The 144,179-nt window shown below is 39.8% G+C and overlaps 1 long non-coding RNA gene across 2 annotated transcripts; it reads right to left on the bottom strand.

Moving 5' to 3' along the window:
* Positions 1-24,084: 24,084 nt before the first annotated feature.
* LOC123333431 lies at positions 24,085-139,122 on the bottom strand. Of its 2 annotated transcripts, none has more exons than XR_006550805.1 (3): positions 138,939-139,122; positions 89,465-89,632; positions 24,085-24,321 (listed from the first exon to the last, which is right to left on the bottom strand). It is a non-coding gene; the product is annotated as an uncharacterized LOC123333431 (long non-coding RNA). The 2 variants fall into 2 exon arrangements; XR_006550806.1 differs by lacking the exon at positions 24,085-24,321 and adding an exon at positions 60,266-60,665.
* Positions 139,123-144,179: the final 5,057 nt, after the last annotated feature.

Here is a 144,179-nt window from a genome sequence, read left to right as displayed (position 1 = left end):
AATCAGGCTAGAAGGAACATCAAAAATTATTTTTGGAAGGATGGAAAGGGCTGTTCAGTTCAGTTGCTCAGTCATGTCCGACTCTTTGCAACCCCATGAGTTGCAGCACGCCAGGCCTCCCTGTCCATCACCAACTCCCAGAGTTCACTCAAACTCACGTCCATTGAGTCGGTGATGCCATCCAGCCATCTCATCCTCTGTCGTCCCCTTTTCCTCCTGCCCCCAATCCCTCCCAGCATCCGAGTCTTTTCCAAGGAAAGGGCTGTAGAGTATGATAAATGAGCCTATAAACATCTTAATCCATTCCAGTCACTTGATCTCTAACACATGACTTTCTATTATTCTACACTCAGCAAGTGTGTAAGGCAAAATTAATGCAAGAGAATTCATATATGGGGGACAATCAGGCAAGAGCATGGTAGAAAAGACAGAGATTCTGGAGCCCGATTCTTTAGGTGTAAATTCTGTCTCTATGTGCTAACTTGAGCAAATCACTTACCCTTACTCATCTCAGAGCTTCCCCTCACTTTTTTCATTTATCTGTAAAATACGGGTAAAAATATTGCCTTCCTCACAGGAGGATTAAATGACCTACCCCATGCCAAGCACATGGCATGTACACAGCACTTAGCTACAGTGACTCTCCAACTTCATCTCCTCTATCTTCCTAGGAAAGAACTAGTCTCCTAGTTTGATAGATGAAGTAAAGGAAGTTCAGAGAAGGTTTTGCAGCACTGGCAGCAGCAACAACTTCAGAGTAGACTGGGGGTGGTGTAGGGAGGGGGCATATCACAACCACCCCTCCCCAGCGCACCACGATGGCACTCTCCCTCCCACTCTCTCTCTCCTTCCCTCTCCCTCCCTCTTCCTCCTTCTTCCCTTTCATATACCCACATACCTCACATGCAGAAGCCTCTGATTACAGCAAGAAAACTCTCTCCAAGACAAGCTGCTCATTGTCTGTATTTTAATTTTTTGTTTCTGTTTTAATAACAACAAAGATCTTTAACACTTCCACTGTTTCTGAACAAATAAAACTTTTCTTTCATAATTTATGTCACTTATGGCATGTATTACAATGTTTCACATCTTATCAAATTTTAGATAATAATACTTTCCTACAACTACATGATTAATTACAAATGGACACATATTTAACTTTACCATGAAGAAACCTGGTTTACATCCCCTTAACCAAGTAAGCCAAGTTAACATACCAACTTTGGGACAAACACCATTTGCCTCCTAACATACACTGAGGACACATTTTCCCTTAAATTATATCCCTACCAAGCAAAGCATACATAACAGGCAAACTGAAACTGGCTTATGCTCTTCAGAAATATCAAGGTCATAAAGACAAAGAATGCAAGAGGAACTATTCCATTAAAAAAAAAAAACAAAAAAACTAATGAGACATGGCAACAAAATATAATGTGTAAGCCTGGATTGGATCCTGGATTGGGGTGGACAATAGCTATAAAGGACTTTATTGGAACCATTGATGAAAGTTAATGTAGACTTGGATTATATATTGACATTATATCAGAAAATAATACATTTTCTTATGTTGATCTTTTTACCATGGTTGGGTAAAATAATGTCCTTATTCTTAGAAGCAAGAAATATTAGAGGTAAACGCTCCTATAATGCAGGTAAATGAGATTTCCGGAGAAAAAATAAAATCCGTGATTTGTAGTGTTCACTTATTTCTGTGGTATAAATGCCCCCACCATGGCCAATTTCAGGCTACCAAAGGGAACTCACTGAATGCAGAATTTGGAAGACATATACTATATATGTGTATGTATACACACACACACACACACACACACACACACACGTGTATAGGCTTCCCTGGTGGTTTAGATGGTAAAGAATCTGCTTGCAATGCAAGAGACCCCGGTTCAGACCCAAGCTTCAATCCTTGAGTCAGGAAGATCCCCTGGAGAAGGGAATGGCTACCGCCTCCAGCATTCTTGCTGGAAAAAACCAGGGACAGAGGAGCCTGGAGGGCTACAGTCCACGGGGGTCACAAAGAGTCAGACACAACTGATTGACTTAGCATACACATACATATACATGTAATCTATATATGTATCAAATAAGAGAGAGAGAAAGCAAATAAGGAAAAATATTAATGAGAACCTACATAAAGGGATAAATGAGAAATCTTTGTATTGTACTTGAAATTTTTCTGTAAATTTAAAATTACACCACAATATTAAAGTTTAAAACCATCTAGATGGTTACAAAATATATATATATACTTCTCCATCCAGTCCAAGGAATGTTTTGCAGTGTTCGGGGAGGATTATAACCTGATTATGACCTGTAGGAAGAGCATTTTCATGCTAAGCTTCAGAGACATTGAGTTAACCACTTAAAATCACTGACATTTCATCTTATCCAGGGGATTAAATGTTAGTCTCAAAACCAACATGTTGAGTCTTAAATAGATTCAAAAACACCCTTAGGGGTTCTAAATTCATCCATTAAGACAATATAGTACTGGCCTTCAATGAGTCCAACCAGCCAGTTTTTCCTCCAGCCCTAAAGCTCTTTGGACTTGTCTGCATGCTCAGTCCTATCTGACTCTTTGTGACCCCATGGACTATAGCCTGCCAGGCTCCTCTGTCCATGGAATTTTCCAGGCAAGAATATTGGAGCGAGTTGCCATTTCCTTCTCCAGGATCTTCCTAATCCAGGGATCGAACCCACGTCTCTGTATCGCCTGCATTGGCAGGCAGGTTCTTTACCAGCTGAGCCACCAGGGAAGCCCCAGAGCTGTTTGCTGTTTTTAATAGAACTTCAGATGGAGAAGTTTAGGGACTACATTTTAATTGGAAAAAAAAAAAAAGGAAATTCTTCCTGAACATTTAAACACTGAGACCATAAGAGCACTGAGCAATGGATGCTCACAGTGTGAGAGATGACTGGGCACACATCCAACTAAAAGGATAACAGATTGATTGCTACAGGAGAAATGGTGAATGGAAGAGGGTCACTCTTTAAATCCCTCTCCCTTCTCTCTTGCCCTCTCACTTTCCCCCTTCTCTACAATTACACATTTCAGAGTCAGCATTATTATTTTTTATATGCATTCACTTTAGTTTTTTCAGCCTGAGCATTTTTATTTACTTTGAATTACTTTGTATTGGAGTTCAGTTGCTTAACACTGCTGTGTTAGTTTCTACTGTACAGCAAAGTGAATCAGCCATACATATACATACATCCCCTTCTTTTTGGACTTACTTCCCATCCAGGTCACACAGTTTATACAGAGCCAAGTAAGTCAGAAAGAGAAAACCAAACATCATTATTAATGCATGTATGTGGAATCTAGGAAAATGGTACAGATGATCTTATTTGCAAAGTGGAAACAGAGACACAGACGTAGAGAACAAATGTGTGGGTACTAAGGATGAAAGAAGGGGATGGGAGGAATTGGAAGACTGGGATTGAAACATATACACTACTGATACTATGCATAATTCTGACTATATGAGTCAGAATTATTTGAACTCTAACTGGAGGCCTTTTCTCTTCTATTACTTCACATCTGTCTCCAGTAGATGCCAGAGTTGAGGACCACCTTAGGGAGACTCTACATCTGAGGGCTGGACAAGGAGACAGAGCAATGATGGGAAAAGACTTCAGGAGACAGATTTGTCCAACTGGTGGGAGCTAGAAAGGCAGAAAATTTGAGAAAATGGTAATGAACAGTACCAAATAGGAAAATATAGACTGGAAAAGAGCATAGGGTTGAACAACTAGGTACTCATTTGGTCTATCAAGAAAGACATTTAAATAAAACAATAGGAACAAAAGCCAGATTTAAGTGATGAATTGATGCTGAGGAAAAAGAGTATCAACTTTTATTTAAGGACAGTATAGAATAAAAAAAATAGAGAATGGCTAAAGACAGAAGGAATAGCCGAGTGATCATTTTCAGGTGGTGGTTTTTTTTTTTTTTTTTTTTTGGTTCTCTAAGTTCAACATTCACATCACCAAAAAGAAAAACAGGAGTATTTATATTCACCTGGGCAGTAATGCTGCTAAAATATTATTTAAGTTCAACTGTGGTATGAAGCTGTGCTTCCATGACTTGTGACTTTAGGGAGGAATGTAACTTAGAAGAAATCCAGTGGCCTGTGCAAATACTTGTATATTTACAGAATTAAAGACTTAAATGTATTCCTTGCAGGTTGCCTATTGTAGTCTCTAACTGGATAAGGATACAGCTGTCAGGACCAAGTTGGCCCATCAGATCATATCAAAGTAAAACACTTCCCCCTCCACTCAGCAGAGTTTACTCTCATTGCCACATGGCACTTCTGTTTATGTTCATGGGGCTGGCTTTTCTACATTCAGCACTGAGAGTTGTTCATAAAGTATGAGGTTATTGTCTGCACACGGTAGATAGCCTTCAACCTTCTGTAGGCACTTCAAAAAATTACCTGATTAACAGCTTGAGAAAAACCACCCCTACCCTCAACACCATATTTATATAATAACAATTTCATTACTAAATTACTTGTTAGTACACTTAAGATTCAGAAGTACAGTCAAGAGAAGGCATTTATTGCTCTGGCTTTTAAAGCTTTCAAACAAGCAAACAATAAAAAAAATAGCAATACCTTTAGAAGGTAAAAATTACAATAATATTACAGAATATATACATTTCCATTTTGGTAACTAAAACACAAAGCTAATGGTTTTAAGCACTAAATGGTTGCTTTTAGGAAAATCCTGTTAAGTGAAGTGAAGTTGCTCAGTCATGTCCAACTCTTTGCAACCCCATGGACTGTAGCCTACCAGGCTTCTCCGTCCATGGGATTTTTCAGCCAAGAATACTGGAGTGGGTTGCCATTTCCTTCTCCAGGGAATCTCCCCGACCCAGGGATCGAACCCAAGTCTCTTGCATTGTAGGCAGATGCTTTACCCTCTGAGCCACCAGGGAAGTCCCTCTAAAACTGCCTCTAAAACTACATTGATGGCCCATATCCCCTCACTCTGACAATCACCATGCTTGTGATTTTTCTCCTCCACTCTGTGTCTCACCACTTTGTTTCCTCCTTCAACAGAAAATTTCCTTCCTATTGTGGAAAGTATGACCAGATTTTTGGTTCAGAAAAATAACATCAAAATATTTGCATGCAAGCAAGCTGGTTATCAAACATCAGAACATTGTAAACTGTCAATCAATTTTGCTCAAGTTTTTGCAAGCCTACATCTTACTGAAGTTTTCAATATTCTTCTTAAAACATTATCCAATATAATACTTATTTAAATGCTGAGGCCATTTTTCCAAAGTAGCTTTGCCTTTCTCTCTCTCCTAAGCATCATTCTAGAAACGCTATTAAGTATAACATTTGAAAAACTGATCATGTAGATTATGAAATCCATGCAATACATGGATTCTTGGTAGTCATGCTAATTTTTCTTCCCCTTTTCTTTCTGGTAATGTATTTGGGTTTTGTTTCAGTTTCCTAAAACTGCCATAATAAACACCACCAATGAGACAGCTTTAAACAAGAGAAACATTTTCTCACAGTTCTGAAGGCTAGACGTCTACAATCAAGATGTACCCTGGGCCACTCTCTCACACAGGCTCTAGTGGGGAATCTATTCTTTGCCTTTCTGATGTCACCTGTAATTTTTGGTGTTCTTGGCTTACAGCTACAGAACTCCAATCTCTGCCTCTGTCATCATATAGAGTTTTCCCTCTGTGTATTTCTCTGGGTCAAGATTTCTCTCTTCTTATAAGGACACCAGTCACATCACTCTAATGACCTCCTTTTAACTTGACTACATCTGCCAAGTCCTGATATCCAAATAAGGAAACATTCACATGTAAATTAGAACTTCTATATATCTTTTTCAGAGACACAATTCAATCTGTAACAGATTCATTCATCATAATTTATTAGTTTATTATCATAGTTTATTATCCTCAGTAGTATGCTCACATCAATATTGCCCAGTTGAAAGTTCAAACTCCTAGAGAACTCAGGCTTATCTTTTTTTTTAATTTTTGGAGAATAATTGCTCTACAATGTTATGTTAGTTTCTGCTGTACAAGAGCGAATCAGCTACATGCATACATATATTCCCTCCTTCTAGAATCTCCCTCCCACTCCCCATGTCCTCTTTTTACACTACATGATGTCTTTGGATGGTGGATATCATGTTGTATTCAGCCACTATCTGGCTATCTCAGCTATACAGAGTTAAGCCTCCAGACATCTGGAATTACCTAGAGTCATATGCATTAATTCCATTTTTGGTCATTATGCAGACCTAACCTGTTTTACTTCATAATACTTGTACGACTCAAAGTCACATGAGTTCATAGAAGACTGATAATGCGTGAAACAAAGCTATGACTGGGTCCTTTTATGTAGCTTCTGCTGCTCATCTGTTCGTTATACTTATTACTTCAAAAGTAATACATATTCATTGCAATAGATCAAACAATATAGAAGTGTATAAAAAGTTATATTACTACTCTCATTCTCCCATCTTTAATCCCAAGTCCATGAGGTAAGCAACATAATCCTTCCACATCTTTTCAATGCTCATAAATAAACATAGACAAGGATGTACAGCTATACCAGGATTTTTCTCATTTTTACCAATAAAAAGACTGTGCTCTACATATTAAATTTCAGCTTGCTTTTTTCACCTAACATTAATAAATAAATATTAAATTATTAATAATTTATTGGATTCTTTTTAATATCAAGATAATAATTCTAATTCCTAGTAAGCTGGACATTCTTCTCAGATATTTCCTACAGCAAACATTCTTGTCCTTACCTACTAATACTGTTGTAAAATAAATTTTTAAAAATTGAATTCCTGGGTCAAAAGCTATATGCATTTTAAATATTTAAAAGATTATAACAATTCTCACTCTTACCAATATGGCCTTCTCCCCACATCCTCACCAGTACTGGAGTGACCAATATCCTTTCCTAAACAAATGTTCTTGTATTTTATTTTTTCCTTAGAGCCTTTGATGCTTGGTTCCAAAAGAGACAATGTATGCCACACAGTGAAAATACAAACTTTCCCCATCAGAGGTCCCTGTGGTCTCTAGAGAGAGACAAGTATTCTCTCTTATCTTACCCCTGCTGCTGCTGCTGCTAAGTCACTTCAGTCGTGTTCAACTCTCTGCGACCCCATAGATGGCAGCCCACCAGGCTTCCCCATCCCTGGGATTCTCCAGGCAAGAACACTGGAGTGGGTTGCCATTTCCTTCTCCAATGCATGAAAGTGAAAAGTGAAAGTGAAGTCGCTCAGTGTATCCGACTCCTAGCGACTCCATGGACTGCAGCCTACCAGGCCTCTCCGTCCATGGGATTTTCCAGGCAAGAGTACTGGAGTGGGTTGCCATTGCCTTCTGCTATCTTACCCCTACACATCTCCTAAACATTCTATTGCCCTAAACAGTCAACACCGGCTCCAAGCTAATGTTGCCCACTTGGCTAAAGAAATCCTCAGTTCAAACAACCATCCCTCAGAATGCAGACCCAGAAAACGACCAGGAACCCTGGTTTCAGGCGTTTTGGGGGATCTCATTTTATACCCTTAGTAATTGCTCAAAATACTTATCCCCAAAACCAAAACAATTTATTTTCTCTATTTTATTATATATATACTGATTATTACCCTGCCTTGATTCAAAAGGTTTAATAAAATTTTTAAAAACACTGTTGATAAGAATCCTGATAAAATGTTTGAAAATGTTTCTGTTGGTCTTCATAAAAAATAAAATTATCCTTAAAAATTGATACTTTTTACGGCTTTCTATTTGTCTTATTCAGCAATATAAATATGCTCTGGTATATTTCTTGAAAATGATCTTAATGATACAGTTTAAAATTTTTAACTAAAACTTATAAATTTCCTAAACGGTTTTTGATCTGAAAAATGTTACTTAAACATTTGCTTTTGGTGTTTAAGTCAAATACAAAATAGATGTATAAGTAGACATATTTGATATAAATAATGCCAGTTGAAAATTTTTTTAATTTTCAAAAAGCATACTAAAAAGTGTGGATTTATGAGGTTGCTTAGAAATTAAATGGGGCTTCCCTTGTGGCTCAGCTGGTAAAGAATCTGCCTGCAGTGCGGGAGACCTAGGTTCGATCCCTGGGTTAGGAAGATCCTCTGGAGAAAAGAAAGGCTACCCACTCCAGTATTCTGGCCTGGAGAATTCTATGTACTCTGTAGTCCATGGGGTCACAAAGAGGGACATGACTGAGTGACTTTCACTTTCACTTTCGAAATTAAATGAGATATTTAAAAATATAAGTGAGCTTATTAGTGTCTTTTATGTATATGACTACAATTTCAAAGTGACTTTGTAAAGCAAGAAAGAAAGATATAATTGTTTTCCAAATAAAAAGTTTAAAAAAATCTAATGAAAACATAATTGAAATGTAAAGTTTGCACCTAAATCTGGATTTCATATTTCAAAGCTTATAAATATGTTGTAGAAAAGAAAAGTGTTGTTTGTTTCAATTTGTAACTGCCTATAAATTTATAAAATCTATGAAAGAACTGAATAGGGATGTTTCAAAATTGGTTTGACTGTTAACAAGTTGCTAATTTCCAGGTCATTTCTAGTATAATAGGATATACTAGAATTATTAAAGGGACTGGGCTTCCCTGGTGGCTCAGACAGTAAAGAATCTGCCTGCAATGCAAGAGATTAAATCCCTGAATTCAACCCAGATTCAACCCCTGGGTTGGGAAGATCCCCTAGAGAAGGGAATGGCAGTATTCTGGCCTAGAGAATTCCAGTATTCTTGACCAGAAAATTCCAGTATTGTTGCCTAAAGAATTCCAGTATTCTTGCCTAGAGAATTCCAGGGACAGGAGTCGGATGGGCTACAGTCCACGGGGTCACAAAGAGTTGGACACAACTGAGCAACTTTTACTTTCAGACTTTATAAAGGTATAAGGTGTAATCAGACAGGAGTGAAAGATTTTATTATTTAGTGTTTCTATAAGAATATAGAGCCCAAGAATTATAAATAACCAAAGACACCATTCCTTTTATTGTGAAGTCCATCTGGTCCATAGGTAGCTTGATTTTACAATGAGGATCTTTCCAAATAGTTTGATTTGTCATGTAATATATAGAGATAATACTTAAGGGGAAATCTATTTTCTCCTTTCAACTACTGATTTGTGTTTTAAGGCAAAGACTTGAGTATTCAGCTTCCTCACAAGTCATATAAAAAGGGTAAATTTGATGCTCTAGTGAATAATTTGTGAGGATTAATTAGAGAATATGGCCATGCCTTTTAGAATCAAGTCTTACATAAAGTAGAGTCAAATGTATTAAGCTTTTAAAACTGCATTGCTTCCTTAAAAATGAACAGTGAGTTTATTCAAAAGCTAGTTCGGGATAGTGAAAGTAATAGCACCCAAAATAACAATGAGCAAGTTTAGTTCCATTGCAGACCACGTTACTAGGGTAGGCTGGTAAGCTTTAAAAAAGAAACGTTATGCCCTGCTCTCAGCTCGCAGGCCTTCTCTGCATCAGCTTTATCCACATGGTTGGCTCCCATCCAGGGAGCAGTTTGAAGCCTGATGTGATCAGACTACAGCCAACACAGAAAGAGCAAGCATCTCTCACAGACGGATGAGATAAGGAAGCTCCTTTCTGGAATTCCCAGCAAATATTTTCTTGCAACCTGATTTGGGTCTCTTCACCTCATTGTGGCTAGGAGATAGGACATATCCAGTAGCTTGCTCTGGCCAGGCCCCACCCCTGGAATTGGTCTTAAAGGCAATTCTATCCAAACTGCAAGGTTAAGATCAGGGTAGCACTGACCAATTTGTGACCAAACTATGATTTCTGAGCTCAATACTAAATTAAATAGATATTGTCTCTGGCCAGTTTTAAAATATATATATATAGTGAAAGTCATTCAGTCATGTCCAACTCCCAGCAACCCCAAGGACTATGCAGTCCATGGAATTCTCTAGGCCAGAATACTGGAGTGGGTAGCCTTTCCCTTCTCCAGGGGATCTTCCCAACCCAGGGATCAAACCCAGATCTCCCACATTGCAGGCAGATTCCTTACCAGCTGAGCCACAAGGGAAGCCCAAGAATTCTGGAGTGGGTAGCCTATCCCTTCTCCAGTGGATCTTCCCGACCCAGGTATCAAACCAGGGTCTCCTGCATTGCAGGTGGATTCTTTACCAACTGATCTATCAGGGAAGCAAAAAATAAGCTTTCTTATATATGTATATTTACTTCTATTCTTCACTTTGTTCTTTGATTATCTTTTTTCTCTAAAATCAACACCCTATTTGGTTAATTCTCGTATTTCCTATTTCTGAACTTTATTTTACCTTGGATGAGTTTTCATGGAGGGCAGAAGTCTAAGATTAAAATATGGTGCTATACTCCATACTCAGTAGCTAAGTCTTGTCCAAATCTTTGTGATCCTATGGCCTATAGTCTGCCAGGCTCTTACATCCATGGGATTTCCCAGGCAAGAATACTAGAGTGGGTAGCCATTTAATTCTCCAGGGACTCTTCACCACCCAGGGATTGAAATCATGTCTCCTGCTTGGCAAGCAGATCCTTTACCACTGAGCCAGCAAGGAAGCATGCTATATAGTCTCCCTCAAATCCGTATGTTGGTTTTAAGGCGATGATATTAAGAGCTGAAATCCAGGGGAGGTGATTAGGTCATGAGGGTGAAGCTCTCTTGAATGGAAATATTGCTCTTATAAAACATGCTCCAGAGAGATCCCCAGCCCCTTCTAACCATGTGAGCACACAGGGTGAAGGCATGGCTCTGAACCAGGAAGACATTCCTGCCCCAAAAATGATCATGCCAGTGCCTTGATATTTAACATCCCAGACTCCAGAAAGGCATGGTACAACGGACTGGTTCAAAATTGGGAAGGAGTATGTCAAGGCTGTATATTGTCTCCCTGCTTATTTAACCTATATATAGAGTACATCACGCGAAATGCTGGGCTGGATGAAGCACGAGCTGGAATCAAGATTGCCAGGAGAAATATCAATAACCTCAGATATGCAGATGATACCACCATTATGGCAGAAGGGGAAGAGGAGCTACAGAGCTTCTTGATGAAGGTGAAAAAGGAGAGTGAAAAATCTGGCTTAAAACTCAACATCCAAAAAACAAAGATCTTGACATCTGGTCCCATCACTTTATGGCAAATAGACGGGGAAACAATGGAAACAGTGAGAGACTTTATTTTCTTGGGTTCCAAAATCACTGCAGATGGTGACTGCAGATGAAATTAAAAAATCCTTGTTCCTTGGAAGAAAAGTTATGATAAACCTAGACAGAAGATTTTAAAGCAGAGATATCACTTTGCCTACAAAGTGCCATATTGTCAAAGCTATGGTTTTTGCAGTAGTCATGTATGGATGTGAGAGCTGGACCATAAAGAAGGCTGAGCACAGAGAAACTAATGCTTTTGAACTGTGGTGTTGGAGAGGACTCTTGAGAGTCCCGTGGATTACAAGGAGATCAAACCAGTCAATCCTAAGGGAAATCAGTTCTGAATATTCATTGGAAGGACTGATGCTGAAGCTGCAATACTTTGACCACCTGATGCGAAGAGCCAACTCATTGGAGAAAACCCTGATGCTGGGAAAGATTGAAGGCAGGAGGAGAAGGGGATGACAGAGGATGAGATGGTTGGATGGCATCACTGACCCAATGGACATGAGTTTGAGTAAACTCTGGGAGATAATGAAGGACAGGGAAGCCTGGTATGCTGCAGTCCATGGGGTTGTAAAGAGTCGGACACAAGTGAATGACTGAACAACAGACTCCAGAACTGTAAGAAATCAATTTCTGTTGCTTATAAGCTCCTCAGTCTGTGGTATTTTGTTATAGCAGCCCAAGAGGACTTAAGGTAATATTAAAAGAACTTTCCAAGTCAAGAAACTCACCAAGGAGTCTCAGGGTTTGGGCACAAAAGAAAATAGTCTTATTGAAAACAAAAATTAAATTTTGTTTTGTAAGATTTAACATCGTATCACTGATTATATGCCTGTGTGCCCCTGCCAAGTGACATAAATTTGGCCCCTACAACTGAAAAGAAATGTGTTCATCTACTTTTTCTAGTTTCTTTTAATTTTGTTTCTGTGAGAGTTTGTGCTAGGAGGAGTAGTCAATTTAAAGCATCTCAACAGTTGTCGAAAACTCATTTTTTATTTTTCCAAACCTAGTCCTGCTTTCTTTCTGAAGAGCTTTTGACCACTGTGCACTAGACCCCAACAGCTGCCTCTTGCAATGTTATACAGCAGCAAAGACAGAGGTTTGTGCAGCACACAGTTGGCTGCAATAGTGAAAAACGGCAGTCCCTATACAGTCCATTAAAAAATCTCAAACATTCACATCCACGTAAGACTTAATGTCTCTCATGTTCATCCCACCTCTTCTCTGCCATAGCCCTGCAGTGATTTATTGCCACACAGGAAGCCTGATCCTTTATTTACAACTTTGCATCTGCAGCTTTATTCGCAGCAACCTTGCTCATTGGGATGTCACTGCTGTGCTGGAGGTGCATGCTGAAGATAAGGATGGGGATACCTTTGTGACTCTTCACTTGCTTAGAGCTAGTTGGGGAAGGTTGGGTTATGGGCTGGTCCCAAGACCCAGGATCATCTTCCACAAGGATCATAAATCCCACTCTTATTTCTCAGGTGTTCATTCTTATCAACAACAAAAATAATGCTGGTCATAAATAGCATAAATAGGTCATAAACAAGCAGCAATGCAAGACCCAGGGTGGATCCATCTAGTAACTTATTTGTTCTCATTTAATCATCTACCCACTTAACATATGCAGGAAAATTTAATCATTTCCAGCCTGTGGCTGTTAGCAGCAATGCAGACAGCAGGAGAGTATTGAAAGCTGTGAAGCCAGTATAAATTTAATGGGTCAAGACAAATTTCTCAGCACCTGTTGGTCTTTAAAGGCTCTTAGCAATCCATCCCTTTTCTTCCTGGGGGACTTGAAGACAGCCGTTCCTGGATTATTTGGATTTTTCATGGTCTTTTAGCCACCATTCAACAAGTGTAATAAAACAGCACATCCATTTATTCTAATAGTAATAAAAATCACGGATCAGTGCCTTGTGAGACTAGAATTCCAAACAGAAATGTTTTGTAGAAATTCAATATTCATAAAGCTGATTTCTACATATTGATTTTATATGAACTTCAAAGGGCATAAAAAATTACAACGTAGAATTTTAAAGGAGATACCCGCAAGGTGGTATGAACCAAATCCAAAAGATTTTAAAGTAGCTTGCTGTTCTTGTTTTGCTTATTTTGTTTTGTTTTCCTGCTGTGGGAAGAAGGGAAGTTTCTACAATGCAGGAACTACTTTTGCCCCATTCCAGGACCACCCATGAGATATGTGAGTAGAACTGGACTTTAAGGACCAGGGAAAGGAAAAATGTCTTACTAGTCGCAGGAATAGGTTTCTTTCCTTTTGGCCCAGAGTTTTCTTCTTATCCTGTTAATAACAGTAGCAATACTAATGATGTTAATAGTAGCTAAAGCATATTGGGCACTGAGGTTCATGCTGGGCACCTTGCCAGCATATATATCACGTTTATGTCTACCTTTGTCTTCCATCTCATCACAACACTATGATGCAGTTATTTCCACGATCCTCACTTTACAGAGGAGGTGATTTCGGCAAGGAGAGGTTAAATAACTTCAGGTTCATGGCACTGGTAAATGTCAGGGCTAGGATTTGGATCCAAGTCCTTCCCACCACCTTTACCCCAGAGCTCATTTTCGTCCACTGGCAATTACCACCTTATACTAATATTTCTGCGTCTTTCCCTGAGGATGAAGTCAGCACCAGGGTTATCTCTTGATAAGGAAAGACTTTATTTGGGAAGCAACTGTTATTACTGAAAGGTCTCATTATTTTTTATTTTCCCAATGGGCCTTTTTTAAAAAAAACTCACCCAGAATATTTTTTTAAAGCCTATATTTAAGGACTTTCTGTCATATTGTGTATATTATAATGGCAAGAGTGTTTGAAAATATTCCTTTGGCATTCTTCTTGTTTTCATCTTAAGACCACCTAAAATCATTTCTAAATAAGAATAATGAGGAAATGATTGATACTGAGCTTTCCTTTCTACTCATAACTAGATGGCAGGTTTAGTGGCTTAATTCTGTGTCTGATTCTTGATAGTAAAATGTTGTTCTAGAGAAATGAAGACAGGACACACTGCTCACTTAATGCTCCCAGTACCTTTTCCTGCTCCTGGAGATGGATTCCAAAGCTTTGAATATGGTAGAGAGAGAACAGTGGTCACAGACAGTGTCTGCTGAAAAGTAAGCGATAATATGTTCTTAGGTTAAGCCCTTTCCTTTACTTTAGGATGGACAATTTTGAATGAGAAATTTTAGGCATGTGGACATGTTTTGCCCAGAAATAGAATGTGCAGGTACCCTTGGTAGAACTGGATTTTTTTTCTGAGTCTTTTTTTTTTTTTCAACATAAATTTAGACTAATGTCCCAAACACTACAGTCTTTAAGACTGAATGATTCAGGTTCTTGAGAATGTGCTGCAAAACACGGGACACCCTACCCTAAAGGCAGTGATGAGTATGCTTCCAGATAATGTACAAGTTTCTGTTCTAGTGCATTCCAAGAAACAGGAGCCCAGACTCCAAGCAGCAGTGGCACATGATCAAAGGGTCTCCTATATGAGAAAGAGAAGTCAGACCTTTCTGATAAGCCAGAGTTTAGGATAAAGATGGCTAATAGAGTATCTATAAAGGGTCATGGCAAATACACCTTTGGAAGAAGTGAATTTCATATTTTCTTATTTCAATTGCTTTATGTGATTCTCAAATCTTGTAATTAAGAAATGCTAATTTTGCTTCAGATTATTTAAAAAAAAAAAACTGTTTATAAGCTTAGGAAAAGTAGAGAGAATCCTAGAAAAGCTGGAAGTCAGAACAGCGTAGGGCAGTTTTCAGGGATCAGAGATGGCAAGCAACAGCAAGTTGAAGGAGAGTAGATCATTCCCAGAAACTGTCTAGGGAAACTGTTCCTATGTCACAGGGCTTTCATATTCCAAGCTGAATATTTGTGAAGATTCTTGAGAAAACTGGGCAGGGTTGGAAGCTGTGTCTTCCAAATGGCTTGCCTCACTCTGGGAAAGGACATATATTGTCATTTGCTCTAAATTATCTTGCTTGTGACAACAAAATCTAAAGCTGTCTGGAGGAGAGGTCATGAAAGGGAAAGTGAAAGCATGGTATGGTCCTTTCCAGATCTTTGAGGCTCTCCTTCTACTGATCTTAAAGGGAAGAATAAGAATTCATCAACAAGTATTTATAATACCTCATATTTATGTAAATTATTAAACTATAAATTGCTTAAAACTAGCATTTGTTTGGACTTAGTACTTTTAGTTACTGTATTAAGTGCTTTACACAAATAATTTAAACTCCACAGCAACTTCATGAGGTAGATACCATCATTATCCCCACCTTCAGTTCAGTTCAGTTCAGGTCGCTCAGTCGTGTCCGACTCTTTGCGACCCCATGAATTGCAGCATGCCAGGCCTCCCTATCTATCACCAACTCCCGGATTTCACTCAGACTCACGTCCATCGAGACATTGATGCCATCCAGCCATCTCATCCTCTGTCGTCCCCTTCTCCTCTTGCCCCCAATCCCTCCCAGCATCAGAGTCTTTTCCAATGAGTCAACTCTTCGCATGAGGTGCCCAAAGTCCTGGAGTTTCAGCTTTAGCATCATTCCTTCCAAAGAACACCCAGGGCTGATCTCCTTCAGAATGGACTAGTTGGATCTCCTTGCAGTCCAAGGGACTCTCAAGAGTCTTCTCCAACACCACAGTTCAAAAGCCTTACAAATGGGGAAACTGAGGCTCAGAGATGTTAACTAATCTGACCACGGTCACACAGCCAAGAAGCAATGGAATCAGTCTGACTCCGGAGTATGATCTCATTCTCACTATACTACACTGCCTCTTGCTTCACAAAGCACTTGCCAACCTAGAAAATGTGCTTAATTCTCAATCCAGGCCTATAAGGTGAATAAGAAAGGTCTTGTCATTCTCCACTTTTCACGAAAGAACACTGATGTTCAGAAAAGTTCTATAACTCATCCCAACTTGCTTATTGAGTTGTTGACAGAGAAGAGACCAGAACACTATTCTCTTGACCCCTGTTTCTATATTTTTGCCACTCATTCACAACTAAAGGCAGCAATATTAATTAGGTACTTATGTAACTGTAATCATTCTGCTGGTTTATATATGAAGTAGAAGTGTTAGTCACTCAGTCATGTCTGATTCTTTGCAACCCCATGGATTTTAGCCCACCAGGCTCCTCTGTCCATGGAATTCTCTAAGTAAGAGTGGAGTGAGTAGCTATTACCTTCTCCAGGTTCTTGGAGAACCTTTCCAACCCAGGAATTGAACCCGGGTCTCCTGCATTGCAGGCAGATTCTTTACCATCTGAGCCACCAAAAACATGGTCTTGACCCATATGAAACTTAAAAATCTCACCAAGATATTAAATAATCTCTAACTTTTCTCACAAATGTTTATGAATAGTCTAATCACACCAGACACTATTCTAGGTGCTGTGAATAACTGATGATAAGAGGCAGCTGCTTCCCTTTCAGAACTCACAGTGCAAAGAAGGAGATGAGCATAAGAATAATTTCAATACCATGGAATGGGATTGTAGGGAGACATAAGTTCTTTCCTCTGCCTTGCAAGTGTAGGGTGTATCTGGGAAATCATCAGAGAAGATGGAACACAAGACATATATTCAGATAGGTAACTAGGAATTTTCCAATTGAGAAAGACAAGGAGGACATCCCATAATTGGAAAGGCATCTGTGAAGGCCCAGAAGAAGGTGAGAACCAGCACAGCCTATTTGGAGAATGAATCAATACTAGTGAAATATGACCTGCTTAGGATCACATGGAAAGAGGTGAGGCTGGAAAAGGTGGACAGAGATCAGGCTGTGAAAAGCCTTCATTAATCTGTTACAAAGGTCAATGAAGAGTAGCTGGCTGCCAAGAGAAAATGATGTGAGTTCCAGAAAGGATGAAGTGTGTGGAGTCTGTAAGAAAGACACCTTTTTTAATATCCAGAGTCATCTTCCATTCCCAAATTACAAAGTTTCTATTTTATAAAAACTTATAAAAATCACAAGGCTCTGTGGGAGAGGGAGAGGGTGGGATGATTTGGGAGAATGGCATTGAAACATCTATAATATCATATATGAAACGAGTCGCCAGTCCAGGTTCAATGCATGATACTGGATGCTTGGGGCTGGTGCACTGGGACGACCCAGAGGGATGGTACGGGGAGGGAGGAGGGTTCAGGATGGGGAACACGTGTATACCTGTGGCGGATTCATGTTGATATATGGCAAAACCAATACAATATTGTAAAGTTAAAAATAAAATTAAAAAAAAAAAAATCACAAGGCAAATCATTGCACTCTGACCAGAAGCAACTGAGTAATGGGTCTGGGTCATTAGGATTGCCATAATCCACGTGTGTGAATGTTTTCCAGGGTTATACTGTGATGGCTACATTTGAACCAACTTGCTACTTTAACATCTATTTAAAAATGACCCACCCAGGTGACTGGCTGCCAGTCAGACGCCTCACATTATTTTAAAGAAAAAAAAAAGCTCTTAAGAGTGTATATGTCTGTGTGTTTGTATATGGAAGTGAAAAGAATTATTCAAAAATAACAAAGTGAATTACTTTTATTAATATGTGTGGAATGACACAGCAGTACAGTGGCAGTGGAGGGAATGAGCAGGGGAAGGAGATATGCAAGAATGATTGCATTAAGAAGGAACAGGTAACATAGCATTCTCTATCCTGGTTGATACAAATGCCTTCTCTTGCCTCATTTTCTACATCTGAAGAGCACTTAGGAACTTAGCTATTAGTTTACATTGTATTTTATTTGTGTCTTTTGTATGATATGAAGAAATCAAGACATAGAAGTCAGGTCAGCCATCATCAAAAAGTCCACAAATGCTAGAGAGGGTGTGGGGAAAAGGAAACACTCCTATGCTGTTGGTAGGAATGTAAGTTGGTGCGGCCACTGTGGAAAACAGTATGGAAGCTCCTCAGAAAACTAAAAATAGAATTACCATATGATCCAGCAATCCCACTCCTAGCCCTCTCTCTCTCTCTCTCTCTCTCTCTCTCTCTCGTCACTCGGTTGTGTTCGACTCTTTGCGACCTCATGGACTATAGCCCACCTGGCTCCTCTGTCCATGGCGTTCTCCTGGCAAGACTACTGGAGTAGGTTGTCATTCCCTTCTCCAGAGGATCTTCCCAACCCACGGATCAAACTCAGTTCTCCTGCACTGCAGGCAGATTCTTTACCGTCTGAGTCACCAGGGAAGCCCTACTCTTAGGCATATATCTGGACAAATCTATAATTCAAAAAGTACATGCACCCCTATGTTCATAGCAGCACTATTCACAATAGCCAAGACATGCAAACAACTCAGATGTCCATCGACAGATGAACAAATAAAGAAGATGTGGTACATATATACGGTGGAATATTACTCAGCCATAAAAAGAACAAGGTAATGCCATTGCAGCAACATGGATGCAACTAGAGATTATCACACTAAATGAAGTAAGTCAGAAAGAGAAAGAAAAACACCAGATGATATCACTTACTGCAGAATCTAAAATATGATACAGATGAACCTATCTATGAAATAAAAACAGAAATACAGACACAGAGAACAGATGGGAGGTTTCCAAGGAGGAATGAGTTAGGTAAGGGATAAAGTAAGAGTTTACAATTAGCATATGTAAGCTTTTATATACAGAATAGATAAACAATAAGTTCATACTGTTTAGCACAGGGAACTATATTCAATATTCTGTGATAAACCATAATGAAAAGAATATTTTTAAAGGGATATATATATATATATATATATTAACTGAAGCAATTTGCTGTATCCTAGTAATTAACACAGCACTGTAAATCAACTATACAAATAAATAAATGCCTCATTATAATTAAAATGAAAAGTGCTGGCCTGAAAATTCTGTTGATCAACAGATTTTTGTAGAATTTTTCTGCCAACCACACAAGCTAAAGACTGTTGACTATAACAAAATGCTCTGTTCCACAGAAAAGGAAAGGGGATAGCAACTTAACACTTATTTATTCCAGTAATTCTCCCTTATCTGAGATCTTGATTTCCATTGTTTAAATATCTTGAGGTCAACAGTGGTCTGAATATACTAAATGAATTCCAAAAATAAGCACTTCCTAAATTTAATATGTTGTGCCATTCTGAATAGCGTAATCTCATGCACTCCATCCCATCCCTTAGTCGAGCAGATCCCACCCATTAGTCACTTAGAAACCATCTAGGTTATCAACTGTAATGGCATCACAGTGCTTGTTCAAGTAACACTTATTTTACTTAATAATGGCCCCAAAGCTCAAGAATAGTGATTCTGGCGATTTGGATATGCCAAAGAAAAGCAGTAAAGTGCTTCCTTTAAGTAAAAGGTTAACAGCTCCCCACTTAATAGGGAAGAAAAAAAAAATCAGATGCTGCGGTTTCTAAGAGATAAGGTAATGGTGAAGAAGGAAAAAGAAACTTGTGCTCCTTTTGCTGTACCACTTCAAACTGCAAAAGTTATGGCCACAGTCCATGATGTCTTTAATTCAAATGGAAATCCATCAAATTTGTATGATAAAATATTTTGGAAAAGACCACATTCATAACTTTTATTACAGTAAAATATAATATAATAATTATTTTATTATATTACATTTTCGAAGTGAAAAGTGAAGGTCACTCAGTCATGTCCAACTCTTTGTGACCCCATGGACTATAGAGTCCATGGAATTCTCCAGGCTAGGATACTGGAGTGGGTAGCCTTTCCCTTCTCCAGGGGATCTTCCCAACCCATGGATCAAACCTAGGTCTCCCGAATTACAGGTGAATTCTTTACCAGCTGAGCCACAAGGGAAGCCCAAGAATACTGGAGTGGGTAGCCTATCCCTTCTCTAGGGACTGGGGTCTCTGGCATTGCAGGCAGATTCTTAGTATTCACTATTGTTATTAATCTTTCACTATGCCTAATTAATAAATTAATTTTTATCATAAGTGAGTATGCATAGGGAAAAACATAGTGTGTGTGTGTGTGTGTGTGTGTATATATATATATATATACACATATATATATATATGGTCAGTATTACCCACAGTTTCAGGCAACCACCAGGGAAATGTTATCCATGGAGAAGGGAGACTGCTGTATACATAATGATTGGTGAGGAGGGGGAAAAAGAAGGTCATTGAAGAAATCTTAATTGGCAAAGTGAAGTAGAGGAATGAGACTTGATTATTTCTGGAATGCGAACCTGGGAGAAGAGATCCTATTTCCTGATTTAGGGTTTTTCGTGGTCAGCCTCCCACTGAGACCTCATGGACTATAAATGACTTTTGTTTTCTTCAGGAAAAAGTAAGTAGGTGATTGATTTAGAGGCTGCTAGACTGGCTCAATTTTCAGAACAAGTGATTTATTGTCAATCTTTCAGAATTGCTCTTTTAATAAGTAGTGTTTTGTTTTTAAGGAAAAGCAACGATAACTGGGATTCCCGACCCTTTGACCAAGTGGATAAAGGTTATCAAAGGACAAGCAATGCCAGCTTTCTTTGTCTCATTTTTTCCCAGAAGAAAAAGTTTCAGATCATGTTGAAATCTAACAAGGACACAGAGCTGCATTGTTATTTGTTCCTGTTGAAGGTCAGTCTGCAACAAGCTTGGCACCCAGGAAGCAATTCAATTCTGTTTAGGGATTGTATCTAGTAATTATACTCTCCTTAAATCTATGCCTGAGTTGTAAATCGAGAAGAAAACCTTCCAGCAGCCGCCCCATGAACCTTTTTAAAAGGCAATTTCAAAAAGTTCAAGAACCTTCAAGGTGCCAGCAATTCTTTGATATTTAGGAGGATCGTGATTAAAAGTCATTAGATTTAATTATGTGGAAATAAAGATGCATCCTTTGGAAAAAAAAAACTGAAACTAAGTAAAATAATTCATCATGCACACCTTATCGTGAATATATTTCTGAATATGTATAAAACAGGGTGGCTGTACCAAATGATTTCCCCCCTACAGACTGCTTTTTACTATCTTTATGAAATAAAATGAAACCAAGTGATTTTTAGGGATAAGTGGAGAATCCCAGGGATGGGGGAGCCTGGTGGGCTTCTGTCTATGGGGTCACACAGAGTTGGACACGACTGAAGCGACTTAGCAGCAGCAAATGTACTTTAAAAATGTTTACCCAGGGGTTTGGAAATTAAATGAGTAAATTTTATTTCAACCTCCCCAAATTCTTAGCAATTGTTGAAAATACTAAGGAGAGATATATTTAAATAGTACAGAAAATAACAAAATCCAACTGTACAGTCTCAATGAATGTTGCTCTTTCAGAATGTTTTCTCCCTGGTACTAGAACTGCTAACATGGTACCATGTACCAAGTATAATAAATACCTTCATCATAAAACCTCTCCCCACTACCTCACTCATGCAAATATAGTTAATCAGGCACAATATTCATTTATGGTCAGTCTGGACATTACTTCTATTGTAGTAAAAAGGAAAAAATAAAGAGGAAAGAGTTTTAGGTTTTTTTCCCCTTTCCTGAGAACACAGAAGATAAAGAGCACAGTGAGCAGGCCTGAACATTTCTAGTTTTTTGTTTTTGTTTTTTTACTTTAACTGCTCCTAATTCTGAATGTCTGTAAGTTTGTTTTTCTGCCCCCTAACTCTGCCGGAGCTATCCTTCACACCTATTTTACTTTGTGTGTGTGCTAAGTCGCTTCAGTTGTGTCCAACTCTTTGCAACCCTATGGACTTGTAGCCTGCCAGGCTCATCTGTCCATGGGATTCTCCCATATTGGAATGGGTTGCCATTCCCTTCTCCAGGAGATCTTCCTGATCCAAGGATCAAACCCACTCTCTTAGGTCTCCTGCATTGGCAGGCAGGTTCTTTACCACTAGTGCCACCTGGGAAGCCTATGCTAAATACATCTTATATCTGGTGTTTACCCTTACAACACTCTTCCCCTTATGGTTATTGTTACAAATCAGAAAGAAGCCCGCAGAGTCACCAAACTGCCAGACTCAATTACTGAGTTACCAAGTAATTGAATAGACTGCCAGTTGCCAGTCTGTGACAGTCTTTGAAACAATGCAAGAGAAAGTAATCAAAATCCCAACGCCTCTGTTCCTTATCACAGACTCCTGACTGCGAGCCTTCACCATATGAAAGCACCCAGACTCCTCATTAGGGTAGGGCACAGTTCTTGAGGCATGAGCCTACTGTGTTCCCCTCTCCACCAGCTAAGAATTAAAGCCACCTTTCTATTTCCTCCAAACTCTGTCTCCGTAATTTATATTTGGCTTCGGTGGGCAGAAAAAGCCAAGATTTTGGCCAGCAACAATTTCACACTCTCAACACAGTATGTCAAACTAACACTACCAAGTCATCGAGGCTAGAACTTGTGATAAAGTAAATTTGCCTCTCTGTACCAGGCCCTGCATGAACTTGAAAATCATTTCCTCTACTGCAAGTGAATGTATATAAGTTGTAGAAACTAAAGGAAGACCTGAGAGTATTCATTTTGATGGTAAAATAGACCTTGAGGTTGAGCAGCAGAATGGCTATTTTTCTGTAGGTAGTAAGCATGTCTCTCTTCTTCAATTCTGTTTCATCTAGTACAAGCCCCTTACTTCTTTAGCCACTTCCATATCCTCCCTCTGGCCTCTCTTTATTCCACGTGCTTCCTCATTAGTTGTTTTTCAGAAGGATTGAAATTCCAAGTTCTGCCATTCCTTGGAAATATGAGTGGCCCCAGAACAAAACTGAGCAAATTAGGAAAATCGGAAAAATACCACAATTCTGTGGCCCATATTTTGTCATCATTAACAAGATGAAATTTAAAATGAAAAAATATCTCACATTTGCATAGCATAAAAGCTTAACTATAACTATTTTGTATATTTGTTGAAGTTGATAATGTCATAACATGATTTAGGGACTTCTACTTGTGTACAAAGGCAGGGGCACGTATCCCATAACATTATTTTCAATATATTTTCCAATAGACATCTTTTAACACTTTGAAGATGGCAACACCTCTTCCAGTCAAACAGCAGGTATCTGAAAAATCGAGTTTCATACATACGGCATCTTTAGCTATGTAAGGGCTTCCTTGGTAGCTCAATGGTAAAGACTCCACCTGCCAATGCAGGACACGTGGGTTTGATCCTTGTGTTGGGAAGATCCCCTGGAGAAGGAAATGGCAACCCACTCTAGTATTCTTGCCTGGAGAATCCCACAGAGGAGCCTGGAGGGCTACAGTTCACAGGGTTGCAAAAGAGTTGGACATGACTTAGCGACTAAACAACAGGCTATGGAAAGGAAAGAAGCCTTCACAGGTGCATTTATGTATTATACTGATTATCTGGTAAATTCAGCACAAAGCCTCTAACTTGAAAATCTTAAGAAGTTTTGCTTCTTCAAGTTTATATAAGAAGAAACGGTTAGTCTCTCCACAAGAAGTTAAAGAATCCTGTGTGTGCTCTCTTGATTGCATTGCATGAGACAATGAGAAAAGAGAAATAGAATTTTGGCCAAAAAAACATTTAGTCTCTAAAAGAATGTCTAGGATATAACCAATATGGAAGAAGTTGAGCTTGTTTCATTGTTTTCCCATTATTTATGTTGAAGCACAAGGGCTTTTGTTAGAGAGCTTCATTTTTCTTCATCTGAAGACTCTTGTTTGCCTGGTCTTTAAAAGTACTGTTATCATTTGTATCCATAATAATTCAAAAGTTTATACATATCCCTAGAAATATTACATGAAATATTCTTTAAGCCATTTTCTTTTTTTTTCTTTTTTTTCTTAATTTTATTTTATTTTTAAACTTTACATAATTGTATTAGTTTTGCCAAATATAAAATTGTGCTTAAATTATTTAAAAGTAAACCAACTATTTTGGCACTTACAACACACACACAAAAAGCACTCCTTCAAGGCCAAATGGCAACATGGAGCAATTATTCTTGACCAGAGACGAGAACACTACTGATGCAAACAGTACTTTGCCTTCAGGCTGTAGGCCAGGAATGGTGAATGATAATAAGCTATTAGTGATCCCCAAAAGAAGAAAAAATGCTGAAGTGGTCACTGAAAATTTTTCCCTGAAAGAGAATTTGAGACAAAGTTAAGTCCTTATGTTGTAACTGGGTACAGATTTGAAAGATCCAGTAAGATAACAATGTTTGCTAATAGGTGAACTGCTGATATGATTAAGTAGTTGGCTTTTAATTTTATTTGTCTCCTTGGTTCCAGTAACCAAGAAATGTTTAGTGAGTTAGGGGAAAAGTGCTAAGATAAAAGGGACATTTTTCTTGCTCTCAAACAGTTTGCAGACTTGTAAATACCATTTGTAACTATATCAAGGTAAATCTCAGAATGTTCATTTACAGATAATTTTGGAATCATAGAAAATGACAAAGAAACAGATAAAATTTATTTGTCAGGCATAGATGTTTATGCATTTCAGAAATTGTTCTATAATGGGAAATATATTTTAAATAAATTTAATATGCACTGTTTTTGTTTTAACCATTGAATACAGTTAAGAGACTTATTTAATTTTACTACAACAAATACTGGTTTTCACTAAGGCTGAAAAATCAAAACCATTTCATTTCTTTCCCATATACAGTAGTCCAAATTATTTTTGCTTGGGACTATGTTAATAATTTGGCACAAATAAATGGAAAGATATCATGTGTTCATGGACTGGAAGACTTAACATATTTATAATGTCAATAGTACACAAAGCAATCTACAGATTTAATGAAATCTCTATTAAAATCCCAGCAGCGGTTTTGGCAGAAATAGAAAATTTCATCTAAATTTTCAATGGGAGCTCAAGGGATCCCAAATAACCAAAAGAAGCTCAAAAAGAGGGAAAAGATTTAGAAACATCACACTTTCTGATTCCAAAACTTATTTTAAAACTACAATAATCAAAACAATGTGATACTACCACAAAGAGAGAGAGAGAAACCAATGGAATAAAATAGAGATCCTCAAAATAAACCCTATCAGATATGCGCAAGTGATCTTCAAAAAGGGTGCCAAGATCATTCAGTGGGGGAAAGAAGAGTCACTTCAACAAACAATGCTGGTAAAATTAAATACACACATGTGAAAGAGTGAAGTTGACCTCATACCTTACACCATATTCAAAAATTAACTGTAAATTGAACAAAGACCTAGATGTAAGAGATCAAACTATAAAATGCTTAGAAGAAAACAGGGGAAAGGCTTTATGGCACTGAATTTGGCAATAATTTATTGGATATGACACCAAAAGCAGTGGCAACAAAAATAAAAACAGATAAATTATAGCAAAATTAAAAACTTCTGCCCATCAAAGAATCAAGAGCAAAAAAAAAAAAAAGAATGGGAGAAAAAATATTTGTGAATCATATACTTGATAAGGGGTTAATATCCAGACTATATAAAGAATCTCTGCCATTCAACAACAACACAAAACAATAGGCAAAGAACTTGAACAGATTTTTCTCCAAAGAAGAAATACAAATGACTAACAAAACAAACGTAATAATGCTCAACATCACTGTTAGGAAAATGCAAATTAAAACCATAATGTGATACCACTTCACACCCACCATGGTGGCTACTATCAAGGGGTGGGGAAGAAAAAAGGGAAGGAAAAAGAGAGAGATGAAGGAGTAGGGATGGAGGGAGGGAGGAAGGAAGAAAGTGAAAACATGGAAAAATTGAAACCTTTGGTGGGAATGTAAAATGGTTCAGCAGCTATGAAAAACAATATGGCAATCCTTCAAAAAACTAAAAATATAGCTACCATACAGTCCAACAATCCTACTTCTGGGCATATATCCAAGAGAACTGAAAGCAGAATATCAAAGAGATATTTATACATCCATTTACAATAGTCAAAAGGTGAAAGCATGTTCACTGACACATGAATCAGTTCAGTTCGGTTCAGTTGCTCAGTCGTGTCCGACACTTTGCAAACCCATGGACTGCACCATGCCAGGCTTCCCTGTCCATCACCAACTCCCAAGCCTACTCAAATACATGTCCATCAAGTCAGTGATGCTGTCCAACCATTTCATCCTCTGTCATCCCCTTTTCCTCCCACCTTCAAACTTCCCCAGCATCAGGGTCTATTCCAATGAGTTATTTCCTTACATCAGGTGGCCAAAGTATTGGAGTTTCAGCCCAGCATCAGTCCTTCCAATGAATATTCAGGACTGATTTCCTTTAGAATGAACTGGTTGGATCTCCTTGCTGTCCAAAGGACTCTCAAGAGTCTTCAACATTAATTCTTCGACGCTCAGCTTTCTTTATAGTCCAACTCTCACATCCATACATGACTACTGGAAAAACCATAGCTTTGACTTGACGAACCTTTCTTGGCAAAGTAATGTCTCTGCTTTTCAATATGCTGTCTAGGTTGGTCATAACTTTTTTTCCAAGGAGCAAGCATCTTTTAATTTCAGATGAATAGATAAACAAAATGTGGTATATACATATTTGTATGGAATATGTATGGAATATTATTCAGCCTTAAAAAGGAAAGAAATTCTGATTGTGCTACATCATGGAAAAACCTTGACGACATTATGCACAAACCTTGAAGACATTATGCAAAGGGAAATGAGCCAGTTATGGGATAAATACTGTATGATTCTACTTATATAAGTTATATAATCAAATTCATAGAGATAAAAAGTAGAAGGCTTTGGGAGAGTGGAGAATGGGGAATGCTTGTTTAATGAATACAGAGTTTCAGTTTTGCAAGATGAAAAGAGTTCTGGAAATTGGCTGCCCAAAATGTAGATATATATAAATGTACACTTAAAATGATAGTAAATTTTACGTTAGATGTATTTTATAACTTAAAAAAAGTATTAATTTGAGGGCTTCCCTGGTGGCTAAGTGGTAAAGAGTCCACCTCCCAATGCAGGAAACTCAGGTTCGATCCCTGGTCCAGGAGGATCCCACATGCCTTGGAGAAACTAAACCCATGCTCCACAACTATTGAGCCTGTGCTCCAGAGTACCGGAGCTGCAGCCATCGCGCCCATGCACAGCAGTTACTGAAGCCCATGTGCCCAGAGCCCAAGCTCAGCAAGAGAAGCCACCATAGTTACAAGCCTATGCACCACCAGAGAGCAGCCCCTGCCGCTGCAATTAGAGAACAGCCCTCACAGCAACAAAGACCCTACAGAGCCAAGAAGTAAATACATAAATAGTAAAACTAATAATTTGATAATTTGCTTCACAGTTAAGAACTGGATAGGAGGGTTACAGGCAAAGGATTTTTTTTTCCTATCTTTTAATATGTGTTCCATCTAAGACCATATTTCCTGAGTGAGTGAAGTGAAAGTCGCTCAGTTGTGTCTGACTCTTTGCGACCCCGTGGACTGCATAGTCCATGGAATTCTCCAGACCAGAATACTGGGGTGGGGGTAGCCTTTCCCTTCTCCAGGGGATCTTCCCAGTCCAGGGATCAAACCCAGGTCTCCCACATTGCAGGCAGATTCTTTACCAGCTGAGCCACAAGGGAAGCCCCATGGACTGCATAGTCCATAGAATTCACCAGACCAGAATACTGGAGTGGGTAGCCTATCCCTTCTCCAGAGGATCTTCCCGACCCAGGAATCGAACTGGGGTCTCCTGTATCACAGGCGGATTCTTTACCAACTGAGCTATGAGGGAAGCCCTAAGGTAACCTGCAAAAAGCAGGGTATTCATCCTGTTTTCTAGCCTCTGTTAAAGTCAAGAATGTATTCCATAATATAAACCAAAATTAATTCCTCTTTTAATTGAGAATTTAGGCTATAAATCTTCCTTCGTCTTTCCTATAGAGGTGATTGGAATGAGACAATGAAGGAGAAAAGAAAAACGTAATTAATGTTAAAATGAAAATAAATTTAGAAAAGTGAAGATCTCACTTCAGCACAAAATTATATACTTACATAACAGAAGTGATGATCACATGAAGATGGGCCAGATATTAAGCACTGATTGTACAGAATAATTTATTTCATACAGGGAGGAAAAATAAATCAGCAGTGACATCTGAGAACATCTTTGCCATTGCTAGCTTTTTCCTGTAATTGCGTATTCTGTGCTAATATTTTACATACAGTGTCAGTGTGTAATACCTGACATTGTCATACGCACTTCAACCCTCTACCCACCAGTCATTGAACCTACTCGTGAAGCTGAACTAAGAAATGCTAGGTGCGCTGCAGGTGGAAAAGTAAACTGGTACAGCCACTATGGAAAGCCATATAAAAATATAAATATTTATCCCTTAAAAATAAAAATAGAGCTATCATATGATCCAACAATCCTACCTACCCCTAGGTATATATCTGGAAAAGATGAAAATTCTAATTTGAAAAGATACATGCCAACATAGAAACAACCCAAGTGCCCATCAACAGGCAACTGGCTTAGAAAATGTAGTATATGCATACAATGGCATATTACTCAGCCATTAAAAAAGAATGAAATATTGCCATTTGCAGCAACATGAATGGACCTCAGGAATTTTATGCTTAAAATAAGTCAGACAGAGCAACACAAATATTATATGACATCACATGTGGAATCTAAAAAATAATACAAATGAATCTATATATAAAACAGAAAGAGTCTCATAGACATAGGAGAGAAACTTATGATTAACAAAGGGGAAAGGAATGATAAATTAGAAATACGAGATGAACCATTATAACTCCAATATAAACTACTATACATAAAACAGATAAGCAATAAACAGCAAGGATTTACTGCAGAGCATAGGAAACTATATTCAAATCTTATAATAACCTATAATGGAAAACAATCTGAAAATATATTAATATGTGCATGCTCAGTACTACTCAATCATGCTCAGTCATGTTCAACTCTTCACGACTCCATGGACTGTAGACTGCCAGGCCTGTCCATGGAATTTTCCAGGCAAGAATACTATAGCAGGCTGCCATTTCCTACTCCTGATGATCTTCCCAGTCCAGGGACTGAACTTGCATCTCTTTTACCTCCTGCATTGGCAGGTGGATTTTTTACTACTGCACCACCTGGGAAGGCCATATACATGTGTGTGTATACACACACACACACACACACAGTCACTTTGTTGTATACCTAAACTAACACAATATCGTAAATAAACCATACTTCAATTTAAAAACTAAAAGAAATGGTAGGTGGATGTTTGAATGGAACAGAGAGGAGGATGGCACATTAGAGTTAACTGAAGCAGAACTGAGAAATTCTGCTCCCTGCTCAGACAGATAATAAAATCTCACAGACACTGGACATTAGCAGATAGCTATGTTTCATCCTGTGCCCAAAGAGTTGCTCCTCGTGTAGCTCATGAAGGTGATGGAAACGTAGCCAATTTCCAACTCTATGCTGAGAAATAGAAAACAGAGTCAAAATGGAAAATATACTTCTGATTCTAATCTTTTTTCAGAGCTGGATAAACAGAAGAAAATGTTCTATACAAATCAAAGACCATCTTTGATGTCAATTCATGTCTTACCTTGGGGGGCTGCATATCATTTACCTCTAACTATGACTTACAAGTGTTTGTTTTGGGCATTTTCAGCGGTCAGTCCCTGACAGACCAATTATACAACAAGCAATTTCATTCAGCTTGAAAATTGTACTTTGTAATTACACTATCCTTCAGTAGTCACCCTGACAAGAATGTAAATAATCCAGGGAATTATATGGCTTAACATACTTATACATTTAAAATAAAGTTGGCTGAGAAATTTAAAGCAAGGGATATAGACTGATTCCCATACCCTTCTCCATAATTCTCAAAGCCCATATCCAAGCATTTCAATTACTTTGGTATATATAATCTTCTAAATTCACGGTGTTTACTAGCTTTTTCTTTCCAAAGTAACGCTGGTTCAGAAAGAATTCTATTTTGGTGTGGCTCTTCAGACCCTCACTGGATAATAAAGAGACATTCTTTTTTACTCAGTAAATAAATGTCACTTGGGTTTGATTTTAGGTTGCTTTCCAGCATCTAATACTGGGCACTTAACTACTTAAAGCCTTAGATATTTATATTCATTTGTAAAATGAGGGCACACATTCAATACCTATCTTGTAGGATTGCTGTAAAAGTTGGCAATGATACATAAAGATATGGAGTTATAACTCTACACTTTTACCTGAGTAACATTGGATAAGTAGACTGGACCCTTCTATGACTTGGTTTTCTCACTTGTTTAAAAAAAAAAAAAAAAAAGGATATTATATCTTACAGCACAGAGTTTCATGAGAACTAGGAGAAATGATATATGTAACATCTCAGCAAATGCTTAGTAAATGCTACCATTAATGATGATGTGGTGATGATGATGATGATAATCCTACACATAGTAGTTGCTCAATAAATTATAGCTATTGTTTTCTTTTTTTTAAATTCTATTTTATTTTTAAACTTTACAATATTGTATTAGTTTTGCCAAATATCGAAATGAATCCGCCACAGGTATACCTGTGTTCCCCATCCTGAACCCTCCTCCCTCCTTCCTCACCATACCATCCCTCTGGGTCATCCCAGTGCACCAGCCCCAAGCATCCAGTATCATGCATCAAACCTGGACTGGCGACTCATTTCATTTCAGTGCTATTGAATTTAAAGAAGATTGGGTAGGTTCTATGCCATATGTATTCAGAACAGGAAAACTGGACCATGTGGATTTTGCATCGACATGAAAACAATCCAGGTTTATAATTTGATGAGGACCTGAATCCATTTACAAAAAGGAGCAGAATAAAAGGACCAGTTTTCAGTGACTCTATTCAGCAATTCTCAGTCCTGGTTGTGCGTTTGAATTACCTCTAAATTCCTTCTAAAATAGTAGTCACACTGCCAACACCCCTTCCCAACGCCCCAGTACGTGTCAGGTGTCACAGCTGTGCAGCCGGCCTGGACCTGCAGAAGAACTTCAGAGCCACGTAGTTAGCCATTTGAATTGTGCGCCAAAGCTACAGATCTAATCAGCATCGAGGCTTCAGCAAGGAAGAACAATTAGCAGATTCAAAATTCATATATCTTTCTATGCTTTGCTTGTAAAATTTCTATTAACTCAAGACCCTATAATTTGATTTTAGGAAGTGGAATTGGCTGAATCTGGGTCTCTGAATAAAATGCTAGCTAAGGAAATTAAAATATTCACAGGCATATTCAAACTGCTAACTATTTATGGATACTAGTCACTTTTAAATTCATATATTTTAATTAAAATAAAGGATTAGGCTTAAGATAAAAGTATATTTTATGCTTTGGCCTAAGGCAGTAGTCATCAGTCAGAGCTGTAAGAATTTTTTAGGAGTCAGGATTTGAACCTTGGTCTGTCTAACTTGACAGTCCATGGGTTTTTTGTATGTATCCCATATTCCAATGGACCATCTGGACTCAGAAGAATAAGCCCAGAGTATAAGAGATGCTAAGATGACCCGCCAAAGTTTGCACTCCCTATTCAACCCAAGTAAAGCCCTAATCTTGTTGATTTTACATTTTGGCCTCCTTTAAGGAAAAGCCAAATAGTGAAAACGAGTTTCAGAAATCCTAAATAACTAGTTTGTTCATTCTTCTCCCTATTATAGACAGCCAGAATTCTTACCAGTTTGTATTATAAGACAAAATGGTGATTCTGCAATTATCCAATTAATTTGAATCATGCTGATAATGTTTCCAAGTAAAGAGGGCCAAACAAAAATGTTAATAATAAAAAGTGCTGAAATAATCTGGTTTCACCTGCATAGATCAAGTGAACTAGGTAATTGCCAAAACCTCACTTAGTTAAAAAGTGTATAAACACAGAAAGAGCAGGAGGTTTCACGATATTTGATTTCGCCTTCACTATAGAACACCAAATCCTCTACTAAGAGTTCCAGTAGAACAGTAATGACAGCGGAGAATTGAAGGTTCAACCTCTCCTGCTGGGGAGAGGGAGAGGGTCTGGATAGGGCTGCATACCAAACATTTACTAGCTTTGAAAAAAGGGTTGATAGAAAATTGCTCCTGAGAGAAGATCAAAGGTTGGGGCTTTGTGGAGAAAAGAACAGGATGGTTTTATAAATCAGTTTTTAAATCATAGTGCTTTGTCAGTCAGCTTAGCACAAAGCATCAAGGCCTCTGCAGGATAGAGAACAATTCTGACCTACAGAATGAAACAGGAAAACAAGATGAAAGAGGGAAATTTAATGAACAATTTTGTGTAGATTTTTAAAAATTGGATTAGGTTCTCTTTTTTTAAAGAAAACCTTCAAAATAAAGGCTAGCCAATGATGTCAAAGGAAAAAGCAATGGCAGTCAGGCCATCCAGATGTGACTGGCACATCACACATTGGAAGAAACAGGCTGACAAGTCAGACAGACAGATTCAAAGCCTGACTCTACCACTGACTAGCCTTGCCAAGCTACTTTCTTGAAAAGTTTGCTTCCTCATCTGTAAAAGTAGTATGAGGAGTACTTCCAATGACCAATAGGTATCAATTTCCTTGTTGGAAACATAGGAATTTTAAATTTTGAATTGTTCAAATTGTATGCAAGGAAATTTTTCAAAATTTCGTTTTCTTTTCTATATCCATGAGTCAACTCAAAAAACTCAAAAAATTTCATTAACCTATTTTTTGAAAGCTGAAGCACAGCTACCACCCAAAAAAAGCATCATGTCTAATAAAAAGGGGCTTTCCAGTTGGTGCTAGAGCTAAAGAACCTGCCTGCCAATACAGGAGACATAAGAGACTCAGGTTCAATCCCTAGGTCAGGAAGATCCAACCTTCCCAGGGAAGATGGAGGGCATCTTCCTGGAGAGCATGGCAACTGACCCCAGTATTCTGGCCTGGAAAGTCTCAGGGACAGAGGAGCCTGGCAGGGTACAGTCCATCGGGTTGCAAAAAGTGGGAAACGACTGAAATGACTTAGCATGCACTAATTAAAAAAAAAAAATCTTCCTTGCAGGGGTTAGTATTCTGAATTTTATGCTTAGAGGAGACCTTGGTATTCTCATTTTTCAGATCAGTGAATCTGAAGTAACATTTGAGGAACTGAACCTGGGAAAGGAGATGACCCCTCTGTCTGGACTAAGTAGATACAGCACAGAGGAGTAGTGGAGAGAGCAGGGTCTTGAATAAGAAAATTCTGAGTCCTCATGCAGGCCCTGCAATGGGCTAGTTATGTGACTCTGGATGTGATATATATTTTTTCAAATCTTAGTATCCACTTGATAAAATGAGGAATCACAAACCTCACTGGATTATTGTGTAAATTATATGAGTAAATATATGTAAAGTATCTGGTATAATACCTAGCAGGTAGTAAGGGCTCAATAAATCACGACTGTTGGTATCATTATTCGAGTGCACTAACTAAAGGCCTTTGGTTATAGATACAAATCATACCTCCCTCCATTGAATCCAGGTGTTTCATTCTCAAGTATTCTACTGGGGCAGGGGGATTTCTGGGTGGCTTAGTGGTAAAGAATCCACTTGCCAATGCAGGAGATGCAGGTTTGACCGCTGAGTCAGGAAGATCCCCTGGAGAAGGAAATGGCTACCCACTTAAGTACTCTTGCCTGGGAAATCCCATGGACAGAGAAGCCTGGAGAGCTACAGTCCATAGAATCACAAAAGAGCTGGACATGAATTAGTGACTAAACAAGTCTACTGAGAAGCTGGGTATATGAGCTGTGACAAATATTCCACTGCAGTGTTTAGATTAAAAGTTATAGCACCTTACTTTTTGAGCACTTATTCTGTTCCAAGTACTCCTGTAAAAGATTTACATATATTTTATCTTTTACTGTCCACAACAGTCATATGTGTGGTATTATTATTATTATTATCCCTATTTTACAAAATCGTAGTCTGAAGCAGAGAGAAGAGCCTTGCTCAAGATCACACAGCAAAGTGGCTCTGGTGGGCAGATGTCACTCTTTTTATTATCTCTATGCCCAGTAACTTAAACTTAGGAGAAGTTTGAAGAGAGATCTTGTCATGAACATTGAATGGCGGGATGATTAAATTTATACATCAACTTGGCTAGGCTATGATGCCCAACTGCTCAGTCACACACTTTTCTAGATGTCACTTTGAAGGCATTTTTTAGATATAATTGACATTTAATCAGTGGACTTCAAGTAAAGCAGATTACTCTCCGCATTTTAAGTGAACTTCATCAATCAGTTGGAGGCCTGAAGAGCAAAGGCAAATTTCCCTGAGAAGGATTTCAGCTTCACAACTGCTACATAGAAACTCTGACTGAGTTTTCAGGCTACCTGCCCCGCCCTGTGGAATTCAGATTCAAGACTGCCACATCAACTCTTAACTGAATTTCCAGGCTTCCAGTCTGCCCTAAAAATTTTAGACTTTTCAGCATCCACAATCACTTGAGCAATCCTCAATAAAATAAAATAGTATCATATTGGTTTGTTTCTCTGCAGAGCCCTAAAACAAACGGGGACATAAATTTTCTCTGCCATCCTTTGAGACTCAAGGGCATCAATCACAAAAATGGACCAAGATTTGAGAAACTACTCATAGTAGCACGGACGTCAAGATTGTGCTGGTGGCGAGTATCCGGTGGCAGTGGTACCCGTGGCAGCTTCCTCTTTGGGTTGTTCCTGGGGTTTGACTTTGGCTGACTTCCCACTGCCTAGCCTCCCTTGGTTTTCTGCCCATCCTCTGAAACTCATTTTCCACTTTTAACATAGGTCCTGTTATTCATTTTCCTTCACGCAATGTCCTTTGATGCTTAAGGAAGCCCAGGATGTTGCTTACAACCGGAGAACCCTGACTATCTGGTCGTGGAGTTGTGATATGAATCCTGGTGTCTAATTGCATCGCCTGCCCTTTCAGCCTTCTTCCTACCACATCAGAACTTCTGATTTGGAAAAGACCTTAGCAATCAAGTCTAATTTTATAGATAAAAAAAACTAAGATACTAACAATTGATTAAAAACAAGGACTCTAAAACTTAATGTGAATGATGATTGGAAAATGATTCCAGGTTACAAAGGATTATAAACAAAGAAAGGATTCTACAAAGGAGTATACATGTGGCCTGCAAATCCCAGTGTATCTAAACTATTTAGGAATTGAAGATGCAAAGAGACAAACTAAGAATGAATTAAAGATCCAAAAGAGACATTGCTTCCTCATGTTTTAGGAATAGGAGCATTTTACACATTCCACACACGTCAGCAGAAGACAGAAGGTATCATGTGAAAATAAATCAAATCAGAGAAGCTCTGTAGCATCAGCTAAGGGACACTGGCTACAAAGAAAGAGAGTGAAGAGCTGCACTAGAAACAAAGGGGATTGCCTGAGCAACTCTAAACTAAACCCTGAGCCCACCCAACACCCAACCACAGCTACTTTCTCCCAGCTCAGGTTTCTTGAAAACCATGGCAGACAAATGTAAAATGTTCATGCAAGAAACTGGAGAATTCCTCTTCATGGATGTCTATGATCCAAGGGAAATAACTACAGATGATGGCACCTGAGAGTATCCTGATAAAACAACAAAGCTCCTGCCCAATCCTAATGATATTATTAGGCTCGTCAACTAACAAGCCATCCTTATGTGCATGGTACTCCCAAGCAGTATTCAATTCCTGGCTCTTAAATATAAACCAAAAGCCAAGGATCTCCAGATATTTAGGAAAGGTCTATACCATAAAAACAATAATAATCCAAATCAAATTTAATTCAAATAATCAATAATCCAAAAGGAAACTCCTTCATAACATACATAGAATATTTTAACCCCAGTGACTTCTGATGAAAAAACCCAGGAAATATTGAAGTAAGTCGTATCACTAACATGATGATGCCAATTGAAAGAATTGAGGGAGAGAATTACATAGAATGATTTTATTTACTTGGAGGTAATTAACCCAAAACTGGTCATTTAGTAACATAACCTGAATGAATTTCTGCCTGAGCTTCCCCTTGAAAAAGCAAAGGAAGGCCACTTTAGAAACCTGAATGCTTGCCCAGAGATTGGCATTCATAAGAGCAGGTATTGGAAATGGAATTTGTTTCTGAGGTCCAACAGTTCAGTCCAAAAATTAAATAGGCTAGGCATCCTACTCAAATTAAAAAAAAAAAAAAACAAAACAGCATTTGAAAACTGAAGCTTGAAGCAACACTCAAAATACAGAAATACAAGACCTCCCGCCAAAAGGGTGGCCTGCAAGTTAATTCCTGGAAGTTTAGCCTCTTTCAAGTTTTAGGGTATGAATTCCTCAGACCGGTAACAACAGCTATCAGAAAAGTACTTTTACAGTAGATCTATCAATCCAGGCAATTTAGGCTAGGGAAACTGGCTCTGACTTAGAATGGAGGGAATGGACAAATATCTGTTCAGTCCCCCTGGGACTCAACCTATTGATACAATTTGAACAGAGAATGGTCATAGACTACGTGTTGTAAAGTGCATTATAATAACCTGTCTAATGAAATATTTTAAAACTTATCTTTTTATTTGGCCCACTAACTTAAAAAAAAATCTCAAATGTCTCTCTTGCTTTCTTTTTTTAAAATATGACAATGGTATGATAGTTATGTTATTCTAAAAGACTATTTTTTTGAGCAGTTTTAGGTTTACAATAAAATTGAGAAACAGATACAAAAATGTCCCATAGAGTCTGTATGCACACACATGCATATCCTCCTCCATTATCAATACTACTCAGCAGCATGGTACATTATTTTACCAAGGATGAACCTACATTGATATATCATAATCCCTATAAATCATAATTTACTTTAGGGTTCATTCTTGGTGTTGTACATTCTATGGATTTGGACAAATGTACAATGACATGTATCCATCATTATAATGGATGGATTAATTTTTACTGCCCCCTCAATCCTCTATGATCTGAGTATTCAACTCCCCCGACCACACTCTCACTCCTGAAGACTACTGATCTTTTATACTGTCTTCATAGTTTTGCTTTTTCCTTGGAATCATACAACATGTAGGCTTCGCACATTGGCTTTTTCAGTTAGTAACATGCATGTAAGTTTCCTCCATGTTTTTCATGGTTTTATAGCTCATTTATTTTTAGTACTGAGTAATATTCCATTGTATGAATATACCATAGTTTATTCATCCATTCACCTACTAAAGAGTATCTTGGTTGCTTCCAAGCTCTTGACAATTATAAATAAAGCTACTATAAGCATCCATGTGCAGATTTTACTGTGGACATAAGTTTTCATCTCCTTTGGGTAAATACCAAGAAGTACACTTACCGAATTATATGGAAAGAGTATATTTAGTTTTGTCTTCTTTCCTTTAGCGTCTCCATTTTTTTTTTTTTTATTGTTAGGGGGGCATGATATCTTTGATGATGACTTTCAGTTCAGTTCAGTAGCTCAGTCGTGTCCGACTCTTTGCGACCCCATGGATCACAGCACGCCAGGTCTCCCTGTCCATCACCAACTCCCGGAGTTCACTCAGACTCATGTCCATCGGGTCAGTGATGCCATCCAGCCATCTCATCCTCTGTTGTTCCCTTCTCCTCCTGCCCCCAATCCCTCCCAGCATCAGAGACTTTTCCAATGAGTCAACTCTTCTCACGAGGTGGCCAAAGTACTGGAGTTTCAGCTCTAGCATCATTCCTTCCAAAGAAATCCCAGGGCTGATCTCCTTCAGAATGGACTGGTTGGATCTCCTTGCAGTCCAAGGGACTCTCAAGAGTCTTCTCCAACACCACAGTTCAAAAGCATCAATTCTTCGGTGCTCAGCCTTCTTCACAGTCCAACTCTCACATCCATACATGACCACAGGAAAAACCATAGCCTTGACTAGATGGACCTTTGTTGGCAAAGTAATGTCTCTGCTTTTGAATATGCTATCTAGGTTGGTCATAACTTTCCTTCCAAGGAGTAAGCGTCTTTTAATTTCATGGCTGCAGTCACCAACTGCAATGATTTTGGAGCCCAAAAAAAATAAAGTCTGACACTGTTTCCACTGTTTACTTTAGATAATTCCAAAGAACAAGTCTATAACATTACTAAAGTAAAAGTAAATTTAATATAATTTTCCCTAGTGCTTACTTTTCAGTTTTAAGGGCAGCAACAAAATATCAGCAACTGAAATATATAATAAGCATTGGTTTAGATTAGAAAATAAAAAGAATGAACCAGTATTTCCACTTTTATCCATCTCTTTTCACTCATATCACTGCTCAACCCTGGCCAAAAGTCTAAACTTTTCCAAGAACCCAATGTGTCTGCTGTAACCAGTGTTATTAAGGAAATGGAAAAGAGAAGAAGATGGCTGTTTACAACTCCTTGAAATTGTGCAATTGGGAGGATCCAAAGTTCTGTCTCCCTACTTTAAGAACAATGGGATTAAGTAACGGATTGCTCATTACTATTGCCTTGAAACAGAGCAAATAAGGTATAGTGTAAGCACTCTAACTTTGGATTTATAGTCATTCTTCACTTTCTAAATTAGTTCATTGAAATGAGTTTAGGTGAAACGGCCCATTAGCAGAGGTCAGGAATAGGAATTGAACAGAACTGAAAAGATCTTGGAGTTCCTGAGCATGATCCATGAATGGGAATTCAGAGGGCTGAGGCAGATGAGAAGAATGTGGAAAACAAGACCTCAACTAAAGCAAAGGGAGAAACCAGGAGAAATTTACTTGTTGGGGGTAGTAAAAGAGCATTTTAAAACCTGAGTGCCTGAGGTTTTCCTTTGAAGTTACTCTTTCCTGCCTCACAAACACCACTTTCATGAGCACCACCACACCTGTGCTAAAGCTGTCTCCATGAGTAGGTGGGTGTGCATGTGTGTGAGCAAGTGTGTGTGATGAAGTAGGGGCCAAGTTTGACATCTGGGAATACACCAGATGGACAGATGCAGACAATGGAAAAGTAAAAGCCTGGAATTAGAGGAGACATGGGGATATAAGTAGCTAGGCAGCTCACAAATTCTTGGAGAGCACTGTGAACTTTGAAAAGAAGATCAGAGAGATTCATAGACAGCTCTGACCCCAAAAAAAATGTCATTTAATGAAACAGATTAAATGCAATTTCCAGCTTGACATACTGAGCTTTTATCATTCCAAAGCCCCAGACTCTTTTTCATTTTTGGAGGAAATTGGATGGAGCAGGGAACTGTTATAGAACTAGGTGGCTTTTATTGTTCACCTTTTGGCCCACCTGAAGCACAATTACTTCCTTTCCTTAAAAATTCAGCATCTTTAGAAAACTTATTTTTGTTTCAACTGGGTATTTTGGAGGAGGTACTTAATATAACTTAAGAAAAATTTAGTTAAACCTGTCTTATACATTTTGTTCATATTCTCCTCATATTCTCATTTGTTCATATTCTCCTGTATTTGAAAAAAATTTTTAAACAATTTAAGTATTCACTGCTGCTTTGGTACATTTATGCAGATAATTCTTTTTTCCTTGGAAATGCTTTACTTCTTTCCTGTATCTGAATGGAGCTGAAGTTCCATCTTTACTCTCTTTTGATTTTAGGAAGTTTGTCTTTAAAAAATAGATTACTGTTTCCCCAGAACTGAAGGGAAAAAAATAGTTCTTTTCATTAGGTTATTATTCACCCTTTATGTTTGCCTTTTCTTCTCTCCTGTCAGTACATTCCATTAAAAAAAATCTTGTTCAATAACTAGCTGGCTGAGTTCATTTTCTCATAAATTTATTCATATCACAGTAGCTACTTGGCAAAGAATTCTACAAAATTCACTGACCTTGGAAACCAGATAGGTGTGAGGGATGCTCTTAACTCTATATACCAATTAAGAGGAATATTTACAACATGATGGTTTTTAGATACTGGAGGTTTCAGTCTGAAAAACAGTACCATAACTGTTTATAAAGAGCACCAACTTTATTCCCTTTGGACCATGAGCTTATTATTTTGATGACAACACGCTAGTACTCATTTGCTGCAAGACTGGTGTATGTTGCCCAGTGATATGGGCAGAGGTTCCTGAACAGATTGCCTTGATCATTATGATCCATATGGCCAAGCGCAAGTGAATGGGTGAGGAGGGAGGGCATCTTACTCCATGTCACAGAGTCACTCACCCTGTCCAAATGAAAGAGACAGGAGAGAGTTGTGTCATGTGACTTTTTAAGAACATTCCCATTTTTGCCATCTGATGATTCACTGAATATCACCTCCTCAAATCTCTTCTAAGCACTTATCCTGGGGAGTACATGTCTAATCCTCAAGATGATTTTAAAGAAAAAGAAACATATACTTTACAGGAAGAAAGTGAAGGAGATTCAGAAATCTTGTGGTCGGGACAATTGATGAATCCAATACAAAAGACACAATACTGTCTTTATCACTTCTGTGCTTTTCACAGAAGCTGCCGTTACGATAAGAAAACAGTATAGCATCACGACTCAATAGACATGGATTTGAACAAACTCCAGGAGATAGTGGAGGACAGAGGAGCCTGGCATACTGCAGTCCACGGGGTCACAGAGTCAGATATGACTTAGAGACTGAACAACCACGACCACCCTTTATCCCACAGAAATGTAGAAGGAAAAAGTTAACCTGAAACTCTATGACCCTGCAATAATCACTATTAACATTTTAGTGACTATCTTTATATATATGTCCATGGATACACATCCATAATTTTGATATAACATGCCAACAAAGTGTCCTTATAATGTATAACTAGCCTTTCTTGTCTCTTTCTCTCTCACACGTGTCTTTCATCCAACAATCTGATTGTGTTTTTCTCCATGTACACATGTGCACATACAACATACATGTACATGACCCAGTTCATTGAACATGGTGAAGAGAAATGACAAGTTTAATGTGAGCCAGCATTCACATTTATCCTTGTCCTATACCCTCTCCCACTCCAGTACTCTTGCCTGGAAAATCCCATGGATGGAGGAGCCTGGAAGGCTGCAGTCCATGGGGTCGCTGAGGGTCGGAGACGACTGAGCGACTTCACTTTCACTTTTCACTTTCGTGCACTGGAGAAGGAAATGGCAACCCACTCCAGTGTTCTTGCCTGGAGAATCCCAGGGACAGGGAAGCCTGGTGGGCTGCCATCTATGGGGTCACACAGAGTTGGACACGACTGAAGTGACTTAGCAATATACCCTTTCCCCACTGATTCACATTGAGATTCTTGGGAGCAAGAGATAGAATTAAAATCTTGAAGAGGTGCTTCCATAAAAACAGTACCAAACCCAGGGCTCAGACAGTGCTACTTTAGCAAATCACCAGCATATGGGGGTTTTCTTCTGCTGCACCTCAGACCACAGGGCAGCTCTGGGCAAGTCAAAGCCACAGTGCCCCGTGGGAGACTCCAGAGGAAGAAGAGTATGTGCAGTGCTGCCTGGAGAAGTCAATCGAAAGGCTGTGGGGTGGGAAAGGATGGGAGGTGGGAAGGAGGTTCAAGAGCAAGGGGGACATATGAACACATATGGCTAATTCACATTGATGTATGGCAGAAATCAAACCAATATAGTAAAGCAATTATCCTTCAATTAAAAATAAATAAATTTAAAAAAATAAACAAAGGCTACCAGGAAAAAAATAGGATATAAAAAGCTCCAAGAAAGGAAAAGTCCTTAACTAGAAAAAGAGACAAGAGAGACAAGAGGCAATTGATAAAATGGGTAAAAACACCAATATTAGAGTCACAGTGCATGACTTTGAATCACTTGCCCAGGTGGTTAACCCTTATTCCTCTGCGCCTTGCTTTCTTCATCTGCAAAATGAGAACAATTAACAGAACCTCCCTCCCAGAGTGTATTACTTTCCGAGAGCTGCCATCACAAGTACCAAAAACTGGATGGCTTACACAACAGAAATGTATTGTCTCACAATTCTGGATGCTAGAAGTCCAAACCAAGGTATTGACAGTGTCGGTTCCTTTGCGGAGCTGCGAGGGAGGACCTGTTCTATGCCTTGCTCCCAGTTCCTGGTGGTGCGCTGACCATCTTTGGCTTGTAAACGTGTCACTCCAACATCTGCCTTTGTCTTCACGCAGTATAGACACTGTGTGTGTCCACATCATCTTCCCTCTGTGCATGTCTGTTCTGCGGCCAAATTTCCCCTCGATATAAGGACATCAGTCATTCTGGATGAGAGCCCCTTCTAATGACCTCATTTTAAATTGTTTGCTTCTGTAAAAACCCTATTTCCAAATGAGGTCACATTCTGAGGTACTTAGTACATCAACATACTTTTTGCAGAGGACACAATTTAATCCACAGCATAGTTTTTGTGATAAGTGAGTAACTTGATGTGCATAAGTGATTAACATATGGCTTGGAATATAATTACTACACAACCAGTAGCATTAATAATGGCAATATGTTCTGTATAAATTAAGAGCCAGTAAGTATATTTAGTGAATGGGGGCTTCCCAGGTGGCTCAGTGGTAAAGAATTTGCCTGTCAATGCAAGAGACGCAGGAGACATGGGTTCAGTCCGTGAGCAGGAAAGATCCTCTAGAGGAGGAAATGGCAATCAACTCCAGTACTCTTGCATGGGAAATCCCATGAACAGACTGGTGGGCTACAGTTCATGGGGTCACAAAGAGTCAGACATGACTAAGCGACTGAGCATGATATTTACTGAATGTACCTGGCAGGAGAAGCAGCTCTGGTTTATGCCATGTTGTAAGTGGATAATAAATTTACTGGGGATAGCTACAAATTTCCTAAAGTCTTGGAGGAAGGAGAACAGGAGGACTAAAATCCTGAGTGAACAAGAGGAAGCAAAGGTCAGTGGAGGTCGGTCTAAGGAAATTCACGTGACACACACACAAAACATGGACTATTTCAAAATCCCTGAACTGACCTTTACTTGCACAAGAAATCGATTCAGTATCTAGTCTAGTGTTTTTTCCACCTGGTGCACCCTAGGAATCTAGGTAGAGGCACCTGGCTTTCTCTCAAATCACGTCTTACCCTAGAAGGTCACGGATTGGCAGGAAATCAAGAATGTGAAATCAGGAATGTCCAGGGAACTGGTAATATATATAAAGTAGAAAGTCAATGTATTCATTTGAAATTAGGATCCTATGCATTGGTGAGGCAAACATTTACATTGTCTCCTTGAAATCAAGACATGTGGGAAGCGACGTTGTCTGAAGCTTTCATTAACACTTGTAATGATAAGGGCATAACAGGGAGAGTCAGTTCTGTGGTTTAAGTGGTCAATAGCAGCAGGTTCAGAGAGGATGTTGCCTCTGTCTCTATAATAAAGATATAACTGCTCAGAGATCAGGAGATGTGTCCTGTGGGAGTCCTTCAGAGCACTGTCTTTGTCCTCTGCAGTCCCTCCACAGTCAATGCAGACACCTCCCTGCCATTTCCACAACATCCTCCTACCAACCCACTGACTCATCCTTTATACAAAAGGCAAAATCGCATTTTGAAGTATTAGTATGTAAATTTTCCCGCAACATTCTCTGGTATCCCTTAAAACTTCTCTCATTCAGGAACTTAAGGTATTCCATACTCATTGCCTCTGGGGATGGGATGATGGAGCAGAAAGACAAAGGAAAGGAGTTTTCCTGGTTTTGGAGTTTCAGTAGTTTAGTCTCTGTGGGGAGAAGGAAGAATCCTGCCAAGATGATAGATTGGGAAGAATATAATGCTGTAAGAGCAGGACTTCCTGTCCCAGACACTAGATAAGTTGCCTTGTCTGGAGGTAATAGGGAAGCAAGAGTTATTAATCCACAAGATATTAGATGCTGGTCTGGCCCCCAACAAGTCATCAGGGGGCCTGTTCTCCCTGGCTAAAGAGAGGGACATAGATACCTGAACACACTGTAATTAAATTTCTACCAGTTGTGAGAAATGGGAGCGCAAGCTAGAAGGCAAATAGACTTACAGGAAAACAGTGCCTTGTATTAGAGGCAAACACAAGCTCATAAACAGTTTCTCACTACACATTAATACTGTCAATCAAAAAGTAATCTAGTGTCCCTCTATCCAGAAGCCACTGCTTCCCTGGAAGGGAACTGCCACTCTCCGCTCTGATCCATCAGTTTTTATTTGCAGTTCAAAGCTCTGAAAACAAATTTATTCCCCCTATTTTCTTCTTTTTTTCCTAATTTCCAATTGACCACAATGTTGTCTATGTCATAATCTAATAAATATACCTATTGGAACAACTAAACAGAGTAGCTGAAATTGGAACAATGTCAGAAAAAATATTATTTCTCATATTCTACAGGGGCTTCCCTTTTGGCTCAGACAGTAAAGAATCCGCCTACAATGAGGGAAACCTGGGTTCGATTCCTGGGTTGGGAGAATCCCCTGGAGAAGAGAATGGCTACACACTCCAGTATGCTTGTCTGGAGAATTCCACAGACAGAGAAGCCTGGCAGGCTACAGCCCATGGGGCCGCAAAAAGTCAGACACAACTGAGTGACTAACACTTTCACCTTCATATTCCATATAAATACAAAGCATGATAGAACAACTTACTTGAATGTAACCATTTCTAAGTTCAAAAATTCAATCATAGTATTTTGTGTATCAATTAACAAACATGCATCTGTAGACCGTTATCCAACTTTTTCTTGTGATTCTAAATTAACAACCATAATATGAATTCTCAGAAGTTTGACATTTAGATATTTCTAACGTGGCTTCAATTAGACATTCCATTCTAGGGGGAAAAAAAAACTCCTAGACTCCTATGCAATGCACTTTCTGGCAGAATGCTCTCAAAATGTAAGGAGAATATTTAACACATATTCAGTCTCAATTTTGAAATCATTTGATGAATTTTTAATTATTGGTTTAAGTACAAGGTCACTTATTTTTTAATAGATCTCCACCTCTTGAAATTTTTAAATGGTTCACTCAATCATCCTCAATAACCTAAAAATAATTGAGAGAGAAATGCATATAACTTCCCAGGTGTTACTCCCCACCCTTAACCACACACACACACGCATATGCATACAGACACCAATTAAGTATGCACAACACAGGAATAAGTCAAGACTGAAAGGTTAAGAAATTGCTATTGATCACCAAGTCAGAATTTTTTAGCTGAGAAGAGATTTTCAAAATGTGACAGAAGACTCTAAAAATAGGAAATGTATTTCACAAGCTAAGCTGTAGCACAGGCCCACGGTACATGGAGTTCTCAAGTACACTCATAAAGTTACCGGAAAAGTTTCAAATTGCCACCTAAGAAATAAGAACTTATGCCTCATGGCTGAGCAGTGGGATCCAAGGATTTGAAATCATGGCAAAAATTCTCCTGGTATACAGGGGTTTTGTATTTGGAAAAGACTACAATACTAGCTTCCCTACTGCTGCAACATGAGAAATATATTTCTTTAAACAGAGAAGGTAGAAGCCTGGACCTAAGGATACAGGAGTATTTGTTGTTTAAGGAAAAACCCCTGTTCAAAGAGAAGCTTTCTCTTTCTTCAAAGAGAAGCTGCGACCAAAAACAGAAAAAAAAGGAGGAGGTCAGAAAAGCAGAGGGAAAATAACATCTTTCTATTCTTCCTAATGCATTATTCTCCCTTGAGGGAGATTTTTTTTTTCCTTTAAAAATCAGATTTTTCTTCACTTTGCCAGGAGATAGAATTGGTTTGTGAACACTTTGTGCAGTAAAACTTTGCCTGGAGCTGAGTTTCTGTACTACAGAAGGGTCATGACAAATCTAGATACAAAGAGAATAAAAAACAAAAAAGAACAAATCATGTGTCTAGTGCTGATGAAATTACAAACCTAGTTTCCCATTTGAATGGGGTGTCAGTTAAATGGTTGAATTCTAAAACTAGCACAACCCTTCCAAACCGGAGGTCTTGGAGAATTTTAATAAATATTATATAGGAACCCTCCCCCCATCTAAACAATACATTCGTTTTCTGTAGAACACATGAGTAAATATTCTGTCCTTCAGTTAAGCTGCTCTGACAGGCTTTTCCAAATGCATCTTTAAAAATATCAACAGTTTTAACTATCTAGTGCTCATTTGCACTGATTATTTTCCATTCTTTCTCCATTTAGAGTAACCAAAATGATCCCTAAACCAAGATTAAAAAGTTATAACATATGCTTGAGAAAGTTTCCAAAAAGAAAAATCTTAGTCTTTGTTCTAGTAAGATTGAAATAATAACAGCTCACATTTCAACCATCTCATTTGCTCCTCACAGTGAGCCTGTAAGCTAAGGAGAATAGATTGTGTGTGTGTGTGTGTGTGTGTGTGTGTGGTGGGGGGAGGGGGTTGGGGGAGCTGTGCCACACAGCGTGAAGATCTTAGTTCGCTGATCAGGGATCAAATCCATGCCCTCTGCTGTGGAAGTATGGAGTGCTAACCACTGGACCACCAGGGAAGCCCTAAGAAAACAGATATTTGCAGCAGGAAGGAACCTTGATATTAACCTAGGACTGATTCCCCACTAGGACCTCACTCTCATCATTATTTTGTATAGGACCAGATCATTCTTTTCGTGTATTAAGTATATAAGGATCACAAAGTTTTTGAATGACAAGAATTTGGGCTCTTTAGCAACTGGGTTTAAACATTGTACAACCACAATGAAAAAGGTATAGAAGGTTCTTATAAAACTAAATTAAACTGGCCCATCAATTTCCCTCCTGGTTATTTACCCAAGAAAATGAGAACATACGTCCACAAAAACACCTGTACAAAAACGTTCATATCAATTACAGTCATATAATCAAAATGTGGAAGCAGCCTAGGTGTCTACTTTCTGAAGAATGGACAAATAAATGTGATCATTCATGTGATGGAATACTACTAAGCAGTAAAAAAAAAAAAAAAGTAACACATTACTGCAGATGCAAGAATATGACAAACTCAAAAACATGCTACGAGAAGGAAATCTTAAACAAAGGAGTTCATAATTTAGCTCCATTTATGTGAAGTTTTAGAAGAAACAGTCAAAACAATGGTTACTTGGGTGAGGAGGGAGGGTTTACTGGGAAGGAATGAATGAAACTTGCTGGAATGATGGTTATACTATTTTCATTGGGGTTGAGATTGCACAAATTAAGCATTTCTTGGAATTCATGAAAAAAAATGAACATTTATTCAATTCATTGTGTGTTATTTTTACCTGAAAAGAAAAAAGAATCATCAGGAAATATGAACTCTTATTGATGATAAGCATGCTCAAGTATTAGGAGCAGAAGTACATATTTCAAATATATAAAAGGTTTAAAAAGATAGATGGATGGATGGTGCACTGGTTTCTTATTGCTGCTATAAGAAATGCAATGGTTTAAAACAACACAAATTTATTATCTTACTGGTGATCAGAAGTCTGAAATGAATTTCACTGGGGTAAAATTCACGTTGTAGGCAGGGCTGTGCTCCTTCTGGGCACAGAGGCTCTGGGAGAGAATCCTTTCTCTTGCCTTCTCCAGCTTCTAAATGCTGCCCACATCCCTTGACTCATGCCCCCTTCATCTTCAAACTTCTGACTCTGCTTTCACTGTCTCTTTGGCTTCTCTACTCTTAAAAGAATTCTTGAGATGACAATGAACTCAACTGGGTAATAAAAGATAATTTCCCATCTCAAGTTCCTTAACAAAATCATATCTGTAAAATCTCTTTTGCTAACATACTCACAGGTTTTGATGACTAGACCATGACATCTTTGAGCTGACCAATATTCTGCATACCATGGAGGGATAGAGAAATGGATAAATATTTGACAAAACAAGTATAGTAAAATGTCAGTTATATAATCTTAGGATAAGGACATGAGCTCTCAGTGTAAAATCCTTTATATTATTTTTGCTTGTTAGAAATTTTCCATAATAAAACATTGGAGGAAAAAGCTAAAGCTTAAGTTCTAACCATGAACAGTACCTTGGCAAAAGCTTTGTGACCACAGAAGATGTCAAGAGAGTGAGTGAATCCAAACAGACCTCACGGTCAAGATGAGAAGAAAGAGGGCCCAGAATGCCAGTGTGAACTAAGAATTAGAGCTGAGGCAGACCAAAGCTATGGAAATCTAACTGAGAGTTGTCTGAATACCAGCAACCAAGGGCACGTAGAATGAGCTACCTCCTCACCAAAGCCAACAGCTGCACTCTCCCCTCTACTCGACAGAATGCCAAAGTGCACATAAACACATCTACCCCACCATCAATCCTGGGAAGAAGAGGAGACCTAAAACTCTAAATTCATTATTTATATGTATAAGCAATGACAGATGCAATACTAAAGTACTCAAGTGGCAGGATTACATTTTCTCAACCAAGTGGTATTGGACCTTGAAAGGGCAAGTAATTTTTTAATAGAAAAATGAAATGATCATCTATGCAAATGTGAATCTATGGTCTAGAAATTCCTATCTGAAACATTCATACCCATTCTATAATGGAAAAAAGAGGCCCAGAGAAACAAGCTTTCTCTTTTTTAAGTTCAGGGTCCTTCTCACTGGAAAGAAATGAAGAAAGCTGGCAAAAAAGGAGTAGAAGGGAGGTTGAGAATAAAGAGAGAGGTTTTTAATGATAAAGCAAAATAAACCAACCTGGTCTGCCTAAGAAAAAAGTACTCTGAGAAATTTTCCAATTTATTGTTTTCAGTGTGAGATTTTACGTTTTCTCTGAAAATCAACACATCATGGCTGCCCTAAATCTTCTATTAATACATTGCCATTAGGAGTAAATTTCCTGAAATAAAAACATGACTGCCTTTTATTAACAGTGGCCCAAGAGCCTTTGACTCTATACCTTTCCTGATACAGGGAAAAATGATACAGTCAGGGATGATACTCAAAATATGCAATGTTCACTATGGCAGGAGAACACACCAATCAAAACAGATCCAACTATGAACAATCCACATAACCATACAAGTGCAAGCCAGCCAAATCTTGGTTCTATAACCAGATTATTTCATATTCCACCATTAGGAGCGAGGTACATAAACCGATTCTTTTTTTTTTTTTTCTTTTCTTTTTTTTTTAATTTTATTTTATTTTTAAACTTTACATAATTGTATTAGTTTTGCCAATTATCAAAATGAATCCGCCACAGGTATACATGTGTTCCCCATCCTGAACCCTCCTCCCTCCTCCCTCCCCATACCATCCCTCTGGGTTGTCCCAGTGCACTAGCCCCAAGCATCCAGTATCGTGCATCGAACCTGGACTGGCTACTCGTTTCATACATGATATTTTACAAGTTTCAATGCCATTCTCCCAAATCTTCCCACCCTTTCATAAACCGATTCTTAATCAGTGGGAAAACATTCAAAACAATAAGACAATACATAAAATAATTAGAAATTAATCATAATACTCAAATCATTTGATCTAATCTTGCACTTAAGCACTCTCCTAAACCAATCTTAAGACAATCTGCAAAGAAAGGATTTTTTTGGTAAATTATATGTTGGTATAAAATATCTTTGTTTTAATGCTATATTGTACTTAGCTGCAATCAGGAGTTCTATAAACAGGTATTCAATAAATACTGTAGAATGAATGGAAAAAATGAATGAACCAAAATATCAATTTGTTTCTACTGCCTCAAGAGAATTCATTAATTCACTAAATACTGTCATCTTGAGAAAAACTTTTCATTGCAGCAAGGTTGCAGCTTTCATACAGGTAGATAGGAAACATAGGTTTTCCTCGAATGGAATAAGCTTAAAATGTAAGAAGATTAAGTTCATTCATGCAAAAAGAGTTGATTAGCCTTCTGAGACTGCTTAAAATCTCTCTAGCATGAAAAAGGAAAACTTAATAAAAATAAGAAGTTACCATACTCGAATATTTTCTGAAATGGGAGGGTTAGGAGATAATCACAGGTTTGCAGCCTGGGATAAAGAACAGCTATGCCATGACTTATAAAGCTAAGTAGGATTTTGATGTTTTTGTATTTAGTACTTAACAAAACACAACAGCTGCTAAACATACTAATCCACTTCATTAGGTGTTAAGTTAATGAAGTTATAAAGTCAAATGACCTTTGTTACCACAATGTCAAGGTTCTAGTACCTAAGATAATAAATACCCAGGCTTATCTTAGGTTTCAAAAGAAAAGCTTCCTGCCTATTATCCTCTCAATTGCTTACTTTTTTAATTTAAATTTATTTATTTTAATTGGAGGCTATTTTTCAAGCATAGATGTATAAATTGCTTATTTTTTGAAAGTTTTTTTTTTTTTTAAAAAAAGAGTGAAATAAAACCTATGGTCTTGTATCACTTCTCCACACTTTTAATATAGTATGGGACAGGATTTGTACCACTGTTATACAATGAAGAGTTTTCATTCAGATTTTTTCAGTGCACAAGAATCAGGTTATGATTTTTTTTTTTTAAAGAATCCAGTTTATATCTTGCACACTCAGAAAACTGCTAGTATTTTGAATTCTTAAACACTTAGGTGAAAATTATTCTGATTGATATGGCAGAGGTGGGGAAGATTTTTAGTTTTCTTAGAAATTTTTGTTTTCATTTCCTTCACTTTATTTTTAAAATGTAGACGTAAGACATACACATATTTCAAGATTCAATCAATACCTTGACATTTCCTACCTAAGTTTCCTTTGGTTTTCAATATGTCAGGTTTTAGCTGCTACTGAGCCTTTGACTCTTTCTGATAAACACACCTCAGGAGCACTTGACCAGCCTGTGAAGAGCAAGTTATAATACTGGGATCCAAGAAAGGTTTCAAGGTCACCAGATTTTGTCCAGGGCATTCCAAATACATTTTCAACACTCTGTTAGGAGGTGGGAGCAAATATACAAGTAATATATTCGAACTATAAGAAAGGAAGCTCTCCCTAGGCAACAGATACTTGAATCATTTGTATTTACAGTATAGTTTTTCAACTGTGCTTCCCAAGACATTAGAGATTTCACAAAGCCCTTTAGGAGTCACTGCAAGAACAGAAAGGTAAGGGGTTTGGATAAGTGGGGCTGCCAGACCTTCACTGGAACAGAGGGTGCATCGTTAAAAAAAATAGAGGTAGCCTGGGAGTTCGGAGAAGGCGATGGCACCCCACTCCAGTACTCTTGCCTGGAAAATCCCATGGACCGAGGAGCCTGATGGGCTGCAGTCCATGGGGTCGCGAAGAGTCGGACACAACTGAGCGACTTCATTTTCACTTTTCACTTTCATGCATTGGAGAAGGAAATGGCAACCCACTCCAGTGTTCTTGCCTGGAGAATCCCAGGGACGGGGGAGCCTCGTGGGCTGCTGTCTATGGGGTTGCACAGAGTCGGACACGACTGAAGTGACTTGGCGGCGGCAGCAACAGCCTGGGAGTTAAAAATAAGTTTGAAAACCGCAGTGGCAGAATAAGAAGATAAAGGGAAAAAGTGGGAATCTTGAATACATAAAAACTTCTTTAGGTAGTTAGACCAAATAAAGAATGCAGAATGTCCTTGTGTGGGCTTCCCTGGTGGTTCAGAGAGTAAAGAATCTGCCTGCAATGCACGAGACCTGGGTTCAACCCCAGGGTCAGGAAGATCCCCTGGAGAAGGGAATGGCTACCCACTCCAGTATTCTTGCCTGGGAAATCCCATGGACAAAGGAGCCTGGCAGGCTACAGTCCATGGGGTTGCAAAGAGTCAGACACGACTGAGTGGCTCTCAGTTGGCGTGTCATAATAATATATATCTATTCGGTCTCTGCCCCTGGTTCCTGACACAAAGCTCCTAGATAACTTGGAATTTCCTGGGTAAAAGGAGCACTTTTTATTCTGATGAGAAAACTCTTGGTGGATTCCTGGATATCTTCAAGATGGGGGCTGGTCACCAGAAAAACTAAGCCATAATGAAAAACTAGGAACTTAAGCCCCACCCCATCCCATCCTCTAGGGAGGAAAGATTGCCTGGAGACTGAGTTAATAATCAACCATGCCTCCATGAGGAATTCTCCATGAAAAATTCTAAACTATGGGGTTCAGCGAGCTTCCAGGTTGGTGAACACACGCACATGCTGGGAGGGCAGTGCATTCCAACTGCACAGACCAGGTGGACTTACCCTAGGCACCCTTCACCTGGCTATTCATCTGTACCCTTTGTCACATCTGTTATAATAAACTGGTTAACATAAGTGTTTCCCTGAATTCTGTGAGTCATTATAGCAAATTACTGAAGCTGAGGAGGGAGATGTGGAAACCCCCAATCTGTAGCCAAGTCAGACAAAAGTGTAGGTAACCTGGGGACCCACTACTTGTGGTTGGTGACACTAACTACACATGGTTAGGGTCAGAATTGAATAAAATTGCAGGACACTCAGTTGGTGTCTGAAGAACCTTGGAAATTTTCTTGGTGTGGAAAACCCACACATTTGGTGTCATAAGTGTTGCAAGTAGAAGAGCAATTCTCCTTTATTTGTTCTGATAATATTACTGTTATCAAATAGTTGAGCCACTGCCTGGCTTTAAAGAGGTCTTACATCTGAAGATCATGCACCAAAAGACACAGATATTGACTGGGACCTCTTTACATGATGTGATCCAATTAATACTCTTATTCTGAGAGTATAACATCTGGACTCTGGCTTCTTATTTTTTCTTAACTGGTATCAGATTCTCTCTACCCCTTGGTGAGACTATCTATGATCAATTGGGTGCCCCAGATTCTCTTCAAAGAAGTTCATTATGTGTTGATCAACTGGCTGAGTATCAATTCATGAAATGTTACGTAGAAGATTCAAGTAATATCTTATTGACCATTTTCTTACTTAGAAAAATAGAGGAGTCTGAGCAGTTGCTTATTAAAGTTTCTCACTCACCTCACAGTTTCAGTTTTCAATTTAAGTTCTCTACTTTATGCATTAGGTGAAGTTCTAAAATTACTGCACTCAGCCTAACCAAAGGCATCTGAGTTTATATTTACTGGTGTAAATAGCAATTTAGCAGGGTGATGGTATTTGTTACACACAAGTAATTTGAATTCAGTCAATTTTCTTTGCAAAATTCAGATTACAGTTGGTATTAAATTCTCCACAAGAAATCAAACAAACAGAAGCAATATGTGCTATGAAATGAAAGAAACCCAAACATGCTCAGAGGCGGTTTGGCTCTACCAGATGAGGTTATTGAATTTGGCACTCTGAGAAAAGGGTTCAAAGAATACAGCCATCCAGGACTATTGGATTTCAACCAAGTGAAGTTGGAAGGATTAAGGGATCTAGCCAAGGAGACACAGAAGGGCAGCCCACAGGCATTGGCCAGCATAAGGAATAAGTGCTATTCCCAGCAGGCTATAGAGGGCCCCCTGAGTAAAATTTCTTTGGGTTGGAATTTCTCTAAAAGGAACATGAATTTTTAGATGGATTCACCAAATGGGGTCTATTCAAAGACTGGGCAGAATACTATGCTAGCTAAACACGGAAGTGGGGGGAGAGAGAGGGAGATGGAGGAGTTACAGTGAAGCAACAGGCAGGCAGCCTAGGGCTTAATACATTCTGGGAAGCCAGGCAAGGAAATGTGTGCACTCATAGGTTCTTACAGATGTACCAGGGAGATGGGGAAACAAACACCAGGTGGGAGTAGGAAGACCACTAAATGAGGGAAAAGGTGAGGAAATTATCCAAAGGAATCAAATGCTGAAACAGGCCTTTTTCCTGAGTTTTCTGTATCCTATACTGATCTCCCATCGGTTCCTGAATATGACAAAGTTTCTCAGCGTGTGGCTGAGCTTTTACTGTTTTATCAGCCTACAGAATTCTCCCATTCCTACTTATGAGACCAGCTACTATTAGATTCTCTTTCACTGGATTTAGATTTCAATATCATATCCTCCAGAAAGCATTTCTGGATCCTCAAGCCCCCATTATCCAGCAATACTTTCATTTTGACACACATAACACATTAGTAAATAGCTGGGTTTTCTGAGAGAAAAATCTATGAGCATAAGGACCATGTTTACCTTACTGACCAAGATGACCTCAGTACCTAGAAGGTGCCTGGAATGGTGTTTCATGTTTTCTGAATGACTGTACAGAAGAGTCCATTTGACACTTGTAGTATATTCAGGTATATGGTAGCTAGGCTCACAGCAATGTTGCTGTAGTTCTATCTCTGCTACGCATTCCTTCACCCCACTGCTTCACTCTAACATGTGGTTTAATTAATTAAGGGTCTACCTTTGCAGTCATTGTAAGATAACTCACATATTACCTATTTCCAAAACTTTTTTCCTTTCCCTTGCTTTCTGTATTAAGGCAGTTAGGTTATGCTTTGATTACAAATAACCTCAAATTTCCATGATTTAAATAGAAGGCTTTATTTCCCACCTATGCAATTGTGCTACACAGCCAAGCAGCTCTCAAGGGCTCAAGCAATGGCTTGATGAGGCAGGGCTGCTTCAGTCTTCTGGCGACCTCATAGCAACAAGCGTCTTTGTGCTTGCTGTGATACAGAAGGAAGCATGAAGACTCACTTGATAGCTCCTGAACGCTTTGACCTGAAAATTACACCTGTTGTATATGCCATGGGGAAAACTACCTACACGACCACACTCAACTTCACAGGTAGGGAAGTGATCCTGGAGATAGAGGAGAACTGGATAACAGGAGACATTGGTGACATCTACAACATCTTCTACCCTAGAGGCTGGAAAGCTAAATGTTCATTTCTCAACCTCTCTTGCAGTTATGTGTAGCAATGTGACATAGAGGAATTTTTTTTTTTTTAACAGCTCACTTTCAAAAGTTCTGGAGGACTTTTTCTAACCTGATTTGGACCAATTACTGTGGTCCTTCAGTTGATCTGCTTGAATCAGGTACATTATTTCAGCTTCAAGTAACAGAAAAACTATTACCAGCTTAAATTTAGGAATGAATCATAAAATGATTTGCTTGGCCTCATAGAGTTACTGGTTCAGCTATAGCATTGTCTATAGCTATAGTTCTTGCCATGTGAGACAAATAAGCCTCTAGATTCATTTAAGCGACTTCTTCCATATGGAAAGTTGAGAAGATATGAGCTCAGGATTTACTGGCAAATACAGTGCCAGTCTTTTCCATTCTGTTGTTTTCCTCTATTTCTTTGCATTGATTGCTGAAGAAGGCTTTCTTATCTCTCCTTGCTATTCTTTGGAACTCTGCATTCAGATGCTTTACTCTTTCCTTTTCTCTTTTACTTTTCACTTCTCTTCTTTTCACAGCTATTTGTAAGGCCTCCCCAGACAGCCATTTTGCTTTTTTGCATTTCTTTTCCATGGGGATGGTCTTTATCACTGTCTCCTGTGCAACGTCACGAACCTCATTCCATAGTTCATCAGGCACTCTGTCTATCAGATCTAGCCCCTTAAATCTATTTCTCACTTCCACTGTATAATCATAAGGGATTAGATTTAGGTCATACCTGAATGGTTTAGTGGTTTTCCCTACTTTCTTCAATTTCAGTCTGAATTTGGCAATAAGGAGTTCATGGTCTGAGCCACAGTCAGCTCCCGGCCTGGTTTTAGCTGACTGTATAGAGCTTCTCCATCTTTGGCTGCAAAGAATATAATCAATCTGATTTTGGTGTTGACCATCTGGTGATGTCCATGTGTAGAGTCTTCTCTTGTTTTGTTGGAAGAGGGTGTTTGCTATGACCAGTGCATTCTCTTGGCAAAACTCTATTAGTCTTTGCCCTGCTTCATTCCGTATTCCAAGGCCAAATTTGCCTGTTACCCTAGGTGTTTCTTGACTTCCTACTTTTGCATTCCAGTCCCCTGTAATGAAAAGGACATCCTTTTTGGGTGTTAGTTCTAAAAGGTCTTGTAGGTCTTCATGGAAGCGTTCAACTTCAGCTTCTTCAGTGTTACTGGTTGGGGCATAGGCTTGGATTACTGTGATATTGAGTGGTTTGCCTTGGAAAGGAACAGAGATCATTCTGTCGTTTTTGAGATTGCATCCAAGCACTGCATTTTGGACTCTTTTGTTGACCATGATGGCTACTCCATTTCTTCTAAGGGATTCCTGCCTGCAGTAGTAGATATAATAGTCATCTGAGTTAAATTCACCCATTCCAGTCCATTTTAGTTCACTGATTCCTAGAATGTCGATGTTCACTCTTGCCATCTCCTGTTTGACCACTTCCAATTTGCCTTGATTCATGGACCTAACATTCCATAACCCGTGCAATACTTCTCTTTACAGTATCAGAAAACAACAGAATGGGAAAGACTAGAGATCTCTTCAAGAAAATTAGAGATACCAAGGGGACATTTCATGCAAAGATGCGCTCGATAAAGCACAGAAATGGTATGGACTTAACAGAAGCAGAAGATATTAAGAGGTGGCAAGAATACACAGAAGAACTGTACAAAAGAGATCTTCATGGTGATGGTGTGATCACTCACCTAGAGCCAGACATCCTGGAATGTGAAGTCAAGTGGGCCTTAGAAAGCATCAGTATGAACAAAGCAATGGAGGTGATGAAATTCCAGTTGAGCTATTTCAAATCCTGAAAGATGATGCTGTGAAAGTGCTGCACTGAATATGCCAGCAAATTTGGAAAACTCAGCAGTGGCCACAGGACTGGAAAAGGTCAGTTTTCATTCCAATCCCAAAGAAAGGCAATGCCAAAGAATGCTCAAACTACCACACAATTGCACTCATCTCACACACTAGTAAAGTAATGCTCAAAATTCTCCAACCCAGGCTTCAGCAATACGTGAACTGTGGACTTCCAGATGTTCAAGCTGGTTTTAGAAAAGGCAGAGGAACCAGAGATCAAATTGCCAACATCTGCTGGATCATGGAAAAAGCAAGAGAGTTCCAGAAAAACATCTATTTCTGCTTTATTGACTATGCCAAAGCCTTTGACTGTGTGGATCATAATAAACTGTGGAAAATTCTGAAAGAGATGGAAATACCAGACCACCTGACCTGCCTCTTGAGAAACCTATATGCAGGTCAGGAAGCAACAGTTAGAACTGGAAATGGAACAACAGACTGGTTCCAAATAGGAAAAGGAGTACGTCAAGGCTGTATATTGTCACCCTGCTTATCTAACTTATATGCAGAGTACATCATGATAAACGCTGGGCTGGAAGAAGCACAAGCTGGAATCAAGATTGCTGGGAGAAATATCAATAACCTCAGATATGCAGATGACACCACCCTTATGGCAAAAAGTGAAGAGGAACTAAAAGCCTCTTGATGAAAGTGAAAGAGGAGAGTGAAAAAGTTGGCTTAAAGCTCAACATTCAGAAAACTAAGATCATGGCATCCGGTCCCATCACTTCATGGGAAATAGATGCGGAAACAGTGGAAACAGTGTCAGACTTTAATTTTGGGGGCTCCAAAATCACTGCAGATGGTGATTGCAGCCATGAAGTTAAAAGACACTGCTTGGAAGGAAAGTTATGACCAACCTAGATAGCATATTCAAAAGCAGAGACATTATTTTGCCAACAACGGGCCATCTAGTCAAGGCTATGCTTTTTCCAGTGGTCATGTATGGATGTGAGAGTTGGACTGTGAAGAAAGCTGAGCACCAAAGAATTGGTGCTTTTGAACTGTGGTGTTGGAAAAGACTCTTGAGAGTCCCTTGGACTGCAAGGAGATCCAACCAGTCCATTCTAAAGTAAATCAGTCCTAGGTGTTCATTGGAAGGACTGATGCTAAAGCTGAAACTCAAATACTTTGGCCACCTCATGTGAAGAATTGACTCATTGGAAAAGACTCTGATGCTGGGAGGGATTGGGGGCAGGAGGAGAAGGGGACGACAGAGGATTAGATGGCTGGATGGCATCACCAACTCGACAGATATGAGTTTGAGTGAACTCTGAGATGTGGTGATGGACAGGGTGGCCTGGTGTGCTGCGATTCATGGGGTCACAAAGATTCGGACACGACTGAGTGACTGAACTGAACTGAACTGACAGTGCCAGTCTCAGTGACATAACCAGTTCCAAAGGAATGAAAAGCCCACAGAGAGAAGCAAAATTCTAATGATAGAGAGGAAAAAGACAGAAAGAGACCTGAGAGCTTTCAATCTCAGGGTTCTAAATGATATTGCATAGCACATAACACCCTTCAAATAACTTTCCTAGCCATTGTCTGATTTCAAACAATAATTTCAATGGGACAGGCAGGGCAAATTCCATTAGTAGAGTAAGTAGAGTGTATGGAGACCTGGAAACATAAGGGCCAGTGCCAGATTTGTCAGCCATTCATTGTTCAGGCTAAAGCATGTCCATAAAATAAGGAATTTGAACTACATTGGCATGGTAAATGTAAATCCAGTCTTTTGACCACAGAAATGACTTGTAAATCCTAGCTCATCCATTCATAAGCTGTGTAACTTCTGGTAAACTTAATTAAACCACTAGGTTTCCATTATTTCATTCAAAAAACTGGGATGATAACATTTCTGCACTTTAACAATTAAACAAAATAATTAAGAAGTATCTATTTCAATGCTTGACCCACAGTAGATCCTCAATAAATATTTTTTCCCTACCAGTACATTTTCTTCTCCCAAAGTTTCCTTTCTACCAAGAAATTACATTTCCATTTTACAAATAATTTTATTGAGTCACCAATGGGTTGAGGACCACTCAAATCAATTCAGCTAGCCAAGGTTTAAAATGGGGCACAGTTCTGAAATGAAATCAGAATCTCTGCTTCTAGACTAACAGTCTGGCATCATTTCTATAATGCCCAAATCCCACAATTGTTCAATTCATCTAGCATTTATCAAGCGTGTACTTTGCAAAAGCAGATTGCTCACCATCCCTTAAGGCACAATGATCCTCCCATTGCCATAATCTCCCCATAGACACGGGATGTTTATAGTATCATATAATTTGAGGATTGGAAGAGACCTTAATGGTAATTTGCTTTAACTTCCTACTCAGAGCTGGAATTCCCTTTATAGCTCCCCTGACCTATGGCCAAGCTTCTGTTAGAACATTCCAACACAGATGCCACTGAGGATGAAAATGCAGTGGCTCTGGTGGCATGGTTTTAGAAGTCAGTCCTCTTTTGATTGCTGGTATCAGAAATTTCACTCAAACTGCCCATGCCAAACAAACATATTTTTTCATCTACTAATTTGTGGGTTTGGACCAGGCTTCACGCATTTCTCAATTAAGGGGTTTGACTACTGCCATCATAATCTGATCTCATTGTTTCTTGTCTGATCTCTGTACCAGCCACAATGTCACTGGGATGCAAACCTCTGACTTGCCAAGCCCAAGACTCATATCCAATCCTGTTATCAGAAGTAGGGGCAGTGCCACTAAACCCCCAGGTCTGAGGTGAGGGAGAAACAGCTTCTCAGGAGAAATCAGAAAGAAGGAGAAATGGAAATTGAGCACACAAAAACAACAAATCTCACCACAATGCCATCGTAGTCCACACCCTGAGCTGGAAAAGGAAGTCAAGGATGTTTTTCTCCAAAACATTAAAAGTTAAAGTTAACAGTTGAAACATGACTTGCATTATACTGTCTGTTAGGAATTCTTTTGATTGCAAATATCAAATAAGCAAATACTGGCTTAATAGAAGATTCATTTTTCTTACAGAGAAGCTAAGAAATTTTTAATCTTTTTGGCCTTGATTCAGAAGTTTAGCAGTGTCCGGTTTCTGGATTGATGACTTCCAGGTTTTCTTGGTATCTGCTGATGGCAGCAAGAGACGCCAAGTCCTACCAACTCTAAGTAACATACCTTAGAGGCAGGAAGCAGGAAGCAGTGTAGAGCAATCCATGTACTTCTTTTTGATCTAGAAGAAAACCCTCCTTCCCAGAAACCTTAAAAAAAAAAAAAAAAACACTTCTCTTTACCTCTTATTGTCCAGGACTAGGTCACACATCCATGTCCATCAGCAGGCTGTTGGTGTTGCTCAGTTGCTCAGTCATGTCTGACGCTTTGTGACCCCATGGACTGCAGCACGTCAAGCATCCCTGTCCTTCACAATCTCCCAGAGTTTGCTCAAATTCATGTCCACTGAATGGTGATGCCATCCAGCCATCTTGTCCTCTTTCATCCCCTTTTCCTTCTCCCTTCAAACTTTCCCAGCATCAGGGTCTTTTCTAATGAATCAGCTCTACGCAGCAGGTGGCCAAAGTACTGGAGCTTCAACTTCAACATCAGTCCTTCCAGTGAATATTTAGGACTGATTTCCTTTAGGATTGATTGGTTTGATCTCCTTGTAGTTCAAAGGACTCTCAAGAGTCTTCTCCAACACCACAGTTCAAAAACACTCTTTATGTGCTTTAAGATCAATTCTTATGGTCCAACTTTCACATCCATACTTGACTACCAGAAAAACCATAGCTTTGACTATATGGAACTTTGTTGGCAAAGTAATGTGTCTGCTTTTTTACATGCTATCTAGATTTGTCATAGCTTTTCTTCCAAGGAGCAAGCGTCTTTTAATTTCATGGCTGTAGTCACCACCTGCAGTGATTTTGGAGCCCAAGAAAATAAAGTCTGTCACTCTTTCCATCAGCAGGAGGCAATGACATCTGCTTCTCCAGGCTATAGATTATGAGGAAGACAAAAAGGGGGTCATGGCTTTGAGTATCAACACTGTCTACTAAAACTTTCTTGGCAAGTGTGTTTTTAATCCCTCTTCCTTCCACCCAAACCAAATAAGGCAATCTGACTATTTTGAAGACAACAGTTCTTGATCCCATAATCTCAGGACCTCCAAGAGAGTCATTAGACCTTTTCAAGATAGCAGTTGAATTATAAACTCTACAAGAGGAGAAATCAAAGTTTATGTCTATATTCTATAGAAACTATCAAACTGCCTGGCCAATTACAGGCAACAAATATTTTTAAATAAATCAAAATGTCCTGCTCAGAAATAGTGATTTTTCTTTAGTAGTCTTTTGTGTGTGTATATGTGTGTGTGTGTGTGTGTGTGTGTGTGTGTGTATTGTATATGTATATATATGTATTGGCTGTGCTGTCTTAGTTGAGGCATGTGGCATCGAGTTCCCCAACCAGGGATTGAACCCAGGTCCCCTGCATTGGGAGCACAGAGTCTTAACCACTGGACCCCCAGGGAAGTTCCTATTGTTGTTCAATCACTGTTGTGTCTGACTCTTTGAGACCCCGTGGACTACAGCATGCCAGGCTTCTTTGTCCTCCAGGCTCCTCTGTCCATGGAACCTTCCAGGCAAGAATACTGCAGTGGGTAAGCCATTCCCTTCTCCAAGAGATCTTCCTGACTTAGGGATCGAACCCAGGTCTCCTGCATGGCAGACAGATTCTTGACCATCTGAGCCAATAGAGAAGCCCAGGGAAGTTCTAGTAGTCTATATTAATCACAGATCAAGATGTATCTATTTTCTCTGTTTGTACCTTTCCTTTCAGTAGTACCTAGTTAGTTCACATACAGGGGACCATTTTACTGGGTTTTGATATATTGGTTTGTTTTTTGTTTCTCTACTCATTAGTAAAGCAGTCTTTCAGCAGAACAAATTTCATTAGCCACATGCTCTACTCCAGTGGTTCCCAAACTTTCCATGGAGACACTATATCAAAATCACCCAGGAAGCTTTCATGTACAGATTCTAAATCACCAGCCTCAGAATCTCAAATGCCAGGGATCCCAGATGAGGCCAAGGTAACCTCATTTTTAAAAAGCTTCTGGTTTCAGCTGAATTTGGAGCCACTGGTCAAAACAACCAAACTAATCAGACCAAACAGACAAAAAGTTTTCTTTTCAGTTGCACTTTGTAGCCCAGTAGGCATTCTGTTGCAGAAGGCAATGGCAACCCACTCCAGTACTCTTGCCTGGAAAATCCCATGGATGGAGGAGCCTGGTGGGCTGCTGTCTCTGGGGTCGCATAGAGTCGGACACGACTGAGCGACTTCACTTTCGCTTTTCATTTTTCATGCATTGGAGAAGGAAATTACAACCCACTCCAGTGTTCTTGCCTGGAGAATCCCAGGAAGGGCGGAGCCTGTTGGGCTGCCGTCTATGGGGTCGCACAGAATCGGACACGACTGAAGCGACTTAGCAGCAGCAGCAGGCATTCTGTTGTCCAGCATGTGCCCAACAATCCAGGGAAGATTTTAGCTATTAAGAGACCTCACACAGTTGAAATTTATCTAAAAAGATAAGGAATGCCTTAATACTGGGGCCTTCTTGCGAAGGTAATTTTTATGCTTTCCCTGTACACATTAAAACTTGCCTAATTTTGAGTCTTCCCAGAAACCAGTCCAAAGACAATTTGAAAACCAAAGTCAATTGGTTCTGCCTCCGCAACAGGAATCTCTCATCCCCATTCCCTAAGACACATGATCCATATCAACGATGGGCACTAAAACATCATCTTGTCTCTATTTATGCTCAGTCAGATACATGAAAATTCCTTTTTGTTCTGATCCACTTAGATTTAATGTTTTACCCAGTTTTTCTAGCTCAATTGTCTGCAAAATCTTGGCATTATCATCCTTCATGATGCTTTGTGGGTTCCCAGGTAGTGCTAGTGGGAAAGAACACGCCTGCCAATGCAGGAGACATAAGAAACATGGGTTCGATCCCTGGGTCAGGAAAATCCCCTGGAGGAGGGCTTGGCAACCCACTGCAGTATTCTTGCCTGGAGAATCCCATGGACAGAGAAGCCTGGTACGCTACAGTCCACAGGGTTGCAAAGAGTTGAACACAACTGAAGTGACTTAGCATACACACATCCACACATGATGCTTTACCCCACCTTAAATTGGAGGCCTAGTGACTCAGAATGTTAAAGTGAGTCCAGGATCACAATTTCATTCATTAAGCCAGCTAACAGATGATCTACCTCAGGGTGCATTATTTTTCCACCTAATCCAGTGAACACAACAATGTACCACAAAAAAAAAAAAAAAAAAAAAGCAAATGTTTACTACAACCTACCTCTAAACCCCTGTGCATTAAAACACAACATTTTTTTGTCTTGTCCATTTGAGTAAGGTTGTTTTAATCACAGCAGAATTGTCTATATCTAACATCTATCTCGGCACCCCACTCTAGTACTCTTGCCTGGAAAATCCCATGGACAGAGGAGCCTGGTAGGCTGCAGTCCATGAGGTTGCTAAGAGTCGGACACGACTGAGCGACTTCACTTTGACTTTTCACTTTCATGCATTGGAGAAGGAAATGGCAACCCAATCCAGTATTCTTGCCTGGAGAATCCCAGGGACAGGGGAGCCTGGTGGGCTGCCATCTATGGGGTTGCACAGAGTCAGACATGACTGAAGCGACTTAGCAGCAACATCTGTCTCACTGAAAAAAGTCAGTATGTGGCTCTATCTTTCTATGAAACACACAAGGAATCTCCAAAGAGGAGCATCACCCAAGCAAGACAGGCAAATCTCCATGTTGTCAGAGTAATAGTGTTTTCAGCCTTTGTTACTTCCTCTTGAATGGGGAATGAAAAGAAGACTGATTTAACCATTGAACAAATGATAGGTCTCCTTCGAGGGGCCCCTAGGCCCGGGGAGAGAGCATTTGTCAATAAGGAGGTAAATTCTGGCTATAGAATGCTCTGTTCACTTGTTCTCCCCTGTTCCTCCCACTTTCAGTAACAGGAACATCACAAAAATAATAATGATGCAACAACACAGTATGGTTAGCAAAATCTAATGGAAATACTTATCAGTCTCAGAGCAAGAAAATAATGTCCCCTGTATTTAATATTCCTCACATCTTCCTGGATATTCCTTTGGGCTACTCATTGAAATAATAAAGGAATTTAGAGGTAAATGAATGGAAAAATTAAGGATCAGGACCTATTGTGGAAAACAGTCTCATAGTTCCATGGTTTGAACAACCTGGGCAGCTGGGGAGGTGAGGGAAGGTAACAAAATAACACTTTCTAAATATGTGAAAAGCTGGTGATGGTGATGGACAAGGAAGCCTGGCATGCTGTAGTCCATGGGGTCACAAAGAGTCGGACACGACTGAGCAACGGAACTGACTGAACTGATCAAAGTGATATACACAGAGTTCTGAGCACAAGAAATAAGCTGGGTTATAATAATAGATATGGGAATTATACATTAGGAAAAATACTATAATATTAATTACTGCTAGATATTGAGCACAATTACAATTATCTGAGAAAACAGGCTCAAAGACTTGCCCACGTTCTCATGTAATAAAGTCAGGATTTGAGCCCTGGGCTGGCAGACACCAATGCACAGATCTTATACATAATTTCTTCTTGGAAGGCTGGGTTTATTTGCAGAGAGACATAGAAAGACATAGTAACAAAAAAAAAAAAAAAAAAAAAAAGACCTCAGTTCATTCTCATTGGTGAAATTGACACTGTGATTTTATTTTAGATCCCACACTCCCCCAGTCAGGATGGCCATGACTTTGCCACTATTTATACCAATTAGGCTTCCCTGGTGACTCAGTCAGTAATGAATCCACCTGCAATGAGGAAGACCTAGGTTCGATCCCTGAGTTGGGAGGATCCCCTGGAGAAGGGAATGGCAAGCCACTCCAGTACTCTTGCCTGGAGAATCCCCAAGGATACAGGGTCCTGGGAGGCTGCAGTCCATCATGTCACAAAGAGTTGGGCATGACTGAGTGACTAAGACAGCACACAGCACAGGATGGAATATCTATGTTATGGCCAGGCACTAGGAACATGCAACAGATAATATCATTGTGGGAAAAAAATATTTGCTTCTGCCCCTGAGGTCTGCCTCTTTGCATGAAGACCAGGTATTTTACTCCATTGACATTAGGTTTGTTCTGTAACTTGTATTACACTTTCTTAAAGGTTTGTACATACCCATCCTGTTGAATTCAGGAGTTTCAGTGTGAATTTCTCTGACCAGTGAAACGTGGGAAAAAATAATGCACATCAATTCCAAGTAAGAATTTTTAGGGTTAGCTCATGTTTACTATGTCCCATTTCTTTTTGCCACCAGCCTGTCAATGATCAAATACAAGCTACTCTGTCAGCCTGAGCACAGAAATGATGACAAACTCAAGTGGAATTAGAGACAACCATGATGGACATTCAGTGCAAGCACAGAGTAAACCTTTGCTGTTTGTTGTTGTAGCTACTAAGATATCACGGTCACTTGTTGCTGCACCATAATTTCATGACTTTACTAATAAGAAAATCTGATCCTGATTTCTGTATTCCAAGGCCTCTGAGAGACAGTCCAGAGACCAATGTGCCATACAGGATTGATGGCTACTTCATCGTAACTTCACCCAAACCCCTTGCTCTAAACTACTTCCTCCAAATCCGTTCCTCCCAGTCTCACAAAATGGAGTCAGGAATGAAAAGCACAATTTTTTAACCTACATACATAACGTTTCCATAGATTCTGTTAAAAAAAAAAAAAAAAAAAAAAAACTAATGAAAATGCTGCCTAGAATCAGACACAGTCCTTAAAAGCAAGCCCCTTGCAGCCAATCAGGCATGAATTCTAATCTACTGGTTACCAGATTTGAAATTTGAGGCATAATATTTCCTGTCTCATATTATATTCTGTCTCTTAAACCATGGTTTGCTTATTAGTAAAACAAGGACAACAGTATTGTGAGGAGAGGTATTGGAGCAACATCACTCAGAATTAGAGAAATGCAAATCAAAACAATGAGATACACCTCACACTGCTAGGATGTCTACTACCAAAAGACAAGTAATAACAAGTATTGGTGAGGTTGTAGAGAAAGGAGAATCCTTATATACTGTTGATAGGAAGGTAAACGGGTACAGCCTCTAGGGAAAACAGTATGGAGTTTCCTCAAAAAATTTAAAAGAGAACTATCATATGATTCAGCAGTTTCACTTCTGGGTAATTAGGCAAGGAAAACTATTTCTAAGAGACATCTGCATAACAGCCAAGACATGGAAACAACTGAAGTGCACACTGATGGATGAACAGATAAAGATAATGTGATATAAATGACATATATGCACAATTGGATATTATTTAGCTTCCCTGGTGGCTCAGACAGTAAAGCGTCTGTCTACAATGTGGGAGACCTGGGTTCGATCCCTGGGTCCAGAAGATCCCCTGGAGAAGGAAATGGCAATCCACTCCAGTACTATTGCCTGGAAAATCCCATGGACAGAGGAGCCTGGTAGGCTAAAGTCCAAGGGGTTGCAAAGAGTCAGACACGACTGAGCAACTTCACTTTCACTAGCCATAAAAAAGAAGGAAATCCTGCCATTTACAACACAAATGGAACTTGAGAGCATTATGCTAAGTGAAATAAGTCAGATATAGACAAATACTGTATGATCCCACTTATATGTGGTATCCAAAAAAACTGAAATGGAAACAGAGAACAGATTTATGGTTGCCATTGGCAGGGCAGGAGTTGGGGCGGGGGGGGGGGGGGGGGGGGGCGGGGGGGGGGGGGTGGAAATGAGTCAAGAGGGTCAAAGACCCAAACTTTGTTTTTAAGATAAAAAAGTTCTGGGAATTTAATGTACAGCATAGTGACTATAGTTAACAATATTATATACTGAAATAAATAGTACTTGAAAGTTGCTAAGGGAGTAGATCTTAAAAGTCTTCATTATAAGAAATAAAGCTTTATAACTATGTGAGGTAGTGGATATTAACTAAACTTATTGTGATAAATAGACTTCCCAGGTGGCACTAGTGGTAGAGAATCTGCCTGCAAATGCAGGAGATGCAAGAGATGCAGGTTTGACCCCTGGGTCAGGAAGATTACCTAGAGTAGGAAATCACAACCAGCTCCAGTATTTTTGCCTGAAAATTCCATGGACAGAGGAGCCTGGAGGGCTAGAGTTCATGGGACTGCAGAGAGTAGGACATGACTAACAACGACTGACACACACACACACATACACACACACATTGTGATAAATATATCACAATATATCAAATCATTATGTTGTATACCTTAAATTTACGTACTGTGGCATGTTGATGATACCTCAATAAAAATGGGAAAAAAAATTTAAAGCTTTAAAATGAAATGAATAGGGGGCGGTCCTAAGATGGCAGAGGAATAGGACGAGGAGACCACTTTCTCCCCCACAAATTCATCAAAAGAACATTTGAACCCTGAGTAAATTCCACAAAACAACTTCTGAATGCTGGCAGAGAACATCAGGCACCCAGAAAAGCAGCCCATTGTCTTCAAAAGGAAGTAAGAAAAAATATAAAAGACAAAAAGAGAGACAAAAGAGGTCAGGACAGAGCTCCATCCCTGGAAGGAAGCCTTAAAAAAGAAAGAAGTTTCCAAACACCAGGAAACACTCTCACTGCTGAGTCTGTGGCGAGCCTTGGAATCATAGAGGGCAACAAAACGGGAGGAAAAATAAATAAATAATTAAAACCCACAGATTACGTGCCCAACGGAAACTCCCCCAGTGGAGAAGCAGCGCAGACACCTGCATCCGCCACTAGCAAGCAGGGGCTGGGCAGGGAGGCGCAGGCTGCATTGCTTAGAGTAAGAATCGGGCCTGAATGCCCCGAGGGAAATCTGAGGGACCTAACTTGGGCTAGCAAACCAGACTGTGGGATAGCTACAACGCGAAAAGCCCTAACCTAAGATGCCGCCACACCCACTCACAGAACAAAGGACTGAGCAGATAGCCGGCTGCACCATCCCCCTCCGGTGACAGGCAGCCAGAGCCGGAAGTGGGCAATCGCGGCCCCAGAGAGGCATTATCTACTAAACTGCAAGCAGGCTTTGTTGCTAACCAAGACTTCTTGGGATTCTGGACAGTCAACATCCGCCTGAAAAGGTGCGCCAGTTGTACACCCAGAAAACCGAGTGGCAGGGAAGGGGGAGGCGATAAGTAGCAGCGACCACGCTAGCCAAACACCTGGTCACCTGAGCTGTTCAGACCTGGGAAGGGCACAAAATGCAGGCCCAACCAAGTCTGCACCTCTGAGGATGACCCAAGTACCTGAAACTGAGCAGCTTAGGCCTGGGAAGTGCGTACAACCCAGGGCCGGCCTCAGACAGTTCCCGGCAGAGCAACCTAGAGCCTAAGCAGTGTAGACAGGGAAAGCACACATGCCGTAAGTGGGGGCAAACCCAGTGTGGCCCAGACATTGTGAGCACATGCCAGTGTTATTTGCAGCGTCCCCCCTCCCCACTGCACGACTGAACAAGTGACCCTAAAAAAGTGTCCACCACCATCCCCTTGTGTCAGGGTGGAAATTAGACACTGAAGAGACCAGCAAACAGAAGAAGCTAAAACAGAGGGAACCTCCTTGGAAGTGACAGGTGCAATAGATTAAAACCCTGTAGTTAGTACCGACTACATAGGAAAGGGCCTATAGATCTTGAGAAATATAAGCCGGATCAAGGAACTATCTGAAAATGAACTGACCCCACACTGCCCACATCAACACCAGAGAAAGTCCTAGATATATTTTTACTATTTTTAGTATCATTCTATATTTTTTTTTATTTTTAAGTCCTTTATTACTCCTTTTTCATTTTTATACCCTACTATTACTTTGCAAAAAGAAAAGAGAGACCCTATTTTTTAAAGAAAACTATATATATATATAATAATTTTGTGACTTTTTTTTAATATTGTATTTTTGAAAATCCAACCTCTACTCTAGATTTTTAACCTTTGATTTTTGGTATTTGTTATCAATTTTGTACCTTTAAGAACCTAATCCTCAGTACCCATTTTCACTTGGGAGCGAGATTACTGGCTTAACTGCTCTGTCCCCCTTTGGACTCTCCTTTTTCTCCACCAGGTCGCTTCTATCTCCTCCCTCCCTCTTCTCTTCTCTTCCCAACTCTGTGAATCTCTTTGTGTGTTCCGGACGGTGGAGAACACTTAGGGAACTGATTACTGGCTGGATCTATCTCTCTCCTTTTGATTCCCCCATTTATCCTCCTGGCCACCTCTGTCTCCTTCCTTCCTCTTCTCTTCTCTTTATAACTCCGTGAGCATCTCTGAGCAGTCCAGACGGTGGAACGCACATAAGGAAGTGATTACTGGCTAGCTTGCTCTCTCCTCTTTTGATTCCACTTCATCTCATCCTGGTCACCTCTATCCCCCTCCTCCCTCTTCTCTTCTACATGTAACCCTGTGAACCTCTCTGGGTGTCCCTCACTGTGGAGAAACTTTTCATCTTTAATCTAGATGTTTTATCAGTGGTGCTGTATAGATGGAGAAGTCTTGAAGCTACTGTAAAAATAAGACTGAAAACCAGAAGCAGGAGGCTTAAGGCAAAATCCTGAGAACGCCAGAAAACTCCTGACTCCAGGGAACATTAATCGACAGGATCTCATCAAATGCTTCCATACCTACACTGAAACCAAGCACCACCCAAGGGCCAACAAGTTCCAGAGCAAGATATACCACGCAGATTCTCCAGCAATACAGCAACATAGCCCTGAGCTTCAATATACAGGCTGCCCAAAGTCACTCCAAACCCACTGACATCTCATAACTCATTACTGGAAACTTCATTGCACTTCAGAGAGAAGAAATCAAGTTCCACTCACCAGAACACCCACACAAGCTTCCCTAACCAGGAAATCTTGACAAGCCACCCATACAACCCCACCCACAGTGAGGAAACTGCACAATAAACAGAACCCCACAAACTGCCAGAATACAGAAAGGCCACCCCAAACACAGCAATATAAACAAGATGAAGAGACAGAGGAATACACAGCAGGTAAAGGAACAGGATAAATGCCCACAAAACCAAACAAAAGAGGAAGAGATAGGGAATCTACTTGATAAAGAATTCTGAATAATGATAGTGAAACTGATCCAAAATCTTGAAAACAAAATGGAATCACAGATAAATAGCCTGGAGACAAGGATTGAGAAGATGCAAGAAAGGTTTAACAAGGACCTAGAAGAAATAAAAAAGAGTCAATATATAATGAATAATGCAATAAATGATATCAAAAACACTCTGGAGGGAACCAACAGTAGAATAATGGAGGCAGAAGATAGGATTAGTGAAATAGAAGATAGAATGGTAGAAATAAATGAATCAGAGAGGAAAAAAGAAAAACGAATTAAAAGAAATGAGGACAACCTCAGAGACCTCTGGGACAATGTTAAATGCCCCAACATTCAAATCATAGGAGTCCCAGAAGAAGAAGACAAAAAGAAAGACCATGAGAAAATACTTGAGGAGATAATAGTTGAAAACTTCCCTAAAATGGGGAAGGAAATAATCACCCAAGTCCAAGAAACACAGAGAGTCCCAAACAAGACAAACCCAAGGCGAAACACCCCAAGACACATATTAATCAAATTAACAAAGATCAAACACAAAGAACAAATATTAAAAGCAGGAAGGGAAAAACAACAAATAACATACAAGGGGATTCCCATAAGGATAAAAGTTGATCTTTCAATAGAAACTCTTCAGGCCAGGAGGGAATGGCAGGACATACTTAAAGTGATGAAAGAAAATAACCTACAGCCCAGATTACTGTACCCAATAAGGATCTCATTCAAATATGAAGGAGAAATCAAAAGCTTTACAGACAAGCAAAAGCTGAGAGAATTCAGCACTACCAAACCAGTTCTCCAACAAATACTAAAGGATCTTATCTAGACAGGAAACACAAAAAGGGTGTATAAACTCGAATCCAAAACAATAAAGTAAATGGCAATGGGATCATACTTATCAATAATTACCTTAAACGTAAATGGGTTGAATGCCCCAATCAAAAGACAAAGACTGGCTGAATGAATACAAAAACAAGACCCCTATATATGTTGTCTACAAGAGACCCACCTCAAAACAAGGGAAACATACAGACTGAAAGTGAAGGGCTGGAAAAAGATATTCCATGCAAATAGGGACCAAAAGAAAGCAGGAGTAGCAATACTCATATCAGATAAAATAGACTTTAAAACAAAGGCTGTGAAAAGAGACAAAGATGGTTACTACATAATGATCAAAGGATCAATCCAAGAAGAAGATATAAATAACAATTATAAATATATATGCACCCAACACGGAAGCACCGCAATACGTAAGACAAATGCTAACAAGTATGAAAGCGGAAACTAACAATAACACAATAATAGTGGGAGACTTTAATACCCCACTCACACCTATGGATAGATCAACTAAACAGAAAATTAACAAGGAAACACAAACTTTAAATGATACAATAGACCAGTTAGACCTAATTGATATCTATAGGACATTTCACCCAAAAACAATGAATTTCACCTTTTTCTCAAGCGCACATAGAACCTTCTCCAGGATAGATCACAGTCTGGGCCATAAATCTAGCCTTGGGAAATTCAAAAAAATTTAAATCATTCCAAGCATCTTTTCTGACAATGCAGTAAGATTAGATCTCAATTACAGAAGAAAAACTATTAAAAATTCCAACATATGGAGGCTGAAAAACACGCTGCTGAATAACCAACAAATCACAGAAGAAATCAAAAAAGAAATCAAAATATGCATAGAAATGAATGAAAATGAAAACACAACCCAAAACCTGTGGGACACTGTAAAAGCAGTACTAAGGGGAAGGTTCATCTCAATACAGTCATACTTCAAGAAACAAGAAAAAAAGTCAAATAAATAACCTACCTCTACACCTAAAGCAACTAGAAAAGGAAGAAATGAAGAACCCTAGGGTTAGTAGAAGGAAAGAAATCTTAAAAATTAGGGCAGAAATAAATGCAAAGGAAGCAAAAGAGACCATAGCAAAAATCAACAAAGCCAAAACCTGGTTCTTTGAGAGGATAAATAAAATTGACAAAGCATTAGCCAGACTCATCAAGAAACAAAGGGAGTAAAATCAAATCAATAAAATTAGAAATGAAAATGGAGAGATCATAACAGACAACACAGACATACAAAGGATCATAAGAGACTACTATCAGCAATTATATGCCAATAAAATGCACAACTTGGAAGAAATGGACAAATTCTTACAAAAGTACAACTTTCCAAAACTGAACCAGGAAGAAACAGAAAATCTTAACAGACCCATCACAAGCATGGAAATTGAAACTGTAATCAAAAATCTTCCAGCAAACAAAAGCCCAGGTCCAGACGGTTTCACAGCTGAACTCTACCAAAAATTCAGAGAAGAGCTAACACCTATCCTACTCAAACTCTTCCAGAAAATTGCAGAGGAAGGTAAACCTCCAAACTCATTCTATGAGGCCACCATCACCCTAATACCAAAACCTGACAAAGATGCCACAAAAAAGGAAAACTACAGGCCAATATCACTGATGAACATAGATGCAAAAATCCTTAACAAAATTCAAGCAATCAGAATCCAACAACACATTGAAAAGATCATACATCATGACCAAGTGGGCTTTATCCCAGGGATGCAAGGATTCTTCAATATCCGCAAATCAATCAATGTAATACACCACATTAACAAATTGAAAAATAAAAACCATATGATTATCTCAATAGATGCAGAGAAAGCCTTTGACAAAATTCAACATCCATTTATGATAAAAACTCTCCAGAAAGCAGGAATAGAAGGAACGTACATCAACATAATAAAAGCTATATATGACAAACCCACAGCAAGCATCATCCTCAATGGTAAAAATTGAAAGCATTTCCCCTAAAGTCAGGAACAAGACAAGGGTGCCCACTCTCACCACTAGTATTCAACATAGTTTTGGGAGTTTTTGGCACAGCAATCAGAGCAGAAAAAGAAATAAAAGGAATCCAAATTGGAAAAGAAGAAGTAAAACTCTCCCTGTTTGCAGATGACATGATCCTCTACATAGAAAACCCTAAAGACTCCACCAGAAAATTACTAGAGCTAATCAATGGATATAGTAAAGTTGCAGGATATAAAATTAACACACAGAAATCCCTTGCATTCCTATATACTAACAATGAGAAAATAGAAAGAGAAATTAAGGAAACAATTCCATTCACCATTGCAACGAAAAGAATACTAAATATATCTACCTAAAGAAACAAAAGACCTATATATAGAAAACTATAAAACACTGGTGAAAGAAAGCAAAGAGGACACTAATAGATGGAGAAATATACCGTGTTCATGGATCAGAAGAATCAATATAGTGAAAATGAGTATTCTACCCAAAGCAATCTATAGATTCAATGCAATCCCTATCAAGCTACCAATGGTATTTTTCACAGAGCTAGAACAAAAAATTTTACAATTTGTATGGAAATACAAAAAACCTCAAATAGCCAAAGCAATCTTGAGAAAGAAGAATGGAACTGGAGGAATCAACCTGCCTGACTTCAGGCTCTACTACAAAACCACAGTCATCAAGACAGTATGGTACTGGCACAAAGACAGAAATATAGATCAATGGAACAAAATAGAAAGCCCAGAGATAAATCCACACACCTATGGACACTTCATCTTTGACAAAGGAGGCAAGACTATACAATGGAAAAAAGACAATCTCTTTAACAAGTGGTGCTGGTAAACTTGTCAACCACTTGTAAAAGAATGAAACGAGAACACTTTCTAACACCACACACAAAAATAAACTCAAAATGGATTAAAGATCTAAACATAAGACCAGAAACTATACAACTCCTAGAGGAGAACATAGGCAAAACACTCTCCGACATAAATCACAGCAGGCTCCTCTATGACCCACCTCCCAGAATATTGGAAATAAAAGCAAAAATAAATAAATGGGATCTAATTAAAATTAAAAGCTTCTGCACAACAAAGGAACCTATAAGCAAGGTGAAAAGACAGCCTTCGGAATGGGAGAAAATAATAGTAAATGAAGCAACTGACAAAGAATTAATCTCAAAAATATACAAGCAACTCTTGCAGCTCAATTCCAGAAAAATAAATGACCCAATCAAAAAATGGGCCAAAGAACTAAACAAACATTTCTCCAAAGAAAACATACAGATGGCTAACAAACACATGAAAAGGTGCTCAACATCACTCATTATCAGAGAAATGCAAATAAAAACCACAATGAGGTACCATTTCATGCCAGTGAATGGCTGCTATTCAAAAGTCTACAAGCAATAAATGCTGGAGAGGGTATGGAGAAAAGGGAACCATCTTACACTTAAACTAGTACAGCCACTATGGAGAACAGTGTGGAGATTCCTTAAAAAACTGGAAATAGAACTGCCATACGACCCAGCAATCCCATTGCTGGGCATACACACGGAGGAAACCAGAATTGAAAGAGATGCATGTACCCCAATGTTCATCACAGCACTGTTTATAATAGCCAGGACATGGAAACAACCTAGATGTCCATCAGCAGACGAATGGATAAGAAAGCTGTGGTACATATACACAATGGAGTATTACTCAGCCATTAAAAAGAATACATTTGGGGGGAGGAGCCAAGATGGCAGAGGAGTAGGTCGGGGAGAACACTTTCTCCCCCACAAATTCATCAAAAGAGCATTTAAACATCGAGTAAATTCCATAAAACAACTTCTGAATGCCGGCAGAGGACATCAGGCACCCAGAAAAGCAACCCAACTCTTCGAAAGGAGGTAGGAAAAAATATAAAAGACAAAAAAGAGACAAAAGAGGGAGGGACGGAGTTCCGTCCCGGGAAGGGAGTCTTAAAAAGAGAGAAGTTTCCAAACACCAGGAAACCTTCTCACTGCCGAATCTGTGCCGAGCTTTGGAAGCACAGAGGGCAACATAAAAGGGAGAAAAAAAATAAATAAACAATTAAAAATCGCAGATTGTGAGCCCCACAGTAACTCCCCCAGCGGAGAAGCAGCGCAGACGCCTGCACACGGCATTAGCAAGCGGGGGCTGGGCAGGGAAGCGGGGCGCGGGCTGTGTCCCTTAGAGTAAGAATCGGCCCGAATGTCCTGAGCGCTATCTGAGCGAAATAATTTGGGCTAGCAAACCAGACTGTGGGATATCTACCACGCGAAAAGCCAGCCCTAACCTAAGACACTGCCAGGCCTGCGCACAGAACAAAGGACTGAACAGAGATAGCCGGTTGCAGACCTTCCCCCTCCGGTGACAGGCAGCCAGAGCCGGAAGGGGGCAATCGCAGCCCAAGAGAGACACTATCTATAAAACTGTAAGCAGGCTTCTTTGCTAACTAAAACTTCTTGGGGGTCTGGACGGTCAACATCTGCCTGAGAAGGTGCGCTGGTTTTACACCCAGATAACCGAGTGGTGGGGAGGCGATAAGTCGCAGCATTGGCGCCAGCCAAACACATCACCTGAGCTGCTCGGATCTGGGAAGAACACAAAATGCAGGCCCAACCGAGTCTGCGCCTCTGAGGACTACCCGAGTGCCTGAACCTGAGCGGCTTGGACCTGGGAGCTCAGCCCAGGGCCGGCCTCTGATTGTTCCCGGCGGAACAACCTAGAGCCCGAGCAGTGTGGGCAGGGAGGCTACATGCGCCGTGAGCGGGGGCAGACCCAGTGTGGCTGAGGCACTGCGAGCGCACGCCAGTGTTATCTGTTTGCAGCATACCTCCCTCCCTCCCTCCCCACAGCGCGGCTGAACAAGTGAGCCTAAATAATATAAAAAAAATAGTGTCCTCCACCATCCCCTTTGTGTCAGGGCGGGAACCAGACACTGAAGAGACCAGCAAACAGAAGAAGCTATAACAGAGGGAAACGCCTTGGAAGCTACAGGCCATAGATTAAAACCCTGTGGTTACTACGAACTACATAGGAAGGGGCCTATAGATCTTGAGAAATATAAGTCAGACCAAGGAACTAGCCAAAAATGAACTGAACCCACAATACTCACAACAAAACCAGAGAAAGACCTAGATATATTTTTACTATTTTTACAATCAATCTTTCTTTCTTTTTCTTTTTTAATTTTTTTTTTAATTTTAAGTCCTCTATTGTCCTTTAATTTTCACTTTTGTAACTATTACTTTGCAAAAAAAAAAAAAGACCCTATTTTTTTTTTCTTCAGCAAACTTCATATATATATTTTATAATTTTTTGACCGTGTTTTGTTTTGTTTTGTTTTTCTTTTTCTTCTTTTCTCTAACATTGTATTTTTGAAATTCCAAACTCTACTCTAGATTTTTAATTTTAGCCTTTTGGTATATGTTATCAATTTTGTACCTATAGTTTTTTTCATAATTTCGGTGACTTTTTTTTTCCTCTGTTTCTTTCGCTTCTTCTTTTGTATAACATTGTATATCTGCAATTCCAAACGCTACTCAAGATTTTTAATTTATGCTTTTTGGTATTTGATATCAATTTTGTACCTGTATTTTCTTTATAATTTTTGCGACATTGTTTTTGTTGGTTTGTTTGTTTTCTCTCTTTATTTTTCTTCTTCTTTTTTTTAACATTGTATTTTTGAAATTCCAAACTCTACTCTAGATTTTTAACTTTTGCTTTTTGGTATTAGTTATCAATTTTGTACCTGTAGTTTCTTTATAATTTTCACAACCTTGTTTGTTTTTCTTTGTTCATTTTTTCTCTCTTTCTTTTCCTTCTTCTTTTCTTTAACATCATATTTTTGAAATTCCAAACTCTACTCTAGATTTTTAATTTTAGCCTTTTGGTATATGTTATCAATTTTGTACCTGTAGTTTCTTTATAATTTTCGCAACCTTATTTGTTTTTCTTTGTTTGTTTTTTCTCTTTCTTTTCCTTCTTCTTTTCATTAACATCGCATTTTTGAAATTCCAAACTCTACTCTAGATTTTTAATTTTTGCTTTTATGTATTTGTTACCAATTTTGTACCTTTAAGAACCCAATCTTCAGGACCCATTTTTCACTAGGGAATGAGATTACTGGCTTGACTGTTCTCTCTCCCTTTGGACTCTCCGTTTTCTCCACCAGGTCGCCTGTATCTCCTCCCTAACCCCTCTCTACTCTACCCAACTCTGTGAATTTCTGTGTGTTCCAGACGGTGGAGAACACTTAGGGAACTGATTACTGGCTGGATCTGTCTCCCTCCTTTTCATTTCCCCCTTTTATCCTTCTGGCCACCTCTGTCTCCTGCCTCCTTCTTCTCTTCTCTGTATAACTCCATGAACATCTCTGAGTGGTCCAGTTGTGGAGTGCACATAAGGAAGTGACTACTGGCTAGCCCACTCTCTCCACTATTGATTCCACCTCATCTCATTTGGATCACCTCTAACTCCCTCATCCCACTTCTCTTCTCCATGTAACGCTGTGAACCTCTCCGAGTGACCCTCCCAGTAGAGAAACTTTTCATCTTTAACATAGATGTTTTATCAATGGTGCTGTATAGAAGGAGAAGTTTTGAAACTACTGTAAAAATAAGACCGATAACTGGAAGTAGGAGGCTTAAGTCCAAACCCTGACTCCAGGGAACTCCTGACTCCAAGGAACATTAATTGACAGGAGATCATCAAACACCTCCATACCGACACTGAAACCAAGCACCACACAAGGGCCAACAAGTCCCAGGGCAAGATATACCAAGCAAATTCTCCAGCAACAAAGGAACACAGCCCTGAGCTTCAAGATACAGGCTGCCCAAAGTCACCCCAAAACCATAGACATCTCATAACACATTACTGGACATTTCATTACACTCCAGAGAGAGGAAATACAGCTCCATCCACCAGAACATCGACACAAGCTTCCCTAACCAGGAAACCTTGACAAGCCACCTGTACAAACCCACACACAGCGAGGAAGCGCCACAATAAAGAGAACCCCACAAACTGCCAGAATACAGAAAGGACACCCCAAACTCAGCAATTTAAACAAGATGAAGAGACAGAGGAATCACCAGCAGATAAAGGAACAGGATAAATGCCCACCAAACCAAACAAAAGAGGAAGAGATAGGGAATCTACCTGATAAAGAATTCCAAATAATGATAGTGAAATTGATCCAAAATCTTGAAATTAAAATGGAATCACAGATAAATAGCCTGGAGGCAAGGATTGAGAAGATGCAAGAAAGGTTTAACAAGGACTTAGAAGAAATAAAAAAGAGTCAATATATAATGAATAATGCAATAAGTGAAATTAAAAACACTCTGGAGGCAACAAATAGTAGAATAACAGAGGCAGAAGATAGGATTAGTGAATTAGAAGATAGAATGGTAGAAATAAATGAATCAGAGAGGATAAAAGAAAAACGAATTAAAAGAAATGAGGACAATCTCAGAGACCTCCAGGACAATATTAAACGCTACAACATTCGAATCATAGGGGTCCCAGAAGAAGAAGACAAAAAGAAAGACCATGAGAAAATACTTGAGGAGATAATAGTTGAAAACTTCCCTAAAATGGGGAAGGAAATAATCACCCAAGTCCAAGAAACACAGAGAGTCCCAAACAGGATAAACCCAAGGCGAAACACCCCAAGACACATATTAATCAAATTAACAAAGATCAAACACAAAGAACAAATATTAAAAGCAGCAAGGGAAAAACAACAAATAACACACAAGGGAATACCCATAAGGATAACAGCTGATCTTTCAATAGAAACTCTTCAAGCCAGGAGGGAATGGCAAGACATACTTAAAATGATGAAAGAAAATAACCTACAACCCAGATTATTGTACCCAGCAAGGATCTCATTCAACTATGAAGGAGAAATCAAAAGCTTTTCAGACAAGCAAAAGCTGAGAGAATTCTGCACCACCAAACCAGCTCTCCAACAAATACTAAAGGATATTCTCTAGACAGGAAACACAAAAATGGTGTATAAATTCGAACCCAAAACAATAAAGTAAATGGCAACGGGATCATACTTATCAGTAATTACCTTAAACGTAAATGGGTTGAGTGCCCCAACCAAAAGACAAAGACTGGCTGAATGGATACAAAAACAAGACCCCTACATATGTTGTCTACAAGAGACCCACCTCAAAACAAGGGAAACATACAGACTGAAAGTGAAGGGCTGGAAAAAGATTTTCCATGCAAATAGGGACCAAAAGAAAGCAGGAGTAGCAATACTCATATCAGATAAAATAGACTTTAAAACAAAGGCTGTGAAAAGAGACAAAGATGGTCACTACATAATGATCAAAGGATCGATCCAAGAAGAAGATATAACAATTATAAATATATATGCACCCAACACAGGAGCACTGCAGTATGTAAAACAAATGCTAACAAGTATGAAAGGAGAAATTAACAATAACACAATAATAGTGGGAGACTTTTATACCCCACTCACACCTATGGATAGATCAACTAAACAGAAAATTAACAAGGAAACACAAACTTTAAATGATACAATAGACCAGTTAGACCTAATTGATATCTATAGGACATTTCATCCCAAAACAATGAATTTCACCTTTTTCTCAAGCGCACATGGAACCTTCTCCAGGATAGATCACATCCTGGGCCATAAAGCTAGCCTTGGTAAATTCAAAAAAATTTAAATCATTCCAAGCATCTTTTCTGACCACAATGCAGTAAGATTAGATCTCAATTACAAGAGAAAAACTATTAAAAATTCCAACATATGGAGGCTGAACAACACGCTGCTGAATAACCAACAAATCTCAGAAGAAATAAAAAAAGAAATCAAAATTTGCATAGAAACAAATGAAAATGAAAACACAACAACCCAAAACCTGTGGGACACAGTAAAAGCAGTCCTAAGGGGAAAGTTCATAGCAATACAGGCACACCTCAAGAAACAAGAAAAAAGTCAAATAAATAACCTAACTCTACACCTAAAGCAACTAGAAAAGGAAGAAATGAAGAACCCCAGGGTTAGTAGAAGGAAAGAAATCTTAAAGCTTAGAGCAGAAATAAATGCAAAAGAAACAAAAGAGATCATAGCAAAAATCAACAAAACCAAAAGCTGGTTTTTTGAAAGGATAAATAAAATTGACAAACCATTAGCCAGACTCATCAAGAAACAAAGGGAGAAAAATCAAATCAATAAAATTAGAAATGAAAATGGAGAGATCGCAACAGACAACACAGAAATACAAAGGGCCATAAGAGAGTACTATCAACAATTATATGCCAATAAAATGGACAACGTGGAAGAAATGGACCAATTCTTAGAAAAGTACAACTTTCCAAAACTCGATCAGGAAGAAATAGAAAATCTTAACAGACCCATCACAAACACGGAAATTGAAACTGTAATCAAAAATCTTCCAGCAAACAAAAGCCCAGGTCCAGACGGTTTCACAGCTGAATTCTACCAAAAATTTAGAGAAGAGCTAACACCTATCCTGCTCAAACTCTTCCAGAAAATTGCAGAGGATGGTAAACTTCCAAACCCATTCTATGAGACCACCATCACCCTAATACCAAAACCTGACAAAGATCCCACAAAAAAAGAAAACTACAGGCCAATATCACTGATGAACATAGATGCAAAAATCCTTAACAAAATTCTAGCAATCAGAATCCAACAACACATTAAAAAGATCATACACCATGACCAAGTGGGCTTTATCCCAGGGATGCAAGGATTCTTCAATATCTGCAAATCAATCAATGTAATACACCACATTAACAAATTGAAAAATAAAAACCATATGATTATCTCAATAGATGCAGAGAAAGCCTTTGACAAAATTCAACATCCATTGATGATAAAAACTCTCCAGAAAGCAGGAATAGAAGGAACATACCTCAACATAATCAAAGCTATATATGACAAACCCACAGCAAACATTATCCTCAATGGTGAAAAATTGAAAGCATTTCCTCTAAAGTCAGGAACAAGACAAGGGTGCCCACTTTCACCATTACTATTCAACATAGTTTTGGCCACAGCAATCAGAGCAGAAAAAGAAGTAAAAGGAATCCAAATTGGAAAAGAAGAAGTAAATCTCTCACTATTTGCATATGACATGATCCTCTACATAGAAAACCCTAAAGACTCCACCAGAAAATTACTAGAACTAATCAATGACTATAGTAAAGTTGCAGGATATAAAATCAACACACAGAAATCACTTGCATTCCTATACACTAATAATGAGAAAATAGAAAGAGAAATTAAGGAAACAATTCCATTCACCATTGCAACGGAAAGAATAAAATACTTAGGAATATATCTACCTAAAGAAACAAAAGACCTATATATAGAAAAATATAAAACACTGGTGAAAGAAATCAAAGAGGACACTAACAGATGGAGAAATATACCATGTTCATGGATTGGAAGAATCAATATAGTGAAAATGAGTATACTACCCAAAGCAATCTATAGATTCAATGCAATCCCTATCAAGCTACCAACAGCATTCTTCACAGAGCTAGAACAAATAATTTCACAATTTGTATGGAAATACAAAAAACCTCGAATAGCCAAAGCGATCGTGAGAAAGAAGAATGGAACTGGAGGAATCAACCTACCTGAATTCAGGCTCTACTACAAAGCCACAGTTATCAAGACAGTATGGTACTGGCACAAAGACAGAAATATAGATCAATGGAACAAAACAGAAAGCCCAGAGATAAATCCACGCACATATGGACACCTTATCTTTGACAAAGGAGGCAAGAATATACAATGGATTAAAGACAATCTCTTTAACAAGTGGTGCTGGGAACTCTGGTCAACCACTTGTAAAAGAATGAAACTAGAACACTTTCTAACACCATACACAAAAATAAACTCAAAATGGATTAAAGATCTCAACGTAAGACCAGAAACTATAAAACTCCTGGAGGAGAACATAGGCAAAACACTCTCTGACATACATCACAGCAGGATCCTCTATGACCCACCTCCCAGAATATTGGAAATAAAAGCAAAAATAAACAAATGGGACCTAATTAACCTTAAAAGCTTCTGCACATCAAAGGAAACTATTAGCAAGGTGAAAAGACAGCCTTCAGAATGGGAGAAGATAATAGCAAATGAAGCAACTGACAAACAACTAATCTCGAGAATATACAAGCAACTCCTACAGCTCAACTCCAGAAAAATAAATGACCCAATCAAAAAATGGGCCAAAGAACTAAATAGACATTTCTCCAAAGAAGACATACAGATTGCTAACAAACACATGAAAAGATGCTCAACATCACTCATTATCAGAGAAATGCAAATCAAAACCACTATGAGGTACCATTTCACGCCAGTCAGAATGGCGGCGATCCAAAAGTCTACAAGCAATAAATGCTGGAGAGGGTGTGGAGAAAAGGGAACCCTCTTGCACTGTTGGTGGGAATGCAAACTAGTACAGCCACTATGGAGAACAGTGTGGAGATTCCTTAAAAACTGGAAATAGACCTGCCTTATGATCCAGCAATCCCACTGCTGGGCATACACACTGAGGAAACCAGAAGGGAAAGAGACACGTGTACCCCAGTGTTCATCGCAGCACTGTTTATAATAGCCAGGACATGGAAGCAACCTAGATGTCCATCAGCAGATGAATGGATAATAAAGCTGAGGTACATATACACAATGGAGTATTACTCAGCCATTAAAATGAATACATTTGAATCAGTTCTAATGAGGTGGATGAAACTGGAGCCTCTTATACAGAGTGAAGTAAGCCAGAATGAAAAACACCAATACAGTATACTAACGCATATATATGGAATTTAGAAGGATGGTAACAATAACCCTGTGTACGAGACAGCAAAAGAGACACTGATGTATAGAACAGTCTTATGGACTCTGTGAGAGAGGGAGAGGGTGGGAAGATTTGGGAGAATGGCATTGAAACATGTAAAATATCATGTATGAAACGAGTTGCTAGTCCAGGTTCGATGCACGATACTGAATGCTTGGGGCTGGTGCACTGGGACGACTCAGAGGGATGGAATGGGGAGGGAGGAGGGAGGAGGGCTCAGGATGGGGAACACATGTATACCTGTGGCGGATTCATTTTGATATTTGGCAAAACTAATACAATTATGTAAAGTTTAAAAATAAAATAAAATTTAAAAAAAAAAAAAGAATACATTTGAGTCAGTTCTAATGATGTAAATGAAACTGGAGCCGATTATACAGAGTCAAGTAAGCCAGAAAGAAAAACACCAATACAGTATACTAATGCATATATATGGAATTTAGAAAGATGGTAACGATAACCCTGTATGCGAGACAGCAAAAGAGACACAGATGTATAGAACAGTCTTTTGGACTCTGTGGGAGAAGGTGAGGGTGGGATGATTTGGGAGAATGGCATTGAAACATGTATAATATCATATGTGAAACGAATCTCCAGTCCAGGTTCGATGCATGATATAGGACGCTTGGGGCTTGTGCACCAGGATGACCCAGAGGGATGGTATGGGGAGTGAGGCGGGAGGTGGGGTTCAGGATTGGGAACACGTGTACACCCTTGGTGGATTTGTGTTGATGGATGGCAAAACCAATGCAATATTGTAAAGTAATTAGCCTCCAATTAAAATAAATAAATTTATATTAAAAAAATTTTTAAATAAAATAAAATGGATATCCAATGAGAAAAAAAAATAAAATGAAATGAATAAAACGTGGATATTGTGGGAATAAAATGAGACAATGTTCCTAAAAGCTGTGGCCATAACTGCCACACAGTAAAAGCATTCAACAATTGTTTGTTACTTTTATGAACTAGGCACTGTGAGAGATAAAATGATCACCATCTAACAGGGATGATGAAATATCATCATAAATAACAATCTTGAAGGAAAAATGTTATAAATGCTTTAAATGCATGACAGATAAAGTGCTATAAAAGAATAAGGATCAAAGAGAAAATAATTATAACTGGAAATGGAGGGGAAAAAAATCAGAGAAGACTTCATAGAAAAGGTAGTATTTGAATTGGGCCACTTATTACAGATCCTTTAAATATAGATCAACACTCTAAAAGTATTGTCTTCCCACAAGGGAAGCCCAAGAATACTGGAGTGGGTAGTCTATACCTTCTCCAGCAGAACCTCCTGATCCAGGAATCAAACCGGGGTCTCCTGTATTGCAGGTGGATTCTTTTCCAACTGAGCTATCAGGGAAGCCTTAAGTATGGAACAACACTCTATAAACGTCATACATTTCACTGCAAGAAAATTTTTAATCCTTCAGCAGGAAGTGGGGACTTCCCTGGCTGTCCAGTGGTTAAAAATCCACCTGCCAATGCAAGAGACATGGGTTCAAACACTGGTCCGGGAAGATCCCACAACTAAACCAGTGCATCAAAACTATTAAGCCGGTACTCTAGAGCCCGGGAACCACAACTACTGAGCCCATGTGCCACTGCTACTGAAGCCTGCATGCCCTAGATAGAGCCCATGCTCCACAACAAAAAAAAGTCACCACAATGAGAAGCCCATGCACTACAACTAGAGAGTAGACCCACTTGCCACAACTAGAGAAAGCCTGTGCACAGCAACAAAGACCCAGAACAGCAGGAAAAGAAAAAGAAAAAAAAAAAGCAGTGAAGTGCAACCTGTCATACTTCCTTCTTTGCATTTAAATATTAGAAAGATTTGAACAAATATAATATTTGATTTGAGAAATCATCTCAGGCTTTATTCTCCCTTCTCTTCTTTAAGGCTTCTGATTTTCCTCTTGATCATTTTTTTACTACATTTAGTGCAAATCTTATATTCTTCTGGTATATGTTTTAAATAAATAAAATATATCATTTACTTTCCTCCTAATCTTTCTTTTGGAGAAGGAAATGGCAACCCACTCCAGTATTCTTGCCTGGAGAATCCCATGGACAGAGGATCCTGGCAGGCTACAGTCCATGGGGTCACAAAGAATTGGACACAGCTAAGCAACTACCCAACCAGTCCATTCTGAAGGAGATCAGCCCTGGGATTTCTTTGGAGGGAATAATGCTGAAGCTGAAACTCCAGTACTTTGGCCACCTCATGTGAAGAGTTGACTCATTGGAAAAGACTGATGCTGGGAGGGATTGGGTGCAGGAGGAGAAGGGGACAACAGAGGATGAGATGGCTGGATGGCATCAATGACTCAATGGACATGAGTCTGAGTGAACTCCAGGAGTTGGTGATGGACAGGGAGGCCTGGCGTGCTGAGATTCATGGGGTCCCAAAGAGTCAGACACGACTGAGTGACTGAACTGAACTGAACTGAAGCAACTCACACACACACACACACACACACACACACAATCTTTCTTTAATCTTTTATTTTGGTAACTTGTAGCAGGATTGAGAAAGAAATTATTCATTATTGTGTGACTGATACATAACTTGATAGAATTGGCAGTAAGAATGATCAAATCAGGTTGGTACCCTACATGATGATGTCAGAAATTAAGAGTTCTAAGTGCTGATTTTCAGCTTAGATTCAATTAGCATAATTTCTCACCTATACAAAAAAGAAAATCAGAGTAACTGAAAGGCATGTCACTTGTACTCAGCTAAACAGCAGTTTTAAGTTAAATGGCATGTTTTTAGGTTGGGGGAAGTACCTGTAGGAACACCATCTTAGTTCTCTAAAAGGACAGCTCTTTTTTTCCCAAGTCAAACTAATGAAATAATCTCACATAGTTCAACAACAAAAGAACTTGATCCCTTTAAATAGGAGAAAACTCCAGTTTTCTTTTCTATAGAAAAGTAGGAGAGAAATCAAGAACTTAGAGAAGACTGTGTATAAGAGTAAGTGAAAACTCAAATATTTTGCATTAACACATCCAGAACAAACACCCATTTCAGAATTCTTCTAAGGGGCATAATTAAATTGATTTTACATCATCTAAGTAAAATAAACAATGCTGTAACATATAGATAGAAAACCACCACGAGGATTTTTGCCAGTTGATTGAAAAGCAGTTCACATAAAAACATATTATCAGCAAAACAAGAACCCAACAAACTTATTTGTATGAATTGGCCATTTGAAGCTCTGAATTATTAATGTCATTGTGGTCATAGATGCAATGCACTTTTATAAAACCTAAAGAAGACTAAAGGACATCTAAGAGGCTTTTTAAATCTAAAACAGCCAAACTGCTAATCATATATATAAGTAATTGTTAACAGAGTGCCAAAATAATACATCCTTATCAAAATTTATCAAAATTAAACTGTCATTCAAAATAAGAAAGAATTGCAGAGAAAGCTTCCTGTTCATTAAAACACAATGTGTTTTCTGTATAACGAGAAACTGTTCTCTTGTAAAAAGAAATTGGACAGCAGTGCACTGATGACTTGTGGCTCATTTTTTCAGAAATTTTAATAGAAAATGGCACATTTTTCTTATATAACTTAAGATTTGCAGGAATATAATGCCATGTCCATTTCATAATTCACCTTTCCTAATACTTGTTTATATAGACAAATAGAAAATAAAAAGGGACGTGAAATACATAAAGATGGAAATCATGAAAATGCCTGCCTATCTCCCAAAGAAAACTGTTTTGATCTTTGGTTTATTTTCCCTGATTTATTATTATCATCATACATACTGTTTTATAAGCTACTTAAATCATGTTCACGAAAATGTATTTTATGAGCTGTTTCCATATCATTACATCATCATTTTCCTCTACTATATGGAAATCTATTATTTAAATTTAACATAATATATTCAATGAATCTTTTAAAAATATATCTTGGACACTTCACTGGCTTCTCTGACTATCATAGCACAATTATTTTTCCATATGTAACTGCTTCCTTCTGATAATTTCCTCTAAGTGGAATTTTCTCCATCAAAGAGAAAGCACATATTTAAGGCTTTTGACACAATTTACCAATTGGCCTAAAAAAGGCTATACCCATTTACACCTTACTAACAATAAAAGAAAGCATTGTCCTTCCTTTGTGCTCTCTAGCACTGGATATTATTATTATTCCCTTTTAAATCTTGGATCTTATAACACTTGGGTTTTAATTTATGAGTAAGTCTTTCTTACCTAAAGATTAGGGTGGATCTGTACATGAGGTTTATCCAAGAACTCTCTCAGACCTAGTAGCTTACAATGCAAAAAGTATTTTTCACGAGTGAGAATGCAAGTACCAGTCAATGCCTTTTCATCATAAGCTTACTGACTTGACATTACTGCCAAGTTGCCTAACTCATTCCTGGGATATCTGAATACACAGCATATTCCCTATAGTTGGAATAGATTACTAGCCAAACTTCTGTTCTTCCAGGCCCCTAGGGTAAATTGCTGCTTCACAGAACTAAACGATACCCAAGTATCTATAACTTACTTAGCAGTATCCTGATGTCAGAAGGTTGAAGCACTCCACCATAAAGTGCTGTAAAGGAAGAATCTTATTCACTCCTGTGATTTGGAAGAGAAGAACTTAACCTTTATGTTTAAGTACTTCTGATGCATAAATTAAAATGAAACCGCTTACAATTATAAATGAGCGCTATTAAATATAAATTGTGAATGTCAGGGCTGAAAACCATTTAAATCAACTATGAATATTTCCATCCTTCTAAAGGTATTAACTAAACCCTTTCTTTATCATGATTAGAGGTCATCAAGCAAACAGATTTACCTTGATTCTATAATTCTACAACAACAAAAAGCCCCACTAGGTTTTTGTGACAACGAAGATAGGAAATGGGAAGTATGCCCTTAAATACCAACTCCTAATTGCAAAGATGCGAATATGCAAATCTAATGACATACATTTAAAGATTAGGTATTAATTGAGTCTGCCTGATATAAATTGCACAATCAATTCTTTTATTAGAAGTGATCATCACTTTCCATTTTAGCACTTGGTAATAACTGACAAAATATCACAGGTTCTCCCTTGCTCTGAGATTTCCCAAGATGACATTACAGCTTGCACAGATTAGATATCTTTGTCCTGCACTCTACAGCCATCAGAATATGTGCTAATACTTTACTTGAAAGGAATGAAAAAGTGATCAAATTAATCTGACCTCTTAATCACTGGGCTTTTAAATAGACTCAGGGCTATACATCCTAACTGACTAACAGGCAGTAAGAAATGATCAGATGGCAGAACAGGCTCTTTCATATATAAATTACAGATTTTTTTTTTTTTTTTTTTGGAGACTTGCACATCTTTGTTTCTGCTTCACTGATACCATATACAAGCATCTGAGAATTCTTGGCATCCTTCTACACTCTCCAATACCTGTTCTTACAGTGAATTTTGGATACCAACTGTGATGGTTAATTCTATATGTCAACTTGACAGGGCTAAGCAATGCTGGTAAATGCTGGTAAAACATTATTTCTGGGTGAGTCTGTAAAAGTGTTTCTGAAAGAGATAAGCACTTTAACTGGTGAACTGAGGAGAGCAGAGAGCCCACTCCAAAGTGGATGGGCAGCATCCACTCTATCAAGGGCCCAAAGAGAACAAACAGGAGGAGGGAGAACAAATTCATCTCTCTGACTCTCTCCTGCCCTCCAACATTGGCAATCCTGATTCTTGGTCCTTGGGACTTAGATTTAATTATGCCAATAGTTTTCCTGCTTATCCAGCTTGTAAACAGCAGACTATAGATCTTCTTAGCTTCCATAGTCATATGAGCCAATTCCTAAAGTAATTATCTCTCTAGGATAGATGGATACATGCATACATAGATACATAGAAAGACACAGAGAGAGATCCTATTGAGATGTTGATATATCACATAGAGAGAGAGAGGATAGATACAGACATAGACATAGATCCTATCGATTCTGTTTCTCTGGAAAAGCCTATCCTAACATACAGACTTATTCTCAGTTCAGCATAATATACTCTACCTTACAAGGAGGAAAGAACATTCATTATAGATAGTAATTCTGTGCGGCAAGATGCAGTAGAAGATGCAAAAATGCACAAGAACATCTGGAACTTGACAGATCTGAATTTAATTCTGGATCTGAAATCTATTAGCTGTATGATCCAGAAAGCTACCTCACCCCCTCAAACCTCATGTTCTGGTCTGTGAAGTCAGAAAGCAAGCACACCACATGATGGGATGATTAAATGAGGTAGTTTATGCAAAACATTTCAGGCACAGAAAGGGTGTGCTAGTGACACCTCCACCTTTGTGGTCCTCAAGGAGCTTCGATCTGAGGGAGGGGGGGATGCTGGAGAGAAAAGCTGGGAAATAAGACACGTTCTTAAGTAAATATGGCTGTAATTGAACTCAAATTACACTCAGATGAGCAAAGAAAAAAGAATCTTTGTTTTCTCTGATGATCCCCACAAGTCTCCTACCCATCAGGGTAACAAGGAAAAAAGGGAAATGAAAGCTAAACTTGATCATTTACAGTGTGCCAATCCCTTCAGGCTTAATTTGTGTCTTTGAATGACTTGGTCTCTTTAAAACAGATACTTCCCTTTTACCTGCCATTCTTCTCACCATGACATGACAGTCGGGTCCACATGTCTTCATGGTGGTGGAGGGGAGGTGGTTGCCTCAGAGCCTTCCCAGGTCATTCAGATCATTGCTAGTCTCTGCTTCAGAGTACTTGTCTACACTGCCTCCTGGATCACTAAGACATGATCAGACCCTTATGGTCATTTAAGCACTGTAGTGGAATCCACTCACCTTTAGAGTCCTTATTGCTATCATTTGACTCAGCCACGAAGTGTCCTTATCAGTAGCCTCTTGTTCTGACTCCAGACCTCAACTGGTTCAGCATTTCTTGGTCCACAAGTTTCCTCAATGGAATGTATGGACTTTCTGTCCATTTGCACCCTCTTCACATCTCATCACCTATAATGAAAAGGAGATCTTTTTTGGGTGTTAGTTCTAGAAGGTCTTATAGGTCTTCATAGAACCGTTCAACTTAAGCTTCTTCAGCATTACTGGTCAGAGCATAGACTTGGATTACCATGATACTGAATGTTTTGCCTTGAAAACGAACAGAGAACATTCTGTTGTTTTTGAGATTGCATCCAAGTACTGCATTTCAGACTCTTTTGTGGACTATGATAGCTACTCCATTTCTTCCAAGGGATTCTTGCCCACAATAGTAGATATAATGGTCATCTGAGTAAAATTCCCCCATTCCAGTCCATTTTAGTTCACTGATTCCTAAAATGTCAGTGTTTACTCTTGCCATCTCCTGTTTGACCACTTCCAATTTGCCTTGATTCATGGACCTAGCATTACAGGTTCCTATGCAATATTTCTCTTTACAGCATTAGACTACTTCCAGTCACATCCACAACTGGGTGTTGTTTTTGCTTTGGCTCCATCCCTTCATTCTTTCTGGAGTTATTTCTCCACTGAGCAGTAGTATATTAGGCAGCTACCAACCTGGGGAGTTCATCTTTCACCGTGCTATCTTTTTGCCTTTCCATACTGTCCTTTTTATTATAGGGGCTGCTGCTGCTGCTAAGTTGCTTCAGTTGTGTCTGACTCGGTGCGACTCTGTGGACTGCAGTCTACCAGGCTTCTCCATCCATGGGATTCTCCAGGCAAGAACACTGGAGTGGGTTGCCATTTCCTTCTCCAATGCATGAAAGTGGAAAGTGAAAGTGAAATTGCTCAGTCATGTCTGACTCTAAGCGACTCCATGGACTGCAGCCCACCAGGCTCCTCCATCCATGGGATTTTCCAGGCAACAGTACTGGAGTGTGCAGGAGTGCAAAAGTAGGAAGACAAGAAATACCTGGAGTAACAGGAAAATTTGGCATTGGAGTGCAGAATGAAGCAGGGTAAAGGCTAATAGAGTTTCTCCAAGAAAATGCACTTGTCATAGCAAACACCCTCTGACAATAACACAAGAGAAGACTCTACGCATGGATATCACTAGATGGTCCATATCAAAATCAGACTGACTATATTCTTTGCAGCCAAAGGTGGAGAAGCTCTATACAGTCAGAAAAAATAAGATCAGGAGCTGTCTGTGACTCAGATCATGAACTGTTTATTGCCAAATTCAGACTTAAATTGAAGAAAGTAGGGAAACCACTAGAGCACTCAGTTCAGTTCCGTTCAGTCACTCAGTCGTGTCTGACTCTTTGCGACCCCATGAATTGCAGCACACCAGGCCTCCCTGTCCATCACCAACTTCACTCAAACTCACGTCCATCAAGTTGGTGATGCCATCCAGCCATCTCATCCTCTGTCATCCCCTTCTCCTCCTGACCCCAATCCCTCCCAGCATCAGAGTCTTTTCCAATGAGTCAACTCTTCCCATGAGGTGGCCAAAGTACTGGAGTTTCAGCTTTAGCATCATTCCTTCCAAAGAACACCCAGGACTGATCTCCTTTATGATGGACTGGTTGGGTCTCCTTGCAGTCCAAGGGACTCTCAAGAGTCTTCTCCAACACCACAGTTCAAAAGCATCAGTTCTTCGGTGCTCAGCCTTCTTCACAGTCCAACTCTCACATCCATACACGACTACTGGAAAAACCATAGCCTTGACTAGACGGACCTTTGTTGGCAAAGTAATGTCTCTGCTTTTGAATCTGTTATCTAGGTTGATCATAACTTTCCTTCCAAGGAATAAGCGTCTTTTGATTTCATGGCTGCAATCACCATCTGCAGTGATTTTGGAGCCCCAAAAAAATAAATTCTGACACTGTTTCCCCATCTATTTCCTACGAAGTGATGGGACCAGATGCCATGACCACTCAGGTATGACCTAAATCAAATCCCTTACGATTATACAGTGGAAGTGACAAATAGAACCAAGGGATTAGATGTGATAGACAGAGTACTTGAGGAACTATGGACGGTGGTTTGTGACATTGTACAGGAGGCAACTACCAAGATCATGCCCAAGAAAAAGAAAGGCAAAAAGGCAAAATGGTTGTCTGGGGAGGCCTTAGAAATAGCTGTGCAAAGAAGAGAAGCAAAAGGCAAAGGAGAAAGGAAAGATATACCCATTTGAATGCAGAGTTCCAAAGAATAGCAAGGAGAAATAAGAAAGCCTTCCTCAGCGATCAATGCAAAGAAATAAAGGAAAACAATAGAATGGGAAAAACTATAGATCTCTTCCAGAAAATTAAAGATACCAAGGGAACATTTCATGTAAAGATGGGCACAATAAAGTACAGAAATGGTATGGACCTAACAGAAGCAGAAGATATATAGAAGAGGTGGCAAGAATACACAGAAGAACTATACAAAGACGACCTTCATGACCCAGATAATCATAATGGTGTGATCACTGACCTAGAGCCAGACATCCTGGAATTCAAAGTCAAGTGGGCCTTAGGAAGCATCACTACAAACAAAGCTAGCAGAGGTGATGAAATTCCAGTTGAGCTCTTGCAAATCCTAAAGATGATGCTGTGAAAGTGCTACACTCAATATGCTAGCAAATTTGAAAAGCTCAGCAATGGCCACAGGACTGAAAAAAGTCAGTTTTTATTCCAATCTGAAAGAAAGGCAATGCCAAAGAATGCTCAAACTACTGCACAATTGCACTCATCTCACACGCTAGCAAAGTAATGTTCAAAATTCTCCAAGTGAGGCTTCAATAGTATGTGAACCATGAGCTTCCAGATGTTCAAGCTGGATTTAGAAAAGGCAGAGGAACAAGAGATCAAATTGCCAACATCCGCTGGATCATGGAAAAAGCAAGAGAGTTCCAGAAAAACATCTATTTCTGCTTTATTGACTATGCAAAAACCTTTGGCTGTGTGGATCACAACAAACTGTGGAAAATTCTGAAAGAGGTGGGACTACCAGACCACCTGACCTGCCTCTTGAGAAATCTGTATGCAGGTCAGGAAGCAACAGTTAGAACTGGATATGAAACAACACACTGGTTCCAAATCAGGAAAGGAGTCCACCAAGGCTGTATATTGTCATCCTGCTTATTTAACTTATATGCAGAGTACATCATGAGAAATGCTGGACTGGATGAAGCACAAGCTGGAATCAAGATTTCCGGGAGAAATATCAATAACCTCAGATATGCAGATGACACCACCCTTACAGCAGAAAGCAAAGAAGAAATAAAGAGCCTCTTGATGAAAGTGAAAAAGGAAAGTGAAAAGGTTGGTTTAAAACTCAACATTCAGAAAACTAAGATCATGGCATCTGGACCCATCATTTCATGGCAAATAGACGGGGAAACAATGGAAACAGTGACAAACTTTATTTTGGGGGGCTCCAAAATCACTGCCAATGGTGACTGCAGCCATGAAATTAAAAGATGCTTGCTCCTTGGAAGAAAAGTTATGACCAACCTGATAGTATATTAAAAAGTAGAGACATTATTTTGCCAACAAAAGTCCACCTAGTCAAAGCTATGTTTTTTTCAGTGGTCATGTATGGATATGAGAGTTGGACTATAAAGAAAGCTGAGTGCCAAAGAATTGATGCTTTTGAACTGTGGTGTTGGAGAAGACTCTTGAGAGTCCCTCGGACAGCAAGAAGATCCAACCAATCCATCCTAAAGGAAATCAGTCCTGAATGTTCATTGGAAGGATGGATGCAGAAGCTGAAATTCCAATATTTTGGCCACTTGATGCAAAGAACTGACTCACTGGAAAAGACCCTGATGCTGGGAAAGATTGAAGGCAGGAGGAGAAGCGGACGACAGAGGATAAGATGGTTGGATGGCATCACTGACTCATGGACGTGAGTTTGAGTAACCTCTGGGAATTGGTGATGGACAGGGAAGCCTGGAGTGCTACAGTCCATGGGGTTGCAAAGAGTTGGACATGACTGAGCAACTGAACTGAACTGAACACATGTCATGGGGATCCAGTAGCCTCAGCTCAGGCTTATCTGCATAGCTCACTCCCTCTGCCAGTGTGTTCTGCCCTCTGAAAGGCATGAGGTACATGGCCAATAGGAGGCTTCCCCTTGGAGTTGGGAAGTAACGCCAATAGTCCATTCCTGCCCAGTGACTCAGCATCCATAATGTCCTCAGGAATCTTCATAAACTCCTTTGGATGTTATTACCCTCTCTCTGTACCCCTTACCCTTCCAGGATTCTAGCCTGAGAAGGAGAAGACAAGGTGACCCAAGTCTGACCTCAGTGCGCTACCCCTAATCTCTCTCTCTTCTCTTTCCAAAATCAGGATAGAGGAATCCAGCTTTTCTTGCATCATCCTGTTTGGTAGATCTCTTTTACATCAGGAGAAGGGGACGAGAGAGGATGTGATGGTTGGATGATATCACTAACTTGATGGACATGAGTTTGATCAAGCTCCAGCAGTTAGTGATGGACAGGGATGCCTGGTGTGCTGCAGTCCATGGGGTTGCAAAGAATTGGACTCGACAGAGCAACTGAACTGAACTAAACTTCCTTCTTCCCTTTCTTTGGGAACTTGATAGTAGATAGGATAAACGGAGAGAAGCTGATCTGCCAATAAGGGAATGTAAGCCAGAAGCTATTTAGAAAGTAGTTTCATGTTGGAGTAGTAATAATAATAAAAAGTATAATGTGATAAGTGTGGTATGATAAACAGAAATCTAGAGTTCAGAAATCAGCAGTAATTTTTGGCACATTACAAACACTGCAAATATTATATCACAGGTAACCAGACACATAGAGTCTATCTCTGTCCATCTTCGAAAATAATGTCCCATTCAGAAAGCCCCAAGCTCTAGATACTCATTTTACACACCTTTAAGCCCAAATATGCCCTGGCCCAGATCCACTTCTGGTTGTGTGGTTTAACTGTGGTTACCAAATAGTGCATTGCTTACAAATTGAAGGTTTGTAGCAACTGTGTCCAGCAAGTCTATAGGCACCATTTTTCCAACAATATAATTTTTTCATTAAGACATATACCTTGTTATTTTTAGACATAATGCTATTACGTACTTAACAGACTACAGTATAGTGTAGAAATAACTTTTATATGCATTGGGAAACCAAAAAATTGTGTGACTCACTCTATTGCAATACTCACTTTATTGCAGTGGTCTGGAACCAAACCTGCAATATCTCTGAGGTATGACTGCATTGTGAAGAATCACATTTGTCCTAATCTGCTTCGACCTCTGGTCAGGGTCTCTATTTTCTAGAGTCATCATGCAATTCCAATTCAGGAAAGAGTAGCTCTTGTCTGCAAACTCAGATTCTACAGTAACCAAGTAACTAGCCACAGCGATGAATAGCTTTTTTCCTGTCCATAAGATTCTTGACTCTGTTCGCTTTTCTCTTTACCCAGCTGTCTTCAGCCTCCAGTAGTTGCCTGTGTTCCTCTTTACATCGAATAAGCCTGAATTTGTAATCATTCTCTCTATAATTAGATGAAGGTTGATACTGTTTTGACAAGAGAAATTCAACAACAGCTACAATATTTCACCATTCATCCCTTCGTTCAACAAATATTTATTAAGAGCCTACTCTAGGCCAGGCACTGTTTTGGGGGGTTAATAATATCCTAACCTTTCTGGGCTTATTCTCTTGTAGGCAGAAGAGTAACTTATTTCTATGCTTATCCAAATAAAACCTTTTAAGTAGGAATGTTATGCTAGAACTAGGTGTTGTTTTTTGTTTTTTATCTATACTATTTAATTGTGACAAGTAACCACATTTAAGAATTCTGATTTTTCTCTTTACTGTATTTTAAGTATTTAATTATACAGTAAGAATACTGACTTATGTATCACTTTCTGCTTAAATTAAGGTCTCTGGGGTAACTTAGTAGAAAACATTTATTGAAAACATAGGATGAAAGTATCAGTTCAGTTCAGTCACTCAGTCGTGTCCGAATCTTTGCGACCCCATGAATCACAGCACGCCAGGCCTCCCTGTCCATCACCTACTCCCGGAGTTCACCCAGACTCACGTCCATTAAGTCAGTGATGCCATCCAGCCATTTCATCCTCTGTCATCCCCTTCTCCTCCTGCGCCCAGTCCCTCCCAGCATCAGAGCCTTTTCCAGTGAGTCAACTCTTCACATGAGGTGGCCAAAGTACTGGAGTTTCAGCTTTAGCATCATTCCTTCCAAAGAAATCCCAGGGCTGATCTCCTTCAGAATGGACTGGTTGGATCTCTTTGCAGTCCAAGGAACTCTCAAAAGTCTTCTCCAACACCACAGTTCAAAAACATCAATTCTTCAGCGCTCAGCTTTCTTCACAGTCCAACTCTCACATCCATACATGACCACTGGAAAAACCATAGCCTTGACTTAGACCGACATTTGTTGGCAAAATAATGTCTTTGCTTTTGAATATGCTATCTAGGTTGGTCATAACTTTCCTTCCAAGCAGTAAGCTTCTTTTAATTTCATGGCTGCAGTCACCATCTGAAGTGATTTTGGAGCCCAAAAAAATAAAGTCTGACACTGTTTCCACTGTTTCCCCATCTATTTCCCATGAAGTGATGGGACTGGATGCCATGATCTTCGTTTTCTGAATGTTGAGCTTTAAGCCAACTTTTTCACTCTCCACTTTCACTTTCATCAAGAGGCTTTTTAGTTGTTCACTTTCTGCCATAAGGGTGGTGTCATCTGCATATCTGAGGTTACTGATATTTCTCCTGGCAATCTTGATTCCAGCTTATGTTTCTTCCAGTCCAGCATTTCTCATGATGTACTCTGCATATAAGTTAAATAAGCACAGTGACAATATACAGCCTTGGTGGACTCCTTTCCTGATTTGGAACCAGTCTATTGTTCCATGTCCAGTTCTAACTGTTGCTTCCTGACCTGCATACAGATTTCTCAAGAGGCAGGTCAGGTGGTCTGGTATTCCCATCTCTTTCAGAATTTCCCACAGTTTCTTGTGATCCACACAGTCAAAGGCTTTGGCATAGTCAATAAAGCAGAATTAGATGTTTTTCTGGAACTCTTTTGCTTTTTCCATGATCCAGAGGATGTTGGCAATTTAATCTCTGGTTCCTCTGCCTTTTCTAAAACCAGCTTGAACATCAGGAAGTTCACAGTTCACATATTGCTTTAGCCTGGCTTGGAGAATTTTGAGCATTACTTTACTAGCGTGTAAGATGAGTGCAATTGTGCGGTAGTTTGAGCATTCTTTGGCATTGCCTTTCTTTGGGATTGGAATGAAAACTGACCTTTTCCAGTCCTGTAGCCACTGCTGAGTTTTCCAAATGTGCTGGCATATTGAGTGCAGCACTTTCACCGCATCATCTTTCAGGATTTGAAATAGCTCAACTGGAATTCCATCACCTCCACTAGCTTTGTTCGTAGTGATGCTTTCTAAGGCCCACTTGACTTCACATTCCAGGATGTCTGGCTCTAGGTCAGTGATCACACCATTGTGATTATCTGGGTCATGAAGACTTTTTTGTACAGTTCTTCTGTGTATTCTTGCCACCTCTTCTTGATATCTTCTGCTTCTGTTAGGTCCATACCATTTCTGTCCTTTATCGAGCCCATCTTTGCATGAAATTGTTCCCTTGGCATCTCTAATTTTCTTGAAGAGATCTCTAGTCTTTCCCATTCTGTTGTTTTCCTCTATGTCTTTGCATTGATCATTGAGGAAGGCTTTCTTATCGCTCCTTGCTATTCTTTGGATCTCTGGATTCAGATGCTTACATCTTTCCTTTTCTCCTTTGCTTTTCGCTTCTCTTCTTTTCACAGCTATTTGTAAGGCCTCCCCAGACAGCCATTTTGCTTTTTTGCATTTCTTTTCCATGGGGATGGTCTTGATCCCTGTCTCCTGTACAATGTCACAAACATCATTCCATAGTTAAGGCACTCTATCTATCAGATATAGTCCCTTAAATCTATTTCTCACTTCCACTGTATAATCATAAGGGATTTGATTTAGGTCATACCTGAATGGTCTAGTGGTTTTCCCTACTTTCTTCAATTTAAGTCTGAATTTGGTAATAATGAAGGTATAACATGCCTATATTCTATAGGCAATCAAAGACTAAGAGGGAGACCAGTATTTACATTTATTTTCAACTGTTTAAAATTCTTGACAGAAAAAAAAAAATGGAAACTTTCCTCCAAACATTAGTATTAAAGTAAGCATGCTCACTTTCACCACTAGTATTCAATATTTTCCTGGAAATTCTAGCCAGAGAAATTATATAAGAAAAAAAGAATAAAAGAAGAATTGAAAAAGAAGAAATAAAACCATCTCTATTTGCAGATGACTTGATCCTCTTGATCCTATATAGACATACTCATGAAGAATGCACAAGAAGCTATTTGTACTAATAAACAAAGTCAGCAAAATTACAAGGTATAAGATCAATACACAAAAATCCATTGTGTTTCTATACATCTGAACAATTTGAAAGAATTGAAGGAGGCAATTCTATTTATAGTAGGAATAAATCCTTCCTAGTTTCCCTGGTGGCTCAGAGGGTAAAGTGTCTGCCTGCAATGCTGGAGACCTGGGCTCAATCCCTGGGTTGGAAAGATCCCCTGGAGAAGGAAATGACACTCCAGTATTCTTGCCTGGAAAATCCCATGGATGGAGAAGCCTGGTGGGCTGCAGTCCATGGGGTTGCAAAGAGTCGGACACAACTGAACAACGTCACTTCTTCACTTCAACCTTTCTGGAGCTTACTTTCTAGTACTAACAATAAATAAGCAGATAAATGATTGACTGGTTGATAGATGATTAGGCAGCTCTCAGTGCCATAATGGAAAATAAGGAGAAAGAATGACAGGGTCGGGATGGTGTTACTTTGTTTTGGACAGGATAGTCTTGGAAGACCTTTATGATAAGGGACATTGAGCAGAGGCTTTAAAAGATAAGAGAACAAGTCAAGTGATTATCTTGGGGAACAACACACTGGCAAAGCAGGAACAGTTGCCAAGAGTTTGAGGAGGAAAAGCTTTGGTATGTTCTAGAAATGCAAAGAGTATCAATATATCTAGAGCAGGAGGAAGAAGCAGGAAGAGAGGAAGGATATACAGTCAGAGAGGTAATGAGGGGGAGACCACATCAGTTCTCAAAGGCTGTGGTAAGGATATTATTCCAAGTTACCTGTCCATTTGGAAAGTTTTGAGAGGATTTGACTTATATGTTTTTAAAAAATTAGTTTCTGAGCTGAAAATAGACAATCAAGAGGCTAAGAGTGTAAACAAAAAGGCAATTAAGAGGCAAGACTGGAACTGTCCAAGCAAGATATGTTGGTTGGGACTTGGGCAGAAGTAGAGGACAGAGGCAAAGTATTTGTTTACCTGGAATGTGATCAAAAGAGAGAAATCAAAAGTGACTTCTGGGTTTTCAGCCTGAGCAACTAGAGGAGTGAATTGTCATTTACCACGAGGGGAAGCTAGAGAGAAGTTGGTTGGGAAATTCATTTTTTAAGATATTTTAATTTATGATATTAAAAAGTGGAGACATTACTTTGCTGACAAAAGTCTGTATAATTAAAGTTATGGTTTTTCCAGTAGTCATGTATGAATGTGAGAGCTGGACCATAAAGAAGGCTGAGCCTCAAAGAATTGATGCTTTCGAACTGCGGTGCTGGAGAAGACTCTTGAGAGTCCCTTGGACTGCAAGGAGATCAAACCAGTCAATCTTAAAGGAAATCAATCCTGAATATTCATTGGAAGGACTGATGCTGAAGCTGAAGCTCCAATACTTTGGCCACCTGATGTGAAGAGCCAACTCATTAGAAAAGACCCTGCTGCTGGCAAAGATTGAAGGCAGGAGGAGAAAGGGACGACAGAGGATGAGATGGTTGGATGGCATCACTGACTCATGGACATGAGTTTGAGGAAGCTCTGGGAGTTGGTGATGGACAGGGAAGCCTGGTATCCTGCAGTCCGTGGGGTCGCAAAGAGTCAGACTCAACTGAGCAACTAAACAACTGCTCTCCCTGGTGGCTCAGATGGTAAAGAATCCACCTTCGGTGCAGGATACCTGGGTTTGATCCCTAGGTCAGGAAGATCCCCTAGGGAAGGAAATGGCTACCCACTCCAGTATTCTTGCCCAGAGAATCCCATGGACAGAGGAGCCTGGTGGGCTACAGTCCATGCGGTTACAAAGAGCCAGTCATGACCGAGCAACTAAGCACACACGCACCACTCTCCAAGGCACTGCTATTGAATAGATACACTATGAGTCCTTCCTTCTAACATTTACATCTTGTGTAATCCCCCTCTCCTTGATTATGGACTGGACCTAGTGATATCTTATAATAAATAAAATATTACAAAAGAAATTCTGAGATTAAGTTATAAAAGATAGATTTTTGTGTTGCTAACCTTCTCTCTCTAGTGCTCCTTACATGCTTCCCTTGATGAAGAGGGCCACTTGGCAAAGAACTGAAAGTGACCTCTAGCCAACCAGTCAATGAAGAACTAAGACTCTCAGTCCAGCTGTCCTTGAGTAAACAATTCATTCAATAACTGTGTGAGTTAACTTGAAAGCAGATACTTCCCCAGTCAAATTTTCAGGTAAGACCATAAATCTGAGATCAACACTTTGATTGCAGTTTCTCAGAGACTATGAACCAGAGGACCTAATGAAGCCATAACTAGATTCCTGATCCATAGAAACTATGAAATGCTGTGTGTGTTTTTAAGCCACTAAATTTTGGGTCATGTTACTCAGAAATAGATGGCAAACACATTAGGAAAATAAGATAATACAGAAATCATCATAGTACAAATCACCATCTACTGAAGTTCCCTTCTTCCCCTGTTTTGGGAATCTATGAAAAGCACTTAGCATGAATTATATTGTCCTTGAGTTAACTTTCCTCAGGGATAGCTACAGTTTGAGTCTTATCTAAAATTGAAGAAAGAAAACAATTAGTGAACAAGTCAGAAAAAATTTTTTGGATAAAAAGACTCTCCTGGCACCTCTGAATTAACACTGCAGAAGATAGCCAAAGATTCTGGTCCTGGTTTAAGTACTTTAAATCATCTCATTTGTTTTGAAACTCCTCTTTTCTCTCCTGCTGACTTTTCAGCAATTCCATCCCCACTTTAGTGACATAACTCTAATTTAAGCTTCTTTCAAAACCCATTATGGTTTCTGCTTCACTGCCCTTGAATGCTGTTGAATTAAGATACCAACATAATTAATGGACCACCTTGGATGTGATGTCCAGTCACATTTCCTTTGGAAATTAAGACTGCTATCAGAATTCACTGACATTTATAAATTAGTTAAGAAATAACAAACAGACAGACATACAGAAATAGTTAAAAATATTTGTTCACATAATAGGCTTTAAATAGTTTCCTTTAAAAAATATTTAAATGGGCTGTGATGATTAACTTTATGTGTCAACTTGACTGGGCTAAGGGGTGACCAAATAGCTGATATTTCTGGGTGTGTCTGAGAGGGTATTTCCAGAAGAGATTAACTACTACAAATAACCAAAAACTTGGTAGCTTAAAACATCAGAAATTTATTTTCTCACAATTCTGAAGGCCAGAAGTCTGTAATCAAGGTGTCAGCAGGGTAACACTGCACTCCTGTAGGAAGTTTTAGGGGAGAATCTGTTCTCTGCTTCCTTCCGCTTCTGATGACTGCAGATTTCCCTTAGCTTACAGACACATCACTCCAGTCTCTGCCTCCATCTTTACCCTACCTTCTCCTCTGTGTGCCTAAGGCTTCTTTAATGTCATTCTCCAATCTCCCTCTTCTTCTCTCTTATAAGAACATCATTCAGTAGAGCCTACCCAGTACCTAAGGTGATCATCTTATCTCAAGATCCTTAACCACATCTGCAGAGACATTTTTTTCTAAAATAAGATAATATTTACAGGTTCCAGGGATTAGGATGTATGTGTGTATATACATATATATATACACACATACATCCTGGGGCCATTATTCAGCCCACATACTGTGGTCTTAATCTACCTGAGCTGGACCTGGAAAAACAACTCTACTTAAAGTAAGGATCCCTATAGCATGACCCAATCTGACCAAAAAAAAAAAAAAAAAAAGCAGGAGGGTAGATTAGAAAAAGAGCACCCGGGGCCAAAAAGTGACAAGAAAGTTTACTGTCTACTCCAGGCTATTGGCAGGGAAAAAATAAAAGCTTCCTAAGAGAAATATGAAAAATAGAAACACCAGGGGTATATACTACATGTGGGTGTGATATACAAATGTATGCTTAGCAGATGGTATGAATTTCAAGCCTGGAAGTTGACACAATTCTTTCAGAACCCATGAAAACCCTGGGTCACTACAGAAACAAGTGTAAAATCACTTTCTAAGGGCATATCCACAAGACAGGGAACACGGAAATTGTTTTACTTTAAGAAAACTGGAAGACCTAGGTTCTAGTAGCAAATATATACCTGATCTGAGATATTTCTAAGCAGTGTGGGTCCTGGTTCCCATCTTTTATAGCAGACGGTCTACCATTCCCCCAGGAAAGGCACTTCAGGAATACCATGAAAAATCAGAAGGCTATGATCATTTAAAGATATACAAATAAAAATACATAATGCATAAAATGAACAAATATCCCTACACTTTGTTTTTTTAGTCCAACACATACAACTGAAAAAAAGTTGAAACCTTCTTCTGAATAACTTATCTAGTTTGGATACATCCAGACAAGATTTTTCTGTGCCATAGGAAGCAAGGACAGAAATATAAATGTGAGCATTTGTCACCTTTAAACATGGAATGAAAAATTTTTTAATATTTAGAAACTCACTGACATTCTGCCTAGAAAGTCATCTCAAAATACCCTTTAAAAACTGAACGTATAATGGAAATTTTGAGTTTCCTATTCACTGCTTCATGCCACCATGTTTCCTTACTTTTGAAAAATCAATAGAGGCTATTAATCATTTCTCTCAAATACCCAGGAACTTCAGATGCTTTAAAGGTGAACTGCAAAAGTTTAGGAGGGGGTATTCAAGGAAGAATGTGACTGCCATTGTAAAAAAAAAAAAAAACTACCCCATGAGTTACAGATAATCCCCAGGCATGGTTAGTTATTAAATGATTATGGTCATGTTTCCTAGGGCTCCAGGTAGAAACCTCAGCCTCAGAAGTATCACAATAAACCAGTATAACCCCCAAATAAGAGGCAATGAAATAATTGCAAGCTAAGCTCTTTAAATAAGGATGTTGCCTCTGAATCATGGCTCAGGGTTTATTGCTCCTGAATATTTTAGGGTTTATTGCTCCTACCCTTAATGTGTTTCTCCTTTTTGTTTTGTCTAAATCTTTATAGGTAAGGTGGCACTGTCATGATCAGGAAGCAAGGAAAGTGCCAGCAACAGAAGAGTGCTGAGTCATGAGAAGCATTCTGACTGGGATGTCTTCTTTTCCCAGAGTGGGGGGATCAGGAAGAGCATGCAAGAGAACCTCTGCAAGACAGTATCCACTTTATTTTAGAGAGGTCCCTGTCTCATACACATTTATATTTCAATGTATTTAGAAGCATCAAACACAGAAAGGTCTACTGCAGCTGATGAATTTAGTTTTAGAAAAGTGATTCTCAAACTTTAGCTTCCATCAGAATCCTCTGGAAGACTAGATAAAAACACAGATTGCTGGACCCACATGGAGTCTCTGATTCAGTCTGCCTGGGGCAGGGCTTAACTCAGTAAGTCGAGGGTGGGGTAACAATTTACATTTCTTTCAAGTTCCCAGGTGGTGCTGATGATGTAAATCCAAGGACCGTACTTTGAGAACCACTGGTTTAAAACAACAAACTTTTGACTAATTATCAATAATTATTTAGAACAAATATTTCATTTATTCTGCTGTTCTCAATAAAACCACCATTTGAATAAAGACTTCAGTAGGGCTCAAGTACCCAAATAGTGAAGAATAAATGTAGGCAAGGATTATAAAGACAATAATAGTGACAAGGAGATCAGTCCTGGGTGTTCGTTGGAGGGCCTGATGTTGAACCTGAAACTCCAATACTTTGGCCACCTGATGCAGAGAGCTGACTCATTTGAAAAGACCTTGATGCTGGGAAAGATTGAGGGCAGGAGGAGAAGAGGACAAGAGAGGATGAGATGGCTGGATGGCATCACCGACTCAATCGACATGGGTTTGGGTGGACTCTGGGAGTTGGTGATGGACAGGGAGGCCTGGAGTGCTGCGGTTCATGGGGTCGCAAAGAGTCAGACACAACTGAGCAACTGAACTGAACACTTATCATAAATTATGCATTTTCTCTAATCCTCACAGCAACACTTTGAGGTTTATATTATCTATCCCATTTTTCAGATAAAGAAACTAAAGCTCAGATTTTTCCGAGCACAACACTTGTATTTTTTCTATTCCACTTGACTGGTAAGAAATAACAAGATCATGGCCAGTGGCCCTAGCTCAACATTTTAAAAGTCAAGTTTCCTACTGACAAGATATTGTTGGTTTCCCCTGAAATAGCACAAAAAAGAATCCCAGTATATGATACTTTATATTGACTGTAGGCAGGCTAAAACAGTTTGGTACCCCTGTCTAAAGTTACCCCCAATATGCTGTCTTTTTTTTTTTTTTTTTCCTTTTTCTAATCTTTTTAGTTTCTAAATTTCTAAAATTCCAAGCTAAAGAAGTCTCTGGAAAGTGCTAAAGACCTGAACAATATCACAGGCTCAGTCTGGGAGGCCGTGTGAAGGATTACCTTTGTTGGGGTAGACCCAATAATTAGGTCTTTATAAAAATCTGTGTCCTACAGTACTTAGTTCTGTCTGAGTCAATTATAAAAACCATGCTTGTCTCTACTGGAAACAGCATCTGCAGCTTCAGGAAATGAAGTGAAGTCAGCTCTAACTAAAGCGTAAAGCTTTTTCTTTCTTCTCATTTATGCTCATGGGCAGAAGCAATCAGAATTACTGAACTTGAGCCAGTTGAATCGAGTTGACTAAAGACAGCTGTCTTTCTCCAGTGCTAATAAGTAGAGATAAATGCACGGTCAGCTCAGGATTAGATGGGGCAGTTGGACACATTCTGAAGAAAATGCCTTGGCACAAGTTCCACACAGCACAGTGTGGGGAAGGAAGGACTACAAGGCAAGTGCAGAAGGCACAGGTAATAGAAGTCCTGTTGGATTGGAAACTCTCTTATTAGCCTGGGTTTTTGAGGGAAACTCTTAAGTATCAAGTGCTGTAATGAAGAGCCATTTTTGGTAGATGAAGGAAAACAAGAGGAGAGCAGAAATAGACTCTCCAGTGTGAATTAATTTATTCAACTGAGAGGGAAATATCACCTCCGACTAGGGCAACTTTAAATTGTAATTAAGAGTAACTCTCCATGCTGGAGGCTGAGTGACATCTGGTGCCTGTCCTGGAATCCAAACAAGTCATCAGTAAGACACTTTAATCAGCGCACAGACTCCACTCTCTGATGGCATTGCCGGATACCAGAATAGGGCAAGACGCCAGATTTTGATGCTTACCCCCTTTCTCAAACTTAAAGAGCATGCTACTCCTCCTCCTCCAAATAAAAGTTGTAATATTCCCTTTTCTCTTTGGGTACCATGCCAAATAAAAGCTTTCACATTTCAAATAGTTATTGATCCAACTGATTTCTGAATAAAAGGAGACAGAGGCAAGTTATTAGATGGGTTTTGCTCCTGCTGGTTATTATTTGATTTGAAAAGGCTTTTGCAGCTTAACCAAAGCAGTTCAAGCCTGCCCTCTAGAATAGGGACCAGTTTTGCAGATGATTTTTCCACAGACTCGGGAGGGGAGGGATGGTTTGGGGATGATTCAAATGCATTACATTTATTGCGCACTGTATTTCTATTATTATTACATCAGCTCCATCTCAGATCATCAGGCATTAGATCCTGGAGGTTGGGGATCCCTATTCTAGAGCCAGTCTCTTCCTCCATTAAAAGAGAAAACCTACCAGTTCCCTCTGAGCCCCATCACACTAGAGCTGTATCAGAAAGTGGAGACACTGCTCCCTGGGCCATCCCCAAGTGAAAAAATCAAGGACAAAGTGACACATTTTACATGCAGCTGAGTCTCATTTCTAGGAAAGTTTTCAGATTTAAGACTGAAGAGATACCATTAACCTGTTGAGGAAAATTGCATAGGCTAGGAGTCAAGGCACTTGGGCTATAAGGGGAAGCTCTACCACTCACTATTTACTGTAAACTAATATATACCAAGCCTGATTTGAAAAAGATTTGAGGCAGCAGACAGTAATTCACTAAATGTGTGTCTTGGACAGTGCTTTTCAGGCCTCAGGTTCTTTATCAGTCCGTGTGACCAGTTGGAACATGCTACAAGGCAGCAGGTGATAAGAGATTAAGAAATGATACAGAGAAAGTGGTTTGGGTGGACAGAAGAGGGAGGTACAACACTAAATCTCTATGATCACTGATCACCATCACCAATGATGATATGTAGGCTTAGCAATTTGGAATTTAACTTTCACACACATCATCCCTCTGACATGACCCTTAGAACTATCTTAGGTGGCAACCAGAACAGATGAGAAAAGAGATTGTCAAAAATGTCAATAACAAGCTATTATTATTTGTTCTGGACCAAAATATTTTAGTGTCTCTTCCAGGTTTACCACTGTATGAATTTGCAAAACATCTCATCTATCACTTAATGCCCTGATCCTTCCCAAACTTTAGGCCTTGGTCATTATAGTTCTCTGGTCATAATCTGCTCTTTCCTTGGCTCTACTTGTAAAAACTTCCCATGGTGAAGTCTCAGCTCAAATCTCTTCTCCACTAGGAAACCTTTCATTAACTGTCATCTACCACTCTTTGTTTATAAAGGATTGATACCTCCCTCTTCTGTCCACCCAAACCACTTTCTCTGTACCATTTCTTAATCTCTTATCACCTGCTGCCCACACTATCATCATTTGAGGACCTGCCATGTCACTTTTCACTAGATTTGATGATATAAGTGTTGATGTTTGCATTTTCCTTAGGGTCTTGGACTGGGCCTTACATGTCCATGTTAATAAACATGTGCTGAGTTAGGCTATCCTTTATTAGATATCCTTATTTCTACATGATGAGCCTTATTTTTTTCTCATATTAATAACAAGTACTTGAAGAAATGAGCAACATTTTTCAAAAATAGAGATGAGTTGGGTGCTCTTCTCATTTTACTAGGTCTTGCCTGGAAACTATTTTTATGAATGGCTGTGAAGGGAGCACTGATAAAAATGCACAGCACCCAAATATGATACATTTTCTAGGCCAACCTCCAACATAGTAGACAGATTTCATTTCATCATCCCTTGATATTGTCAATGACGGGATACACTGCTTTAGGCTGCTACTTTAGAAAGTGAAACTCTAAGTGACCTGAACAGTTTTCCTTCACTGGAGGCAAAGGCTAAAAGCGGCTCCTCTCTGAACAGTTAGCCTGAGAATAATTTATGGCAGTTAATTAAACCCAAGCCTGATATTTCCTATTTTCAAAGGGGCAACCAATTATTTACTCATTCATTTCTCTTGATGTGCTTCGGAGCAATTTCAAGTACGTCGTCAAATGTCAAACAAAGGTGAGTGGCAACCTGGAATTCAAGCAGCCACCAATCTGTGCCTTGGGCTCTGCTTCTCTTGGTCCACTGAGCACTATGACTTACAAATGAAACTGTTATGCTCTAATGCTCTGCACTTTTTTTCAGATTTCATTTTAATAACTTTATTGACATGTCAAGGTAGACAAAGTTGTCAAAGGTGGTATCAAATGGCCAAATAAATCAAAGCTTGATCTATCCTCATATCCCATTACTTTACTGTCTCTATCTAACACAATCAGAGTGCGTTCACAAATCTCTGATGCTTTGCAAATGTCAGACGGACTTTCACTTTCTCCTTGAAGATTCTATCAAGTTATGGAACAGACATCTCTGTTATTTTCTATCTGGAAATCTGACTGGTCTTTAAACACTAGTTTGTACTGAAATTCATTCAATAGTTTGACTTAGTTTCTTATGCAGTTGTGCATGGAAATGTTTCAAGTTTGAAAATGTGGGTGACCACTTTCTACTCCTACCATCATGGCAGACATTGCTAACTAATCACAACCTTTGTATTAGTCAGTGTTCTCCAGAGAAATGGGGTCTTCCCAGGTAGCTCAACTTGTAAAGAACCCACCTGCTATGTGGGAGACCTTGGTTCGATTCCCTGGATTGGACTGGGAAGATCCCCTTGAGGGTCGCAGAGATTCAAACATGACTGAGCAACTAAGCACAGCACAGCACTCCAGAGAAACAGAACTAATAGGAAATAGGTATGTACAAAGAGATGTATTATAAGGAATTGGCTCACACAATTATGGAAGCGAGAAGTCCCAATGTAACAGAGTGAGACCCAGAGGAGCCAATGGTTTAGTCTCAACATGACTTAAAATGCCTGAGAATCAGGAGAGGTGATGGTATAGTTCCAGTACTAATCTCTGAACTCAAGAAGGGCCAATATTTTATTCATGTCCAAAAGCAGGAAAAAAGCTAATGTCCCAGTTCCAAGGCACTCAGGCAGGAGGAATCTTCTCTACTCAGGGGATGGTCAGCCTTTCTGTTTACTCAGGCCTTCAACTAATTGAATGGGACCCACTCACAATAGGGAGGACAATCCATGTTACTCAGTCTGCAAGTTTAAGTGTTAATCTCATCCAAAAACACCCTCGCAGAACTCTAGGAATAATGTTTGCCCAAATATCCAGACAGCCCACTGCCCAGTCAAGTTGACACATAAAATTACCATCACAGTCCTTTCTCCCAATGAGCCCAAACAGGCTTCAGCATTCATTAGGAGTGTGCCCCGGGTCAGTCACTCCCAATCAACCAGCATAGGAACAAGAGCTGAAACCTATTTGCTACGTCAAAATCTAGTAAAAAAGTCATACTGGGTCACAGTAAAGAATCATAAGAGTGCTAGAGCTGGTTGGATCTATGGTTCATTAAGCTCAATATCCTATTATAGCAGCAACTACCAAGGAAGAACTGAGGGAGGGATCCGTGTCCTCTTTGACATCTCTTCCCTTAGTACATCTAATGGACCTACAGGTCATAAAATTTACCCAAGGCCACTTTGAATTCTAGTTTTGCAAATGAGCAATAACTAAGCCAGCAAATGTCTTTAGGCATGGGGAAGGGCAGGGCTGGCTCTTGGCAACTGATTGACAGACATTTCATTGAGACTTCTTAATACTCTCAATGGCACAAGTTTGAGACAATTGGTGATTTCATTTGGTTGGCTTAAGACTTTTACTTACAAAGCTATTCTTTCTGTATTCATAATTCCCCTTGCAGAGCCTACAAATACATCATGGTTTTGTTCCTTCATAATTAACAAACAGTTATTCAGTACCTGCCTGGAATAATACATGTTATTTCACTTGTGACTCCCCTATACACGCCACACTAACACAAAACACATGAGGAATCTCACTGTATCCCAGGACAGCCTTGTGACTCCTGTCTCAGTTGCTCTGGTCCTTAGTCTTCACTAAATTACCACTTTCTAGGGAGGACTTTTGAGTCACCATGACTAAAAGTACAAATTATCCTTCCCATCCCTAATGATTTTTTTTCTTTCCTGCTTTATCTTTCTCTTCAACACCATCTAATATGGTCTCTATTCTACCTATTTTTCTTATTTATTGTTTTTATCCACCACTGCAATGTAAGAGGGTAGGGATTTTTGTCTGCTTTGCTCATTGCTGCATTTCTAGCACTTAAAACAACATCTAACACGTGGTAGGTATTTAGCATATTTGTGGAATAAATGGATGGATAATAACTCTTAGAGAAGCATAATTATTACCATTTTACTGAAAAAGACAGGGAGTTCAGTTCAGTTGCTCAGTCATGTCCAACTCTTTGTGACCCCATGGACTGCAGCACTCCAGACCTCTCTGTCCATCACCAACTCCCGGACTTTACTCAAACTTGTGTCCATTGAGTCAGTGATGCCATCCAACCATCTCATCCTCTGTCATCCCATCTGCTCCCGCCTTCAATCTTTCCAGCATCAGGGTCTGTTCAAATGAGTCGGTTCTTCGCATCAGGTGGCCAAAGTATTCGAGTTTCAGCTTCAGCATCAGTCCTTCCAATGAACATTCAGGACTGATTTCCTTTAGGATGGACTGGTTGGATCTCCTTGCAGTCCAAGGGACTCTCAAGAGTCTTCTTCAACACCACAGTTCAAAAGCATCAATTCTTTGGTGCTCAGCTTTCTTTACAGTCCAATTCTCACATCCATACATGACCACAGGAAAAACCATAGCCTTGACTAGACAGACCTTTGTTGACAAAGTAATGTCTCTGCTTTTTAATATGCTGTCTAGGTTGGTCGTAACTTTCCTTCCAAAAAAGCAAGCACCTTTTAATTTCATGGCTGCAGTCACCATCTGCAATGATTTTGGAGCCAAAAAAAAAAAAGTCTGCCGCTGTTTCCATTGTTTCCCCATCTATTTGCCATGAAGTGAGGGGTCCAGATGCCATGATCTTAGTTTTCTGAATATTGAGTTTTAAACCAACATTTTCACTCTCCTCTTTTATGTTCATCAAGAGGTTCTTTAGTTCCTCTTCACTTTCTGCCATAAGGGTGGTGTCATCTGTATATCTGAGGTTATTGATATTTCGCCCAGCAATCTTGCTTGTGCTTCTTCCAGCCCAGGATTTCTCATGATGTACTCTGCATAGAAGTTAAATAAGCAGGATGACAATATTCAGCCTTGATGTACTCCTTTCCTGATTTGGAACCAGTCTGTTGTTCCATGTCCAGTTCTAACTGTTGCTTCCTGACCTGCATACAAATTTCTCAAGAGGCAGGTCAGGTGGTCTGGTATTCCCATCTCTTTCTGAATTTTCCACAGATTGTTGTGATCCACACAGTCAAAGGCTTTGGCATAGTCAATAAAGCAGAAGTAGATGTTTTTCTGGAACTCTCTTGCTTTTTCCATGATCCAATGGATGTTGGCAATTTGATCTCTGGTTCCTCTGCCTTTTCTAAAACCAGCTTGAACATCTGCAAGTTCACGGTTCATGTACTGTTGAAGCCTGGCTTGAAGAATTTTGAACATTTCTTTGCTAGTGTGTGAGATGAGTGCAATTGTGTGGTAGTTTGAGAATTCTTTGGCATTGCCTTTCTTTGGGACTGGAATGAAAACTAACCTTTTCCAATCCTGTGGTCATGGCTGAGTTTTCCAAATTTGCTGGCATATATAGTACAGCACTTTCACAACATCATCGCTCAGGATTTGAAATAGCTCAACTGGAATTCCATCACCTCTACTAGCTTTGTTTGTAGTGATGCCTCCTAAGGCCCACTTGACAGGCAAGTGCATGGGACTTCCCTGGTGGTCCATTGGTTAAAAATCTGCCTTTCATTGCAGGGGACATGGGTTCAGTTCCTGGTCAGGGAACTAAGATCCCTCATGCCAAGGAGCAACTAAGCCCATGAGCCACAACTAATGAGCCCACACACTCTGGGGCCTGCATGCCACAACTAGAGAGAAGTCCACACACCAGAATGAAAAGCCCGTGTGATGCAGCCAAGACCTGATGCAGCCAATAAACAAACAATGACAAGCAAATATAGAGAAATCAAGTAACTTGCCCAAGGTCATAAACACTTCCCCTCAAAAATGAAATGACAGAAAAAGAGAAAAAATTACCCTAAAAAAAGTTGTATTGATTTGGACACTGCTTTAGTTAGTGAACCATATGTGCCTGTACTCTTCTTGCATGTAACAAGCATGCAGAATCTGTCCCTGTGTTTAGCATGTGTTCCTGGGTCTGCGTTAAATCTTTAGCAGTGCATGTCCAAGAGTCCATCTCTAACACTGTACCTGAACAAAAAGGCAGGGGCAAATATATTCCAGGCAAGTAAAATCATCTAATTCCATTCAATTCTGTAACAATGACTTGCATTTGCAAAACTCTTAACTCTTTTTTCATTGAGCTTTCATACAGATTTCATTTAACATCACTCTTGTGAAGTGGACTGGACTGGTAGTATTATCTCCATTTTACAATAGAGAAAATGAAAAACCAGAACAGCCATGTGATTGGCTCAAGATCATACATCAAATGACAGATAGCACTGAAGTTGGAATTGGGCAAAGCAGGGACTCGAATCAGACAGGCCTGGCATCAAACCCTTATCTTGTCTTTTCTAGCTGGGTGACTGAGGGAGGTTACTTAAAGTCTCTGAATCTCTCTCTCTTTATCTACAAAACGGGGACCCTTACCCATCATAATGTGGTTGTGGGAAGTAAATGATGTGATGTGTATAATGCAGGGAGCCCAATGGCAGGGACATAAAAGGAACACTCACACCCATCCCTGCCCTGATCCCTGCTCTCCTCCCTGCCTCCTAGCCCAGTGCTCGTCCAACCAGAACAATTAGATAACTCTGGATGGAGATGCATTTTTTTTTATGGACTTATTTTAAAGGCTGGTGCACATTTCAGTGAATTTATTAGTAACTCAGTCATAGAATTCAAGACCCAGTAGGGTATTTCACAGTCTAAATGCCAGATGTACTTATAGGAGACCAAAGCATGTGTGAATAGGATTGGGAGCAGCTCCTGACTTTCTCAATAAAACCTAAGATACTGTGGTTTTGCTGAAGGCCTCCTGTGAGAAGTATTTTTCACTATAAAATGCAGTGCTTTGGTAGCAGGTTATCATAGTGTGCTCCAAAAGAACTGTCACTGAACAGATTCATGTTGATATTAATTGACATTTTCTCATCTTTCACATACAGTATTTATATGCACAGCATACCCTTCAATAAAGCATGCCTAAAAACAGAGATCTGATACCACAGCATTAGTGACAATATTTAGTTAAAAGCATGGAGTCTGGGAACTCCCTGGTAGTCTGGTGGCCAAGACTCCCAACACAGGGGGCCCGGGTTCAATCCCTGGTCAAGGAACTAGATCCCATGTGCCACAGCTAAGAGTTTGCAATGCCACAACTAAGACCCATTGCAGTCGAATAAATAAATAAAAATAAATATTTTTTTAAAGGCCTGGAATTTTCCATAAGCACACATTATTGGGTGGTGAAAACTGAGACCATTTCGAAAAACTAAAAGACTCCCCTGATGGTTTCCAAACTCCAATTCTAGTGCTGAATTCCAGGGAATGCCTTCTTTTCTCACTATGCAAACCAGTCGATAGACACAGTGTACGCTTGACACCTGCTGACAGCATTGAAAGGGGCTTTTCTATCATTGGGAAAGTTGTGGTCAACAGACATAACCGACAAACTAGTATTTTTACTGTTCTAATCGATCACTCTTAATACGGCAACATATAAAACCCCAAAGGGAACAATTATATTAAGAAAGGAAACATAAGCCATCAATCGCTTTACAGTTAAACCTTAACTTTTGCTTATGAACAGTGACAAGGCTAATGAAGCCTTGCACTTGACATGACTTTAAGCTGGTTTGCCCATCACAGGCAGCCAGGCCCAGAACTCCCTGTCACTCCTGTGCTCCATCTCAGACACACCACACCCCATGTGCCTGAACACAGTATTGCCATGACTTGCCATCTGTTGAGCAGTGTGTTGAGCTTTAAGAGCTCCTGGCAGTGTTTAGCATTGGCCCCTTCCTCTTCTTCTGGTCACCTTCTCCCCTCCCTTTTGTCTCTGCATACTGAGGCTTACTCAGCTACCTTTTCCTGGAGTTTATCTGGCTGGGCCAGAGTATCTTCTTATTGCAATACACCCCTTAGTAAAGGTTTTTCTTATTAATGTCCGGACTGCTTTTTTTCTCACTTTGAAAACAGTAGTACCTGACTAGAGTCTCCAATCCTGACTGAAGATCTCACATTCCTAGAATACATAGTACAGAGTGAGCAGGAGGCACTCATTGCTCTGATGTTAAGGTTTACATCTTGGATTCACCACCAGCCTCTAAGCTACCTGAGAGCAGAAGCCAGAGCTGACTTTCTTCATCATCTTACCTCAGCACCTAGCATAGTGCCAACACAGGGCAGATATTCAATTTGTGCCTGTTGGATGAATTGGCAAATTCTTTTCAATCAATATTCATGTACTGTGTGTCATGTACTATTGTTTTTTGTGCTTGAGATACATCATAGACCAAAGAAGCAAAAATGCCTGTCCTAGTGGAATTCACACTGTAACAAAGATAAAAAAAGAAAATCTTGTGGTATGTTAAATGACACATAGTATGGGAGGGGGGAGAAAACAGAATGAGAAGAATCAGGAATTGGGGCATGGGAAGGGCATAAGTTGCCTTTTTTATTGGAGTATAGTTGCTTTCCCTTTCTTTGGGATTGGAATGAAAACTGACCTTTTCCAGTCCTGTGGCCACTGCTGAGTTTTCCAAATGTGCTGGCATATTGAGTGTAGCACTTTCACAGCATCATCTTTCAGGATTTGGAATAGATCAACTGGAATTCTATCACCTCCACTAGCTTTGTTCGTAGTGATGCTTTCTAAGGCCCACTTGACTTCAGTGCCGAAGAACTGATGCTTTTGAACTGTGGTGTTGGAGAAGACTCTTGAGAGTCCCTTGGACTGCAAGGAGATCCAACCAGTCCATTCTGAAGGAGAGCAGCCCGGGATTTCTTTGGAAGGAATGATGCTAAAGCTGAAACTCCAGTACTTTGGCCACCTCATGCGAAAAGTTGACTCATTGGAAAAGACTCTGATGCTGGGAGGGATTGGGGGCAGGAGGAGAAGGGGACGACAGAGGATGAGATGGCTGGATGGCATCACTGACTCAATGTTCGTGAGTCTGAGTGAACTCTGGGAGTTGGTGATGGACAGGGAGGCTTGGTGTGCGGCGATTCATGGGGTCACAAAGAGTTGGACACGACTGAGCGACTGATCTGATAGTTGCTTTACAAGGTTGCATTATTTTCTGCTGTACAGGAAAGTGAATCAGCCATAGGTATACCTATATCCCCTCTTTTTTGGATTTCCTTCTCATTTAGGTCACCATCCAGCATTAAGTAGAGTTCCTTGTGCTATACAGTAGGTTCTCACTAGTTATCTATTTTATATATAGTATCAGTAGTATATATATGTCAAGCTCAATCTCCCAATTCATCTCACACCCACCTCAACTAGAAACAGAAATGTATACCATTTTTAATAGGGTAATCTGGAGGAAAAAGTTTAAATTAAACAAAGACTGGAAGAAGATGAGGAAATCAGCTGCCCAAATATCTAGTGGAAAACTGCTCCACAGTAGAGGGACTCTGATACAAAGGCCCTGAGATGAGAGTGTCCCCAAGGTATTTGAAGAACTGAAAGAAGATTGACTGGCATGGATGAAGCAGAGTTTGGAAAGAGCGGTAGGAGGCAAGACATAACAAAAGGGTGGATCCCAGAAGGCCTCTGAACTCATCATAAGATGATGGTTCTTCCTCAGAATGAAATAGGGAGCTAGTGTAGTTCTTGTGCAGAGGAATGATGTGATCTACCTTCTGCACGTCAAGGTGGGAAGAAAACCTTCATAAAGGTTGAGAACGTCACTACTGAACAGTGTACTAAAGGTTCTAGGTATTTGGGCTGAGCTCAGCTTGTGTTCTAGCAGCCAAATTATTTGAGTTCCCTCAGGTCATTTCCCCCTTTGGATTGCGGTCTTGGCAGTATCCACAAGTTTACCTCATCAGAAGCTTAACTGTTCCTCCTTTGTCTCTTACTTGGGGCTCATCAATATACGCTGAGCATTTATAATGCCTTATTTGGGATTCACGTTTGGCTTCATTTTCAGTATCCTATATTAATGGAGCTCCTCTATGAAAAATCCAGCCACACGTATTTTAATTTACTAAATATCACAGGCAACTGGAAATATATTTGGGGTGCGAGGGGAGAGTAGGAGGTTAGTACAGTAAGAAAAATGCCTTCTCTTTGATATCTCTTCAAAAGGCCCCTGCAACTGGGCTACTCTGTGTTAGGCTCTACTTCCATCCACGCCCGGACATTTCTGGGCTGGGAGGGCTACTGGAGAATGACTTCATGTAATCAATGAATTCAGAGTCTCTTCTTTAAGAAGTGAGCCAACAGAAGATTTCCAGTTCTGAGATTTATGCTGGTGGGAAATAGTAATGCATTTCAATGAGGAATGATATATCCCAAAACATCACTTTTTTCATTACACTGAGGTACAAAGTTACTGTATTTATTAGATCTTTTAAAAGTCATAAACCATTTAGAGCCATTATCTTACAGACAGATTTAGAAATGTCATACAAGGCTTTCATAGGTATAAATTAATACTCAATCTTCACTTCAAATGAAACTTTTAGGCTCCCTAGTGAGAACAAAAGTCATATTTTAACAGAACACTACATAGATTTCAAAGTGTCTTCATTTTTGCTCACTGGAATTGCAATTTTTCACCCAGAATAAAATATAATTCTTTGACAACAGAGGGACAACAAGCTTAGCCTCTCTATATATCTATAAAAGCCTCTCTTTTATATTGTACATATGCAGTATGGCCATTTGGAATAAAAATAAAATTGTATGTGTGCTCAGTTGTGTCTGACTCTTCATGACCCCATTAACTGTAGCCTGCCAGGCTCCTCTTTTTCCAGGCAAGAATACTGGAGTGGGTTGCCATTTCCTTCTTCAATAAAACTGCATAAACTACAATATATTTATACAATTTTATGGTTGACAAAATATTTTTACTTGTAATGTTTCACATAATCTTTGCAACAACTCTGTCATGTAGATATGATTACTTCCATTTTACAGGTGAAGAAACTGAGGCTGAGAAAACTTGTGACTTGCTGAAGAGTCCATAAGAGATAATAAGGCACTCTGGAGAGCCAGAGTAGAACCCAGGTCTGTCAGACTCTAAACCAGAGTCATCCAGTTCTGTAAGGTGGTTCAGGACTCAATGCATTTATTTTTGTAATAAACATCTTATAATACATCACATAAAATACCTCAACACATCTACTATGGCTATACTTGGAGCTGAGAGCCTCTAAGAGAGGGAGAAGGGTGTCTTCTATCTGTCTCTCCAGATTACTCTCCACCCTTTTCCACTCTGCTCTGAGCCCTGAGACACTGACATGTGTAGACTGAATCCCTAGGCTCCCTTGCTCTCTAGCTTTCTGCTGAGTCTGACCAGTGTGGAACACAAGAAACTGGAGGGAGGAAAGAAGATGTAGCTGGGTGATCTGCTCCTTCAGCTCCTTCCCTGCAGAGTTGCCACAGGTGGTCTTTGCCCTTCAAATGGAGGCAACAGCTCCTGACAGGAAGCTCTCACAGTCTCTAGATGCTAATAAGCTCTTCCACGGATCACCTCTTCAAGGTTAGAGTGGGAAGAGTATTGACAGTTGCTGGTCCTAGGGTTCTGTATTACCCCTAGTAGATTCTCTACATTCTGGCCCCACTTTTTCTAAATCATTCCTTTATTAAACTCTCCATAAATTATCCAATTTGAGTGTGCCATCTGTTGCCTGCTGAGACCCTAACTGACACAGGGGGCCTTCTTAGTGATTTTGCTATCATAAAAAGAATCAGTGGCTAAATTCCTCTGGAAAATAATTCCTAAGCAAATGCTCCATTAATGAGAAAATCAAGCTGGTGTTGATGCAGAGGAAATGAAGACAAATGGAGAGCAGTAATATGAGCTTCACATGTGGTGCATCCTTCCAGGGTGAGACTGATGAGGCGTGGTAGTCATCTATGAGACAACCAACTTTTAAGAAAAGCAGAGTGATCCATAAATCCATATCTGCCTCTCAGGCTGGCCTCACCCACATGCCTGGGACAGCTGGTAAATATCTCCAATTAGTAGGCAGAAAACCTCAGAATAATAATATGTATATGAATAATAATTACAGTAGTCCTCTCATGTACCTCATAACTAGCATAATTTATAGATAGCAAATTTGAGTATCAGAGAGGTTAAGTAATTCAATCATAGTCACACAGCTAGCAAGTAGAAGAGCCAGAGTGTGAGGCCCTACCATGAAGTTTATTACTAATACATTGCTGACTGAGTCCTAATGTACCCCAGAACTCTGGTTTCACAGCTCAGCTCATGTTTAGTGCTTGTTTCTGACACTGCTTCCCACTCTTGGCTGGGTTCCTGGCCCATATTTGCTCATTCCATTCCCCTAAACTCACAGTGTGGCTTCAGTCTCTCCCTATTTCCACCATTAGATCAATGATTAATCCATTAATTCATCATTGGATACACTCTTCTCACTCTGTTCAGTTCTACAATGGCTTTGAGATACACTATCTGCTTCCTACAGGTTTTGTTGGGGGGTTGCTTGGTTTTTTCCATAAGTCCACATTGTTGAAACCAAATTCCTTTCAGGCTCACATCACATTCTTTGAAAATTCATTTCCTTTTCAGAAATTGTCCAGGAAAGAATTATACCAAGAAGGAGTCATACATAACAAATAGCTCTAAATACCAAAGGCTGAAGCATTAAGAAGCCCAATTTTGTGGCCAGAATTTAGTTGAGATCCTTAAAAACCACCAGCTCAGAAAGTGATCTGCAATTGCTAAGTCGCAGAATGAACAGAGCCCTGAAGATTTAGGGAAGGGTTCCTATTAAAAAAAAAAAAAAAAAAAAAAAAAACAAGGAAATTCCATACTACTCAGCCTGGAAAAAAGAACAAAATAATGCCATTTGCAGCAACATGGATGCAATTAGAGATTATCATGTTAAGTGAAGTCAGAAAAAGAAAGACAAATACCACATGATATTGCTTATATGTGGAATCTAAAATAAGACACAAATGAACCTATCTACAAAAGAGAAGCAGATTCATGGACAAAGAGAACAGATCTGTGGTTACCAAGGGGGAGGAGGCTGGAGGAGGAATAAAGTGGGAGGTGGGGTTAGCTGATATAAGCTAACATAGACTGGATAAACAAGATCCTACTGTATAGTAAGAGGACTATATTCAACATCCTGTGATAAACTATGATAGAAAAATATTTTCAAAAAAGGATATTTGCATATATTTAGTTGAGCTCCTTAAAAACCATTCAGCTGACACAGAATCACTTTGCTGTACAAATTTTAACAAAATTTGTTAGCAAAAATTAACATTATAAATCAACTATACTTCAGTGAAAATTTTTCTTAAAAAATACTTCAAAATCATCTAAATGCAAATTATCACCTTCTCACTAGTCTGCTTATATACAAAGTACACCATGCAAAATGTCAGGCTGGATGAATCACAAGCTGGAATCAAAATTGCCAGGAGAAATATCAATAACCTCAGATACACATATGATACCACCCTAAAGGCAGAAAGCTAAGAGGGACTAAAGAGCCACTTGATGAAGATGAAAGAGGAGAGTGAAAAACCTGACTTATAACTCAACATCCAAAAAACAAAGATCATGGCATCCAGTTCCATCACTTCACAGCAGATAGATGGGGAAACAATGGAAATAGTGACAGACTTTATTTTTCTTAGGCTCCAAAATCACCGTGGATGGTGACTGCAGCCGTGAAATTAAGAGACATTTGCTCCTTAGAAGAAAAGCTATGACAAACCTAAATAGCCTATTAAAAAGCAGAGACATCACTTTGCCGACAAAGGTACTCATAGTCAGAGCTATGGTTTTTCCAGCAGTCATGTACGGATGTGAGCGTTGGACAATAAAGAGGGCTGAGTGCCAAAGAATTGTGCTGGAGAAGACTCCTGAGAGTCCCTTGGACTGCAAGATCAAACCAGTCAATCTTAAAGAAAATCAATTCTGAATATTCATTGGAAGGACTGATGCTGAAGCTGAAGCTCCAATATTTTGGCCACCTGATGCAAAGAACTGATTCATTGGGAAAGCCCCTGATGCTAGGAAAGATTGAGGGCAGGAGGAGAAGAGGGCGACAGAGGATGAGATGGCTGGGTGGCATATTCGACTCAAAGGACACTAGTCTGAACAAACTGGTAGATAGTGAAGGACTGGGAAGCCAAGTGTGCTGCAGTTTATGGGGTCGCAAAGAGTTGCACACGACTGAGAAACTTAACAACACTAGCCTGCTCATCTCTGAAAAAGTACCACTACTCTTTTCTTTTCTTTACTATTTACTAATTTATTTATAGTTTACTTGATGTAAAATCTTAAGTGTACGGATCTGCAAATGACATCAAATTTTTTACTATATAACAGACCACCATTACTCATCTTATTTTTTAGTGTAATGCCTCAGTTCAGCTCCCACAGAGTCAATTTTTATGGAAGTATATTTTTTGACTCATCTAATTTATATAAGTATAAAATATTATTTTCCCTAGAATCACATGAACTTGTTGATTCTTTTCTTAAAGAGTTTACAACCTAAGTGGATAGTTAAGGTTTATACACAAACATATAGAGAAGGAAATGGCAACCCACTGCAGGATTCTTGCCTGGAGAATCCCATGGACAGAGGAGCCTGGCAGGCTACAGTCCACGGGGTCACAAGAGTCGGACATGACTTACTGACTAAACCACCTCCACCCACACAAACATGAGGTTTTTAGAACTCACTCTTTCTTATGAATTACATTACCCAGGTGCTAACTTTCTTCCTTGGGCAAAGGATAATATAGTTGAAAAACCAAAGGCTCAAAGAGAGTTAAATAAGTCTTAGATTTTGTCTTATGCCTAACATCTTATTAACAAAATATTTCTAGGGCAAGCCACTTAAACCCCCGTGGCCCTCTGCTTTTCCATTTTGTATATAATGGTCTATCACAGTGTCTGCCATGTGTCACAACCCATTTTGTTCTCTACTCAGCATTTTTCTCACCAGCTGATATCTATTTTCTTGCTTCCTCCCTCTTCATTTGTGTGTGTGTGTGTGTGTGTGTGTGTGTGGTTTTGTATTCACTTTTAAAGAACTTTCAAATAACCACTAAAACTTCCAAAGTTGGCAAACAACTTTCTGACATTTGTCAAATTGTAAGCTCCTTATAGAACCTAGAATCACTAGGACTAGAAATTAGTATGTGAACAATAAATCCCAAGCTCTGGGATAAATCACTGCAAAGCACAATATCATTCTCTATCTGACTTATTTCACTTAGCAAATGCCCTCAAGATCCAAAGAGCACAGATGCAGTTCCCAGGGGATGGGGAGCCTGGGAAATGAGGAGAAGTTGGTAAAAGAGCACAAACGTTCAGCTACCAGATGAATAAGATCTAAGGCTCTAATGCATAAAATGGTGACTGCAGTTGATAACACTATATTGCATAACTGAAATTTGCTAAGAAAGTAAAACTTAAACATTCTCACCAAAATAAAAGGATAAACATGCGAGGTGATGGCTGTACTCATTAGCTAGATATGAAGAATCGTTTCATAATGTATATACACCAAATCATGATGTACACTTTAAATATCTTACAATTTTATTTTTCAATTATACCTCAATAAAACTGAATAAAGAAAGACACTGTCTGCCTCAAAGACTGCATTCCTGCACTAGAATTAGAGTGGGATATTAGCAATGAAAAGGGAAAATAGTTCTTGGGAGCTTCATACAAGAATTGTATTTTCTTCTTTTGATGCTCATGTAAACATACACAGACACACACATATTTCCAGACTCCACTCCAGGCCCTTAATCAGAGTCCTTCACAGATTACTGCAATCTCATGTCTATAACAATAGAGACATGACCACCTGAAGGCAAGGTGGTCATTCTCCCCAGTGATCTCCTATAATCCTTTTTACTGAGAATTCTCATAGCTTTGTTTGGCAAATCAAGTCCTAGAAGACAGGCACAAAGCATTACACCTTGCTCCACCCAGTGTCTGAAAGAAACTGTATAGTCAAGAAGTCATTATCAGACTTTCCCTGGTGGTCCAGTTAAGACTCTTCCTGCCAATGCAGGGGACACAGGTTCAATCCATGGTCCAGGAAGATTTCACATGCCACAGGGCAACTAAGCCCATTTGCCACAACTACTGAGCCCACACACCCCAGAGCCCGTGCTTCACAAGAGAAGCCACCACAATCAAAGGCCTGTGTACTGCAGCCAGAGAGTAGCCCTCACTCGCTGCAACCAGAGAAAACCCATGTGCAGCAATGAAGACCCAGTACAACCAAAAATAAATACATTGCGGATTCATGTTGATGTATGGTAAACCAATACAATATTATAATTAGCCTCCAATTAAATAAATTTAAAATTTTAAAAATTGTTTCTTTAAAACTACATTAAAAAAAAAAAGAAGTCATTAATAACAGCAGTATTTTGTGTCTACCTCCAGCTTTAACCTTTGCATAGCTCTTGCATTCCTGTTTTCTCACCTGATCCTCACAGTAACCCTGGCTACCTGGAAGACATTAACACAGCAGTTTTCTCTTTGGGGATTAGATGCTAAAGCTTAAGGAAAAGACAAAAGCCACCCAGGGTCAAAATTACCCTGAAAGACATACTGAAAGAAGACACTTTGTTAAAGAGCAGCATACCATCTTTCAATAAGTGTGACACAACCTCATGCTAAGTGAGAACGTGAGTGGAAGCAACCACGCTATATAATTCTGTCTTCCTCGTTCCTCCTCCCTCATCTCTGCAAAGTTATAATGAATATGTGACACAATTCCACTCTGCTTCCACTGTATTATTAATGCCAAGTATTTAGCAGCTGACCTCTTCCTGCCGTTGGTACCGGGACCACTGCTTCACTGATCTGGAAAAGGAGAAAACTTAGCATGGCAGAGCATTCCTATGTGCCAGGCACCTTGACATGGATTAATATGCTATTTCCGGCTCATAGTAGGCATGTGAGAACAGTGTTATCACCACCATTTCAGAGAGAAGAGAAACGAGGGTATAGAAGCATGACTAGTGGAACCAAGAGTGGAGTCCTTGTCTCTCTGAGCTCCTCTGCCATGGCTGTGAATTGCTCAGCCAGAAGGGCCTCCTAGAAACATACAACAGTGTGTCTAACATCTAGGCCACTGCCTGTCAAGGGTGAAGATCGTTCTAGAAGTGTCATTGGGCAGCTGGGAAGAGTCTCACCACTCTTGACTGATGGATACAAGTCCCTCACTAAATGCTGGGAGATCCCTAGCCCAACACTAGGCACCCACTCTATAATCACCCCTATTGTTTGGGGACGTTAAGAATCATGTTCCAGTCCTTCCACCTATAAGAAAAGAAATGTTAAATTGCCTAACCCTGTACCTCATTTTGAGGCGTCTCCATAGACATGTACTCACTGAAGTTCATAAACAAACCCATAAGTAAAGCAGACAGTTTTGCATCAAGTGCGGTGTCCCTACTACACAACTCATAAATGGCATTTTGACAAAGTGCCAACTTCCCAGTGCTTCTCATTTTATTCTGGTGACAAAACCAAGCCACGCTCAGTTCCCTCTGATGTATTATTCCCATGAATAAAAGATGTTCCCTGACACTAATTCACCCTGCTTCTCTGACTGCCCACTGTGCCCTCTGCATTTGTCTGGAGAATGGCTGAGTTTCAGAGGAGCCATGGTGCCTCACCCCTGAACTCTCTGTTGATCACACTGTACAGGGGCACCTCATTAAGCGGTTGGTGTTGCCTGCTAATGCAGCATCCCAGGTTTCAGTTAATGGCTGTAGACTTTTTCTTTTCTTTTCTTTTTTTTTGTTTTTGAGAGTTTGGCAGCAGGGAATCCTGGCTCTCCCTCAAGTGCAAAGCACCAAAATAGAGTCTCCAAGAACATTTATGCTCCTAAATAAAAACTACCCATGTGAGTGAGAGAAATCCATGATTCCTTGTAAGAAGGTGATTTCCCAAAACTTGCTAATGAACCAATGAACTAAGGAAAGCTGTCATCGACTTTATTGTTCTTGCTTGCTCTCCCAAGGATGAAAGTTCAAAGAAAAAGTACAAAAAGAACTGGACTGAGAGTCAAGACACCCGGATTTCTGCTAAGAGCTCCCCTTTGAGATCTATGTCTGGGACAAGAAACTTCAAGTCTCTGGTCCTCAGTTTCCCATTTATAAAAATAGGGTAATTGTAAGTAGTCACACAATTCTATGACCTATGTACTCCCCTGGGCTTCATCGCTATGCTGTCGTTAAAGTATGCTTGTTAAGTTGATGGAGACAAATGATACTATATCAAAATATCTTTGTTTCAAGACACATTATCTGTTCAGTGGTACATATTTCAAGTTGTTTAATTTCCAGCTGCATTTAAATTCACTAAAAAGGCTTTCCCATCACTACTGTGTCAAGCTGTGGTCACCATTTGGGTATTGATAGTTAGCAACAGCAACAGAACTGATTGGATGAGAAATGTCTAAATACACAGAATTTTGCTAACCATCTTAACTTGTTTTATAACTGGAACACTGCTGTTTTTTATTCATTGCTCTGAAAATAGTCTTGAGAATACAGTAAGAAATCTGTGGCATCATCACATTGGGAGGATATTTTCCTTCAAAAGGTGGCTCTCTATTTCCTCCCATGCATCTTCTTCATCTCATATTTCCCTTCTGCACATTTCTCCCAATTTATAGCCAATTCACAAGAAAAATCACTGATGAGATATTTTTTTCAAAATGGCAGAGCCCTCAAATCACATAAGCAAGACATAAAATAGGCTGGCATAGCAATTTGTCCCATGCTGAGCCAAGAATGTACAGTCAATAAATACTGATCGGTTGACTGATTGATCTAGTGCTGGGGGCCCGCCTTTCATTCCCTGTCCCACTGTGCTGAGAAGCCATGGACTTGATGTTCCCATTCAAATGGTCTGTGTCTCCATCCCCCCAGTACAGCCAGCATCTGCCTCTAACACACTCACCAGAAATTAGCAGGAATTGATGGGCTCATGTCTATGAACCATTCTGAGCTTCTCAGAAAAAGCCAGGCCACCCACAGAAGGCCCTGTGATCAGGAAGTATTTACACATGCAACAGTGGGCAGCAGTTCCCAGGGACAATCTTAGGAAATTGGAGCGCCAAACACACACATGAGCAAGAGTGCACCAGAGGAGGTTCATACATTATGGATTTCTGACCAGCCATGAATAATACATCGTTCAAATTTTAAAATGCAATAAGTAAACTATGAGATGCCATTAGTATTATGTACATAAATATTTTAGAAGATCCATGTAAATATCCCATAGTTACTTCAGTTAATTGTGATCAAAGGAATATCTGTTGTTAAATCTACACTAACCCAGTGGAGGTTTGGGGAAACACAGGGCTGAATGAATTGAAGAGTAATTATAAGGCATATTTGGAGTATCTCAGATCGATTGAACCACTCTAATTTAGCACCGATTTGAATGACTGCAAAAGACTGTGTGTGTATGTGTGTCTGTGTGTGCTTGTGTGTTGTCACTAAGTCATACCTGACTCTTTGCGACCCCATGGACTGCAGCCCACTAGGCTCCTCTGTCCGTGGGATTTCCCAGGCAAGAATAATGGAGTGGGTTGCCATTTCCTTCTGCAGGGGATCTTCCCATCACGGCGATCGAACTTGCATTTCCTGCATTGCAGGTGGACTCTTTACTGAGCCACCAGGGAAGACTCCAGAAAAGACCCTGCTGCTGCTGCTGCTAAGTCGCTTCAGCCGTGTCCAACTCTGTGTGACCCCATGGACTGCAGCCCACCAGGCTCCCCTGTCCCTGGGATTCTCCAGGCAAGAACACTGGAGTGGGTTGCCATTTCCTTCTCCAATGCATGGAAGTGAAAAGTGAAAGTGAAGTCGCCCAGTCGTGTCCGACTCTTAGCGACCCCATGAACTGCAGCCCACCAGGCTCCTCCGTCCATGGGATTTTCCAGACAAGAGTACTGGAGTGGGGTGCCATTGCCTTCTCCAGAAAAGACTCTGGCTATATTTAAATATTTTCAAAAGGAAAGAGAGAGGTTTTTTTTTTTTAATGAAAGGGCTAAACATATCAATTCAGACTCTTAGGTTGGTCTAAAAAAATAAAGCAAGTAGGTAAAAATGTAGCTGTAGACCATTAAACAGAAAGGTCCAGCAATTCCCAGAAGCAGCCATCCAGAGAATGCCAGGGGACACCTCCTCCATGGGTCACCAAGGAGAGGCACTGGATTGATGAATTAATCTCAGGCCTTTGTCTTACTCTCAACGTCATGTTCAGTCATTTAGTTGTTAGTATTCAAGGTTACCAACTCAGGCTAACAAATCTCCCAAGAAACTATTAAACACGATCAGGATGGCAACTTTCAGTTTTATGATAAGAAATATACCTATCAAGCAGATTGAACATCTGTACTGGCGTAACCAGTATACTCTACCCTTGTATAAAAAGTTGAAATATTAGAAAGTTGCTTGATGATATAGACAGGGATTGGAGAACTTTCTGTAAAGAGCCAGGGAGTAAATATTTTAGTGTTTGTGGGCTGTGATAGTGTGTGTCACGGTTACTTAACTGCAAGCCAGATTTAGCCTGCAGGCAGGAGTGGGAAGACACTTATCTAAAATAAGGGAAGTTGATGATATGATTTAATGTTAAAGAACAGTAGACTTGAATAGTTCTCTATGGGGATATTACTACCTGGTACTCTCACTCTTGGGCCCTGAGATAGTTTTGTGTTGCTTTCCGCTTAGAGATATACATGGCTAGCAACTTCCTTTTGGGGATGTTCTATTCTTTCTTTAGAACCCTTAATATCTCTCATGTTGAAGTTAAATAAGGAACATACATTTTTAATCTTATAAACAAAATTTTGAAACAAATAAGAAATAGTTGTGATTTACAGTTGTGACGGTATGGTACCTGGAGCTTATGTAACGCCATGCAGAGGAACATATCAAAGGCCCCAAAAATCCACACACAGGAAGTGCTGGAGAGGGTGTGGAGAAAAGAGAACCCTCCTACCCTGTTGATGGGAGTGTAAACTGAAATAGCCACTATGGAGAACAGTATGGAGCTTCCTTAAAAACCTAAAATAAGAGCTACTATAAAATCCTGCAATCCCACTCCTGGGCATATATCCAGATAAAACCATAATTCAAAATGCTACATGCATCCTAATGTTCACTGGAGTACTATTTACATAGCCAAGACATGAAAGCAACCTAAATCCCCACTGACAGAGAGTGGATAAAGAAGATGTGCATACATATATATACATAATGGAATATTACTCAACCATAAAAAAGAATGAAATAATGCCATTTGCAGTGACAAAGATGGACCTAGAGATTGTCATACTGAGTGAACTAAGTCAGATAAAGACAAATATCATGCGATATCACTTACATGTGGAATCTAAAAATATGGTACAAATGAACTTATTTACAAAACAGAAATACAGTCACAAATGCAGAAAACAAACACAGTTATCGGGAAGAAGCAGGGCAGGGATAAATTGGGAGACTGGGATTGACATATATATTCTACTATATATGAAACAGATAACGTATAAAGATCTGCTGTACCTATACTATTCTATACAGCACAGGGAATTCTACTCAATACTCTGTAATGACCTATATGGGGAAAGAATCTGAAAAAGAGTGGATATATGTAGATGGATAACTGATTCACTTTGACGTACAGCAGAAACTAACACAACATTGTAAATCAACTACACGCCAATAAAAATTAATTCAAAACAATCAAGGTCCAGTTCTAGTCCAGGAGGTATTCATCTGAGGCTGTACCCAGCTTCACTAGAGCTCAGAAAACTCATCACCTCGCCTTTCACTCTGGCCCTAGTGCCAGGGAAACTCCACCATGGTTTCTCTTCCCCTAGGTATCACAGCAGTACATCTATGGTTGCAAAAAAGGAACTTGGTGAACGACAAGTTACAGCAGTCTTTTATTTTGGTTTGGTTTTGGTTGTAGAAATGGGGCCACCGTTCAATCATGTCTGTCCAGATTTCCTGGGTTTCAGGTTCCCCAGAACTCATGGTCCCTGACACTGCACTGCCTCTTGGGTCTTCAGAGCTGCCAATGTGCTTTAACCCCTATTTCTCCACTGCTTCAGCATCTGTCTTTGCTGAGGCACTCCATCTGCTCTCTGCGCTCTGTCCAGGCCAAATGGAAGGAAGCTTTCCCTCTTTTGACATGACACTGCTCTCAGTCTGGGACTCTATAAATGCACTGTGGCTGCCCAGAAATTCTATACCAGATTTCATTTATGTAGATGCAAAGATTTTGTTTATGTAGATGCAATACAGGAGACCTAGGTTCAATCCTTGGGTAGGGAAGGTACCCTGGAGAAGGGAATGGCTACCACTCCAATATTCTTGCCTGGAGAAAATCCCATTGGCAGAGGAGCTTAGTAGGCTACAGTCCATGGGGTCTCAGAGTCTGACTGAGCAGCTAAACAAGAGATGCAAAAGTGCATTTTTCTCAGGAAAAGGTAAGCAGTTTTCCACAGATGATCAGAGGGGTAAACGACCTCCCCAAACTTGAAACAATGACCACACTGTAATTGATTAAAGTGGAAATGCATCAAATACAGATTTACTTGTGCCAGTTCCACCACCTTGACTTAGCAGGAAGAGAGAGAAACCACAATCTACATAATCCAGGTAATCCTCCACCTTTGTACTTAGCACATACCTAAGAGGTGAGCCTGAGATGCTGACCTAAATCTGCAGTCCTCAGTCTGGAATAAGTGCTTAACAAAACTGCTTTCTAAGAACTATGACAAGTACACTAAAGAACATTATTCAAGAAATATTTTCTCTGAGTCGATGGTGATGAGACACCTGGAAAGAGGAAAACAATATACGCTTTCTCCCAGAAGAGTTAGTATTCTTCCTTTCCCCTCCCTAGCCTATTCTTTCTCACTGCCAGGCCAACGTCCTCCTCTTTCACCACTCCATTAGAAATACTAACTCTGCAATTCCTTAGAAAGCATCGATCACATCACCCCTGGCTGGAAAATATGCAGGGTTTCTACTTTTTCTGGACTCAGTATTAATTTACAAACTACAACTAGCAAGCTGAACAGGGGACAAGAAAGCATAAGAAGAGGAGTAGCCTACACTTGAATGCCGGCTCAAGTTCTCCATCCATCTACCTCATACCCTTACAGAATCACCAGCCCTGCTCCACACAATGGACCCTTTCACAGAACACAAAGCACGCATGCAGGCAAAACCTAAGTTCCGGCAACCCACTCAAAAACAGCAGAGTTCTGGGGACTAGCAATAGTGAATCACCAGAGGGAATAACTACTTTGGAATGTCTCTTCCCAAGAGTCATGTCAAGGTTTTTAAATAAAAGTCAATTATATTGTGACAGTTTTCATTTAACATAGCCTAGAATCTTATTTGGGCTTCCCTGGTGGGTTGACAGGTTCTTTAACACTGAGCTTCTGTTGGCCCAGTGATAAAGAACCTGCCTGTCAATGTAGGAGACATGGGTTCGATCCCTGGATCACGAATATCCCCTGGAGAAGGAAACGACAACCCATGCCAGTATTCTTGCCTAGGAAACCCCATGAACAGAGGAGCTTGGCAGGTTACAGTCCATGGAGTTGTAAAAAGAGCCAGACACAACTTAGCGACCAAACAAGATTCTTGTTTACAAAGCTGAAATAGAGACTCAGATGTATAGAACAAAAGTATGGACACCAAGGAGGGTGGGGTGGGATAAATTGGGAGATTGGGATTGACATATATACACTACTGGTATTGTATATAAAACAGATAACTAATGAGAACCCGCACAGGGAACTCTACTCAATACTCTGTGATGACCTAGATGGGAAGGAAATCCAAAAAAAGAGGGGATATATGTATATCTGATTCGTATTTGTATAGCTGATTCACTGTGCTGTATATTCACTGTATATTCTGTGCTGTACAGCAGAAACTAGTACACTGTAAAACAACTATACTCCAATACAAATTAATATATAGATATGAAAAAATAAAAAATATTTTAAATGCAAAAAAGTTAAATAGCCTAAAATCCAAACTGTCTCATCCTCAAAGCCAAATCTAAGTCTCTTCTCTTCCATGTAGCCTTTAGCACAGACTATTTTTTTCTATTCTCTGAGCTCTACCAGCAGAGAAAATTGGAAGTGCACAGAAGTACAGCTCTCTGAAGGAAAGAAAAATTAAATGGCACTAGCTAAGGATAAGCCAGTGGGTTCCCAAGGCAAAGTGATGTCCTCTAAAGCCAAATTCTTCTGTGATCCTCAAGCCTCACCTCCTGACCTGGGAAATGGAGAAGTGAATAAAAGGTCAGCTGGCAAAGAAACAGAGCCCCTGTCAGCTGGTCTGCTTGATAAAACACACTAATAATATTCCAGAGCCAAAAAAAAAAAAAAAGAGCATAGACATAAATTTTTAATTTATAAAATTTTAATATATAATTTATATTTATATATATATATAATGTAATAAAAGCCTAAAAGTGAGAAGAGAATGGATGTGGAGGAAGGATAACAGAGGCGATAAGTGACCAGGGGATATCCTGTTTCCCTCAAGGGTGAAGGACAAACTGGGCAGGACCAGGCAAAGGAAAGGAGGTGCTAAAAAGGACCCAGCTCTATAGCACGAGGCAGGTCTAGCCACCCACACTAGTGATGGAACTCTGAAACAATTGATAGCAGCAATGAGAACCCCTGCCAGAGCAGTGAGTAGACCTCACCAGAGGACCTCAGCTGCCCAGTGGAAGAAGCAGTGGCATGGCCAGGCTGCCAAGGTGCATGGACCCCAGAGCCTTGGCTGCAGGGGGCAACATGAGCGAGGTTATGAGGGTGAGAACTGAGTGCTAGTCTCACCCCCCAGACATGGCCAGCGGAGCTCCAGGCAGAGACTTGTATCTCCAAAACCAAGCATGGTGTCTGCTTTACAACAAGTGCTTAGTAAATATTCAAGAAAGGGAGGGAAGGAGAGAAGGAGTTTGGCCAGTGGGGCTCAAAATCAAACAATTTGAGTGGTCACGATAGTTACCACTTCTTTGCCCTTCCCATGATTGTATGTCTGTAAAAGTCGCTCAGTCATGTCAAACTCTTTGTGACCCCATGGACTATACAGTCCATGAAACTCTCCAAGGCAGAATACTGGAGTGGGTAGTTCCCTTCTCCAGGGGATCTTCCCAACCCAGGGATCAAACCCAGGTCTCCTGCATTGCAGGCAGATTCTTTACCAGCTGAGCCCCCAAGGAAGCCCTTCCCATGATTGTTTCAGACCAAAAATTGCCTATTATACTTCCATAGGATCATAGGACTAAAAGAATTACATCTGGAGAAATAAATAGCAAATGATCATTAAATATCTATGTGCAGTCATTAGAGCCAGTTAACTGTGTACAGTTCAACCTGACATGGAAAACGTAGATATAATGAATAGCAAAAGGAAACTGAGGATCTTTGAATCAGCCCATGATGACTTACTGGGTCATCATGGGCTGAGGAAATTTTTAGGAAAGATTTATCTCCATCCAGGAGATAGTGTCAGCCTGTTTCTAAGTTCATAGACTAGGAAGACTAGGAAGGGAAGCAAGGAAGCATGGCTCAAAATGTTACATGAGTCATCTGAGGTTTTCTATTTTTTTAGTGTGAGGTTTTCAAATGATAAAACCAATCTATAGTGTTTATAAGGTAATACCACACAAAGATCTATAAAGAGCTAATCACATCCGCAGCAGACCCATGCAGCTCTCACCCCTTTCCCAAAGAGCATAGTATTAATGCTGGTATACATCTTTCCAGACCTTTATCTTCATCTAAATGCCTCTAAGTTATATATGTAGTTTTTTAGTCATTTAATTTTCCCTAGGGATTCATATTCTTAACATGCAATCTGATTTTTTCATCAAATAGTAGATCTTAATGTTTTTATCTCTTTTAATTCTTTTATATATGTCACCCACAGAGACACAATTTTACATTAATGGCAGTGGTATACAATCTTTTCTCATTTTGTTCTTTTTTTAACCCCTGCCTCTTCCCTCTGCCCTCTTCTCCCTCACTCTGCCATCATTCAGGAAGACATTTTCTGCTCTCCCATGGCTCAGGGAGGAATACTTTGAGGGTGGAAATGTACTTTCATGTCCAGATTGCCTCTTTCATGTCAAACCTGGAGCTAGAGGCCAAGTCAAAAGGCCAGTGCACCTGGCCTTCTCAGACAGGGACAAAGTCAGATCTCTGATCCTGTGAGCAGTGAAGATTCTGGTCACTGCCTGCATCCGGGGAAACACAGCTGTGCACAAAGTACTCAAGAGCTAGGTCAAGTGCAGCACACTCCTCCACCATTAGCTTTAGGACACACTTTGAAGTTCTGAAAGAAGCTGGAAGCCACCCACATGTATAAGCAATAAGGTATTATCAAAAGAAAAGGAGCTCCATGGGAGGGGTGTGGTCTCCAATAATAGAGAAGATTATTAGCCTAAAGTCATGAAAATCTGTTTAAAAACCAATATATCACTGAGGTTCCCAGGCCATGGCCCTCTTTTACCACTTTTGGCCACCAAAATGAGATGAGAAATGATAAATTAATGCCAGTGTGTGAAAGTGGTATTCGCTCAGTCATGTCCAACGGTTTTTGAGACCCCATGGACTGTGCCCACAAGGCTCCTCTGTCCATGGAATTCTGTAAGCAAGAATACTGGAGTGGGTATTCAGTCTAGCCATTTCCTCCTCCAGGGGGATCTTCCTGACCCTGGGATTGAACCTGGTCTCCTGCATTGCAGGGAGATTCTTTACTGTCTGAGCCATGCTAGGATAAAAGTTAATGCCAACTCCAATAGTTCAAAATGAAGATCCAATTTATTTATTACTCACTGTACTCAGTCAATCATTTGTCATTGCTGCTGCTGCTGCTGCTGCTAAGTCGCTTCAGTCGTGTCCGACTCTGTGCGACCCCATCGACGGAAGCCCACCAGGCTCCCCTGTCCCTGGGATTCTCCAGGCAAGAACACTGGAGTGGGTTGCCATTTCCTTCTCCAATGCATGAAAGTGAAAAGTGAAAGGGAAGTCTCTCAGTCGTGTCCGACTCTTAGCGACCCCATGGACTGCAGCCCACCAGGCTCCTCCATCCATGGGATTTTCCAGGCAAGAGTACTGGAGTGGGGTGCCATTGCCTTCTCCGTCATTTGTCATTAGTTACCTCAAAATGTCATTTGAAATGCACAGAAGGTATTTCCCAAGACTCTGCTGCCACCCACAGTTCGAGGTAGAAACAGTGGGACAAAATCCTTGGCAGCATGCATGAAAATTATGCTCTAAATTGACCTATATAAGATTGTTGTTCTATATTTGCATAGTTTTTAATGTATGCATATTTATCCATACATACACACATGCATACACACACACAGCCATTTGGTTGATGATGAATAAACAGGGTAACACTTGAATTCAATTAAACTCACTCCAGGTTTGGCACTTTTCCCACAGCAAGTAAATCAGTATTGTCAAAATTGGACTTGTCGTTTAATTAAGCCTGGGCATTAATAGTCCCATGGCCTTCAGAGACATCTTTGTGTCTCAGTAAACCAGTTTGGATTGTCAGGGTAAAGAGAGTACTTAAGAGGATGGAGATGTTGCAAATGAGATCCAATTACAAAGGCTTCTATCTAGAATGAAAATGTTGCAATATTCTTCTAGTTGTGGGTGAAGATTCTTTTCAGTTGAAGATCAGACTAAAATTGAATACTCCCAATAATCCATGAGGGAGATATTATTACCGCCACTTCATAAGTAGGAAATAAAGTTACAAGAAACTAATTACTCATTTTTCTAAACACTTCCCTCAACTAGCATCAACAAGCAATCATTCAGAGCTTTACAACAAAGGTCTATTTTTAAATAACAATAATAATGCTGTAAATTTTATCAAATGATAATACCAGGGAATGATTCCTCTTAGTGGATGTATTTTTCTATAGAAAAACTTTTTCATGGCAGGAATCTTCTTAAATCTAAGTTCTTTAACTCTCTGATAGCAGATTTCATGCACACTAAGTCGTAGCAATTCCTATAATGATAAGTTCCAACTCAAAGACTGAGCAAGTTCAGCCCAGCCGCCCTATCAGTCCATTTCTGCCACTCTCAAATCACTCCAGTTTAAGAAAGACTTGTGGACCCTGTATGTCCGCACTTAGTCCAACTCTTTGTGATCCTTTGGACTGTAGTCCATCAGGCTCCTTGGTCCACAGGACTTTCCAGGCAAGAATACTGGAGTGGGTTGCGATTTCCTTCTCCAGGAGGGAAATAAACAGTGTCAACCTTATATCAATAGAAAACATTCTGGGATCCCAGTCTCTAAATTAGCAGTAAGTTTAATTCTTCCCTCTGGTCCTTCCACCCCTGGTAAATTCAGCAATGCCTAGGGATATTTCAGAGAAGGCAATGGCACCCACTCCAGTACTCTTGCCTGGAAAATCCCATGGATGGAGGAGCCTGGTGGGCCGCAGTCCATGGGGTCGCTAAGAGTCGGACACGACTGAGAGACTTCCCTTTCACTTTTCACTTTCATGCATTGGAGAAGGAAATGGCAACCCACTCCAGTGTTCTTGCCTGGAGAATCCCAGGGACGGGGGATCTTCGTGGGCTGCCGTCTATGGGGTCGCACAGAGTCAGACACGACTGAAGCGACTTAGCAGCAGCAGCAGCAGCAGGGATGTTTACTGATATCCCAGACCCAGTCCTGATTGTCCTTCCTACTTCCAGTGGAGCAGGAACTCAACAAAGAAGACTCAACCATGACCATGACCACTTGAGCCCCAGACACAGGCAGCCACGAGGCTGCCATTGCCACTTCCCTCCTGCTGTGCCTGTAGAGAAGGGGCTTTCTGCCAGGGACCACAGCTATTGCCATCACTTTGGCCTCAAGGAATAGGACAATCCTGTCTCCTGCTTATTTCACCCCAGATATAGCTCAGGTCTGACCTACTAGTGACCAGCAACACAAAGATAAAAGCGCACACAGGAAGTATTTTACAATTACATTGCAAGTGCAGACTCATTCTGGAATCCCTCACTATACTTTCCTAAAGGCAGCTCAATCACTAACCTCAGAAATGCTCTTGGAGTTTTGTTTTTTTTCCTCCCTACTCATCTCTGTTGAAAGACCCTCTCCTTGGGCAGCTTAACACTGAGGATTTCCACTCTTTCAGATCAAGTCCCACCTCCACCATGGGGCATGAGGAGGACAACAACAATAAGATGCCCATGAGACAACCACACAGCAGTCTGACATCAATTCTTCCCCAAAGACCGAGTTACCTGGTCTTAAACAGCATCCTGTATGGGATACTTGCATCCCATGCAGGAAGAGAATACACAAAACTCAGGCCAGGCATTTGTTAGCCTGCTATCATCAAGGTGTCAAAAACATGCGGAGTCCAGACTGACCCAGACCACCAGGTCACATTACATGTCCTGAGCAAGAGAAAATAATTGGACGATACTGTGAGAGGTTCAACACGGAGACTCCAGAGCCAGTCCACCTGGGTCCAAACACTGGCTCTGCCACCTTTCTAGTCTTCGACTTTAGACAAATTACTTAAACCTCTCTGTGACTCAGCTAACCCAGTTGCTGAGTGGAGAAAATAATACCTATCTTTTAGGATAATTCTAATAAATGTTTTAGATCCACGCCCAACACATGGTAGGCAATCTACAGATGTTAGTTATTGTTATTCAAAGACAGTAAAATAATTTTAAAACCAGCTCTACCCAAAGCAACCTACAGATTCAATGCATCCATATCAAATTACCAATGGCATTTTTCACAGAACTAGAACAAAAATTTTTTTAATTTGTATGGAAACACAAAAGACCCCAAATAGCCAAAGCAATCTTGAGAAAGAAAAACAGAGCTGAAGGACTCAGGCACCCTGACTTCAGACTCTGCTACAAAGCTAGAGTCATCAAGACAGTATGGTACTGGCACAAAAACAGAAATACAGGTCAATGGAACAACAGAAAGTCCGAGATAGTTGACCATAGGTGCATGGTTTAATCTATGACAAAGGAGGCAAGAATACACAATGGAGAAAACACAGCCTCTATCAATAAGCGGTGCTAAGAAAACTGGACAGCTACATGTCAAAGAATGAAACTAGAACACTTCCTAACACCATACACAAAAATAAGCTCAAAATGGATTAAAGACCTAATGCAAGGCCAGACACTATAAAACTCTCAGAAGAAAACATAGGCAGAATACTCTTTGACATAAATCACAGCCAGATCCTTTTTAACCCACCTCCTAGAGTAATGAAAATAAAAACAAAAATAAACAAATGGGACCTAAGTAAATGTACAAGCTTTTGCACAGCAAAGGAAACTATAAACAAGACAAAAAGATAACCTTCAGAATGGGAGAAAATATATGCAAATGAAGCAACTGACAAAGGATGAATCTCCAAAATATGCAAGCAGCTCAGATGACTCAATATCAAAAAACAATCAATCAACAAATGGGTGGAAGACCTAAACAGACATTTCTTCAAAGACATGTAGATGGTCAACAAATACATGAGAAGATGCTCAACATCACATTAGAGAAATGCAAATCAAAGCTACAATGAGGTACCACCTCACATTGGTCTGAATGGCCATCATCAAAACATCAACAAATAATAAATGCTGGAGAGGAAAAGAGAATCTTCTTGCACTGTTGGTGGGAATGTAAACTTGATAAAACCACTATAGCAAACAGTATGGGGGTTCCTTAAAACACTAAAAATAAGATTACCGTACGACCCAGCAATCTTACTCCTGCATATATACCCTAAGAAAACAATAACTCAAAAAGACACAAGCACCCCAGTGCTCACTGAAGCACTACTTAAAATAGCCAGGATATGGAAGCAACCTAAATGTCCATTGATGGCTATCTTAAGTAGTGCTTCAGTGAGCATTGGGGTGCTTGTGTCTTTTTGAGTTATCTTTTTCTTAGGGTATACATGCAGGAGTAAGATTGCTGAGTCGTATGGTAATCTTATTTTTAGTGTTTTAAGGAACCCCTATACTGTTTGTGTATATATATATATATATATATATATATGGAATCTAGAAAAATGATACAGATGAACTTATTTGCAGGACAGGACTAGAGATGCAGAAGTAGAGAATGGACTGTGGACACAGAGCGGGGAAAGAGGGGGTGGGATGAATTGGGAGAGTAGCATTGACATAAATACACCACCATGTGTGAAATAGACCGCTAGTGGGAAGCTGCTGTGTAGCACAGGGGACTCAGCTGGGTGCTCTGTGATGACCTAGATGGTGGGATGTGGGGTGGGATGGGAGGGAGCGGATATATGTATACATATAGCTGATGAAGTGAAGTGAAGTCACTCAGTCGTGTCCGACTCTTTGTGACCCCATGGACTGTAGCCTACAAGGCTCCTCTGTCCATGGGATTTTCCAGGCATGAGTACTGGAGTGGGTTGCCATTTCCTTCTCCAGGGGATCTTCCCGACCCAGGGATCGAACCCAGGTCTCCTGCATTGCAGGCAGACACTTTACTGTCTGAGCCAGCTGATTCACTTTGTTATACAGCAGAAACTAACACAACATTGTAAAGCAAATTAAAAAAAAAAAAAGGCCCTAAAACTAAGCTTAGGAAATTCAGTGAGAGGAAAGCCCACAGTATGAAACTGGCTGAAATAATTTTTTGCCTTACAATAATGGAACCCTTTTGCATTATCAAGGTTACAAGCAGGGCATGCTGAAAACAGTTCCGCAGGAAATCAGTGCCTGCAGAAGTTGTGAAAATTAGTTCTGGCCCTGAGAAACTAAGCTTGCTGCATTCCAAGCACTGAGATTCATTGCCATTTTTTTTTTCCTTTAAGCTAAAATTTTAAACTGGCCCGTGTCATATTAACCTAAGTCAGAACCTCTATTTTAAAGTTCAGGATTCAATTAGCAGGGACAAGTAATTACTTTTACTTCACCAGCAGGCGATACACTTCAGAGAGAGGAAGTTCATACTTCACCTCTGGCAATGGTTCTATGATCTGTTGCTGGTCAGATGGCCAGACTGAGCCTTGGCTGGACCCCAGGTGATGCCACCTAAGCGCCATCTCTTTGGGAAATAGAAACCAGATCTGTTATCTTCAGCTCTGGAAAGATCTCCCACTTTGAAAGCTGGCTAGCAAGATGTACAGAATGTCTTGGTAAGAACCTCTCTGTAGTGATCACCCACTAAACATTCACATCAGTAAATCTGAAGGGATGTGTGTGTGTGTGTGTGTGTGTGTGTGTGTGTATGATTGTGTTTGACAGCTGAACCCTGGGACTGTGGCAAGCGCATCAGACCTGGAGTCAGGGGTCATAAGTGGGAGTCTATCACTGACAGCACAACCTGGAGTTATTCACTCCATTTGTGGGAGCCTTGATTTCCCCAATGTGTAAATGCTGCTCCCTCCTGGATGTGTTCATTGATTAGATGAGGTCATATATGAGAACACTTGGGAAAGTATAAAGCTTGCTATTACTCTATAGGGTCCATTTCAAACAAATATTTAAAAGAATAATTTTTTAGACTCCGCTTATTCCCCCCAAACACATACCATATTTCGAACTATTTGATAGCAAGGACTGCCTTTCATTCCCACATGTCTAAATCTAGCACAGTGATTGAGACATAGTAAGAGTTTGATGCAAGTTTACTGAATGAATGAAAAAGCAAGCAATTGATTGGGGACAAGTCCAGTCTAAGAGGGATATCAGCAATTACATACAGCTTGTCCCAAGATCTTGATTTGGCATCAACCAAGACCTCAACCTGAAAGCACAGATAGGATGTGTCTGAGTGGAGAAATTAAGAAAAAACAAGAAGCTACAGAAACCCACAATATCAAGTAAGGGGTTCATATTTAAATCACATTTTAACATAGAGTACCTAAAGGCAGTGGACGATGAAAAACAGAATGTCTTGTTTTTATTTAATATGAATCTTAAGTATTTTAGAGACTTGCTTGCTTCCCAACCTAAGACCACCTCCATTAAAGGATAGAAACTATGAGGCTAAGAGAGGTAAACTGTTTATCCAGTGCACCCAACCAGATGTCCATGCAGATATCAGGCAGGTCTACCAGACATCAGGACTTTGGACTCTGTGCCAATGCTCTGGGAAGCCCCATGACCATGAAAGGATTCTCAGATTTCAGGTGGCACACAGCAATAGCTATTCATTCTGGCTTTTCCCCAGCTCAGCCCAGTTGGAGACACTAATTCCCTGAAGTCAGAGGCCCTCCATCTCAGGCTACTGAGAACAGAGCCTGTAGTAATGGAGGGTCCCCAGCTCCACCTGCAGAGGCAGTGTGAAATTCATCTACACTCCAAAGCCCAGATGACCCAAGGAATGCGGCAGCCGCTGGTCATGGAGCTGTATTCCTCCTCACCCCACCACTGACACTCACCACCTTGGCTTTTGCTCCAGCTCCCAGAAATGTGACCAGCCCCATCTCTCCAAGAGACTAGACCAGCTGTCCTCAGACTGCAGAGAGGACCAGAGATGCCATGTTCTTCCCAGCCTCCAAATCCTGGCAGCCATAGGAGCCCAGCTCTATCTGGCATGCTCCTGTGTGGCCCGGACTCCAGGTGTCCTGTTTCTTGTTAGTGACTTTCCCACAATTCAGTGCAAGCACGGCTGCCCAGTAGAATCACCTGGAGAGTATTAAACCCAACTGACACCTAATTCCTATTCCCACAGATTCTGATTTAATCTAGGGTGTAGCCAGGGCATCAGAAGTTTCTCCCTGGGTTATTCTATACCCAGGGATGTAAATGATTGTTTTAGTGCCTAACACAATCACCTCTAGCACTTGTTTAAAATGTAGGTTTCTGTGCTTGCTTCAGCAGCACATATACTAAAATGTAGGTTCCTCAAACCCCAGATAGTATGTTTCTGTAAGCTTTGGCTGCAGCTGGGGAAAGTATGTATTTTTGACAAGCAGAGGCTTCTGATGTAGGCATCAGGTACATACAAACTACTCAAACTACTTAAAGGCCCTATTAAACCTTTAAGTATTAAAGGGGCAGAGAATGAATTATTTTTAATACTATCTTCATAGAGAAAAGGAAAATCTAGGTCAGTCCATGAGCTGAAGAAAACTGCCTGCAGAAAAATTCATTTGTGTAAGGCCCCACAGGCTCTTTACCTGCTTCCTAAATTAAATATTAAGTTACCTTTGCTTAAAAGCTAAATGTTTTGAGGAGCTTTTTAAATATAACCGCAGCAAGTCAGTACTTAAACCTTTCTAATGTTGTCGCTCAGCCTCCTGCTGAAACACCCATCTTGGCCGCACTGCGTTCAGATTCCCAAGGAGAAGGCAGTCGCTCTGCAGCAGCATCATTCTCAGTTCACTTGCTGTGCCTGCTGCAGAAAGCAGATAGGCCTCTGCTCCTCCTCTTGGAAGGCAGTGCTGAAGTTAAGGGGAAAATCTCAATTTCAAAGTAAGGCAGGGGTGGGGGGTGGAATCCTCTTGGCGCAGAATCTGTTCAAGAGAGATCTTCGAAAAGAAGCTGAACGTCCCCAGTTAAGAAGGGACATCATTTGCTGTAAAGCAATTGGTGAAATCCGTCTCTGTATTTCCCAGTAATGTGATAAATGTAAGGAGAAGCGAATTTGTCTTGGTATTCCACAATGTGATAAATGACAGGAAACGTAATTGTGTAATGCCAATAGCACCAGAAAATTGCAAATCTCCAAATGAAATGTTCCTTTCAATCACATAATCAAGTGACTGACAGGGCATTTGAGATATTACCTAAATTATAGCTAATTTTCTGTAGCGGCTTTTCTGCACCTTGCTCTGCTGCACTGGTGAAAAGGTAGGCGGAAATGAAAGTCATTAATTGCATAAAAAGGAACCTCAATGGCCTGGTTTCTTTCCTTCTGCTTCCCCACAGCATTAATTCAGCATACTGCACACGTCTGCGGCCATGGATGCTGTCTGGCCCCCACCAGGCAGATGTTATTGGGGACTCCTGGTCACCATGGAGACCGAGGCTGAGTTTGGGATGATTGTTACCTTGAGAGAGAATAAGAAGAGACAGTGGCATAGCTAGAAATCCTGGGCTTCTGATCAAAACTGTCAGAAAAAGACCACCATTCCTTATTATTTTACAGTACAGAGATCTTCTCCTGTGAGGTGGAAGAGCATTTGGGCTATACTTAAACCTATGGGAAAAAATCATTACATTCAAAAATGCATCACAAAACCCCTTAATGCTTTGATTGAGGGAAGCAAAAATCTAACTTGAGTTGGCTGAGACATAAAATGAGAGTTTATTAAGAGGATACAAGAATGTTTAAGATCCCCTAGAGGCAAAGATGCAGCAGGGTCTTAAAAACCCAGCGAGCAATTGTGCATCAGTTTTACTCTCTGATTCTTTTTACACATCTGCTTCTTCCTTCTTTCTGAGAAGACCAACATTTTCTGCTACTCATTTGTTTATGTGGCTGGGAGAAGATGGTTGCCCTTACATCTTGGGTTCCCAAATTACTCTCTCAGACAACAAAGACTGACTCTTTCCTATCCTCCTTCAAATTCCCAGGGCATTGGTTCTAAATGGTTCAGCTTGTGTTAAATGGTTATTGTTGATCCAGTTCCTTATTTTCAAGTAGGTGTTGTTGTTTATTAGCTAAGTCATGCTCGACTCTTTTGCAACCCTAGGGACTATATATAGCCTGCTAGGCTCCTCTGTCCATGGGATTCTCCAGGCAAGAATAGTGGAGTGGGTTACCATGCTCTCCTCCAGGGGATCTTCCTGTCCAGGGATTGAAACTGCATCTCTTACATCTTCTGCATTGGCAGGTGAGTTCTTTACCACTAGCACCATCTAGGAAGCCAAGACCCTTCAGACTGCCACATAACACAACTCTAGGGACATCATTCACATTTGAATCTTAGGAATGGCACCTCCTAGAGTAGAAGTGCATGACTGCACCCTAACCCCCCATTTTTCACAGCCAAACTCACTTGTTCCTTCCACGTGCCCCTTAGTAGATGGTTAATGTCTAGAGTTCAAAATATAACTGAAATAGAAATTTTAATTTTAACATTTTCCAGAATCTGGGAGGTCTCTAACACTACGAATCCGTGTCTCAGTCTGTTCAGGCTGCTATAACAAAATACCACAGACCAGGTGGTTTATAAACAACAGAAATGTATTCCCCACAGGTCTGGAGGCTTGGAAGTCCAAAATCAAGTTGCCAGCATGATCACATTCTAATGAAGGCCCTCTTCCCAGTTCATAGCAGCGCCTTCTTGCTGTGTCTTCACAAGGTAGGAGGTGCTTGGGATCTCTCTGGAGCCTCTTTTATAAGCCACAAATCCCATTCCACCCATGACCTCATCACCTCCCAAAGTCCCCACCTCCTTATACCACCATGTTTGGGGATTTCAACATATGAATTTGTGAGGGACACAAACATTCCAACCATAGCAATTCCTCACTGAAGTAGCTGCATTTCTAAAAGGAAAAATAACCTACAATAAAGGGGTGTGAAGTGAAGAAGAACTAAAGAGCCTCTTCATGAAAGTGAAAGAGGAGACTGAAAAAGTTGGATTAAAACTCAACATTCATAAAACTAAGATCATGGCATCTGGTCCCATCACTTCATGGCAAATAGACTAAGAAACAGTGGAAACAGTGGCTGACTTTATTTTCGGGGGCTCCAAAATCACTGTCAATGGTGACTGCAGCCATGAAATTAAAAGATGCTTACTCCTTGGAAGGAATGTTATGACCAACCTAGACAGCATATTAAAAAGCAGAGACATTACTTTGCCAACAAAGGTCCATCAAGTCAAGGCTATGGTTTTTCCAGTAGTCATGTATGGATGTGAGAGTTGGACTATAAAGAAAGCTGAGCACCAAAGAATTGATGCTTTTGAGCTATGGTGTTGGAGAAGACTCTTGAGAGTCCCTTGGATTGCAAGGAGATCCAACCAGTCAATCCTAAAGGAGATCAGTCCTGAGTGTTCGTTGGAAGGACTGATGTTGAAGCTGAAACTTGAATACTTTGGCCACCTAATGCGAAGAGCTGACTCATTTGAAAAGACCCTGATGCTGGGAAAGACTGAAGGCGGGAAGAAAAGGGGATGACAGAGGATGAGATGGTTGGATGGCATCACCGACTCGATGGACATGAGTTTCGGTGAACTCCAGCAGAGAGGCCTGGTGTGCTGCAGTCACAAAGAGTCGGACACAACTGAGTGACTGAACTGAAAGGGGCATGAGTCTCACTTGTAACCCCTAGATTGAGTCTGGGAAGCTCCAACATCTTGGTGACACTTCCAGTCTTCCAGAGCTGCCTGGATAGCAACTAGTCCTATGAGGAGGAAATCATTAGGGTTGACTGGGAAAGCTAGCTAGGGTTGTGGAAAGGGTGGAAAATTAGAATTATCAGAGGATTATGTACAGATCCAGGAGCTAAACAAACCAGACTCAGAGCAAGGAGGAGGGCATGAGAGCAATAAAAGGCAAGAATGCAGCTGAAAACTGCTCCACAGGGCAGGCCTGGGCAGAGGGTATGGACTGCACTGAGAGTCAAGTGCGGAAAGAGGGCAGAAAAAGACTCTACTTTTGACTCCTTCTAGCGGCGTCTCATGATCTGACGGCTGATGTTTCAGTCTAATGTAAAACAGATGGGCCCCTGCATTAACACTACCTTCTCCAATTCCGCTTCCTCATTTTCTTAATAACCATCCTATAAGTAAGTTATCTTAGTGAAAATTTCCCAAAAAGCACTACTTTTACATAAGAAACTTCATAGAGCATTTTTCCAAGTATGTCCCCAACCATATGACTACCCGAACAGATACTAACTAATCAAAACTAACAAATTATTTCCAAGGTTGCAAGGGATTAACTGGCCTTTTCTACTGTGTTGAAAATTAAGGCTACAATTTGCACCTGCTCCACATACAGCCCACACTAACCAACACCCACACTGAAGTATCAAGGCAGGGAAAGGTCTCCTTGAGATTATATTTGAATTTGATATCAGGCATGCCTGCAGAGACCCAAGGAGGAACTGCTTTTGTCAAGCATAGTAAAACAGTAAACCTCTCCTTCTATATTTTTCCCATGAAAAAGTAAAACTGCAGGCACTTAACTCAAGCCCCAAAGTGCACAGTTAAGGAACACCTGGCACCATGAATAAATTGCAAAATGTATCTGTCTTTCCTCAAAATTTTTCATTAGATGGTGCACTTCTGAATGTACTGCTCATAGCGACTGCCTTGCTAAAGACCAACAGCACTCATTACCAGGCAGTGTGAGAGCCCAAGGGAAGAGACTGAATTGGTTTTTCAAACCATTGACAGTCTCTAGAAAGTCTGCAATGTTTGCTACTTTAAAATTAAACATCTGGTTGAAAGATCTGTTATTTTATGATTTTTATAACAATTCAAAAGTCATGTTTAAATTCATTCTTTCTCTGTCAGAGTTTCAAGTAACTTTACTTTTGTTCACCCCATAAACCTTGGGTTCAGAAAGAAAAAGAAAAAAAAAATTCCCCCCTAGAATATTCATGGTCAGTTCAGCCCTTCCCTTACAAGACTCCTCCTAGGAAGCAAAACAAACCAGTTATATGGTTTTTCTTCCTACAGTCTGCGGTAGTTGAGCATGACTGTGGGTTTATAGTGCCT

The sequence above is a fragment of the Bubalus bubalis genome, chromosome 4, assembly GCF_019923935.1.
Source record: "Bubalus bubalis isolate 160015118507 breed Murrah chromosome 4, NDDB_SH_1, whole genome shotgun sequence".
Classification (NCBI taxonomy): domain Eukaryota; kingdom Metazoa; phylum Chordata; class Mammalia; order Artiodactyla; family Bovidae; genus Bubalus; species Bubalus bubalis.
The sequence above is the reverse complement of the archived record's forward strand: the minus strand, read 5'-3'. Positions and strand labels throughout refer to the sequence as shown.